The sequence below is a fragment of the Lepisma saccharinum genome, chromosome 16, assembly GCF_977018435.1.
Source record: "Lepisma saccharinum chromosome 16, izLepSacc3.1, whole genome shotgun sequence".
Taxonomy (NCBI): Eukaryota; Metazoa; Arthropoda; class Insecta; order Zygentoma; family Lepismatidae; genus Lepisma; species Lepisma saccharinum.
The window spans coordinates 15765606-15902407 of NC_139244.1; the positions used below are offsets into that span (position 1 = coordinate 15765606).

Consider the following 136802-nt stretch of genomic DNA (forward strand, 5'->3'; position numbering starts at 1 on the left):
AAATGAATTCAGCATAAGTTTTGCTAAGCTTCGTAATCCAGGATTAGCACACATTCTGTTTTCATCCAACAACACACCCTCCTTTTCAAAATAGTCAGCTATGTATTTTTTTTTTGGATTCTTCATCAATACACCACAATGGCCAGCCGCTTGCTTCAACTTTTGCTTTGAGAAATGTATTGATGTACTCTGCAAAAACACCACCTGATTTTTTTGCAGGATCATATTGTTCAACATTATATTCCCATACCTCATGTAATTCTAAAATTTTGTATTTCTTTTGAACTGCCTTCTGAACTTCATCCACAACCCAGGTTCCAGTTATAGCTCTTTCCCTAGCAGTATGGTTACATTCCGCCTGGTTTATTTCATCGGCACAAGTTCTACATAGAGGGAAAGTTAATTTTGAATTGGTTCGATATGGTAACACAGGATGGTACAGATCTCTCGGTGGAAGTATTGTTGCTTTGACAAGCCCTTCAAAAGAATAAATATCGGGGCATTCTTCCCCCACATAAATTTTCACCGGGTGGCCAACTGGAAACTTTTTAACTTTGCAACAATAAGGGTACAGGCTACATACATCCTTATATTGAATGTTTCATTTTCTTTCACAGTGTAATGTAGTTTGGTAGCATTAGTTCTACCACCATAAAAACGCCTCCCGGGGAATTATGGGGGCTTTAATTGATAACGGATGTTTTTCAACATAATGTTTCATGGTTTTGTTATTTCTCAACTGCTGGTGAAATTCGCACCCCCACATCTCATGGACAATGTAGTTAAGTGCTTTTAATCTGGTAATTTTATTTTCTGTTCTTTCATACCGAAAAGACAAAGTATCATATGGGTCATCATGAAGAGGTTCTGTACGTGAAGTAGGGAAACATTTGACACAACCATGTGTTCTGCATCCTTGATATTCAAATACATGCTGTTGCCCCTTTTGATCTTTAAAATATCCATCTACTTTCAAATTTCCTCCAACTTTTACTTCTGGTCCTCTGGCTGCATGTTGGATTTCGATTTTATGTTTTTTTTCCTCCCATACCAACCATTGAATAGCCTCTATAGACTGAATATCACACCATCTGTATCCGTTTTTAGGAATAATTCCTATATGTTCTGCTTTCAAAAATCTTTTACGGAATACTTTATTACAAGCTGAAGCGATGGTGATGGCTTCCAATAATGGGTTCACTGTTGTTTCTTTTTCAAAAGTGGTCATGAATTTCAAACAGGCAGCACGTAGTACATTAACATCTTCTACACAGTATTTTCTCAACTCCTTCTGCATATCGAAAACTACCCCTGTTTTCTGTTGTTCACTATGCCATTCCAAAAAACTGGTTCTCTGATTCTCCATCATAGAATCAACAGCGTAAAATTCAGTACCAGGGATACATCCGACATATTCTTTATTTTTCAAAGTATTAAAAAAATGAGGAAAATACCCTTTGGACATTGGGAGATCAAATGCTTTCGGTAATTTGTTGAGTGCCATTGGAATAAAGTTGAGAGAATCTATGAAATGGATATTGTGCATCTTCAAAGATAATATTTTGGCTCCATTCATGATCACAGACGGTGTCCATTTCATTTTTTCGATCATAGTTTGCAGTACAAAGTGCGAATCATACCCTCTACTATTGTGTGCAATACACACAATATTGTTAATTTTGGTGCGGTGAGCTGAAACAAATTGCAGAAAATTGTAAACAGGTTCTGTACTATCAAAAATGTGCTGTCTTTTTTCGCATACACTGCACCATTGAGACATATCTTTGTTCTCAATGCAATTATAGCATAGATTTTGGCACACCAAAAGATTTGGAATATGCAGAAAATTGTTTTCAGTGCCTTCTAGTTTTGTGTCCTGCCTCGATTCAATATCGTAGAAAACAAGCATTGCTTTTTTTGATATAAGAGAAGATATTTGTTTGCTATAAATTTTTTGGATGTGACATAGATGTTCAGATGGTACCATATTTTTACAGCTGACACAGAATTTCTCTCCACATATATGAGGATTTCTGTTGTACGGATAGCATACGCTTTCAGGCATTTTTCACAACATTTTACTGTCTGACAAAGAGAGTTTTTTCTATTGTAACATGTTTTATGATTATTGTAACATTTTTGACCATAGAAAAATCTGTTACAATCAGTGCACTTTATTTTGGTTTCTGAAACAGTACATTTGGGCTTTTCTTGGCATTGTGAACAAACAGCTGTACAGGATCCTAGATGTCTAGAAACATGATCATATTTTTTATGGCAAGTTTCACAATAGAAATTAGCGGAGAATGCAGCTGTAAGAGATGTTATAACATTAAAATGGTTGTTTATGTACACCAAATTTAAAGTTTCGCGCCTAGGTAATAAAGGACCTTCATATATCACATCACTCCCGGAAAATCCATTATATACGGTAATCTTGAAATCAGATAAATAGTCCTGAAATTTTTGAATTTCGGTAGTTCCTCCACCACCATTCAAATTTTCCCCAGCTTCTCTGCACAGTTTATCCACTTCTTCTTCCATAACACATTTATGTTGTCTAACATACTGATAACGTTTTTTAGGTTCATTTTTGTAAACATTAATACCTCTTGCCACAACCAACGCATAAGCCAAACACCTGCTATCGGAATTTTTAATAGTTATAATTCCCTTTTTTTAGTTTACAGAATTGTTCCCCATTCATTGCATTTTGGCGAACACGTCCTCCCCCTCGTGGCATTTGGACATGATGGAGATATACATAGAAATTGTTGTCAGAAAGAAATGTTGTATTGCTCTGCAATACTTTTTCCAATGCTGCCCACAATATCTCCATATTTACCGCCTGTGCTTCCCCGAAAAGATAACCAAAAAGGGCGATCAGGGTGATCTTCATTTCTGATAGTAATACCAACTTGGTCATGCTCGGCCACATCACGTAGAACATATTGGACCAGTTCTTGCAATCCCTCCTGAACCCATATCACCGGATTCTCATTGTGTGGTGCCCCCGCAACCGAGCACGCACCATTCGTCCTTCCATATTGAATCTTTGGTAACGCCTTTTTGTCTCTTCTATAACTTCAACATGATGTAACACTGCATCATCGCCACCGCCTACCTGTTTGCACACTTCCGCTTCCTGAATACAATCCCGAAGAACCATTTGGTATAACGCTGGCGAAATATGATTTGTACATTGCTCCAATTCTCTAGTGTCTAAAACAGATTCTAAATGGAAAATATCTCCACATTTTTCATCGGTTGTTCCAATACACCCAAATATCCCTGTATCCTGGTTGTTATACTTGTTAGGAAACATTTCAACATGTTGGTTGGTCTCACTAGAAATAGAGACAGAGGGTCTGGATTGATTGCTGTTAATAGCAGTAGAGGTAGAGGGGGTAGAATGTTCTGCTGACTCAACATTAAAACCGCTACGACAGAATGTAACATAACACCAGTCGCATCGAATTTTTGCTGACGCGTAGGAATGGCGTAGAAATTATTCATTCCTACGCGTCAGCAAAAATTCGATGCGACTGGTGTTATGTTACATTCTGTCGTAGCGGTTTTAATGTTGAGTCAGCAGAACATTCTACCCCCTCTACCTCTACTGCTATTAACAGCAATCAATCCAGACCCTCTGTCTCTATTTCTAGTGAGACCAACCAACATGTTGAAATGTTTCCTAACAAGTATAACAACCAGGATACAGGGATATTTGGGTGTATTGGAACAACCGATGAAAAATGTGGAGATATTTTCCATTTAGAATCTGTTTTAGACACTAGAGAATTGGAGCAATGTACAAATCATATTTCGCCAGCGTTATACCAAATGGTTCTTCGGGATTGTATTCAGGAAGCGGAAGTGTGCAAACAGGTAGGCGGTGGCGATGATGCAGTGTTACATCATGTTGAAGTTATAGAAGAGACAAAAAGGCGTTACCAAAGATTCAATATGGAAGGACGAATGGTGCGTGCTCGGTTGCGGGGGGCACCACACAATGAGAATCCGGTGATATGGGTTCAGGAGGGATTGCAAGAACTGGTCCAATATGTTCTACGTGATGTGGCCGAGCATGACCAAGTTGGTATTACTATCAGAAATGAAGATCACCCTGATCGCCCTTTTTGGTTATCTTTTCGGGAAGCACAGGCGGTAAATATGGAGATATTGTGGGCAGCATTGGAAAAAGTATTGCAGAGCAATACAACATTTCTTTCTGACAACAATTTCTATGTATATCTCCATCATGTCCAAATGCCACGAGGGGGAGGACGTGTTCGCCAAAATGCAATGAATGGGGAACAATTCTGTAAACTAAAAAAAGGAATTATAACTATTAAAAATTCCGATAGCAGGTGTTTGGCTTATGCGTTGGTTGTGGCAAGAGGTATTAATGTTTACAAAAATGAACCTAAAAAACGTTATCAGTATGTTAGACAACATAAATGTGTTATGGAAGAAGAAGTGGATAAACTGTGCAGAGAAGCTGGGGAAAATTTGAATGGTGGTGGAGGAACTACCGAAATTCAAAAATTTCAGGACTATTTATCTGATTTCAAGATTACCGTATATAATGGATTTTCCGGGAGTGATGTGATATATGAAGGTCCTTTATTACCTAGGCGCGAAACTTTAAATTTGGTGTACATAAACAACCATTTTAATGTTATAACATCTCTTACAGCTGCATTCTCCGCTAATTTCTATTGTGAAACTTGCCATAAAAAATATGATCATGTTTCTAGACATCTAGGATCCTGTACAGCTGTTTGTTCACAATGCCAAGAAAAGCCCAAATGTACTGTTTCAGAAACCAAAATAAAGTGCACTGATTGTAACAGATTTTTCTATGGTCAAAAATGTTACAATAATCATAAAACATGTTACAATAGAAAAAACTCTCTTTGTCAGACAGTAAAATGTTGTGAAAAATGCCTGAAAGCGTATGCTATCCGTACAAACAGAAATCCTCATATATGTGGAGAGAAATTCTGTGTCAGCTGTAAAAATATGGTACCATCTGAACATCTATGTCACATCCAAAAAATTTATAGCAAACAAATATCTTCTCTTATATCAAAAAAAGCAATGCTTGTTTTCTACGATATTGAATCGAGGCAGGACACAAAACTAGAAGGCACTGAAAACAATTTTCTGCATATTCCAAATCTTTTGGTGTGCCAAAATCTATGCTATAATTGCATTGAGAACAAAGATATGTCTCAATGGTGCAGTGTATGCGAAAAAAGACAGCACATTTTTGATAGTACAGAACCTGTTTACAATTTTCTGCAATTTGTTTCAGCTCACCGCACCAAAATTAACAATATTGTGTGTATTGCACACAATAGTAGAGGGTATGATTCGCACTTTGTACTGCAAACTATGATCGAAAAAATGAAATGGACACCGTCTGTGATCATGAATGGAGCCAAAATATTATCTTTGAAGATGCACAATATCCATTTCATAGATTCTCTCAACTTTATTCCAATGGCACTCAACAAATTACCGAAAGCATTTGATCTCCCAATGTCCAAAGGGTATTTTCCTCATTTTTTTAATACTTTGAAAAATAAAGAATATGTCGGATGTATCCCTGGTACTGAATTTTACGCTGTTGATTCTATGATGGAGAATCAGAGAACCAGTTTTTTGGAATGGCATAGTGAACAACAGAAAACAGGGGTAGTTTTCGATATGCAGAAGGAGTTGAGAAAATACTGTGTAGAAGATGTTAATGTACTACGTGCTGCCTGTTTGAAATTCATGACCACTTTTGAAAAAGAAACAACAGTGAACCCATTATTGGAAGCCATCACCATCGCTTCAGCTTGTAATAAAGTATTCCGTAAAAGATTTTTGAAAGCAGAACATATAGGAATTATTCCTAAAAACGGATACAGATGGTGTGATATTCAGTCTATAGAGGCTATTCAATGGTTGGTATGGGAGGAAAAAAAACATAAAATCGAAATCCAACATGCAGCCAGAGGACCAGAAGTAAAAGTTGGAGGAAATTTGAAAGTAGATGGATATTTTAAAGATCAAAAGGGGCAACAGCATGTATTTGAATATCAAGGATGCAGAACACATGGTTGTGTCAAATGTTTCCCTACTTCACGTACAGAACCTCTTCATGATGACCCATATGATACTTTGTCTTTTCGGTATGAAAGAACAGAAAATAAAATTACCAGATTAAAAGCACTTAACTACATTGTCCATGAGATGTGGGGGTGCGAATTTCACCAGCAGTTGAGAAATAACAAAACCATGAAACATTATGTTGAAAAACATCCGTTATCAATTAAAGCCCCCATAATTCCCCGGGAGGCGTTTTATGGTGGTAGAACTAATGCTACCAAACTACATTACACTGTGAAAGAAAATGAAACAATTCAATATAAGGATGTATGTAGCCTGTACCCTTATTGTTGCAAAGTTAAAAAGTTTCCAGTTGGCCACCCGGTGAAAATTTATGTGGGGGAAGAATGCCCCGATATTTATTCTTTTGAAGGGCTTGTCAAAGCAACAATACTTCCACCGAGAGATCTGTACCATCCTGTGTTACCATATCGAACCAATTCAAAATTAACTTTCCCTCTATGTAGAACTTGTGCCGATGAAATAAACCAGGCGGAATGTAACCATACTGCTAGGGAAAGAGCTATAACTGGAACCTGGGTTGTGGATGAAGTTCAGAAGGCAGTTCAAAAGAAATACAAAATTTTAGAATTACATGAGGTATGGGAATATAATGTTGAACAATATGATCCTGCAAAAAAATCAGGTGGTGTTTTTGCAGAGTACATCAATACATTTCTCAAAGCAAAAGTTGAAGCAAGCGGCTGGCCATTGTGGTGTATTGATGAAGAATCCAAAAAAAAAATACATAGCTGACTATTTTGAAAAGGAGGGTGTGTTGTTGGATGAAAACAGAATGTGTGCTAATCCTGGATTACGAAGCTTAGCAAAACTTATGCTGAATTCATTTTGGGGTAAATTTGGACAGAGAGAAAACCCTGGTCAAGTTAGTATTATCAACAATCCTAAGGATTTTTTCGATAAACTAGAAAATCCCAATGTTGAAGTACATCAAGTTATACCTATAAATGAAGATATGTTGATAGTTCACTGGCAATATCTCGAAGAATCTGCACTTCCATTATCGACTGTAAATGTAGTTATTGCAGCATACACTACAACACATGCACGATTAGAGCTTTATGAATATTTGGATACATTAGGCGAAAATGTATTGTACTATGATACCGATAGTGTTATTTATATTCAAAGGCCAGGTGATGTTGATCTGCCTGTTGGAGACTACCTAGGGGAGTTAACAAATGAACTAGAACTCTATGGGAAAAATGCTTATATCAGAGCATTTTCATCCAGTGGGCCGAAAAGTTATGCGTTTGAGGTAGTAAATCCAGACAATACTAATGTTACTACTGTTTGCAAGGTGAAAGGCATATGTCTAAACCATAAAAACAGCAGCACAATCAATTTCGAATCACTCACCAATGCTATTCTCAACAACACCTCCTCTTTAACTTTACTCAACTCGAACAAAATCGTACGCACAAAAACACATTCCGTTGTTAGTAAGCCGGAAATAAGGGTTTTTCAGGTGGTATATACCAAAAGAAAAAGATGTGCATCAAATTTCGAGACTTTACCATATGGATTCAAACAACAGAAAACAGAATGAGTTAATTTTGTAATGCAGTGGAATATATTTTTATTAGATTAAGTTAATGCTATCCTTAGTAATAGTATATCTGTGATTTGGTCAACATACAAACTGGATACCAAAACAAATCTCATATTATATGCACATGTTAAAGCTTTTCATTACCAAATCTGTTACTTAGTAAAAAATAAAAATGAAAACCATTCATTTGAAACCATTTGCTGTCATTGAAATATAATTATGCGGCCGCTATAATTTTTTGCTTATTATCAGTGCAAATCTGATATTATGTTGTGCACTTTAATGATGGAGTGAGTGACTAGTTGACAAGTTGGTTCTTCGGTGCAACGTTGTATGGTACAAACGGCTTTGTGCCCCTCTCCAACTTAAAAAAAAAGAGGCCCCCACAGATGGTAGCCACGTTGATGTCGTTGTGGGGCTTTCTACAAAAAGCTACCTGTACCAAGCCCAAAAACTTATTTTGAGATGGCGAATAAAAACTTTCCATGCCTGTTGACCTTTAGTTTCCTCAACACACATACCCCAGTTGTAATCGAACCCTCGACCCCCCTTTGGTTTCAAAACACATCTGTTTGTGCATAATGGCTAATCGAGACTGGTAACGCATTTTTTTAAAAATTCGATACTATTATTTATTTTTGGTTTTAAAACATAGCATACATTAGTGGTAAAGTCTTTGCATTGTAATCAAAAGGTTCCAGGTTCGATATTCGTTGAAACAGCTTTATGCATTACGGTTAATCGGGACTGCGTTAAAAAACGCCAACATTAGCCTTTTGGTTGCAAAACTCCAAAATCACCCCATTTTCTATTTGTGTATCAAAAATAATCGGGAATAGTAACTCACTTTTTAAACAAATCAATGTTTTTCTGCAAATTTGCCAGCATTGGAACCCAAAACCTTTTGAATACTAAACAACAATATCAGCTATTTTGTTTTGCTTTTTGAATATCTGTTCGTGCTAATCGGGACTGATAACACACTTCTTTTTTATTTAAACAGAAAATCATTATTAGCCACTTTGACAACAATTTCTAGGTATATCTCCAACATGTCCAAATGCCACAAAGGGGGAGGACGTGTTCGCCAAAACGCAATAAATGGGGACTAATTCTGTAAACTAAAAAAGAAATTATAACTAGGAACTCGAACCTGGAACCTTTCGAATACTAAACACCAGTCACAGCCATTTTGTTTTGATTTTTAATATCTGTTCCTGCATAAATACTAATGGGGACTCAACACACTTCTTTTTTATTTTATTTTAAAAACAACATCATTATCAGCCATTTGACATTGTGAATCGAACCCGGGACCTTTTCATTACAGCATAAACATCCTATTTCCAATTAGTTCATTTTCTCTTTGTGCACAAAAAAGCTAATCGGAACTTTTAAACAAATACAATTGAATATACAATTTTCACCAACATTGGGAATCGAACCCTCAACCACTTGGTTAAAACATCTCGCGGAATAAAAAACACCCCTCGCGCCGCGCCGCCCCCGCGCCGCCCCGCGCCGCTCCGCCCCGCGCCGCGCCGCGCCCGGTCGCCGCCGCCGCCGCTAAACACAAAACGCGGCCGCCATATTGATTTTATTCAAATACTATTTATGCACAGATGGACTAATCGGGACCTATAATGGCGGGACAAAACAATTGGCCTCATTTAACTACCTAGAGAATCGAACCCGCGACCTCTTCATTACCAGGCGACAACATTAACCACTACCCCAAAGCCGCCATATTGATTTTATTCAAACACTATTTATGCACAGATGGACTAATCGGAACCTATAATGGCGGGGCTAAACAATTGGCCTAATTTAACTACCTAGAGAATCGAACCCGCGACCTCTTCATTGCCAGGTGACAACATTAACCACTAACCCAACTCGATTTTCGAACTCAACCATTTTGTTGCCTTTATTTACACACAGGCTAATCGAGACCATTCAATATTGACATCGTCACCTTGTAATCAAGGGGTCCCAGGTTCGATACTCGGTGGAGGCACATAGTGGTCCGAATCACCACTTTTCAACTGTAGGTCCACTCCTGATTAGTTTTGCCGTGCATAAAGTGGACTTAAAAAACTAACTCAATCTATCAATCAATCAATATTGACTCTACCAGAAATCGAACCCTCGACGCCTCTTGTTTTACAGAGCAATAACCTTAGCCGCTAAACTTTCGGGGTACAACACCTTCGGCGCCATCTTTAAATCATTTCTTTATGTCTTTGAATCATACGCAATGGTTGCGCGCGCATTTCCTCCAAAGACACACACACACACACGTGTTAGGTTAGCATACATCAAGAAACAACGTGACAAATCCATTGACCCCCTCCCCCCACCGCTTCCGATGTCTTCAAGGTGATCAGACACGTTCTGCTGACTCAACAATAAAACCACTCGTGGCCCGCTACGACCGGATGTAACATAACACCAGCCGCATCAAATTTTTGCTGACGCGTAGGAATATAATGCTGCCATTACTACTATGTACGAAGTATTCACTATATGCTATTATTGTGCCTAAATGATCATTAATCGGTTCTGTATATATATATATCCTATATATATATATATATACAGGGTGACTGGTAATTAGATGTATTCCCTGAAAGGGGTTAAAGTAGAGACAATTTGCAATAAATTTGACCATATGATACCCCGTCCGAAAATTAGTAGTTTTCGAGATAATCGAATTTCAATTGTTTTTTTTAAAAAAATGACAATTTTCCACATAAAAAGATGAATGGAGAAAAAACTGCTCATTGTATGGAACTTGTTTCAGCGTTTTCTGATAGCTAACAAATAAGTGATTTGTTGAAAAAACGTTTTTCCCAAATAACAATCACATGTAAGTAACGGGTGGGTCTAAACTTACAAGTCATGATAAAAAAAATGCACTCTTAGTTTACTTGGCAACGTATTAATAACAAAAATGGTATGACACGAAGCGTACAAATTACTTAAATTACTTCCTTGTGACATCTGCTATCCAACAAGGTACAAATGTTGCTAACATTCACATTTGTGTACAAGAAATAATACTTTGTTGATCTTCATATGAATGGAATCAATGAACAAAACCATTAAGGAACATTACACGTCTTGCTCAAAGTGGGCACCTCCGTTACGAATGCAGGCACGCAGGTTTCTTCGGACATTTGGCCTCTTAACTCGTGATGTGATGGTGTCCTTGATGTGTTGACCAGCTGTTAAGATCCTCTCCCTGAGCTCTTCTTGCGAGTTTACATGTGGCTCCAAATGTAAAAGTCGCAAGGAGTTAAATCGATCGGGGGATCGAGCTGGGCAGTCATCATGCTGATAAATCATGTCACGTCTTGTAGCTAGAGGCACATCCTCCAACAACATTGCCATCCCGTTCTTCAAAAAATGTTCATAAGTGATGACATTTAAGATTTGGGGCAGGAAAAATGGCTCAATCAAATGCTTGTTGATGACGCCCATCCATACTTCTGCCTGGGCATGCGACAGTGGGTGGATGAAAATTACCCAAAGAAATGGATTGGTCGAGGCGGCCCGATTCCATGGCCGGCTCGATCCCCCGACCGATTTAACTCCTTGCGACTTCTACATTTGGAGCCACATGACAAGACACAGGTAAACTCGCAAGAAGAGCTCAGGGAGAGGATCTTCACAGCTGGCCAACACATCAAGGACACCATCACATCACGAGTTAAGAGACCAAATGTCCGAAAAAAGGCTACCAACAGTGGCGTCGATTAGGGGGCATTGGGGGACAGTTGTCCCTCACTTTTTTCACTTTTGCTCCTGCTCTATGCACTCTTAATGCTAAGCCTTGTCTACCAAGAGCTGGTGGAGGCATATGGGGCTGGCTATTCACCGGATGTTTACATTTCTGTGCTTCCTTGGTGCGGGCGGGAACTTTACTTCCGGTTTTCAATAGAATAGCATGGAGATCAAAGGTGTAAAGGCAGTGTCTTAAGAAAAGGCGACAATCATTGTGTGGCTTATGGTTACAACACAAGGTTGCGAACAAATATTTTTTCTCGGGTATCTATACATAGTTTTCAGGCAGATCCGATACGGAAAAATCAGTGAATGCAGGCAGCAAAGCGAAAAGACTGGACACAAACACGAGGGAATAGGCTCTATAGTCGACACTATATCACCTGATTAATTCAAATGAAAATGTTTTAAGTGTTTCGAAAATCATAATCGTCTAACGCACATGTGTTGACTATATTTAAAAATTGAAACTGTTTATAATCCTCCAGAATTCCAAAAAAATATAATTTTATAATTTAATGTAAACAATGTAAACTTTATTAGTAAAATAAAGTATTTTTTTGAACGACACTTGAAAAATTTAATAATAAAATACGATGACTATGCATTTCAGTATTGTAACTGTTGTGCTGGATATGCACTCGAATAGCATTAATAATAATAAATTTCAAATAAAATTTGTTATTTCATTAGTTTAGTAATTGTTTATTGTATAACATTTATAACAGTTGTAATTATTATCCATAACATGGAGAGGTCTAGAGGTGAGAGAATTACAAAAAAAATTTAGAAGAATTTCGACAAAATATTTCGTTGGGATGAAAACACTAAACTTTTGCAATGATCCCTGTTTTCTAGGCCAATATAAAAATGCACAGTGCAATAAAATGTTTCGGATCGCAAGACTATACGAGGGGGTATCCAAAAGTTTTAATTATAATAAAGAAGTTATAGAGATATTTACATGAAACTTTTTGTGCATAATCAGTGTCATTGCCATGCATACTTGTGCAAATATCAAATCTTTGTCTAACGTAGTTTTCTTTCCACAGGCTGTAGAAGACATCAACCTGCATGATGAACAAAATTAAAGCCCGAAGTGTTATAAAGTTCCTCCATTTGAAGGGCAACAACGCAAGCCAAATCCACGACGAAATGAAAGCTGTGAATGGGGATGAAAGCCCATCATATGACACGGCTTTGAGGTGGAAGAGGAACTTTCAGTGGTCACATGTCCCTGACAGACGAGCCACGAGCGGGTAGATGATCTTGCCATGGTGAAGAAAGTGGAGGCCGTTATCCTCGACGACAGAAGATCGACCATGGAAAGAGTGATGGCGGAGACTGGACTAAGTTACGGAAGTGCGTGGAGGATTATTCTTGAGGAACTGCACATTAATAAGGTGTCTGCACGCTGGGTACCTCGCTTGTTGACACCTGTTTAAAAGCAAACTCGCCACGACTTTTCCCAGCAGAATTTGACTCTGTTGGAGCGGAATGAAGGCGGTTTTTTTTGCTCGTCTCGTCACTATGGACGAGTGCAGGGTATACCTCTACGATCCGGAGACCAAAGAAATGAGCAAGGAGTGGAAACATCCATCCTCCCCCCCTCCCAAGAAGGCGAAGGTCCAGAAATCTGCCGGGAAGGTGATGCTGTCCGTTTTTTGGGATAGCCGCGGGGTAATCTTAACCGATTACCTTCCGAAGGGCGAGACCCTCAACAGCGATTACTACTGCAACCTTCTGGAGAAACTGCGTGATGCATTGAAACAAAAACGTCGTGGCATGATCAGCAAAGGCATCCGTCTCCTGGCCGACAATGCACCCGTCCATACGGCCCAAGCATCCGTTGTCGCCGCCCACCGGTTAGGCTATGAACTTTTGCAGCATCCACCTTATTCGCCTGATCTTGCGCCAAGCGACTTCTTCCTCTTTCCCGAGATGAAGAAACCACTTCGTGGTCGGCGATTTGACGACAGAGAGGATGTCATTTTCGAAGTGGAACAGTGGTTTTCGAGGAAAGCGGAGGACTTCTACAAAGAGGGCTTGAAACAGGTGAAGATACGCTGGCAAAAATGTGACTCTGCAGGGAGACTACGTGGAGAAGAACTAACTTTGACTACTGCAAGTGACTATTGTATGTTTTTTATTTCATGGTGATAATTAAAACTTTTTGCATACCCCCTCGTAATTGACTTTTTCCTGTAGATCAATCCTTTATACCTTTGCAGTATTTCGTTTATTTTCAGTCGGTTTCCTACTCCGTTGTACCAGTTGCAACGATGAGAATGAATGACGAATAGATGAGAAAGCATTTAAGGTGAACTTAAAGCTAGAAACCTGGAAATCGATATATTGAGTCGAACACACTAGATATGCGAGGATGAAATTTTTATAATTTTATCTGATTCATCTTTCTGGCATTTCCTTGTATTAATTTGGGAAATCTTCGAACAATAGTTGCTTGTTTTCGGAGTGTTTGTTTTAATATTTTAGAGTGTTGCAAGCTGTTGCAATCGTATACTTGTGAGGCAATAAAGAGAGTAACGCCCTCTTCATGCCTTGTTGGAGTAATGATGATAAGAAGTGTGTTTTGTTTTGACACTCAAGAAGCTAAGAAGAACAAAGTTGCATAAAATTTCCTCAAACCAGTAACAACATTGCGTAAAACCGTGAGAAATAATTCATCGGGAAATGTTTGCAATCTCGACATTACGAAATTCACACGAATTAATCTGTGGGAATTACCTTGGAAAGAGAGCACAGTGTAGTGTCTGGAAATAATTACTCTTTTCTTAGGAGAAGAGAAAGACAGGGAAGGGGGGAGTTTTCGATTTATTTCGATTTTTAAAAAATAAAGTCTCGATCTTTACGAAGCAGATCTGTAGCAGCTCAAAGTTTATTATTTTTTATTGTTTTTGTGCTCGTAGTGCCATCCCTCTTTACGGAGTGGTTAATGTAGAAGCCTCGCTACGAAGTCAGGTGCCTGACTTCGAATTCTTGACAAACCATGGACGTTTCACTGTTTTGTATAATATGTGTCATAAATGTAGAGCTTTTGATATTACATTCATTCCGCAATAATAAATGAAACTTGAAATACGTTGTGTGGATTCTTTTTGTGTTTCAGGCTGCCTACAACGTTACAACAATTTTTGCAGCCGACCTTACAACCTTTCTGAGAACAATCTCGCTGTCAACAGTTTCCACAGTGTCCCACTTTTCGCACATAAGTCAAAAACCTTCTCGGCAAGCTTCGTATTTCGTATTCTGACGTCAGGTTAAATGCTTTCGTTGATAGGGTAAATGTGTTTATGCTAAGAGATTTAACAATCTGTGATTTGACCATAACAAGCAGCCACGAAAGTCTTCCCCGATTTGGTCAGAAGATGATTGATTGACTGAGTTGGTGTTTTAAGTCCACTTTACGCACAGCAAAGCTAATCGGGACTGGGCCTACAGTTTAAAGTGGTATTGAACCCGGGACCATTTGATTACAAGGCGACGACGCTGGTCGTGGAAGCCTGGTCAAAGATGAAATTCAGCGCTTGACCGAGAAGGTGTTTGACTTACGTGCGACAATCATAGCCGTATTTGGATGTTGGTATATGTTTATTGATATTATTTTTATGGGTTGGCGAAGGTAATATTTGTTATTCATTTTCTAATGTAACCTGCTATAGAACTGGCCTACGTGTCTGTGAAGGGCAGTTTGGTTTTCAGAAGGCGGGTAGTTTAAAAACTTGTCCTTTTAAAACCCGAAGGGGTGAAAGAGAAGTCGTTTACTGGCTGTTTTCGAATCGCCTATATAAGGGATTCTATTGAGTAGCGGGGGTTGGCATTTTTTCGTTGCTTGGGCAAGAGGAGAGAGAGACCTTGGAAGTTCTCTCGAACTGTAGTGGCTGTAGCTAGTCTAGGTGGCTAGCGGTCACGGGTCAACCATTTTCATGGAGATAGTACTGAAGGTCTCGACCAACGTACAAATCTCGTTTGCACCAAAGTTTTAATTTTATATTAAAGAAACGGCGTTTTTAGTAGTGGCTGTGGCTAGTCTGGGAGGCTAGCAGTCACTGGGGAACCATATTTAAATAGAGATATTAGTTCTGAGGTCTAGGCCAATGAACGAACCTCTATTCTACATATATATATTAAATATTTTTAAAAATATCGCATTTCAACTAATTTGGATCATGTGGAGGGTGTTGCCTTTGTAATTCATCTGCACATATTTAAACAAAAAGTAAATAGAGTCCATATATATTTAACGGAACGTCTGGACTATCTATTATAACAGAAATATCTGTATCCATGGGACAGAATAATAAGAAACTGTATACTCCCTCTGTCCCATAATTATTGTCCGGTACACCTTTGTTTGTTGTCTCATAATAATTGCCTGATATTCAAACTGTGACATTGGTGTATAATACAGAAGAAGAACATGAAACACGGGAATGAGTCATACAACTTTATTACTCAAGGATCAGTACAAATTGTGCTTTCCATCTGCCTCTTCGTCTGTCATTCCTGTACTACCATTTTGGCATACCGTACTATAATTATGGACAGAGGGAGTAGTAGTTATTCTAAGATGTGTATTTCGAATGAACCATATTGTTAGTTTTTTTAATGTTTTTGCATCTTATTCGCCTGTGGCAGTAGTGGAAAAAGAAACTGGTAGAGCCAAGGTAGGTTACTGTCTAACAGAGAGGAAAGAACTAAAACAACGCTCTTGCAATTCGCCAACACTTTGTTGACGTCACACGTACAGCGAGGAACGAGTGGCCGAAATAACACCCCATCAAACATCGACGAGCACACTGTTTGCCACCTGCAGGACCGAATAATAGCGGCAAATGGAGTGTTATTACTAAAATAGAAAGAACTCGGAACATAACGTGTCGTCAAACACTTGAGGGACAATATGAATTGTTCAGCGTACAATGGGGGATTCTCCGTTTGCGTTTTGTAATGGGTTCCTATGGTAACCTATCGAGTGGAATGGAATTTTTACGTTCCCCTTAAGGGAACAAATGTATCAAGGAAGGCATATATATCACAGCAGACATACAAAATTTCAACATGCAGGTTTATGATCTGTTAATTATTAAAAATACGTTGAAGGAACATGCATAGGGATGTGACTACCTCATCGCCCAGTGACTTGTTCACTGCAGTTAGTCAACCAACAGAGTGAAATGGTCAACATTTTGCTCTGTTGGGATTTACAGAGCTGTCCTGTCATGGCTCTATGAGCGTCCCACAATCGGCAGAAGTGGGGTATGGTTGGTGGACTACAATGTGATTCTCCCAGCTAGATCCGAGGGATCCGCTGAAGAACGACAGGTGCGGTCCTCCATTCATATTGGGGGTTAGGCATAGAGCTGACAACTCTGCACTGTAAAAATACATGTCAAGAAACAGCAATATGAGGCCATGGATGTTCCCAAGGTAAAATAGTCCCCCATTCAGATCTCCAGGCGGGGACTACTTTGGGAGGTCCCTGGACTAAGGATAAGATCTACATTACGAATAAGGATATTAAATTAGGCACCTGGAATGTTCTGAGCCTTTACAGGCCTGGGGCATTTCAGTGTACAGTTAATGAGATAGTTAAGTATAAATTAGTTGTAGTAGTTGTCCAGGAGAAGGGAATTGTAAAACTAAAAATTATACTTTTTTCTATGGTGGTACTAAAAATCATAATTTTGGAACAGGCTTTTCAGTAGAATTTATTAATGATAAGATATCATATGCAGTTTTACAGGGTAGGTGGTGTAAAATTATTTTAATAAACATGCATGCACCAACGGAAGATAAAGATGATAATACTAAAGATTATTTTTATGCAAAGTTAGAACAGATCTTTGATAAATTTTCTCAGTATGATATGAAAATTCTGTTAGGTGACTGTAATGCACAGATTGGCAAAGAAGAGATTTAAACCCACGATTGGTAAAGAAAGTCTTCATGAATTGAGTAATGATAATGGTATAAGATTGATTACTTTTGCAACCTCAAAGAATTTAATTGTGAAAAGTACCACTTTTAAACATAAAGATATCCATAAATATACCTGGTCTTCTCCAGATGGTAAAACTCATAATCAGATAGATCATATTCTCATTGATAAGAGAAGGCATACTAGTATAATTGACGTTCGTACACATAGAGGTGCTGACTGTGCCAGTGAACATTATTTAGTAATTGCTAAATTAAGAGAAAGACTCGCAGTGATAAATCATAAGCAACAAAATCTAAAAGTTATAATAGGAAATATAATATAGGAAAATTTGCTGATGAAAGAATTAAGAAAGATTACCAAATTAAAATGTCAAATAGATTTGATGTTTTGCAGGATTTAAATGCAGTGACGTGCGGTGATGTTGACACTTGGGGTAGCAATCAGTGGTGTGCCCAAGGGAGGTTGGTGAGAGTCATAATCCCCCTCCCCCCTTTAGGGCCCAGTATTCCTAAAAATAGAACGCCAAAGAAAGGAAAGGATTGCAAAATGAGGAAGGACTACTGAAAAGAAGCACGTGTTAATCCCACCCACTTTCGAAAATACAAAACATGTTGATTTCATGGCCGTATTTAGAGGGGGGGTTTCTAGGGTTCAAACCCCCCCCGAAACATCTGACATGTTGGATTAATGGAAGTTCAGAAACCAAAATCTGTAACTATTTTCAAAATTGTTTTCGAAGCATCACACAAATACAAGGAGACGTTGAAACGATAGAGCTAGAATTTTCATACACTTGGAATTCTGAAAGTTGAGTGAAACAGGATTTATTCTCGGGATTGCAGCCCACCCATAACCCCTCCATTTTCATTTATGCTGTCCTCTTTCCAGTTTAGTTCCTGCGTCACAAGGAATATACACAGAAAATTCCCTTATGATTGTCCCAAAATTTTATTTCCAACTTTTAAATTCCCTGTCCGATAAAGTTGAAAATCCCCCTTGATAGGAGTTCAAACCTAGGATCTCCAGTGTCGTAGCGCATTACGCGATTGAGGTTACAATCCATGCACCAGGCTAAGTTTTTAAAGAGAGTAACTGGTTCCAGAGTTTTCAAAATTCCAAAAATTAAGTTATAAGGTCAAACAACAAAAACTTTATGACTAAAATTTCTATCTAAATTTTAGAGCTTTTTCTTGAATGTATCTTAAAATTTGATAACAAAGTATAATAATTGTGCATTTTAGTACACACTGTACGAAACGTAAAAAAAACAAAACAAAAACAAAAAAAACTTGTGCTCGATATTCACTCATCTGCTGAATTGAGTAAGCCCCCTTAAGGATATAATAATAATAATAATTATTATTATTATTATAATAACAATAATTATACAATAATAATTAAAATTTCATAATAATAAAACAATTTTATTCCAAAATAATAATAATAATAATTATTATTATTATTTTGGAATAAAATTGTTTTATTATTATGAAATTTTAATTATTATTGTATAATTATTGTTATTATTTATATTATTCAAATTTATGGCGACGCCCATGGGAACAATTATGAATGAACCCCCCCCCCGAAAATTTTTCTTGCCTACGGCCATGGTTGATTTGACTATTAAGCCAGAGATCCCGGGTTCGAACCCCGACCTGGGCATGGGTGTTATTTGTGTTTGTCCCTTCATCAATTTTATCGTATCATCATGACGATTAGTCAAAAGTTTAGGAAAAGCGAAGTAAAACAAACCAAATCAAACAATCAATCAATGATTTGATGTATGCTAATTAGCGTCGCTGACACATTTGGTTCATCGCGAAGATGATACAATACAATCAATGAAGAGACAAACACAAATAACACCCATGCCGAGGTCGGGGTTCGAACCCAGAATTCCTGGTGTCATAGCATGCAGTGATAACCACTCCCCCGTGGCTGGTTGATTACATAAAAGCTAATCGGGACTGTACCTACAGTTTAAAGTGGGATCCGAAGCACTATGTGCCTCCACCGGATACCGATCTGGGGCCACTTGCACTCCTCTACGGAGGTCGGCCGACAACAAAGATGAGTGGAAAGCTCTAACTATTCGGATACGTGGGTATCGGTAAAACAAACTGCATATTTACTCAGTGGGACGTAAATTTCAATTGGATTTTTGAAACACCATATTTGTATGTGATTAACGTTTTTCTAAAAAAATGTGCATTGCTTGATTTCCCTAATTTCTCTATCTCACGATCTCGATACTGAAGGATCCGGGCTCGAGCCGTGGCTGTGCATGAATGTTCATTTGTAACCACTCCTCATCTGTTTAATTTAATCAACGTTCATCGTCATGGCAGAATTTAGGTAAAGTGATGGAAATGCAACGCTAAAGAAAGGGGGAAAATACAAATAATTTCCACCCCATGCATCTGCAGGGCACTGTGAAATCAGGAGTCCAGAGTTCTCTGTTTATGATTGTCCCTCGTGACTTCCATACGCTCATTAGCTACTTATCACAATTAAATCTATACAGCTAGAAAAAGCGATGGAAGGTGGCAAAAATTCAATATATTAGAGGAGATAAACAGGTAACAAAACACACTTTTTTCTACTTTCTTCAATGCCCAAATTAATACATCCATATTTATGATTGTTTAGCTTACCCATTTTTTATTGGAGGTCAAATTATTAGTATATTTAAATAAAACACTACTAAAACGAGAGCGAGATATTTGTTATTTAATCATTATATAGTCCATATTTGAAAAAAAGAGAAAAGAAACCATAACATTTTTGTCAGCACATAATAAAAGTTTGTTCCTATTCTTATACAAATAAAACTACATCCCATATTATACATACATATTGTACAGTGGGATCCATAAGTATTGCTCAGCAAATTGTCCATGACTATTTTCATTGGTATTCATCTTCATCCTACGTATTTTTATGGACTGTATTTTTACGTATACTGGTTCAGAAGTCGTAAGCAGATTGTTTGGTGTTTTGTATCAGTTCTTGAAGCTCTCATTGCATAAAACAAAGGGAGTTAACGTGGTGATGGACAATTTGCTTGGTAATACTTATGGATCCCACTGTACAACGTTTAAAAGGTTGTGTAAATACAGAGAACATAAGTACTGCAAAAATATTTCCCCTGAGTTCTTTAGAGGATTTACAAAGGAATCGAAGTGAAACCTGTCCCCTATCTGCCCTATAGGAGATAGACTGGAGGACCTGAAACCACGGGCTTTCAACCATTGAAGCAGGGGGGGCGAGGGGGCAAGGGAAGTACAGGCAGAAATCTTCCCTTTGCCTTTGGGCGGTTGTCTATACCTGGAACTGGTAAGGTGGATGAAGAGCCAGATAGGGTATCCAGCCTTGCCAGCTGATCACATCGAGGGACGAGAAGCACATGGAAAGAAGTGTTGCATATGAACTGAGGCTTCAAGACAATAAATATTATGATTTGAAAATAATTAGAGACGTGAGATTGATTGATATATCTCTGCTAGACTAGCTACTCCTCAGTGCACGTCACTGTTTAAATGATGATGAAAATATAAATGAAACAGACGTAAATAAGAATTGGCAGCTCATACGTAATGCAATAGAATCAGCAGCTATAGAAAGTATAGGATACCATAAACCAAGAAAAAGTAAGCCATGGTTTGATAATGAATGTCATAATCTAGAGTCGTTTTCACGTTCAGAAGACACAATGGGCTCTTATGGGCAATGCTTTTCTTATGGGAAATACGAGCGAGCTGTTGTGAAATTTCTGGATTTACAAATTTAGCTTAAGTAAAATCGATACCTGCAGTTTTGCAGGAAATTTTGTGCAGGTTACTTCTCTCTTCATAAACTTTCGCCTTCTCGTTTAATATCTAAGAAACTAAAAGTTAAAATATACAAAACAGTAATTTTGCATGTAGTATTATATGGGTGTAAAACTTGGTCCCTTACATTGAAAGAGGAACTTAAATTGAGAGTATTTGAAAATAAGATCCTTAGGAAAATATTTGAACCTAAAAGGGATGAGGAGACAGGTGAGTGGAGAAGGTTACATAATTTAGAACTACATAATTTATATTCATGTCCAGATATTATTAGAATAATTAAATCAAGAAGACTTAGGTAGGCAGGCCATGTGGCACGAATGGGAGAGGAAAGAGGAGTTTACAGGATTCTTGTTGGGAAACCTGATGGTAAGAGACCTGTAGGAAGGACAAGACGAAGATGGAGGGATAACGTTAAGATGCACCTAAAGGAAATTGGTAGGGATGGAAAAGAGTATATAGATCTTGCTCAAGATAGGGCCAGATGGAAGGCCTGTGTTGCTGCAGGCATGAAGCTTCAAGATTAAGAAGGCTATAGAGTTAGTTAGTTAGTTGTAATTATTATTATTTCTACTATTCTACTTTTATTACCGGTCTTTACCCCCTACAAAAATTTCTGACGACGTTCTCTCTAAGCCATATGATAAAATTAAAGGGGCTGTGTTTGATTACACAATGTCGAAAATTATACTTCAATGTTTATAATTTATGTAAGCTTTACTTCAACCTGCAGAAGTCTAGCACGAAACTGTTGGTAGAAGATCAGCATTGTCTTGGAAAATACTACTATTTTTCTGTAAATTCTCATCCAAAGGATCCGGGAAATTGCCAATCTTTTCTAGGTACCTTTGTTTCTCTATATCATTCAAAAATTTCAAGTAATCCATTTTGTATCTTATCCTTTATAAGAAAATAAGCTCGGTGACAATCTGTGTTCCACTTGTTTACATTGGAAAATTCGTCAAAACGGAAGTTCTTTCCCTGCCATCTATAATCGAATTGCCTGATCGATTATTTTTTGTTTACTCAGGAATAACCCCCATAGAAGTTCAGATCCCACCTTAAACTGTAGGTCCAGTCCCGATTAGCAAATCAGTGCATAAAAGTGAACTAAAGCAAAAACTCAAAACTCATACTTGTCTACCAAGAGAGAGTAAATTGTCCTTGCCCCGGTTGTGGCATCCAATCGCCACTACTGGCTACCAGACGAAAATGTATTTTTTTGTGTGTTAATTCACATTTAGAGTTCTTCATTGTAATCATAATTGCTAATACATATCATTTAATTTATAAATATATTATTTTCTAAACATAGAATTATTTTAATTATATGTTTAGATAGATAATATATATAGGATAAAAGCAAGGAAGGCCAAAAGGGCTAATTAAAAATCAAAGAAGGTAAAAGGAAAAAGGAAACACTCACCGGACAGTAGAAAAATTCAAAATTTTCGCTAATTTCATAGCATCATCGGTGTGAGAAGAAATAGACGGTAGGCGAAAATTTTGAATTTTTCTACTGTCCGGTGAGTGTTTCCTTTTACCTTCTTTGATTTTTATATATATATATACTGTCTCCTTCATTATTTGTATTTATCCGCCCTTCTGGCACCATTTCTAACCCTATTCCTGTGTTATATGTTACAACCAGAGTTACTGGTTGGCTAGGTTGAGTCCGGGGGGTACTCTTTCCTCTCCTCCCCGAAACTACCCACCCACCTTACAGTAAACACTGGCTAAAGTATTTCGTGTTTCCTTTCAACTGTTTCTGGCAACACTGACCGTAGAGACGCTACGGTCAGTATTCTGTGCCTCTACTCACAGTGTCGTCGATCTTTTATCTACCTTCTTGAAAATGCGACTCAGATCGCGAAATATTGAATTATTTCTATTCGTGTGGTAAGTGTTTACCGTCTCCTTCATTATTTGTATTTATATATATATATATATATGATACGGTGTTATAATTCTACATGCTACGACACCAGGGGTTCCGGCTCAAGAGTTCCAACCTGGGCATAGGTGTTCTTTGTGACTGTGTTCCTTCATCAATCCTCATCGTCGCGTTTAGACAAACTTGGCAGAAAAGCAACAAAAAGTAACCTAATTCAATCAACCTCACAGCATCCTGGGTACTGACCTTGTAGCAACATATATTCAAAATATAAACACAAGACCAGATATAAATATGAAACCTTAATGATCATTATTAATAGAAAGAAAGGATTAATTAAAATGTAAGACTTATTCTGTAATCTTTGTACACACACACACCCACATATTTTTGGATCTCAAAAAAAATCCTGGGTATGGAGCTGTCACTCTATACCTGGTGATATTTATTCAGTCCATGTGCAGTGGAAATCTGTATTGCATATTACTCGGTGCATTCAGCTAAAGAACTTCTAAATTAGACATGTTAATGCAGGTCCAAAAAAGAATCCAGGAAGTGCTTTTGACAGGCATAATTTTCTTTATCTCTAATTGATGCATATCACTTCTTCCTGAAAGTATGTAGTTTCTTGCATTTTTTAAATGAAAATTTAGTTTAAAAAAAAAAATCACGACACTTCTAGAGCAAAAAATACAGAATCTATCACTCACCATTGTAGGCGTAACTTGGCAGGGGCAACGGTGGGCACTTGCCACTCCAAATATTGATTTATTAACATTTAAAAGTTAAGGTACCTTTGTTAACCTCCTGGGACTTGAGGAGTAATATTTGTGATCTTACAAATGTAACTTATTTACACTGCTCCACAAAACTTAAGCAACTCGAACGAAGTAGGACTAAATGAAAAGAAAATGTCAATTCACCAAGTTTAATGAACATAAGGAAGGTACAGATGCACAATGCAACACAAATGAAAACAAAAAATGCAGATATGGTGTACAGGGTGGCCAGAAAGTTAAGGACCACTATAACCCTACATGAAAAGCTGGAAGCTGGAATGGGCACAGGCTGTCAATACGGTGTGTGGCCACCTCGAACAGACACACAGGCATGACATCTGGCCTCCATGCTGTAGATCAGAGTGGTTATCAAGTCTTGAGGAAGACGAGGCCTTTCCTCTAAGAGGGCTGTCTGCAGTTCAGGAATTGTTCGTGGTGGTGGATTGCACTGCACAATTCTTTGCCCAAGAGCATCCCAAGCATGCTCGATTGGATTAAGGTCCGGCGAGTATGCAGGACATTCAATACGGGTAATGTCTTTTGTCCCCAGATAATCGGACACAAGATGTGCACGGTGTGGGTGTGCATTGTCATCCATAAAAAGGAAGTCCGGACAAAATGATCCATGGAAATTGTGAATACGTGAATGGAGAATTTTATCCTGATAACGTTGTGCCATCAAAGTTCCATGTTCCACAATATGGAGGTCCTTTTTCCCACTCAGCATGATACCACCCCACATCATGATGGAACCACCTCCAAAGGATGGCCTTTCAACAATGAATTTAAGGTGATATCGTGTTCCTGGCTCTCTCCACTCGAATATCTGATCAGAATCAGACGACAGGCTGTATCGAGACTCATCAGAGAACATTAGTCGTGCCCACTGGTCTTCTCCCCATTAAACATGTTCCTGACACCATGTGTATCGCGCACGTTTGTGCTTCCGTTTCAATGGCACACACAGCGCAAGCTTCCTGGCATACAGTCCTGCTTTATTCAGCCACCTACGAACAGTTCCACGACTAAGACGCCATCCCATAGCTTGAAACAAATCATTTGCCAGTTGAGAGGAGGACTCTTGGGCATTACATCTGGCAGTGATTGTGAGAAACTGGTCATCAGCTGCTGATGTTGTCCTCGGACGGCCTCCTCCATTACGTCTACTGACAATAGGACCATTTTGGAAGCGAAGCCACAACCTTGACACGACACTTTTATTCACATGGAATTCATGTGCCACTTCCCCTTGGGACCAACCCATTTCCACTCGTCCAATTATTCTACCTCGGTCAACGTCACTCAAATGATGTCTACGATTCATTTCAAGGTATCTACACTTAATATCCCACTCACAAACCACTACTTCACTGCTTGAGGACTGGAACAATATTAGGCTGTAGTAGCCGCTGGCAGGCACAAGCTGTTAATCTTGGTTTATATGGTGCTGATCATGCGTTATAGAGGGCACTCGCACTGCCTGTGCTGGTTTATGTTTGTACGTGTTTCATACAAGTGTTGAATGTGCACCACAACTCGCCTATCCCACGTTGTACAGAGTTGCTTAAGTTTTGTGGAGCAGTGTATCAAACAATGCTGAGGCTATTTTTATGGGATGGAAAACTTTTATTCGAGTCTGCACACCCCAACTCCCCCCCCCCAAAAAAAATTGAGTCCTAATTAGAATAATAACAAGTTAACATGAAAGAATTATTTCCATGTTTTACATGCCAATAATGCAGTTATTACTATTATTGTTGTATATTTCATTGTACAGTCACGCACACTGCCGATGAATACATAGACTTTCAATGGAATCATTACAAGCTGGCAGTGTCCGTGACTGTACATGTGATTAAGTTTTGTGTGAACACATTTATCAGAAAATTCTGTTTTACTTTTATATTGATGTGTGTGTGTGTGTGTGCGTGCATACAGAAAAAAAAAGTGTTAAGTACACACTGATAATATATACAATTTCAAAATTTCTATTATTATTACAGTATTTTAGAGCTTGCTGCAAGGGAGGATTAACATCATTTGATGAAATAAAAATGAAACACACTTATTTGGTCTATTTCAGAGCAAAGTGAGAAGTGCCACGGCTACAAACTGCACACGTCAGAATAGGAACTTCTTCCCCTAGTCTATGAAAAAGCATTCACTGCACATGGAAAAGCAGTAGATCACCCAGTCCATCGAGTGACACCCAAACGACACACTGGAGCATCTCACATCATTCTGGTGCGAAGAGTTGCAATTATTTCCGAAGGTTTGTTACCAAGTGGCAAGTGTTGCTGGTCACAAAGATATAATGTACCAAGTTTCCTCTGCTCAGAGCTCTTTTGAAGCATCGGATTGCAGTGAAACTTGGAACAGAGGCTATAGAGACCATAGGAACGTGAATGCTGATGAAAAAAAATAGTTCAAATATTCACCACCAGGTGGAAATGTGGTGCTGAAATCTGGGGCACAGTTTTCTCCGGAAACTCTTCGTGCGACCACTGATCGGATGCAATCTTATGCTTGCAAATGGTCATTCATGTTGATGTTGCACATATTGAACACTGCTGTACTGACAAACTAAAAATAAAGTATTGCATGCCCAATTTCTGGTGGTTGTTATTCCAGCGCTATATTTTCACCTGGTGGTAGAAACCTGAACTATTTTTTTTTATCAGTATTCGCTTCCCCATGATCTCCATAACTTGTATACCAAATTTCACTGTACTCCGATGCTTACCCAGAGGACTCTAGTAGGACAGCTTGAATTATGAGCAGCCGGTACTACTTTTTGCAACTTTATTGGCAAAAAGTAACAAAAACAATTTATGGAAAACATTCTAAATTCCATTTATTAACAATATTAACACACACTCACACACCCTTAGAGTACATGTACAACCCTTTGGTGGAATGACGTCCCACTTTGCAGAACAGCAACATAGATATACAAATAACCTGATTCCAGATTTAAACACGTTTCCCTCAAAATCATATTGCAAATGGCGTTTTGCCACACAATAAAAAGTGTTACAGAATTGCAGTTTGATAAAGCAGCAGCCTTCACAAATAGTGACATGCACCCATTACGTAATTAACGAACATAAAACAACGATAACATTCATACACACATACTAGTTGATCATGTATAACTTTTAACGTTATACACTGTAATGACTAGGCACATGCTACATAACATAAATACAGTGAAAATAGGAAAATAAGGAATAACTTATATATATGACAAAAGGTTAAATACCTCTTTGGGTAAGCTTAGGAAATTCGTCTATGTTATAATGGACAATTATTACCTTATTTTACCTAATATATTCCATAATTATTGTGTACAATAGTACACTTCAACCTTTAGATGGCTTGTCAACTTGCTTAAAGAGCTACCACCACTTTTGTGTATTAATTAATGAAACTCAGTTTTCCACGAAAGGTATGAAATATTCAGAAGTGCAAAACTTAAAGAATAAACATACATACTGACTGTGAATAAAATGTGACTTAAACAAAAGCATTCCACATGTATAATATCACAACACCAAAATAAACCTTCACCACACTAAAGTATAAATAATATACACTTCCTTTTAACCATCATGTAAGCAATAAGGTATGCCTTTGATAGTAACTCTTTTTTTTGTTTGCTTATCACACACCCCCTTAGCTTTACAGTTAAAATTATCACAAAAATTCAATATTTAATCATGAATTTTTACATCTACTAGCATTTGTTGCTGTACACTGTGACATAAAAGTGGGGAAGGGGAACATTGGCACACAAAAAAATTGTCAACCATTAATTTGCTCCCAAACCAAGACATACACACATGCAAACTGACCAGTTTACTTCAAATTTTGATTCATACTAGGTTACACACACTAAAAGTCCTTAGCAATACAGTTCATATAAGAAGTATTTTGTGCACAAATATAATTTAGCCAACTGTCTACAAAACTTATAGCTTACAAAGAATGAGATGGGTAACTACGACCAACATCATTTCAGTCCTCTGAACCCAACTATATATGGTTTAAGCTACTTCGGTATTAGCATGCATTGTTAATTGTACATTATTCATCATCTAGTGCTTCTAACTATACTTATACTTTATATTAACACTACAGTTCGAGAGAGAACCCCTTCTCTTGTCTTCGGATGAACAAATTTCTCTTTGCTGGTTCTATCCCCACTACTAAAAGCACTAGACAATGTATAATGGCCAATTAACAATGCATGATATTGTAGAACCATTGTCACTAACATTCAGAGAATTATGAAGCTATTTCACATAGCTCCATCGATTTACAACTGAGAATTTTGTTTGGGGGATTATAAGAGAGTTTTACACGAAACCACATACAGTGGAACACAGATTTTATTTCCTGGATTTTAGTTTTAAGTTTTTGCAGATTCGTCCCCTGAAAAACATAAAATCGAGGTCCCACTGTACTCAGAAATAATGTGATGTTAATATAAATATTCTGATATAATAGCAGGAAAATGTTTGAGAAATTTTTCTCTTTTAGTTCTACAGTTTCGGAATTATAATGCTCTTCATTACTCAAACTGTAAACAATCTGCATTTCTCTGTCAGGAAATATATAGATGTCTGAAAATCACCAATGAAGGAACAAAGAGAAAGTTGTGTCCTAAATAAATATAAAATATAAATGTCAACAAGTTGAAACACCTTACCTGTTCTTCCCTACTCAAATTCCAGTAAAAAGAAAAAAAAAGTTACGATTTTTTAAAAAATATACTGCATCCATTTTGTGTCTGGTACCTTTCCATAAAAAATTAAGTTAATAACAGTGGATGTATATAAACCGAAGACATCACTATTTCAACATCTTGCAGGAGAAGCTTAGAAAAAATCTAGTTTTAAGGCATCCATACATGGCAAGAAAGTGAACACTTGACAAAATATTTCTTACCATATGTATTTAAATAACCCTCACACTGTATTACACTCTCAGAAACTTCTCATTTGAATACATATATTAGAAGAAAAAAAAACATTTTGCTCTTTGCCGATATGTAGGCACTCATGTACAAATAAACAATGCATCTACAAATTTGTTTGAATTTTGGAAACCATATTTCAAAATACATATTCCAAATCAATACAAAATTTCACTGGTGATATTTTCCTATATAAACAATTCTAATGCAGATATATGTACGTAATCATACAAACGTTTACCACTGTTTATTCAGACACACGCTAATACTCAATGCAAAAAGCATATGTTACACCAAACTGCAATTCTTGCTAGGTCATTCAAACAACTTGCACTGGAAAAGTACATGATATTTCTTGGAAAGGAATAATGAATGAAAATAATAAATAAAAAAAAAATAATAATAAAAAACTTCCCAAAACATACAACCTAAATCTTTTATACTACACTCATATTTTGAATGTCTCAACAGATGAGCCATTTGATTCATAATGCACCCATTCTGTATATATATATATATTTTCAATTAATATGTTTCAATCTTGCACATGCAGTTTCCAGATATTCTACTCCACCATGGGGAAAATTGAGACTGTCTGCTTATGCATTTTCCTAAGCACTGCTTAGATGAATACCAGAAAATGCATGTACCAGATAAAGGAAAGGGGACTGAATATTTTACACTAGAATTCTTCTGTCACTATATACATAAAAAATAAAACATTTGTCTTGTAGTAAATTGTACCTATTTACAATAATCTTACACAATCATACTTGTGAAGGTAACAGCAACCAGTTCTTATTTGGCCTGTGCAAAACTGACGCACCAAGTTTCAGTTCATTTATAGACATTTGTGATGATTCTCTCCTCAAATTGACCCACCATTCCTCGATCGCACATGTAAATTTACTTATTTATCATCCCTTATTTACAATGTTGCAAACCCACGATGCACTGTTTTAAAAGGGGAAAAAAAAACTATTGCAACATCAATTAAACCAACTGCCCAAGCATGTGAGACCAAGACAAACCATTAAATAAATAAAGCTTCAATGCTTGAATCAATTTTTTCCTCTCGCCACTAAATTATAACATTGGAAAATGATTCCCCCGGAAAATTTCGATATGTATTTCACAAATGCAGCAAATAAATAGGACTTTCCCAACTCAATCCACTTTTGCTGCCTGTACCGAGTACAGCAATTATTCCGTCAGACATTATCACAATAATGATGCTCGTCGCACTTCTTATTTTGATTACTGAGGCTGAGGTCGTCGGAAGTACACCACGATACCGAGGAGACCGACCAAAGTTGTTATCAAGTACAAATCCCAGTTGGGCCCCAAGGACCTGTCCAAGTCAAAGATTTTCAACCACTCCTGCAAATTGCTCTGAAAAAAGGCGAAATCTCATTATAATCACACAATTTCAAAGGCATTAAAATACTAGCATTTCGAAAGCAACTTCGGTAGAGCTGCAGTTACTATTTTCAACAAGTACTCAGTTACAATGTGTTAAAAATGCACGAACTGCAAGAGGGTTGTTTTACTTTACTGGTGACCATCTAAATTAACATTAACTTTCATTAAATTATCATATACCTTATGTGTAGGCATACTTATGGTGAATAAAATACCAAGATTTCGGTAAAAAAACTAGGCACATTTCGGCATCAAAGACAGTATATAAAAATGGCATTTCAGTGTTCAAATGATGAATTAAACCCTACATTCATTTAATTTTTTTAATTTTATTTTTTATTGATTTAGTTTATTTTACTTTGCGTTTTGTGCCTCTTGGCACAATTTGCGAAGATGGGGATGAGTGATGAAATTAATGACTGGACATTCACAAACAACCTAGCCCGAGCGGGATTCGAACCCGGGACCCTTGGCATCGCAGCGTGATGTGCTAACCACTCCGCCACAGGGTCTGGCTAAATTTGATTTAAAAACTACACAAAATAAACATTTCCCTTCTAATGGCACATCTACCAGAGTTTTAAGTTTATTTCTGTGTAAATGAGTCTATTTTTGCTTCTCAACAGAATTAATAGTTTTCTTGTAATTTGCATACCTTATAGGATAATTCAGAATTCAGAAAGTGTAAGTAAGCATCAGTAAATAAACTTTAAATTTCATGTCTAAGATTAATTTCGCAATTTGCAGTTCATTTCGCATCACTTCATAAGAAAACATGGTTGGACAACACACCTCACACTTTCAAAAAACATGACAAATGAACATTACAGTGCATTCTTTCACACTTTGTGTTCCCGTCAAAAATGAAACATGCATATCTCAACTTATGTGCTTAAACATGAAACTGTATAAACAATAAAATTGCAAATAAAAACAGACACTTGAAAAAAATTATCTCAAACATAGTATTGTCTACATACATGAAGATTAACATTTTTATTTCCATTATTTCACCATATCATAATTTCATTGATTACTGTTGATACGTTCAGTAAAGTAACTGTTACATTTATTACTTGTTACCTGGAAAAGTGGCAAGTTACAATTACTCATTTCAAAAAGTAACTAATGACAGTTACCATTACTCACAAAATGCTACTCCTAGACAATACAGTACTAGTATATCTTGGGAGTCAGTGTTCAAAATTTCACACAGATGGGTGAATGCTCCAACTGTTTATGGTTTTTTACAGTACTCAAAAAAATTGTTGCATATTGTGAAAATAGTGTCGCACCACCGCCATCACCCATTTTATCATCAGCATTTTTGAATTGCATATAAGACATACAGAATAAATCAAATTTTTGTTATGCTTTTCTAAGGCATTGTAGAGGACACACAGTTCTCCAGACAGGGGATTCTTGACAATGTTTGTTCGAGCCCTATTCACATAAAAGGTTTGATCATTAGATTATGTCTTCTTGTTAGCAATGCATAATTTTAATTGTGAAATCCACAGAGGAGAACGAAGTTTCCCATTATATATTTTCCAGGGCAGCAGCAGGTTGAAGACTGTACTTCAATAGGTCAAGCCTGTGTACTCTAACTCGTCAGTTAGATTATTGTATTCATAACTTGAGTTACACTGTTTTTTTTTTTAGTGAAAATATGAAAACACTGACTTTCAATTAAGTGGAAAATATATATTTATTACATGTACAACTATCACAGTTAATATTTTAAAGCATATGCTTAATTAATCCAACAGTCAAATAACAAGCAAAGCTTTTAGCTTGTAATGCAACATCACTGCTTTAGAACACCCACTTTATTAATCAGATCTGGCACTTATGGAAAAAGTTTCCATCATAGCATAGAATTATTACTAGAGTTTCTCTAAATATGTATGGTATCTTGAATAGCTGTGTCAATCCAGGAAAATAGTACATTTCTAAGTTGTTGCAAATTTGAATTTACTTTTCCTAAAGCTAAGAGGAAAAATTTAATAATTACAGACAATCTGCAGACTTATACCCAGCATCAACAGAAGAAAATGAATGGAATACTTGTACTTACCTCTTGAAAGTATTTTAAGCTAAACAACAGTGAAAGTTTAAACAGTGCCAATGCAACTGGAACTTTGGCATCAGCACTCGTCTCTGCAGCCATATCATAGCATCTCTTTGCAAGGTGCATATCCTAAACAAAGAAAAATAATAATACATAAAGAAAAGAATCTATGACATTTACTTGAGATGGGACAGATTAATTGAGACACTATTGGTATAGGCCACTAAGGTATACTAGTGACCCTGCCACATATTATATTTACATGATTGTTAAGCCACATATTTATGGTGAATAAAAGATCAAGATTTCGGTACACCCATATTTGGGATCAAAAGCAGTACATAAAATGGCATTTTAGTGTTAAAATGGTGATTTAGACTCGATTTAAAAACTATACTTATTCCACAAAATTAACATTTCGCTTCTAATAGTGCATTTATATAGTTATCAGAGTACTGAGTTAATTACTGTGAAAAGGAGTCCATCTTTACTTCTCAAATATTTACAGCAGAATTAATCAATTTTCCGTGATTTGCATAACTCGCAGGATAATTCAGCCCTCAGAAGGTGTGTCGTAGGTAAATAATCCCTAAATTTCGTGTTTAAGAGTTTGTTTCGCATTTTGCATAATTTCGTGACAAAACATGGTAGCAAAATGCACCTCATACCTTTCAAAAATATGAAAAATGAACATTAGTGTGTGTTATTTCACATTTTCGTTTCTGTCAAATATGAAATATGCATGCCTCTAATGATTGTTCGTCCCGCACCATGGACATGCGGTCTAAGGCATCATGCTTTGGGCTTCGGCTATGGGACGTATGCACGATCAAGTCTCCTGGGGGAAGCATAACAACTTTTCTCCTGAGATTTCAACCTGTGTACAAGACTGGTGGCCACCCACCACCGTGAGGAAACTGAGGAGCTATGAACGAGTAGCATAACCTGATCATGAAAACCTACGACGACGACTGGGGATTTTTCGTGCTGACCTTACGCTGGATGATCTTTCACCTTGGCAGGTGGGAGTAAGGCCGGCAAACTGTAGGTAGGTCTTAGCCCCCACAGGCTGTTGCACCATGGGTTATATTTATTTATAAAGATTGTTCATCAGATGATAGAAAACGTTAAAACTAATAGTCCAATAGTTTAGTACAATCAGTTGATATAAAAAATTAGCACTCATAATAGGTGTGTTCATTAGTAAATTTTATTTGGTGGTTAATGTATTTTCAAGTTTCTAGGTCACAGGACTTGGGCTGTAAATGCATCAAATAATAAAAAAACAAAGTTTTAACACCTTTCTCTTCTTAGTAGGTGCTTACATTGTAAGAAGACACCCTAAACTCTCACGTTTGTAGGTCCAGGGATTTCGGCTATGTGTTGTTGAGACAGGGAATGGGGACCAACTGTACATATAAATTGGTGAGCGAGTCTATTGGCAAGTTTGCAGATAGTTTTAACAATGCAATATTTCTATAAACAGCCTGCATCTTAGTGCACAATTTTGCCATTTTGTTTTTATTCTTATGATATAACGACATGCATATTTATTTTAAAATATTTCAATGGACAAGGCTTTATGAAGCAGAAAACTTGGTGAATATATCTCTCAGTTTTCATGTTAATACACTCAAAGTTAGGGTTGCTTGTGACAAGAGTGGGATGTTGTGGGTTACCTGTAGGAAGTGGTTTGTCAATGGAGGACTTGTAATGATTATGTATTTTTATTTATTTATGAATACTGTATAGTGGAACAACAATTAACACAATTAAAGAACTTTTAATGTGTGAAAATATAAAATCTGGAAATGTTAAATCAACCTTGCATGTAATAAAGAAAGCACATGAAAAAATACATTTCAATGTAAAAAAAATCATTTATGTTATGTAAACAAGCAGTGAATTGGTGACATTTCAGTATACATTCACGGTATGTTAATCATGACATGTATTTCACATTTGCCACAAGTAGCAATGTTCAACTTTAGTAATATATTAATACAATAGTTGAAATATAATGTGGTTGTTGGTAACAATTTAAAAAAATTGGTTTTGATTTTATAACTTGAATTTTTGTTGTAAAAAAAAGGGCCATTAAAGTAAAAAACATAGGAAATATGATGTAAATTAATGGAAAAACCGCTTCCATATTTTTCTTCACATTGCACAGTGATCCAGAATGCGAAAAAAGTCGGCAAAAATAGAAATTTTGACTTTTCGGTAAGGGGATAAAACATTACCACTTCTATAAACTAAATGGGGCATGAAACTGATGAAACTGCCATAATTTTTTTTCTCTCAATTGATTATTTGTTCTTGTTTCCGAGCCTCAAAATGGCGGTTTATGAAAATGGAATTTTCGGACTATATTTTGTACTTATTTTTAAGACTTGTTGTAGCAATTATTTTTTCGCCAGACAAAATAATTGTGCTAGGTAGACTCACAACTTCTCAGTAATGCACAGAAAAAGACCACATATTTGAATTACAAGAAAATATAATGTTTTTATTTTTGACTTGAAAATACAAAAGTCACCTTGAGTTAACATAGCTTTCACCGCTATTTCCTGCTATGATTTCTAAAGCAAAGGATACTCTAAAGTATTGTGAAAACGACACGGGAGAAAAGTTTTGCTACATTTTGCTATTTTTGACAAATTTAGCTTATTTGTGAATGTGTGCTCCATTGTTAATGGGTCGGCTGTCAACCCTGAATCAAACGTGGTCACGTGTGCGCGTGCCAGGGGACTAGGTCATCTCTGATTTCGCCATCAGCTGATGTTTAATACATATAGTAGTAGTGCAGTGTAAGATAAATTTATTTAAACGTCCCCAACAACCCCTAAAACCTTCATCAACACCCTCCCTAATTTTTTTCCCAAAGACTCGGTTGTGTAAATATTACCCACAAGCAAAGTTACTTCGTAAATCTGAGTTAAAATTACATTAAAGCATTTGATTAACAATATCTTTATTGGTTAAACTAATTGTATTAATTTTGAATATCTTTATTGTATTTCACAACTGATAAAAATGAGAGAAAATATTATGTTTAAATACCAAGCTGAAAAGCAGGAGCGCACACATATTGGTAAAGATGAAACAAATAGTTTTATTAAAATTGGGTCATTTTTACCCATTCATGTGTCCTTGCGGGTTAATGGTGGTGGTGGTGCATCAGAGAAATCCACAACACATTATTCCTGTAAAATCTGATGAAGATAGAAATTATCAGATTAATCATTTGTGTTAGATTCTATAAATTTTGAAACTATCGCTTAAGATTGTGTTAATGTTGATGTGTCCCGGTGCTGCAGCAAAGTATTTTAAGGATATGAAAACTGTTGCTGAAAAGAAGATAATTTTCATAAAAATAATTTCAGTTGACTTTTTAAAAAATGTCTTTGTAGTTGCTTTTTCTTCACTCTATGCAATCTCAAAAGCAGATTATAAGTTTTGAAGAAAGTAGCGACAGAAATAATAGGTGATAAACTGAAGAACTTCACCGGGAAAATACGTCTAAGGAACTCACATTCACAACCAAAGTACATTTAAAGGAAGCAGGAATGATATCGGAACTAGAAATAAATATTATTTAATGCCTTAAAAGATATTAATTTATCTTGAGAGTGATTTGATAGAAAGCTGTTTTCCTCGCTTTAAACATTTATTGTGCATAAATTCATTTTAACTATACTTCTCACATTTATTATTACTATTATTATTATTTTATTATATCATTATAATCCTTATTTTTTTGTTATTATTTAATCTATTTCTGGAAATGGAGTTCAGTTAACTATTGTTTAGTTTTACTGTGGTTTCAAGTGTGTATTAAAATAGGTCAAAATTATACTTTTTGTATAAAAATCAAAATAATCAATCTCATGTGAATTCTTTGGGCCCAAAGTGTGAATTATTCCTTAAAATTGCTAATCTTACACATTTGTATTGATTTAGGTGTCCTGATTTTTGCCGATTTTTTTCGCATTCTGGATCACTGTGCATTATTGTCATAAATTTTAGTTATTTTTTCTTATCATTGGGCCTATTCATTTGTCTTCCTTTTGCCATTCTTGAAAAATAAACAAGAAAATATATGTAGTGAGTACATTACCTGCTTCATTCCCAATCCTTGCTCATGCATGTACCCCAAATTGAACATGGCTTGAGCGTTGTGCTGTTGTTCCGATGCCAAGCGGTAATGGGTCGCAGCCATCTCATAGTCGATAGGAGTGCCCAGACCATAGTAGTGGTAGTCTCCTAGTTTCACCTGGGCAGCCGAGTACCCTTGTGCCGCTGCCCTGCCCCAGTACATCAACGCCCTCACAAACGTCCCATTCTCGACAAATAAGGATACCTCAGCTGAAAGTAACCAAGTTTGGAAATATTCAATTTGTACCCAATGTCAAGTAACTGCATGTGTGTCACCAAAATACTGCTTATCATCAGATGCAGATGAATTATTTCCATAGATCAATGAAAACCTATTTACCGCATGGAAATTTCAAATATACATAAAACTGCAACTTCAGAAAGAATTACATTTAGCATAGATTATTTCTCGTGCCAAGGAGTAAGCTATGAATAGCTTATTTCAGAATATTTGAATATTCAAGACTATAATAATTTTAAAATATTTTTGATTTCATGAATATTTACATTTAATTTATTACCTTTTTTTAAGGAGGAGAGGAAGGGGACAGAAGAAAAACTAACCTGCTACAGCCTAACATCAGGCTTTTCTTTCACTTTGTTTTCAAACAGTTGAAATATTGTAATAAAAATGAACATGCCAGAAAAATCAATAAAATAGGAATGGTACAGATATATTGCAGTACCATAACTAAAACACTAGAGGCCCAGGTGCATGTCCATTACTCTGATCTAGAAATTTTTATCAAATTTCATACACCACCATAAAAATAAACTTCAACAGATAATAATGTAACAAATTTCCTCATTCTCATTCTTGTCAAACCTTAAATCTGTATATTAAAAATCCATTACACATACAATAGAAGTAAAGCATACATTTATTTAGCTCCTCAGCTTTTTGCTGATATAATAATTGTTATTGAGTTTGTTTTCAAGTCCAGTTTATGCATTGAAATGCTAACTGTGACTGGACCTACAGTTTAAAGTGACATCTTACGCACCATGCGCCTCCACCAGGTCATCGAACATGGGAACCTTGATTACAAGGCGACGACATTAAGACTATACCATCGGGAAGCCAATAATTTTATTATTTGAAAATGTAATATTGTAAAGTTGCATACTTACACATGGCATTCTTTTTTGAGCAAAAATAGTTTGCCATGTGAATTTTATGAAACAAGTTATTTTTACAACTTTAGGAATACATTAACAAAAAGTATACATATGGCAAAAAGCACAAGACTTGTTCTTGTGGCAGAACTAAAGCATGCTCTATATATATTATTACATATTTTAGCCACATTATGAGGGCAGTTACAGACACAAATAACGTTGTATTTTTCAAACTGAATAGTACCACATGCATGCAGGCCTGCAACTAGCAAATGCAGGGTGTCTACCAAAATAACAAATCCAAAATTCTTGACTTTTTCATGACTTTCTCTTGATCTCTTTCCCCTCTTTCTTAACATTTATTTAATTGACCTCTACTTAGGTAAAGCTGGAAATTAAGAAAATAGATATTATTATTCAATGAAAATCCACAACCACAAGGATAAGATGAAAACTGAAGCTGTACTTTAATTTGCGATTTAGATTTGCTATAATTATTAATGCATGTAAAAATTAATGCTTCAGACTTCATCCTGGATGGGGAATGGCCACATTACTTTAATATTTTTACAAAACTTCACCCATAAAAAAAATGTAATTGTTAAGCAACAAAGTGAACAATTTCTAACCACAACTCAATACAATTTTAGATTTCCAAATATTCAGCTAGAATAGTCTTATATTCAGAAACACACGTTCCACTTCGCAGAATACAAGTGGACTGTATTTTAGGGCAACAAAGTCAGACACATCAAGTTCCAGATCATCCACATGTTGTCCATTTGCGATAAGAAACTTACATGCGGCGTTGCCAGCTTAGTCGATTGTTGAGGTGAGAATTACGTACTTGCCACATTTCAAACAATCCAGGAAAAAGGACAGAAGAAATACAGAAAAGAGAAGCGAGGAGATGAAAAATAAATACAGTACACACTCGATGTTGTTTGTGGGTACAAAAATATGCACATCAACTTATTTTCATACAAATATGCACCTGCATATGAAATATGCTTTTTTTAGTTAAAAATCCTTAAATATGTGTTTGCATATGCAGTATGCAAAATGCATAATTATCCAAGCCCTAATAATGAACTGCATGAATCATACTGAAAGTAACTTTTGGTATGTCCTAATGAACTTCACAATCTTCATGGAAGAACATACTTTGAATTTATATTTTTGTCATTTAGCACCTTTTTCTGCCACTTTTGAATAATAACAATGATGAGGATGAGTGATGAGCAGATAAAATTGATGAGAGGACACTTGCAAATAACAACTATGCCCAGGTTGGGATTCAAACCTGGGAACTTTGGTAAAGTCTGAAAATTGACCACTTAACATGTTTGGCCACTGAACTGTTGCAAGAACTTTCAGGTATCGTAAGTTGTTTAATGTGAAACACCTCCAGATTGTATCACAAATTCAAAATTTGTAGTTACATTTCATCTATACCTGTATAATAGCATCAATAAATTGTTGTTACTAACTGATTCAATGACATATTTAATAGGATATCATTTGTTTGAAGCTCTCCCAGTGAACTGTTCTTCCCTCACAAAAAAATACTATAATTGATTACAAATTTCTTAAAATTTACTTGTTGATGCACAGAACTTAAATTAATAATGGCCGTATTTCTACCACGCAACTACAGGGTGAGTCATAAGTCTCCATACAAATTGTGAAAACGGTGACTAATGTTTATTTTTCCTTTTCAGGCAGGTGAACCAATGAAAAAGAGATGCCACTAACGAAGAAAGAACAGATTGACATCATTCTGTTGACTGGAAGTGGTACCACACGTCATGTAGCATGTACATTCAATGCAACCCACAGAACGCAGATAACCCATGACACCGTTACCCCTCCTTTCATCTGTTGCTGTCTTTTGTCTTCCAGGCCTGCTTTCAGTCGGTGACGGAACCTGTCCTTCTGAATTTCTTGATAAGTTTGGCCACGGTGTCATGGGTTATCTGCGTTCTGTGGGTTGCATTGAATGTACATGCTACATGACAGATGGTACCACTTCCAGCCAACAGAATGATATCAATCCGTTCTTCCTGTGTTAGTGGCATCTCTTTTTCATTGGTTCACCTGCCTGAAAAGGAAAAATAAACATTAGTCACCGTTTTCACCATTTGTATGCAGACTTATGACTCACCCTGTACAAATGAACTTAACCACCAAGAAACTAAAATTCTGAATATGTAGAATTATGAACCTTGTACAAAGTAAAAGTATTTTTTCCTCTTACCTCTATCCAACAAAAATGCAGCATTACTCTGAGCTACTTCATAGCCCAACTCTGCCATCAAAGCATATATCACAAATGCCTCATCAATATTTCCTTCTCTGTATTGCAGGTGGGCTTCCATCAATCGTTCACCCCATTTTCCCCTCTCGGCCACATTTTTGAAGAGCTAGAAGAGAAAGGAAAGAATATCAGTGTCAATGTACACACACACACAAGCATGGTAATTATACAGAACAGTATTCGGAGTTCTCCGTGCCCACCTGTATCAGCAATTTTACTGAATAATCTGTTTACGTAATAACTTGAGATGGTTTCTCACTTATTCTGGTAAATGAGTAAAATTTTTACCTAAACACACGGCCATGAAAATAGATGGCTTGGCAGAATTGCTCTGATGTCACATATGGGAAAAGCAAAGTGAAAGCGGGACAAAAGTTGCTAGTTTCCATGCAGTGTGGCAAAACAACTGGGCTACGTTGCCTAGTTTGAGTGCCAGACTGACCTTTCTCGGGCACTTTTGTGTCATCCCTGACCTTTTGAGCAAATACTGTCAGTTTGTATCTCGTGGATTACAAAAACAAACTCTTCAACTTTACTTCATTCTCATAAACCTCTGAGAACACGAGGTTGTGGTCTGACGTGGCAACAGTGCAAACATCTGCCACCCAACTAATTTAATGGTTGTGTGTGTAACTGTTTTTTTTAGTGTTAAATTGTTAACACTTGGAGTGCTGACCTCTAAGTCACTTTCTGTCCCAAGAATGCTGACCATTTTCACTACTTTTTGAAAAATCATATCTCAAAAACTAAAAATGTATAATATATGTATCATACACTGTTGAAAAGTTTGATTCTTCCTCTTTATTTTGATATATGATATGTTACATTATAACCACATGGCTACCTTGGACGTTTTATCATAAATGATATGAAATGTACTAAAAATAAAAAGTTGACAAGATATATATGACCTTCAGTGGCAGTGATTGGGCCCCAAAACTGGGGGGGGGGCAAGGTACCAAAACAAGGGGGGCAAAGACAGTATATTTCCCTTTGTAGATAAGATTTAGCATAGTGAGGGGGCAAAAGTTGGATGGCGGTTGCCCCCCTCGCACTCCCCCTCATCTCTGGCACTGAACAGTGGCGGCGATTGGGTCTCAAACCTGGGGGGGAAAGGTGCCAAAACTAGGGGGGCAAAGACAGTATATTTCCCTTTGTAGATAAGATTTAGCATAGTGTGGGGGCAAAAAGGCAAAAATTGGAGGGGCAACTGCCCCCCTAATTGCCGGCACTGTAGAAAAGGGAAGCAAGCATATTGCTATCAGACAACGACGCAAACAGAACCGTTAGAGCATTTGCTCACCATCTAGTGGCAGTATGAGGAAGTACGATGTCCAAACATTACTCAGGATTGCTAACTCTGTAAATGTATGGCAAATGACCGTTGAAATAAATTTTGAATTCAACTCCGTATATATACGTGATCCGCACACTAGAGAAGTTTGTGAACTCTGTATATATACCTGATTAGCACTCTAAGTGTTAACAATATATATATATATTTCAAATCACTAGTTTACATAATACACCTGAAAAATTAATGAAATTGTAATTATATGGAGTATACCCAACCAAAATACCAATTGCAATGAAACGTAATTTCAGTACCATTCTTTAAAAAAAAAAAAAGGTTGGGAGGGAGGGGGGGGGGCATTCATAAGTTTTTATGATTTTTTACGAACTTCCTGACTCTCTGTGATTCATATTTTCTTTTACTTACTACGATTTCTAGGTCATCCTGCTGACACAAATTTTTATGCCATAAAGTAAATGTCAGTTACAATGTTGGAGAGTTCATTAACTTTATAGGATTTATCACCTGATACTTCATTGTTGGAGAAATGCTACAGGATATTATGCATGAAACATGAACAATACGAATCTTAGAAAAGGTGATAATCATGTTGTTCTGTTTCATTCTCTAATAACCACATTAGAGAATTTTGTAAGCTTACCTCTACGGCTGTGGGGCATGATCGCATCATTCCAGTGCCTGTGGCATGCATCTGAGCCAGATTGTAGAAAGCAAGAACATGACCAGATTGTGATGCAAGGCTGAAGTACTTGTTGGCCATTTTGTAGTCTCTTCTGACACCCAAGCCACCTGCAAGTAAACAGTTAAGATACAAATTAGATTTACTGAGATTTGAACTAAGTCTAAGGTCCCACTTGTTATCTTAAATTTGATGACATTTCACAATTTTTCAGAACTCATGGGGTTAAATACGGCTCTACACAATCCTAATATTAGTTGCTGCTGGGTGTTGTGTGATATCAACCTTTACCTAAAGAATTGCCGAAGTGACAAGCGATACCAGAAATGTTACTTTTCCCTCCAGTCCATAAAAAAGCATTGACTGTACATATGCTAAAGTGGCAGCGATATGTGCAGTTTGTCACGTCATTCTACTATCAAAGGTTGCATTTATTTCTGAAGGTTCATTTCCAGCATATCGTAACACATTTTTGGTGTGTGCTGTGAACCTTAAAGGTTCTGGGATCGAACCAGCAGCCCTTATATAAATGTAACTCTTACCACTGGGGGGTAGCTGGTAGCTCGGATGGACTCGCTTCGCTGCATCTGCTAACTGCAGGAGGTACCTAAATAACTTAACCTATAGAACCTTTAAAAGAATGGCAACTCATTTGTATTTGGTTATAATGACCTAAAGACTCCAAAGGCAAGGTTGGCATGAGAAAAGCATATTACCTGTCTCGTTCTTGAAGCGTAGATCAAAGAGTCTCCAAATATACTCTTACTCCCTTTCTGATGTTTGTCTCTTAAATTGTCTCTCATCGTCTCAGCACTTCACTCCCAAATAAAGTTCTAAAACTCACGTTCACTTTTCCATTATCCAGCTCGACTGACTTTCAAAATTAAAACTCCCTGTCGTTTCCCCAAATCCAAATCCCACTCTTCTCTCTCCAAACTCCAAGTCATGACCAACACCTTTTCAAGCTCAACTTCGACTCTCATGTTTCAGATTCAACTTCCATCCTGTCCATCTAAGCTCCGCCTACTTTGCATATCACCCCACTCTTTTCTGCAATAACTGGCAAATGCTTAGTGCTGAGGTTAACACATTCCTTACTGTTTGCTGCCTGGCTACCTTGCTCCGTGTAACGTGAAAAATGACACAAAATAAAGAGATATGTAATGCCAGTAACAAGAACAGGCTTGTCGCTTCGTCTGAAACAGTCTCAGACCACTTGTAAACACTGGATGCAAGGTGTATCCAAAAATTAAGTTTCAGTAAACCATTCAAGAAAAGGACAGTCAATTATCTGTCAGAACTTTATTACGAGGGTGTGCTGAAAAGTAATCCCTCCTTATTTTTTGCTACGGTGTAAGCACATTTTGGATTTTGAGCAATTGTACTCATCAGACATTCCTGCTTCTCCAGTGCAGGTTTCAAACTTTTATCACCAGGAGGTGCTGAATTATAGAGACAAAAATGGCAACATGTAACCATACTATGTTCGTGAGCCTGAAGCAGCGTGTTTCTATCGACATTCATCAGGGAATGAAGGCTTTTTATGAGATGAATGTGTAGACGTCAGTACTATATACCAATGAACTGCTTGTCCTCGTAATGAAATCCCCAGCAGAGGAACTCTCAACATGTGAGACAAAGAACGGTGTGGACGGCTGCGTACTGCAACTAATGAAGGCCATCGGAATTGTGTCGATGAACTCATTAGAATTCCATCTATCAAAGCTTAAGGAGCACTTGAGAGGAGTTCACTTTGTGTGGAAACAGAAGTGAGCCTGTGGCTGCGTCATCAAGCTCAACAATTCTAGTGACGGCATTAAGAAAATGGTCTCTCATTGGCAGATGTGTGTTGATCCCCAGGGCAATTATGTGGAAAAGTAATTCTGTAGATATGGAAAATAATGTTCTAGAAAGTTACCTGCAAATAAAGTCAACAGTTTTCCAATAAAAAAAAACAACAGGAGGCATTATTTTTCAGCATGCCCTCACATGATCAGAAGCCTTACACCATATACTACTTATCTCTATAGTAACTATAACTGTTGAACACACTTGTCATACTAGGATAAAGACTTTGTAGACTGTCATGTATATCAACTGGCTACATGCAAACCACATCTGTTCGTCATTTTTCAGTTCATTCATCATGGGTAGGCCCATCTCACCACTCATCACAAGTGTGATGAGGAATTTTGCTTGGCTGAACATTCCTATTGGTTGAAAACCAGATTTCACACTCGACGGGTTATTTGATTGTCTTCAAAATGTTTGGCACTCACGAGCATCCCACACACCTCCACATCCTCACACGTGACCTGCATCACTGTTTATGACTTGCTAATGTGTCACTCCACATACTCACCAATGAAACAAGTGTGACATGCATGATGACAGTAAACTTCATACTAGTGACAATGAAATAGGCAGCTGATTCCTGGAATAAGGGCTCACAAAGGCCCATATCATGGTCTGATAGGTGACCACAAAGGCCTGTGTCCTTGAATGACCGGTGCCACCAAAACCTTTGTTATGGTCTGACAAGTGTCTACAAAGGTCTGACAGGTGCCTTAACATAATAATGACCACCAAATTAATACAGTTATCAATAAACAGTTCTGCAGACACAGTATATAGTTTGATTCCTGTATTTTCATTTACTGCTGCACTTTTTGTTTTCGAAACAAACAGGTATGGAACAAACTAATTGATACTCTCGGTACCTATAAATTTACTGATCTGATATATCTACAAATAAAGTGTAATTCAGTGCAAAATTCCACCATTCTGTTATTATTTATATGAGTATAAATGTATAATAATGTATAAACCTGCTTTTGAAAGTGAAGGTCTGAATACCCAATTCCTTTCCAAAGGTGAAAGTCATTTCAGTTGCCTTTAAACATAAATTAATTAAAGAAGTAAATGAACCATTTGCAATTATTTTATCAGATCAATTAAACTTTCATATTGGTCCATTCCTAACAAATAGAAAGACATTGCTGGGAATTGTAGTTGTCAATGTGATAATTAAGCAGTGGTGGTTTTGGGTAGTCCCCCTGGACTAGAAAGCAGATTAGAGCATCAGTGTTGATCAAACAGTTTGATTCTTGGGTTACTACTAATACTTACTGAAATACATGTTGCCCAGCTGCAGCTGTCCATCAACCCAGCCTTGATCTGCAGCCTGCGAGAAGTACTTGAGTGCCTTGCTGTAGTCCTTCTCCACACCTTTTCCATACAGATACATCAAGCCTAACCCACTCTGGCCCACAGGGTTTCCAAGGTCTGCTGCTTTCTTGAAATATTTGTATGCAGTCTCATTGTCCTGCTTCACTATATCACTGCCTTCCAGATATATCTGCAACGTAAGTTGATAGTATCGTAATGCTTGAAGGCAACAAATACACCAGTAAAATACATAAAATGTAGCACTGGTCACCCACCTCACCTCTGGACAGCTGTTTGGCCCTGGCAACACTGGTGAGATGAAATCAGTTGTGAGGGTAGTGCTCGCTTCTCTCACCCCGAGATCACACATTCCTTATGATTCAAACAATAATATCATCTCTTTTCTAACTATAAATGATTGATTGGTTTTTATTTACTTCATTTTTCTGCCACTTTGGCTAACAGCGAAGATGAGGATGAGTGATGATATGAAATTGATGAAGGGACACTCATAAAGAACACCCATGGGCAAACTGGAAATCGAACCTAGGACCCCTGGTGTCACAGCATGCTGGGCTAATCACTCCACCACGAAGGTTGGCTAACTATAATTGAAATAGATTTTCAAAAACACAAATACTCTAAATGCATATGTGACTTTGGCTGGTCAAATTAGAAAGGAAAAATATATAATTTGAGAGTTTTGATAGAAAAACAAGTACTTGTGGCAGGAATATTATGACAAAGTCAAACGTGCTTGGTAAGTGAGAAAAATAAGCATTTAATGATAGAAAAATGGTGCTATGGTTCAAACGGGAACTTATTTGTCACCAGGCAGAAAACTCTCTAATTTCCCTTTAGGAAGTAGAAGAGGAGATGCTAGGGAAAATGTGGATGGCTGTGAAATCCAAGATATCGTCCAACATTGAATGTGTAAGATTTTTTTTTTTTATGTTCCTGCAAAATACGAGACGTAAAAGATACTGATCAATAAATCTCCCACTAGCATCAGTTGTCTTTGATGAACGATCATTCTAATATTGACTTATGTGCAAATTAAAGGATAAAAATTGTGATCTCTAGGTAACGGATCTTGTAATCTTGGCCCACACTTCAGAGACAAGGTGTAAGTTTGGTTACAAGTAATGAATTATGAGTGGGGCCATCTTTTTAGTTATTGTGTACTCAGTTAACTGAAGGTTAATTGCTTACTATATGCCATCTCCATAAGGTTAATACATAATTTTAGATGTCAATGTAGGAAAGAGCAACATTAACTCTTATGCAAAATAATCTAACACAGTTATTTTTAGTGGTTTTTATTTTATTTTATCTGTGACGTTGACTTTTTCAAGCTACACATACAACACAACCTCACATGGCTAGTCACTTTACACTTCTAAGGAATTAATGTGTGTCCTTATTTCCTCCTAGTTAAACTGGTTTTTCCACCTTACAGGTGTTATAGCTGGCTGTTCCCTCCCCTCCATCCTGTAACTTACTCTCCTTGTCTTCCCTCCCCTCCTGGCACTGACCTTCCCTTTCTCCTTGAACTGATCTGGTAAGGTGAAATCTTCCATTTTTGTGCAGAAAATTGAAGGTGGCTCTGCAAACTTAACCAACTTGCTCTCCACATGCATTTTTATTAGTTCTACCCATTTTATTCCCATTTCCCCTTCGTTTTTGTTAATTTTCTCTCTCCTGTCTATGCATATGTGCTTTGTCTATGCCAATTTCCTCTCTATTTCATTTTCCCTTTCTTAATCCTGTGCCCATTTGCCAACACATGCTCACTGAATGCTGTTCTTGGATCTTTCTCTTTAATGTCTCTCCTGTTCTTTAGTCTTATGCTAACTGACAACTTAGTGTTAGTTTTAGACTCAATGGAGGGGGGAGGGATGATTGCCCTCTCCCTAATCTACCCATGGTTATGTTACAGTAGAAATTTCAGCACAGTTTCGCCAATTGCTGAAACTTGACTCCTCCTTTTTTTATTTATAATTTATGTCACTTTCTACCTCTTGGGTTAACCACGACAATGACGATGAATGATGAACTGATGATGGGAAAAACACAATAATACACCCATTACTTATGAAACCTGTTTGAACCTGAAACTCTGGCCACTAAATAAAAAACACTGGAATTCCTTAATATTATAAATATATATTTCAAGTAGCAATAATGCCTGCCTAGCACTAAGAGAAGAAAAAGAACATACCTTCCCCAAAAATGCCATAGCAATTGGGTTGCCTGCATCTGCTGCCTGCAGGAAATAGTGCAGGGCTCTCTGGTGATCCTGCTGCACACCTCGTCCACCTTGGTAATGAAGCTGTCCCAAGCCAACCTATAATCAGGACGCAATGCAATATTATAGACAAATGCTATCTACACAAAACCTCCATAAAAAGTGCACTTAACATTCATAGTTCCGTGAGTAGATACTGAAAAATGTAAGTGGCAAGAATTAGTTTGTAATGAATCAGTGTTACTGAACGTTGATTTTTCAGGAGTCCTGGTATCTTGTGAGGTGGGGAAAAATTCATAGGCGCAGCTAGAACTTTATATTTGGGTGTGCACAAAGAAAAAAATGAGGTCTTGTACCTTTATAATAACATATTTTGCAACACAATCACTTGGCTCTTTAACTGCACTGATGTTTGTAAAGTAATATAAATTCACTAAATGACAGTGTTGAAAATTTCTGAATATATGTAGTAGAAAAAAATCAAATTGCATAGAAATTACACACACACAAAATGTTCATAAATGTTACAAACAAATACATCAAAATACACGTCATCTATAACAAGAGACGTCTGTCAAAAGGTACTATGTTCTTAAACTCATCAATAACTTCATTTACATCAATAGACTAAGCTTTTTCCTGTTCCACAAATAGCAAGAGCAGGGCTTCCAATCTATCCTGCTTCTGAGTTGCTCTTAATTTAGTTTGAACTTTGGTAAGCTTGAAGAAAGCTCTCTCACACGTGCAGCTTATGACAGGTATAGAAGAAAAGCGCTGCAGTACAGAGTAGAATGCAGTAAATATCTTCTTTCTCCAATGACATCAAAAAATCGAAAAACTATAGACACTCGTTTCATCAGCGATAATGCACACGTTTGTACCAAGTAATGACATTTTCAACTTCTTACAAACTGCCGCTTATATTCTCTCTTATTGAAATATCTGTCTTTAATTCTCTTTGATAAAGCAGTCCATAAGGGTGTGCCTAGGCACACCCCGTAGCTACGCCTATGGAAAAATCCTTTTAATAGGCTGTTGGCAAAACACCCTATGAACCCTCAAAGTAGTCCCCCAGAGCATCCAAAACATTCTGCCAACAATGTGGGAGATGGTTTCCGACATGTGAGAGGCGTTGAACACCATCCACCTCATCAGATGTGAGTCGGGACATCTCACGTCCATGGCAATTTCCTCTCAGAACAAAAGTCTCTCACATCGTTGGCAGCATGTTACGGATGCTCTGGGAGATAACTTTGAGGGTTCATAGTGTGCTTTGTTTGGGCCTCTTTTGCATTTGTACTGACAATGTACCCTTGTGACTAATAACAAGTCCCTTGGCACACATGACCTGCTTTGTTCTTACATTGTTGAATTCCATACAGTGTTCTGTTTCATTTGTATGTTTCGAATTTTGGTGCCGGTTCTGCAATCTCGCGAAAAACAAAATTTGACATGACTGATGCCCAACGGGGTGATACTCATATGCCCGTATTTGTGGCTTTGCGACGTTAGCGACATAGCACAAGAGTTATTGGTCAGGTTGCTTCTCTACTGGCCCGCTAGATGGCAGTGAAGGCCCACTTGCCTTTTGTTCTAGGGCCTCTTTTTATCGCACAACATGCTACCAACTTCGTGTTCTGACATCAGAGGCAGCGTGACAACCATCACCTTATTCTAATGGAAATTTCAGAGAGAGGAATTTAATTAACTGTAACAATCAGTTTGGAAATAATAGAAGACCTGATAGTAATTTCCGAAATTACTGTAGATGGTAGGGTGAAAGCGATGCACGAACCGTGAATAATGCCGACGTAACCTCAATGTCAAACGTAAAGCGCGACAGGGAGGTCATGCACCTACCTGCTATATAAGCATAGGAGCAATTACGTGGAGGTCTCTTTTGTCATCGAAGTGTAAGCCTAAGCTATTGGGGTGGTAATCTTAGGATACGCTGTGTTCAAGGAAGCGTTGCCGGATTAGGCACGGTGAGTGTGCCTTCTGTTTACAATCCCTACCTCCAGTCACATCAATAAACCTAACGTGGAGAGAGTATCGATCATTGTAATTTACAGTTTGCCTTATCCCGGTACGTTCTCTACTCTCCCAGAGGATACATGGTTAGTAGAGCTACGGGATGCAACGATCCAGTGTCATCTTGTCCTATAGCGGATGCCGTTCCCTGGGGTAGAGCCGAGACTAAATTACCAAGAAAACAGAACATTTTCGAACAATAGGATTAATTGGCGTTCTGGTAACTATCAAGGTCCAGTAAATGATAGTAACGAACAGCATAGTAGTTTCAGGTTTTCTACAAATCCTTCTTGATCTAGTGTATGCTCAATGTGTGCAAGACCAAATGAAGACAGTCAAACTAGAGATGAAAATTATCAATGTAATACATTTTCAGGGTATTTATGCTAAGAGAACCAAACCTAAAGCACCTAAACTAACAACGTAGTCACGATGTCTCTGACGTCAGAACATGAAGTTGGTAGCATTGTGATAAAAAGAGGCCAGACTAGGTACAAATGAAAGAAGGCACTGTATGGAATTTAACAATGTAAGAACAAAGCAGGTCATGTGTACCAAGGACTTGAAACATCAACTTAACATTAACATTTGAAGTTAAAATAGTTAATAATTAGAATTGTACATTTACAAATGAACATAAGAAGTCAAATAAATTTGTGCTGTAAGATAGAAGTCACAACATTCCCCTTCCTCGGGGAAGAAAACAACGAGTCATCAGAAACTTTTGAGTCACCCTATAGCAATTGCATATTGACAGGAGGAGTTTTCTTCATAATATTTGTAGGTAAACTAAGTACATATCAATAACATATTGTGATGTGCGTATTACTCACAGCTAAATAAAGAGAAACGTTAAAAAGATCAAAGGTCAATTACTTACATGTGTGAGTACGAAATGTTGATCAAAACAAAGTTTTTACATTTCGTATTCACACACGTAAGTAATTGATCTTTGATCTTTTTAACATTTCTCTTTAAGTACACATCAAGAAGAAAACCTAAAATAAATTCCTTGGAACCTAGGCACTCTCTATCATGGAGTCATACCTCCTAGAGCATTCATAGATCTGGATACCTTACATAAAGGATTATTACAAATTTAACATTAAAATAATACATCTCTTTTTAACTCTTCCTTTCTTAGGACTAGTGCTCAAATATGTCACGTGCCACTTCCGAGGACACAATGAAAAATGCTAGGAAGAACTGTTTCCCGAGAGCGACGACAGATGGCAGCACGCCATATAAAGAAGAGCAGAGTTCATTGTAGAAACTAGGAGCGGAGAAGAGCGATTATATATATATTATAGTAGAGATGGGACGATATGAAATTTTGGCCGATACCGATAAAGTACCGATATAAAATTTACCGATACCGATAACCGATATTCTACTGATCAGATATAAAATTAGAAATGGTTCTGGAAGAACCTGAAAGGTTCATTTACCTCCTTAAAAATGTGTGTTTCAAAGTGACTGCAGTGCAAGAGAAATTGCATATTTAGACATTTACTTTTGAAAAAAGTAGGGCATGGAGATTATCCATAAAAAATACAACAAAAATGGCATAATTTTGCACCAAACTATCAGATATTTATCGATATATCGAATCGGTAAAATAATCGATAATTTTACCGATAAACCGATACACCGATATGCCTATATCGGCCGGTACCGATAGAGTACTGATTAATCGGTCCCATCCCTATATTATAGTAAATGAAAAATATATAAAGGAAGAGTATAAAAATTATAGAAGGAGTGAATAAAATGTTGTATATAGCCAATTAAGATAATTAAGAATATCCTCATATATGAAACAATTAGAAAAGTTAATAAGTGAGCAAATGAATTCAGAAATGTAACTCTCTCTCCTTTTTGATCTTCTGACGAGGAGAATATCGCCAGCTTTTGTATTTGTCTGTCCCTCGGTGGTGCTGTGTTCAATTAGACGCCCCAAAGCACTTACGGTTGCGCGTCTTATTAGACGCACTGGGCCATAGGCAGCGCTTGCTGTTAGCGATCCTGCGCTATTCCCCCTTTGGTCGTTACATAGGAGGTGGCGCTACTGTCAGTTTAGCTGACCCTACTCTTTCTATAAGTATAGCTTGTATCGTTTGCCAAAGCAACGGGGAAAGCGAGCGCATATATGTAATAAATAAGATTATGCTTTAAAAGGAAAGACAATAAATTAGAAGAAAGAAAAGAGGAATTAGCCTTCTCAAAAATTAGAAAGAAGAAAAGAAGAAGAAGCCTTTTCATAAATAGAAAAGAAGAAAAAAAGAAGTATTTTCCAAAAATAGAAGAAAGAAAAGAAGAATAAGCCTTCTCCAAAATTAGAAAGAAGAAGAAGTCTTTTCCAAAAATAGAAGAAAGAAAAGAAGAATAAGCCTTCTCCAAAATTAGAAAGAAGAAAAGAAGAAGAAGCCTTTTCCTAAATAGAAAGAAGAAAGAAGAAGAAGTATTTTCCAAAAATATAAAGAAGAAAAGAAGTCTTTCCCAAAAATAGAAGGAAGAAAAGAAGAAGAAGCCTTTTACCAAATCAAAGATAGGAAGGAAGAAGAAGCCTTTTCCAGAAATTACGAGAAGAAAGAAGAAGACTTCCTTTCAAGAAGAATATAACCGACGTAAATTTGGAATCAGCATATATTTCAATGTATATATAGCTTCGCTATATATTTTCTCTGTATTGTGTATAGTTTTTCAGAATATAGATCCGCATTTAACTATATCCTATTGGATATAAAATGCTTTCTTATTTGGAATTCTCGAATAAAGAACCTATCCCCTGAGATTAAGATATTTCTATAGCCATGGTAAATAACATTTAAGTACGTACCCCCAAAGGGCGTAGCAAATACTAAGTATCCATTTCTTAAGTTAATTTTGTCAGTTTAACCTCTTATACTAAGAAAACTAAACCTAACAAATTAATCATTTAGCGTTACAATGAAAGATTTTCATGGTGACGTCAGAACAGAAGATTGGTAGCGAATTGTGCGATAAGAGAGACCCTTTGCTTTGTCTACGCTGCTTTTGTTACAGTCTTTTTGAAGTGTGCTGCCAGCTGGTGACGTATGAACATCGTGCTTAGAGCAAAGCGGAAATTCTGATTCACGTGCTGAAAAAATCTTCATATTATTGCCTAGTCGTGCATTTGCTTTTGTTGTTGTGTTTGTTCTAACGTGATTCTATTTGCTTGTCTTTGTCCATGTCCCAATTATTTTTCATGTTTGTCAACTGTACGAACATCTTGCTTGTAGCAAAATGGGAATCCTGATTCACGTGCTGAAAAATCTTCACAATGTTGCCTATTTGTGTATTTGGTTTTGTTGTCGCGTTTTCTCTAATGTGATTATATTAGGATTATTTGTTTTGTGTTTGTCAACTGTATGACTTGTGAAAATAACTCGTTGCCATGTAAAAGATTGTAAACTGGCTGAGCAGCAAAAATTATTTTGATTCCCAACAGATCAATATATATATATATATATATATATGTGCATAAATCATTCATATTCCCTAAACAAATAAATGGTGGGTTAAATATAACTTTTATGGTAAAATATCAGTATATTTGGCCTGATAGATCAAATAAAAATTCACATTTTAGATCCTGTTTCTTGTTTTTATCAGACTGCCATCTAGCGTTGAAAAAGAGAAACAGTGGGATACAACTAACTCTTGTTCCAACGGATAGATGTCGCTAGTGGACGAAGACCCAGCGAAGACCACAGAATTTCACATAAGAGAGAACAAATCTCCCATTGGTTATTTTATCTATGCTTATGCCCCAGAACTAATAGTATTACGCTATCATGAAAGAACATTTCTGTGACACGTTTTGCAGAACCTGCAGGATACCTTGGCTACGAAAAAGTAACGAATAAATTCAAACTGGCATTCTCAGTAGCAGCTTTAGTTTACTACAAGCACAATTTCAAACAAACAAAATTTCTATGCTTATGAACAATTCTAACCTGAGCCTGCACGTCCCCTTTTTCTGCCAACAGCTGATAATACTCAATCAGGTCATTATCCAGGATTCCGGAATTGTATCCTGGATTCTCCATTTCTTCCAGCAGTCTTACTCTTTGCACTGCAGAACCACCCGAGAGGGACACTTCTTCTGCCACTGAAAGAAAAGAAACATTTGTGAAAATTATAACAGGATAAAGGCAAAAATGCATCAGAATACCATATTTACACCAAAAAGACAAATGGTATGCGCTGCTTGAGAGAAACAATTGCAACCTTTCACTCCATACCTGCATATCGTGCTGTCTGCATTCAATTGATTCATCCTCACATGTCACTTTGGTTTGAGACGATTCCCACTCAATTTGCAAAACAAAATTTTCCAGACTTTTCCAGGTAATTTTAAATAACTTTCCAGACCACTCTAGCAATGTAACTAACTAATAAATAGATATTGGTCTTCCACTATGCATGTTTTCATTTAAAAAATCAACACTATTGAAAATATGCACACAAATACCTTCAGACACCACGTGCTGAACAGAACAAGTTTGTCAGCTCTTACAGATACCAGACAGGCACACAATTGCACATAAAAGAAGTACCGATTTTTCAATGATTTCCTGCTGTCATTGTCATGGATAAAATGAAGTTAAAACAAGTATGGGCAGGAGCAGGAGTATAGTTGATGTATTATTTTCCTGTAGTTTACGGTTATTACAAACATAAAAAAACAGTTTTTCTTTGTGACGTTTCAGGAGAACACACGTTCCTTTCATCAGACATTTATTTTCATTTTGACTAAAGATACAGTTATAACAATGGTTAGTAATTTTTTTTTTAACAAAAAGAATCTGTTGTATAATGGATGTTGTCAATGTTACATTGTTGTAATATAGCAACTTAACTGTGAAAAAAGCAGTCTGTTTTATTTTTATTTCAGATTTTTTTTAAATTATGAATGCCAAATATCATCAGGTAATTCAAATTCATCAATGTTTTCACAAAGTCTCTTGATGTTTTTTTGTTACATTAAATTTTAAAGATGGTGGCTTACTCCATTTGTGAAAAAGAAAACTCTATACTGGATCTATGTTACCATTTTCATTATTTAATTTATTCCAGTGTTCTTCTGCAATGAACGAAGCTTCCCAGACATTCAACTCTGTGTTTCCCGTTAATCTTTTTTAAACCCTTCTCTTTTTAATCAAATGCTTCTCTTCGATGATGAGTTGACAAACCTGTTCTTGGGTTTAGATTTATAATGTCCAAATCGTGTTCGTGCCATCTTATTGCCATTTTCCTTGCTGTTTGTCCCACATAATCTTTTGAACATGAAATAATAACCGTAAACTACAGGAAAATAATTCTATAATGCAAGCAATGCATACATACAAGAAAAACTAGTATAGTTGATGTCTGGAACTTATGATGAATTGGAAAATTCTGTGTTGCCAAACTTTCCTCCTCTTTTATTTTATGTATATTCAATTTTCACACTCATTTTCATATAAGTTTTAACTATTCTTGTGTCTTCCTTATCATTCCTGTATTTCCAGTTTTCCCTTTGCTCCGTCTAAGAAAAGAGCAATGTTCAGTGAGAAAATGTGTAATGATTATGTTTTTAGAAAAGTTTTTTTTGTATCTTTTGTTGCTGTACATGCCACTATGTAATAGAATGTACAGAAAAAAAAATCTATATATTTTTATAATTGGGAATGATATTTGGAATATTTATGCAAAGTTTATAAGCTGGCCCTAAAGAAGTCCTTAGGCAGTGGGGCTTTGTTGTTTGTCATTATTCGTGTCTAGGATAGGATAAGTCAAGCACAGATAACCAAATGTTATGACACCCTCAAATTCCTCCCTGAGGGATCTAAACACCTAATTTCTCAACTCATGTAGGTTCTGAAATCTCTTGCAGGACACATTTCTTGTGAATGCTATATTGTACATAATTTTCAAACATCAAACAAAATGCAGGAAAACTTGTTGTTGAGTTGCTGTTTTAAGTCCACTTTATGCACAGTAAGGCTAATCGGGACTGGACCTACAGTTTAAAGTGGGATCCGAACCACTTGTGCCTCCACCGGGTATCGAACCCGGGACCCCTTGATTACAAGGCAATGACGCTACCACTGCGCCATGGGGGAGGCCCATGCAGGAAAACTAAATACAAACTTGAACTGACTACGTGTATGAAGAACAACTGATCTCAAAATATGGAGTCACAATATCTCAACATGCACTATAAAACTCTAACTGGTGTGATAAAGAGATTACCGACGAGAAGATAAAAAATATGAAGAAAGCTCTCGTGGCTCCTATTCATATTACGGGCGATGTTTAAACATTAAGAAATTCAGCATCCTTAATTTTATTCAATCCAACTAATACAAGGATCCTACCTGTATTGGCGACTTTTCTGTAGAAATCCAAAGCCTTTTCACAACTTGAAGCAACAGTGATGCCAGACCAGTACCTGTACCCCAAAGCCATCTGAGCCCAGGGACTTCCTCCGACTGCTCCGAAGGAATAGTAAATAAGAGCTTTCGCCTGGCTTGGTGTAACGGAAATCCCTGATGCATACAGGAATCCCAAGCCCTGAAATAATCAATACAAGTGTGAAAAATGAAGGAATAAAATGCCATTTTATCAAATAGTATCATTGATGTAGAGTAGGGATGGGACCGATTAATTGGTACTCTATCGGTACCGGCCGATATAGGCATATCGGTGTATCGGTAACATTACCGATCCGATATATCGATAAATATCTGATAGTTTAGTGCAAAATTATGCCATTTTTGTTGTAATTTTTATGGATAATCTCCATGCCCTACTTTTTAAAAAAGTAAATGTCTAAATATGCAACTCCTTTTGCACTGCAGTCACTTTGAAACACACATTTTTAAGGAGGTAAATGAACCTTTCAGGTTCTTCCAGGACCATTTCTAATTTTATATCGGATCGGTAGAATATCGGTTATCGGTATCGGTAAATTTTATATTGGTACTTTATCGGTATCGGCCAAAATTTCATATCGTCCCATCTCTAATGTAGAGTCACAGTTCTTCAATTAGTACATATTTTGAATTATGAAATCATCAAAACAATATTTATTATTAAATATTCATTATAAATGTGAATGTGGAAATATAAAAGAGTTTTCAGATGATTTCTCAAAAGGTATATTGTGTTAACTCTTCTTTTAATCCCTTAAGTGGGTAAATTGCAAATGCCAAATATCTTCCGTAGTTGGTAATTTTAAAAATTACAACTAGTCACTCTCCAGAAGTGCATCTTCTGTACTCAAAGAAGATAGATGACTCATTTCTCACATTGATATACTGTGGAAAAACACAGGACTTCTAAATACAAGAAGCCAGGGGCCCCGGGTTTGAATCCCAGCCTGGACATGGGTGATCTTTTTTTAACGTCCCTTCATCAATTTCATCATATCATCACTTATCCTCGTCATAGCGATAGTCCAAAGTGACCTAAATAACCTAATTCAATCCATCAATCAGGAAAAATGACCTGAATTGGCACGAACTTCAGTTTGAAGCACAGCTAATATATTATATACACGTGCAAGATAAACACAGCTAGCAGTGTGCAACATGGGAGCAGTGTCTCCACTTTGAAGTTAAACACTCTGGAGCTTTTGAAGAGTGGTATTTCATGATGGAAATGCGAACTAACTCAACAGTGAAAGAAGCAGGACTGTAGCTCATCATACGCAGGATATATGAGGCAGAAAATGTCGAGGATGGATATATCCATCACACCCACTTAACCCCTTAAGTGCGGAAGGCGCATGCATATATATATATATATATATATATATATATATATATATATATATATATATAGGATAAAAGCAAGGAGGGCCAAAAGGGCTAAGTAAAAATCAAAGAAGGTAAAAGGAAACACTCACCGGACAGTAGAAAAATTCCTTTTACCTTCTTTGATTTTTATATATATATATATATATATACTATATTCGATTTACTTGTGATATATATAGTCACACAGACGTTTGGTGAGATAGTTCTAGCTGTAGTAGAAACAAAAAATAGTAGCAAGCGAGGAAAAAGATGAAAACAAAGAAGAAGCAAAATTTCTTCTTCTTTCATTTCATCTTTTTCTTCCCTTGGTACTATTTTTTGTGAGTTAGTTCTAGCTGTAGTAGACTATAACTTAAGGCACAAGACGCCTCAGTAAGTTGCACCTCGAACCCAGGACATTACAGTGAGTATCATCACGTTCGGGTCATGGTAAGTGTGGAGAAAGATTCACTCTGGTATTCCTCTTCTTGACAGAGTAGGCCAATTAAGTTATAAAATGAAAACCTCTTGCTTTACGTAATTTGCTACATCCCTTGTGGCTCTAACGATCCCCAAGCTATTCACCGAGTCACACTTCAATATAGGAGTAAATAGGAGAATTACAGAGAAACGTAGTACTCACATTTTCCACGAATTGTGGAAACTAAATAGTAGAAACTCCAATTGACTACGTGTAAGAACAACGACTGGTCTCAAAATATGGTCACAATTTTTTTTTATTATTTTTATTATATTGCTCCCCTGTGCTTAGCACCATGCCATGAAGGCGTATAGGGGGTGTGGGGGTAACGACCCACAATTTAGGAATTTTAATTTTTTTCCAACTACAGATTACATCTGATATCTGCTCTGTGTTTTATTGAAATTGTTGAATAAGTTTAAACTTTTGGGCTCAAGTGTGATACTTTAAGCGACAAATACTATACATGTCAGAACCCAGATCTGAACTCTAGTTCATATTCTAAGTGAGTAAAATGTACTTCATTTTTTTTTCTCCAGAGAATCTCCCTCTCTATTATTATCTTGTAAAGATATACCAATATGAAATCTTGGCCAATTTGCATAAAGTACTAACATAAAACATCTGTAACCAAAATTATACTAATCAAAAGTTTAATAGTAAATGTTCCATGAAGCAAAAATTAACTGTGTTTAGAAACTTACTTTGCAGAATCAGGGTAGGTACATACATAAAAACTGTAACAAAAATGGTTCCACAGGAAATGAAAGGCAAAGAACCACTGGTCTATTTCTACTGTAATAACCATGGAAGAGATTTATATGTAAATACATAATTATGTATGAAGCTGAAATCAATAACATTTTTATTATCTCTGAGCATTATGGCATGTACGCTCAAAAAACTCTGTTTTTATTTTCCATACTTGCACATCTATTAGGTTTTGGCTCATATTTTAGTTATTTTTACATATTATTTCCATACTTCGGAACATTTCTCAACATATACTCCATATTTGGACAATAGGTAACTACATGTCCCCTTGCGACTGAAAGAATTGGGTGAATTTCTTGTGAATAACTGACAAAGTCCAAAGCAATGTTAACAACCAAAAGTTTACAACCTTGTATATACTTCCAATTGCTTTAATTACAAGTTTTCTGTCATTCAAACAATAATGTTTTTTACACCTCCGAACTGTCTGCTCTTACTATTGTAAAACACTTGAAATTCCTGATTATTTACAATTGTTGTCAACAATAGAGAATGAGGGCTCAAGCATCAGCTCCTGGTTGTTACAAACGTTAACTCCAGCAGACATTGCGAATTTGAAATACACTCCCATTACTACTTGCGATATTGAATGCAGTTTTAGTTTTAGTCAATGCAAATGCATCTTAAGAGACAACAGAAGAAAATTCACGTTCGAACACTTCCCACAAAATTTTTGTTCATTATTTTGGAAACAGAAAATGAAAACACATTTTGGGTTGTTTTAGAATTAATGTCAATGTAAGCGTACTGTATTTTATGTTATTCGTGTAGTGTCTTACATTTTTTTAAATGTAAATTTTTACAATTTTAAGTGCATAATTAAGTGAAAATAACTAAATATACATTTTTACTACATACAAATCTGTTCCCATGTAATAACAAAACACATACCATTTGGGCATCAGGGACTCCTTTTGCAGCCAGCTCTTCAAACAATTCTCTTGCTGCTGTAACATTTTGCTTCAGAGGAGATCCAAAGAGCCGTGCCCATGCTATGCGCACTTTGGCTTGATCGTTTCCCATGTCTGCAGCGTTCTGCAACAACGCGAATGCTTCTTGCTTGTTTGGCCGAGTAGCATTCAGCAGTGTTACTGCCGTTTCATAAATTGTCGCAGCTGGAAAGAGAAGAAATAAATACAAGGCTAGTCACAAACAACCTCATTTGTTGCTAATAAAAGTAAGTAAAACGTGGTAACTAAAACAGTATTTTAGAAGTGAAAAATATTTTATCAAAACAATTTCCCTGATTTTTTCAGGTTTTCTAGACACTTTGAAATAAATTTCCAGGCATTAGTGAAAACTAGATTTTTATTCTCTACAGGTTTTTTTTATTCATAATGAAAGTTGTGTGAAATACACACAAATTTAATATATATATTAATAACTTACGTTTTGCGAGTATCTAGGTAACTCCTGCGACTTTTCGGGACGCTACTGCTCCCTTCCTCAGGCTGCTCATGTTTAGGTTATGTATAAATCACAACCATGTCGAATTATCCATAGGTAGATAATATAGGATTGGTAAAAGGTGTGTGGTTAAAAAACAATAAAAATTAAAAACTCATTACAGGTGCACGTCAGACTACCATGCTGTTTCCCTGATTAGAAACTGCTCCTTGGAATGTTAAAACTTTAAAACTGTGAATAGCCACGGACCGCGTGTGCTGCAACACACTTACTTACCAATCCTATATCGTGTATCTATGGAGAGTTCGACGTGGTTATGATTTATATATAACCTAAACGTGAGCAGCCTGAGGAAGGGTGCAGTTGCGTCCCGAAACGTCGCAGGAGTTACCTAGATACTAATATATATATATATATATATATATATATATATATATATATATATATATATATATATATATATATATATATATATATATATATATATATATATTAGTTTTTTTTGTTTTTTTAAATATGAAAACAAAGCCTTTAATTGCAAGAATGCTGTATTTTGAAGGGTTACTTTTTTTTCCTTATAAATATGAAATCAGGATTTAGAAATATGTGTAAAATTCATATTAAGTGAAAATGCAGCACCTATAACATTCCACTCTTTGCAGGATTTCAAGTCAGTACGATCTTGGGGAACCTAAACGTTATGTTCAAAATATTTTAACAGTTTCAAATGTTGAACGAGTTTTTGCAAGTTTCATATAAGTATTACGAAGTGCTTTAGAATTCTGCAGAGGATTGTGGAAGAACGTTCAAAGCTGGGGGAAACCAATTAGCCCTGTTTCACTAACTAGTATTTACCAACGTAACTTACACAAACAGCCATTCTTGGTTTACAGTCATCTCAGACATGCAGTTCCAGCAGATTTTCTTGTGAGGCTCAAAGGGGTTTCATGCTTGAGACCAGATATTATGTGCATTGAAAGCATTTAGGGTTGTTATTTTAATGCTAAGAACACAAAACCTGACCCACCTCATCTAAGTATTTAGGGATGTTTTTTAATACTAAGATCCTTACACCTGACCTGTCTAACCTAACAATGAAAACATTTAGTGACAAAATGACCCTTTGCATCCATGCATGTGATGACAGAAGCAGTCTGTATCCAAGACAACAGTAAGTCTTTTCCAGGTCAGTTGGAAACCTGACTCTTTAACATTGTACAAAGTAAAGGTAACACTTTCATATAGGTGTGACGAATTTCTAACTTTTTACAGGAGAAAGTACTTACGCAAATCATTTTCTGTAGTGTTGTGGAAGTTCGTGAATGTAGTTTTGATCAATTTTAATTAGAATGCATGTTATTTTCTGCGAAAATCTCTGTCTGACACGCTGTTGCTGCCATTTGCTTTCTGCACGAGAGCACAATGTTCCATGTGTTAGATGATGTAAACCCCGTAGTCAGTGTTTCAAACCTTCCAGTGTTTTCACTATAACATGACGTGTCTAGTATTTTTAATTTTTTTAAAAAAAATTTAAACTATGCTTGCCTAACCTAACCTTACGGAAAATGGTTTGTGGGGCTAACGTGAATGGTTTGTGGGGCTAACGTCAATGGTTTGTGAGGCTAACGTCAATGGTTTGCAAGGTATTAGCATAATTTCAAATCCGGGTACGAAAGTAGGTATGTTTCGGTGAACATGGTTGCAACACTGCATAAATCAACAAAACACTGGCACAAGGCGCAATGAACCAGTACCTTATCGCCATAATGTGTGTTACAGAATCGAAATAACGAGTAACATTAAGTACTCATAAATGTAAGAAATAAGACATTATTTTCATTAGAAATTCATTATTTCACCTAAAAAAATGTTCCGCAATGCAGAATAGTGTGTTAGCAATGTAAAAAAGTGTGAAATAAATGATTTATAGGTGTCACACCCATACGAAAGTAGTACCAAAGTAAATATTAAATAAATATGACAACTTATCATTGAAAAAGAAAAAAAATATGCAAATATCTACTGCACATTCTAAGGATACTTACTGAATTCATTAAAAACACAACAGAAAATTACCTTCCTTTTCTTCTTCAGTAAGCTCTCTTGGGGGGATATTCAATGGAGGGATTTCTTCCAACTCTTCACTATCAGCAAGATCGTCATTTTTTCCGAGATCGTACTCCTCACCTTCAACTTGAGCAATCACTTTCTGGATCCACTTGGTATCATCTTTTATTAAGGAATCCGTATCCAAAACTATTTTATCCACCCTTGCATTCTCGTTACCATCATCACCTTTCTTCTTCACATCACTTCTGTCAATTTTCTTTGACAGATCTGGAGCAGCGACTATTCTTATAGCACTCGACTGAAACACACTTTCACTATCAACTTTTTCACCCTGGCCTCTCGAACTGGTGTCATCCAACTGTTCTTCAGATGCTCCGACCTCGTCCTCATTCTCAATGTCATTCTTCCTCTCCTTCCTGCTCAAGGAAGAGAATATATATTTTTGCTGTCTCCCCTGCTGGTTGTTCTGATTATTGTCGTCCTGTCGACGATACTTTTGGTTTCCGTCGTCATCGCACACACACTGAAGAACTAACAAAACCACCACCAAGGAGAATAAAAGATTCCTCTCCTTCATTTTGCCTGCAAGGAAGTTAAGAACACAGTTCCAGTTAAGCTGCATTTGTATATTGCAATGAAAAAAAAAAAAACTATAACAATTCAGATTGTTTCTTTTACACACACCACCTGCTGTAATTTTTTTTCCAATCTACAACTAACAACACTAAAACCATCCATGTTCTGAATATGCAATGACTTTTTACAACTTGCACAGTAAGATGGGGACATGTTTAGCATGCTGGAAAGAAGTGCAGAAACATGCTCTAAGTTTGGAGACACTAATTGGCACATTTTACAGTCACGGAATTTAGGATATAGCAAGCTGCTATATCCTAAACTTATGTTCCTTTCCATTTTGCATGAAGAATTCAAACCTTACCTACTCAAAATTTATAAACAGTAACACTATATGCATGTTGGAGCATAATTGTAATATTAAGAGCATCAAACTTAACATGAAAGGGAGGGCCCAAAATGAACTCCATCCCCTTCCTCCAAATTCAAAAACATATAGGCCTAGGGCTAAAAAATGTTCCATTAGACTAGTCTGGTTCGCTGCACATTTTGACTCTCTCTGCACCGAAGCGTCTATTTTGTTGATTTGGAGTCAAGTAGTGTCTGCACCGTTTGTCCGGACCAGTGTATGGTCACGTGGTGAGTACTAACTAATCAAATGACCGTTGAAAGTAGCAGTCAGGCATTTGTTGAATCTTCTGAACTTGAACACCGATTTCAGTCTAGTTGGTTGAACGTCATTACTGGATACACCTGCACTACACCGAGTGTCAAAAAGAGCAGGGAACTAGACAGGCCTATTGTGTTCTCATACCCCTCTCCAATACACATGCGAACATTGGAATTGATAAGGGACACTAACATACAGTGGCCAGAGCCGCGGAGTAAAATAAAAGAAAAATTAAGTTGTGAGTTTGCAGGAAAGTAGCTTACTACAGCCTCTGAAGAAGACTACTTCGGTACATTGAACTTGTAGTCAAATAATAGCCTTCAAAACAGAGAAAACAGGTGAAAGTATTACAATTAAAATTATTATTGTTATTGGTGCTGGTAGTCGTGAGCAATTCCAAGTGGGACTGCTACATTTTCAGCACAACAGTGGCAAAAAGTTACTGCAGCATATTTTCCACTGCAAGCTCCAGAAATTGAGATCGTGAATCTTACAAGTAGATAGCTATAAGTTTAACAGTTGCATGATACCAAGATCAAAATTTCCTTGCATGTAGTTAGTTCAATAGTGTAGCAGATATGGATGTTGTATAAGATGTAGTACTATCACCAGCGTAAAAAACTCTAACCACTTAATTTTAATTGGTATTGTACAACAAGCATTTTTTTGGCAAGAATTTACAATACCGAACCCTTCTGTAATTTCTATGCTACTGCTTATACTCGCAAAATAATTAGTCGCGATGATTTATCTGAGGTTAACATGTTGGGGTAAGGTGTAGAAATTGTTCATTAACGTGTAGAAGTTGTAAAATAAGCTTTTGTATTCTCGCAATGATTCTCCGTATACAAGTATGCGAACCATATTTGTTGATATAAACAATTGACCATCGCAATTAGTTACGCTGTCTACAGCATTGCCACACTGTTAGTTTCATACTTGGAGAGCATGAATCGTGTAAGAATGGCGGAAGAGCATCTGGACTGATTTGATAACAGGTAAGTTTGGCAACAATGCATCGATACTAAAATTGCAGGATACGAAAATGGTGTACCTTTGATGAAGAACGTTTGCTGTTAAAGTAAGATTTTTTTATCGGTTCGTTATCACAATTAGCGCAAAACAATTCACGGATAGCCCCACTGACCATTCTCGGTAAGGTTAGGTTAGATTAAGCAAACATAGTTAAAATTTGGGGTCGTAAAACCATGCTTGGGCAGCACCACAAACCATTGGCGGATAGCCCCACGAAGTATTCACGGCAAGGTTACGTTAGGTTGGGCAAGCATAGTTAAAATTTGGGGTCGTAGTAATGTCAGGAATATATATTTCGTTCCGTAAGTATTCGAAATGCAAAAATCTTGCGATCAATAATGAGCAATCGTGCATTGTCGGTTGCAATCACGGACCCAATTATTTTGCAATTTCTACACGTGACCCCCAGATTTTAACTTTAAATTCGTGATTAACTCAATTAGTGAGTATGCAAAATATTACAAAAATCGGGGAGGGGTCCGGTGTCGTAAATTCGCTCCTTTTTTTTTTACATTTGATATTTACACCTTTAAAATGTAGCTATTGTTGCTACTCATTTGACCCTCTTCAGTTAATTTGGTTATTAATTAGGCTTATATTAAAACGTTTCAAGACAAAGGCTCGATGTCCAACATGATTATAACGATAAAACATAGATTTTAAGTGGGCGAGATGAATGGTATCCTACGTCACAACACAATATAGAGTTAACAGAAGAAAGTACAAGGGAAAATTTGTGAAAATCTAATTGCAAGTACAAGGGGAAATCTGTGAAAATCGAATTGTAATCTGATATTTTTTTAACAGTTATTTGTAAAATTCAACCGGTTTTTGCTCCCAGGAAAGGGATTTGGGAACTGTTTAATATATTTTCACTCTAAAAACATCTTGGTTGAATTCCTGTACAAGGCAAAGAACAATAATAAAATTAGCCAAATAACAAACCAATTATATGTTTGATTCATATTCTTACACAGAATAGCAGCTTTGACCTACTCTCGTACACATTCAGACTAACTTTTGGAACTTTACGAAATTATTTTAATTAATGAAATCAGCATTTGTGGATCACAATTGTCCTAAATGTTCTGAGGAAAAAATAATTAGAGATTAAAATGGTAACTTGTCGACGCAATTGCTTTAAAAATATCTTGACCATAACATAATAACTTTCATGTACTTAAGTATAACTCCATTTACTTACGAATGAGCCGTCGTATTTGTTAATTGAGCCGAACTCACGCATTACAGACCCCCATGACAGGTTCAAAACAAACGACAATCGAACTAGTTCATAACGCTCGGCAAGATGTTAACACACCGATATGAACCTACGTGGCTTCATCCTATAGATCCACATCACATTGATCATGGAGAGCTTTTGCAATTGTAATAAATATTGCAAGCTTCAGCATACACCTTACAATACATAGGGAAGTAAATTATATGGACAAGAGAATAACAGAATTTTCTCTAAACAATTGCACGGACCAGACTTCAGGGGCGGGTTTTGATACTTGTACGTGGGCGTTTGGAACCAACGAAATAATTAATATTTATTTATTAATTTTAATGTGTAATAGCCACAAATAAATGGAAATTGAAAATACTAGTATGTAACTTAATTTTTGAAATACATTCTACTTCATGATAATTCTTACAAGATCCGTAATTGGGTGTTTGACGTTGTTACTTTGGGTTATTTGCGAGGGACGTCGAAACAGGCTGGTTTACATTGGGGCCGAGTCTGCTGCCACGCGCGTGTCAGCAGGGAGAATAAGCATCAAATTTGCTCGTGCCACGTAATTCGTCTGCTAAGAGGATGTTACAAATCTTGAGAACTGATTAAGACGAGAGAAATGCAAGTTTATTATTAGTGGGAATGAATGTAAGGTAATTAGAACCTTTTTCTTTAGAAAGTATTTAGCGATATTATTTTAATGCTAACAGAACCTAACCTAACTACGAGAGCAGGGGCGCCGACTTGTCAAAATTATTGGGGGGCTCTGATCACTGAAATAAATGAATGAATGACTCACTCCCTCCCTTTTTTAAAAATACAAATTACGTCTTCGTATAGCAGTTTTTAAGCAGCTATTTTATTCCTCATGCAAATGAAATGTAACATGAAAAACGTGTGTCTGCTCATTTGTTTTTTAGATAACAATTAACATTTTTATTTAAAAGTAGGCTATGTATTTACATTAAGAGGCCTAACCGAGCGTGTTGGGTGGTCGTCTCAACTCGCTTTGATCCGGAGTCTCGGGTTCGAGTCTCGGTGAGGGCATGGGTGTGTTTTAATGTCCGCAACAGACTTGTAAAGAAAGGACATGTGACGGGGCAAAGTTCCTTAGTGTTGACGTACCCATAAAAATAGCGAATATTTACAATATTTAATAGTTTTATTTAATTATTTACATAAATGGTAACACAAATCGTAGGCAAACAGTTTAACTTTTTTTCTTTCTACAATATTTTACTTTTTTTATTTCATTTTGCAATAATAAATAAACACATAGCACGCCGTGCTTTAGCAATAATGCCTTTGATCATAGCCGTTCCCGCTTTCGCAATACAGACTTTTCATAAGCTTTCCTTGCGTACTTTACTGCAAACGAGTGTTAAATAAACTCAAAGACTTTAGAATTATTTTCCCCTTATTGTTTGGACTAGAGGAAGAGATTTGGAGGATAGCGAAATATTGTACATATCAATATTGCCTGAAAGTCGTGTTTACGACCTCAAATTGTTCAGAATTCACTAAACAACATAGTACTGGTATAATTGTCAAATCACCTCGTTATTTTGAAACTCTTTTTAGTAAAAATGTTAATAATACTCATAATTATAGACTTAGTATATAGTAATAAGTCATGTGTTTTACTGTCTCAATTCATAGCACCCCCCCCCCTCCAAGTTGATGGTTTAGCCATAGGTTTAGCGGTCTCAGTCCCCAAATTTGATAGTCTAGAACATTTCAAATGTGTATTTAAAGTTAAGTTCATGTTGCACAATTCAGAGTAAACTTTACAAGAAAAGCAGAATAATACATTAGATCCTCTTAAGCAAAATTATTTGAGGGGCTCTGCCCACACATCATTAACCTATGTACGAGAGCATTTAGGTTTATTATTAGAAGAATGCTAAGGGGCCTAATCTTGTGTAAGTAATCGCAAAATGCTAACAGTATGTGTTACAGACGTAATTGCATACATAGCATGATGAAATCACGATAAAACAAAGACCGAGTCTGCTGCCACGCGCATCTTGGTTGGGTTGAACGTAAATTCCTTATTTTTAATTTTATTTCTCCTACGCCAAATACATCAAGTCTCATCTCTTCAACTTCATACACCCGTAGTTTATTTTGTTTCTTCCTATGGGCGCCATTCACCGGATATTTACATTTCTGTGCTTCATTGGCGCTGGCGGGGACTGCACTTCCGGTTTTGAAAAGCAAAGGTGTAAAGCAGTGATGTGCGTCTACGCGTAAACAACGATAGTCTACATTCTACACGTAGACTACAGTCCGGCCAAGGAAGACGAAACTACCTGCAAAGGACGATTCCAAACGCGAGAGGGGAAGCAGGGAGAAGCACTCGCCGAACTACCCTTTGGGATTTCGCTTGTGTGGGTTTGTGATTTATGATGGCTCTTTCAATTGGCAACAAACCGTTTCGAAGTGGAAAAGAGGACAATTGGGACGTTTTGGCCCCTGTTGCACATTCTACAAAACACCCTCGTTATGCTAGAAAATGTCACAAACCATTCAGTTAGTACATTTATACTTATAATACTATATACAACAATATTATTATTACTCCCTCTGTCCCATAATTATTGTCCGGTATGCCAAAATGGTAACTTTTTATTTAGGTTAATTTGGATACTTGATCGGCCAATTTGTACTGATCCTTGAGTAATAACGTTGTACGATACATTCCCGTGTTTAATTTACTTCTTCTGTATACACCAATGTCACAGTTTGAATATCGTACAATTATTATGGGACAACAAACAAAAGTGTACCGGACAATAATTATGGGACAGAGGGAGTATTAAATACTATATTCTTTAATGTTGTGTACATTTGTGCTAATTATAATATTTACTAAGACGATCAATTTAATTGAACAAGTTTATCTACTAATGTGACGATATGAATACTTTCCTGATATAGTAAATGACTGGCTTACCTAACCCTTACATAATTCGTAAACATCTCTGTATGTATTTTGGCGCCGATGTTACTACGTTGAAACTTCATTGCTGTTTCTACAGCAGACGATTTTCAAGGAACCCGCTTCCTGTCCAAAGCCCCGTCACCCCTATTTAGCCACTGAACGCGTCCGGTTGGCGCATGCGCACTTCCGTCCATGGTCTCGGCTAAGGCAGCCAGACAGTATTCTATACACGTAGATTACGTGATCTATTTAAACAACATGGCGAAAGGTGATAACTTAGCAAAGGGCGCGGTGGAATTAAAACAAAATTATACTACGTATCAGTTTCTGATGTGTGAAGAGAACTTTTCATACTCGTTCTTCCAAATTCGAACAATTTCTCACCTAGGAAGAAACCTAATATAGGAAATATTCTAGTGTTTATGAGGAAAACACCACTCTTGCCTCACGACTGCCATCTGTTGTTGTTTTCTGCATACTATTTATCTTCTTCCATAGTTGATGATAGAAGAGAAGAGAAATTTTGTTGTAAATAGAATTCTTTTCATTTCGTTAGGAACCACTATAGTTGAAAATGTCACTTTCTTTTCATTAAACCCTTGAAAATTAATTTTAATGCACTTTAGACTGTCTACGTAGTCTATGTAAACCACTACCCAATGTAATCTACGCGTAGATTACGTGTAGACAACGCATGTAGACGTAAACTTATAGTCTACGGCCCATCACTGGTGTAAAGGCAGTGTCTTCGGAAAAGGCGACAATATTTGTGTGGATTTCTGTTTCAACACGAAATAGGGAACAAACAATTGTTCTCAGGTATCTATGCATCGTTTTCAGACAGACCCTATTCGCGATTAAAATTATCCGATATGCCATCTGGTGATATTTTCAGGAACCACTCCACGTAGGATACTTCGCTGCGCTTCGCCGTGTTGAAGCCGTTCAAAGCATGGGGAACATGCGAAAAAGTAGCGTATACTGTTCAGTTTTTTGTTCTAAATCGTTTTGTGGTTCAGGACAAGTAAAAAGTTTACATGTGTTTTCCACCTCGAGGAATCAACAAAATGAAATGTTTAAATAAATCAGGGAAAACAGAACGGATTGACATGATTGGCATAACTGAATCTTTCGGAAAGATGATTTTATTGCCATGAAAGTAAGTAAGTTTTAAATTGTTCTTTATGAATATAACATTTTTTTTCGAAAACAATGTATTATGTATGTAATTTGGAACGGGTGTAAGTCGATTAAGTGCGAAGATGAAAATAGTTTGAGAATTAATTAATGTCCGTAATCATAAAGGTAAGTCAGAAAAACATAATTTACATGCTAATGTTGCTGTTTCATTCAGTAAGTAAATTTTCAGTGAAGACTGAAGATAGCCTCAATGAAATTGTTGTTATTATTATTATTATCATTATCCGGTGTTGTTATTAAACCAGCCTGCCTCTTTGGGGAAAAAAACTGCAACGGCATGTTTACATTTATTTCCTGCCCAAGCTTTGCAATACAGGTGAATTGCTTTATTTTCAAATCATTTCCGAGAGTCCCAGTTACAACCGAGGAGGTGCAGATGAAACAGCACTGCTTTGAAGAACCAGTGCGTATACATTAGTTTCCCTGCGTTTTCCGTGTTATTTTTTATTATCAAAATTAAATGCTTCGGTCTCAACGAAGCTTCACCTTCGTTATAGTTCCTGGAATTCACATCTCATTCGCATTATTTAAATATAACGCGTAATTTAAACGTTTCTTCCATACCAGCAATGACAACACGCTGCTATTACGTACTATTACTGAATGTAAACAAAGATCTAGGCCGAGTCTGCTGCCACGCACGTGTCAGCAGTAAGAATAAGCGTCAAATTTGTTCCTGCCACGTAATTCGTCTGCTAAGAGTAAAAGGTAAAAAAAAGGTAAAGTGCTCCCCTGTGCTTAGCACCACGCCATGAAGGCGTATAGGGGGTGTGGGGGTAACGCCCCACACTTTCTTGATCCGGCCGTGAGTGGGGGTGATGTGATCAGCATCACGCCCCTGACCGCCTTTACCCCCCAGGGTTTCCCCCAGGTAGCCATGTCATTCGACGCTGGGTGGGCGCCGGAGCCGCTTCCAACGTTAGAAAAGTTCCCGGATTTGAACCGGCCGGGGATCGAACCCGGGACCTTGAGCATGGTAGTCAGACGCGTTACCGACTGAGCCATCTAAGAGGATGTTAAGAGGATGTTACAAATCTTAAGAACAGATGAAGACGATAAAAATGCAAGTTTATTATTAGTGGGAATGAATGTACAGGTAATTTAGAACCTTTTTCTTTAGAAAGCATTTAGCGATATTATTTTAATGCTAACAGAACCTAACCTAACTACGAGAGCAGGGGCGCCGACTTGTCAAAATTATTGGGGGGGGGGGCCCGAGAGGCACAAAAAGCGAAGTAAAATAAACTAAATCAATCAAACAATCAATCAATCAATTTTTTCTAACTTCTAAAGTCCTTTCTTGAACGACACTTGCAAAAGTTAATAACAAAATACAATGACTGTGCATTTTAGTATAGTAGCTATGAAATGTAAAAGTATTAATGAAAAATAGTTGTGCTGGATATTCACTCGGCTTGTGGATCGAATAGCATGATAGTAATAAACAACAACAATAATAATAAAATTCGAATAAAATTTTATTTAATTATGTATATATATTATTAGTGTATAACAATAATTTCAACCGTAGTAATTATTATTATTTATTTTACTGTTGTGATCGAAGTATTTCAATGTTTATAATTAGTGTAAGCTTCATTTCAACCTGGAAAAGTGTTTTCAAAGTCAAGTCAACTGATGGTAGAAGATCAACCTTGCCTTGGAAAATATTAGTATTATCCCTTATATCTGGATCCAAAGGATCCGGGAAATTGCCACTCTTTTCTAGGTAACTTTGTTTCTCTATATCACTCAGAAATTTCAATTGATCCATTTTGTTTCCGATCTTTTATAAGAAAATAAGCCCGGTGCCGATTCGTATTCCACTTGTTTACATTGGAAAATTCGCCAAACCGGAAGTTCTTTCCCCGCCATCTATAATCGAATTGTCTGATCGATCGTTTTTTGTTTACTCAGGAATAACCCGCATAATCGACACAAATTCCATGAACACTCACAGACTCACTCTATACTGTCTTCAGAAAGCGTTTACTCGGCTTAATGCACGGGGACATGTCTGGAAAGAAAACGATTTTCCTTGATTTTTCTATTTTCGATCGTTCTTGGTTGTGTAGAACGTATAATTTTACTTCTCCTACGCCAAATACATCAAGTCTCATCTCCTACACTTAAAGCATCATACGGCCGTAGCTTATTTTGTTTGTTCCTATTCGCAATTAAAATTAACCGATATGCCATCTGCCGGGATTTTCAGGAAGTACTCTAAGTAGGATACGTTGTGTTGAAGTCGTTTAAAGCATGGTGAATATGCGAGAAAGTAAGGTCTACTGTTCAGGTTTTTTTTTTTTTTGCTCTAAATAGTTTTATGGGACAGAACAAATTAAAAGTTTTCATGTGTTTCCACCCCGTGGAATCAACAAAATGAAATTTGTGAATAAATCAGGGAAAACGTAATTGACAGAAAATTGGTATGGGGGATATAACACTGTAATTCGGCAAGGAAATTACGAAGAATGCACGAGTCTGCTTACTTTATTTATCGAGAGATAAATATATATTTCCATGAAAGTAAAGTTTTAAATTGTACTTTATAAATAAAGCTTTTTTTCCGAAAAATCATGAAGCGTCTTAACCAATGCGTCCATGTATTACCGGTGTTACGTATGTGTGAAATTTGGAACAGGTGCAAGTCGATTAAGAGGGAAGATGAAAATAGTTTGAGAATGAATTAATGTCAAATGTAACCAGAAGAAAAGTGAGCATGCTAATGTTCATGTTTCATTCAGTACGATGTCCTTTTTCAGTGAGTATAGCCTGGTCATGAAATCGTGAATATTATTATTAAACCAGCCTTTCTATTTCGAGAAAGAACTGCAACGATATGTTCGCAATTTTCTCCTGTCCCAGCTTTTCAAGTACAGGTCAATTTCAATTCCTTTATTTTCAAATAATTTCCGAGAACCCCAGTTACATGACGTGCAGATGATACAGCACTGCTTTGGACAACCAGTGCGTATACATAGTTTCGTCTGCATTTTCCGTGTTATTTTTGCCTATCATAATTAAATGCTTCGTTCTCAGTACAGCTTCACGTTTGTTAGAGTACCTGGAATTCACATCGCATTCGCAATATTTAAAAATAATACGTAATTTAAACGTTTTCTACCATACCAGTCATGCCAACACGCTGCTCTTTTGTACTACTGCTGAATGTAAACAAAGATCTATCCAACTTAGAGCGGCCATATTGGAAGCGACACTAGCGCTCAGGTGGTAATTTTAATCGCGAATAATCGACATAAATTCCATGGACATTGGAGGGGCAGGCTGGAAAGTTGAGGCGTCAAAAATCCATCTCGTACCCTCCCCCCTCCCCGATGTAAAATTTATCTTGAGCTGTTTCTGTTATTATGCCTAATATATTTGAAGACTAATTTTCTGCCTTTCATCCCAAAATTTAATAGTCTCGAGAATACTATTTGAAGTTTGATTGAAGCCTACTCATGATACGCTAATCAGAATGGGGCTACAGTTTAAATTTCAATTAATATGCCTGAAAAAGGTATTTAATCCGATACCACTTGAGAGAATAGGTAAGCTAGGGTGATCAGACGTTCTGATTTTCGCAGGACAGTCCTTTTTTTTGAGGTCTGCGATGCTACTCCAAAAAAAAAAAAAAAAAAAGTCCCTATTTTTCAATACCGTCCTGCGAAATGTCCTGCAAGACATCCAGACGAATTGATTTGATTACTTCTATGAAACTGTTAGCGCCTTTTAGATTAATAGTGTTGTTAGTTTGCAAAGGAATACTTGCATATCTAAAAATTTTCCCGCTCGCTTCGCTCGCGACTTGTTTTTATTGATCACAAGCAGATATTGTATGCAGTCTGTTCATGATATGATATGCAAGGTATCGAGTGATGACTGAGGGGCGCTCTGAAAATTGAAAATAGCCCAATTCTGGGGATTTACACGTTTCATGCATGAAATGATTACTACAGCTGCAGCAAGACAAGCATATTCTCAGTATTGATTAATATTTTAATTAATGTATTAATGTAATCTGTAAAATTAAAAAGATAAGCAAGAGGATGAACGAAATAGAGAGAAATGAAGAGGGTAAAACAAAAGAAGGAGAGACATCCGTGGCGGAATTGTTAAACGCTAGGACGCCAGGGCCAAGGATGCTGGGGTCAAATCCTGGCCTGGGCATGGATGTTCTTTGCGAGTGTCCATTCATGAATTTAATCATATCACTCATATTCATTGATGTAATTAGCCAAAAGTGACAGAAAGGCGACGTTAAACAACAAAAATCAAATTATATCAAGAAGAAAACATATTAAAGAGAATTGTGTAATATATCAGGAGACATCTAAGCAACATGACTTTTCCTTTGCTAAAGAGGGGGTGGGGGTGCACTTGACTATGTGCTCTTTTATTTATAGCTGGAATCCCTTCCGTACGCATCCATGGATGTCCTGCTTTTCGTTTCAGAAAATCTGGTCATCATAGAATAGGTTTCTGTTTTTTGTTGTTGTTGTTGTTGTTTATTCATTTTACTCCTCACATGCGGTCGTTCAAGTTACCGTGCAATTCGCCCCTCCCAACTGTAACTTCTGGGTCCGCCACTGCTTGTCCTTCATTCTTCATCGAGGGGGGTCAATACAGTTTCTTGCCCCCTCCCCCCAGTCTCGCCCTTAAAAATGGCACTGCATCTCTTCCAAATTATCTTTGGGTAAAAAAATAATGCACTATTTTTTTTCTCCTTCCGTGCATCTTGATTAAAAGGACATGGAGAACGAGCTTACATAAGGTTATTACATCGTTTAAAAAATACACACGCACATTGTTTAGTACATAAACATTACAGGCAAGAAGCCTTGAGTGCTATTACTTACCTCTTTAAGTACTCAACTACAAACTAAGACAAATTTCTAGTTTTCTGTAGCTTGATTGATATTAAGTTTATTATACTCTCGTAATTTGAAGACAAAGTGGGCACAACTAAGTAAATTATAAATCATTTTACGAGTTACATGCACTGACGTACGTAGGATTTTCTTTCGGGAGGGGCTGGAATTGCAAAGGTGTATTTATAGTCACAGCTGCTGTCTGGGGGAGCGGCATACACAATAAGGTATTTCGTACGTATATTAAAAACTTTCCACTCTCAAAAATGGCAATCGGGGTTTATCTTAAGGCTGTAGCCCCTTCAACCCCCCTCTGCGTACACCAGTGGTTACATGTGAAGTGCATGTGGATTGTGCATGATTCTATATTGCATTTTTGTCTTCCATGAATTCTTCTCTGCGATACTGTAGAGAACTTTCTCTGCCCTGTCAGGCAGATTTATCCCAACATCCTCCAACACCCCCTAAAAATTTTCCGCAAAGGCTCAATTTATGGCAATTTTAAATTTATACTTACACCTCCACCCCCAGATGCAAAATTCTGGATGAATCCCTGCCGTCAGGAGGTTTTTTTTTTATTGCTTGTTTATTTTTTGAAGTAAGCAATGTTATGAGGCAGCTTGTTGTAGTATATTTTGCCTACATTCGTTGGTGATAGTTTGGAAATATTGAGCTCTGGGTTCCAGATGGACTGGAGCGATCGAACGACGTTCCGGTTTGTGCTCGTCAGAAATGGAAACGAGCCATTCTTTCCATTTTTTTTTTTTAGATATTTCACTAGATTCTCCTCTTGAATGTGAAGTAAATTGTTAATACTCTTTAATAGTAGCCTTACATATTGCAACATCCACACACCCAGAAGCGCCAACTTAAAATAAATTTGGGGGGAGGGCAAGATTGGCATAAACAATACTTTATATGTGTAAATATACATAAAATGGGTCATTCTACGTGAATTTTGGGGAGCCAGAAAGTGCATTGTCCCCCACAAAGTCGGCGCCTATGCACACACACCCAACACTCCCCTAACACCCTTCCAAAATTTGTTCAACACGTCAACTGAACACTTTATTAGAATATTTCACAAAGGCCCAATTCATGGTCATTTTTGTTCGAAATTTACCGTTACACCCTCCTAAATAAGGACTTACACCCCCCGCCCCATATAACAATATGAAAATATCTTTCACTTTAAGTGATGTCAAGACAGAATATTGAGGATACGTACATTTAAGATAGAGGAGGGGGAATCTTTCTCACCCCCCTTAATCTCACCCTGCATTAAAATGAATAGATGTATCTTTGTTAGCAATTTTCACATTTCGAACTCCAGATTTTCCGTTCCGTTAAATTCAAAATGAGCCCAGAACAAGGTCCAGAGCTTTATATATTTCGGAATTGTTATCTGGTCTTAAAATCTGTTTTTAAAATAACCATAAATTCTAAGAGAAACAAAGAAATAAAAGTTATTTATGTAAATTTTGCATTAAAAACAGGAAGTTCGTGTGTACTGTTCTAAAATGGAATATTTTCCCATGCTATTCCATCATACCTAGGCAGTGGCGCCGATTATGGGTGGGGCCTCTTACTTTGGAACCCACTCGCCGCCACTGTACCTAGTATAGGTATCTGTGAAGCATGTAGTATGTGTATATTCTGTACCCCCCAAATGAACAACGTTCCTGCGCCACTGTCAAGAATCGTTTTTACTGCTGCAAATTCCATGGTCGGCCACACTGCAGTTTTCCTCACTCGCTCCAGATGGATTACGGCATAGTGCATTTAATGAAGGAAATTAGCGTTTCCTTCCTGTTCATTCCATCTCACCATCGCTGCTAACCTAATGGTGCATGCAACGTCCTTTTTTAAAATATACATTTATGAACCAATCAATGAGCAAAGAGAATATGAACATAATTAGGAAGGTTTTGTGGGCATATTCATGGTATGGCCTTTTTCTTCCTCACTCACTGTAAGCTAAACCTATGTCTATGTAATATGTAGGACTACTTCTTCGATCCTCAATGTAATATTAAATTATTGAAAATTCTTCTTTTATATTTTATTATGAAGGGACGGCGCGAACGCAGTCCCTACTACCAAAAATTACGCGCCCGAGATATCCACGTTTGGGATATTCGCGGGGGTCAGCCCAAGCGAAGTGCAATGCAAGAGCCTCACCCCGGGGGAACCGCCTTGCTGATCACGGTAGCCCCTACGCCAGGTAAGTATGATTTCGTCAGAGAAAGGACGAGCCTAGCTTACTCACCTAAAGAAACTACCATCGGTAGCTTCCATGAGTTTAACATTTTGTGCTACAATTGCCAAGACAGTACATTTATCGTAATAATGGTTTAACAAACGTATTAATATACAATTTATTTTATCTGAATTTTCCATAAAAAGTTCATTTATTTACCTCATGATTGAAGAGAATACTGTTCTTATTTCTCCTGCCATCTAGCGGGAATTTTTACATTACCAGCTGGATGTAACATTTCTTGCGAGATTCTGGAATTTAGGGAGGATTTCTTTCTTGCTTATGTGGGTAAAGAAGACTGGTCATGGGTATTGACGGATTTAGCGCGGGGGGCAAGGGAGCACGTGCCCCCCAAAAGCCGTGACTAAGTATTATAAAACGATATGACATTATTACAGGCCCGTAGCCAGGAATTCTTAGTAGAGGGGGAGGGGGGGGGGATTTTTAATATATTGTGTCGCATTGGCAGACAGTGGCAGCAACTGCACTATGTTAAACCTTATGTATCAAGGATTATGTTGTGTTATGCAAAAAAAATCGAATAAATTAAATAATAATGGTTACATTTATCTGCACTTTGAACGATTGTGTAAAAATTTATAATACATTTTTTGTACTTGCTAAAACATTAAGACATGGGTCCCCTTGTTCACCACGGATTCTATTTGCTTGAAAGGGGAGACTCTTGCATCACTACAGTACAGACAATGTTTTCCTACTGGTTACATTAACCATTTTGCAAAATATTGCGTGAATTGTATTATTTAGTTGTTGAAATACATGTGTTTGACACCCGTCAAACAAATAGGAATCAGCCAGACCCTGTGGCCGAGTGGTTAGCTCATCGCGCTGCAACGCTAGCCTAGGGGTCCCGGGTTCGAATCCCGCTCGGGCTTGGATGTTTGTGTTTGTCCGCATAATGAGTACCAATGTGAATACAATGAAACTTGACATCTGTGAAAGTTTGTGAAAATGTGTGAATGACGGTGGATACTGTCGAATAGGGGTATTCCTTTTTTTAAAAAAATGGGTAGCACATCGCGCTGCGACGCCAAGGGTCCCGGGTTCGAATCCCGCTCGGGCTTGGTTATTTGTGAATGTCCATTCATCAATTTCATCATTTCCTCACTCATCCCCATCTTCGTAAATTAGCCAAGAGGCATAAAACGCGAAGTAAAATAAACTCAATCAATCAAACAATTAGGAATCCCTTGATTGATCAATGACTTCTTGCATTACAAGTTTCAAAGAGAGAAATTTTGTATCCTCTTTACAGTATGAAAAATATGTTCCTTTATGACTATGGTACGAAACCAAACAATATAAGGGGCCTCCTTTGCCTTACCACATGCCAGCGGCACGAGGTCTTTGGGTCGCTTATCGCCAACACTTTTTGAGCAGAAGCGTACAAACCCCAAATATCCAGTGGCGTAGCATGGACATTTCGGGTGGGAACGCCAAGTCCGAAGGAAGGGTCGGCCCTTTCTTGCTTAATAACTTACTTATGGTATTAGTCGCCACAGGTATTGTTTATTTGCCTGAAGTCAGCTGGGTTTTCAATAAAACATCATCCATGCATGTTTTAGCTAGACAATTAGATGCCTCACTATGCCACAAATGTTTTGAACTCTGGTGTTTTATACCTTTCTGCATGACGCAAGTCATTAGAAAACCTACCTGAATCACAAGCGCCTTTGAACAACAGCAGACGTCATTGTTGTGGTTGATCCAACTACTCATTGATTTGGTTTATTTTACTTCGCTTTTCTACCACTTTTGGTTAATCGCGAATATGAATGAATATGAGTGATGATATTGATGAAGGGACACTGACAAAGAACACCCGTGCTCACGCTGGGATTTGAACCAGGGACCTCTGTCGTCTTGGCGCACTGTGCAAAGCAGAGTGGATGATCCAAATATCGTACATTCTACTGACGTAACAGTGCCGATTAGTAATTCAGACCACTGTTTATTACATCTTGAGAATGCTGATAAACATTTTAAAATAATTTTGTCCAGAGACCATTCGATGTTAAGAGTTTTCAAATGAATGCTAAACATTTCCATTGACACAATATTAAGCAGTCAGATAATAACGAAAAAATACAATAAAAAAAATTAATAGTTTTGCGGGTTAAGTGGTAGAGCAGCAACACGCTGAATTTCTACCACGAGGACTTCACCAACTTACTTCACAAAAACTGTGTTGGTCTTTTAGTTTCTAATGCACATCGCTGTTCGTGCGATAAATCATACAATGCAGTGACCATTAAGAAGCAGTATATTTGAGATTGGTAAAGTTACGTCAGTCAATATTGCGTATTGTAGCATCACATAGCACGAGTTGCATGAGAGCGAAGAACCGGGTAGGAATGCTACCGCTGTCGTCTGCTTCAGAAGGCAGGAAGGGTCACATGAACCAATCACGGTAGACCTCTCGTACACCAGCGTAAGAGAGCCCATTTACGCGCGTGCTGTAGAAATGGAAGCTTTCCCTCCATAAAGGCAGCAAGGAATATAGTCCGGCCGGGAAAGGCATTGAAAAGAGATGCTAGAACGAGTGTTGAGAGTGGAGCGTTGCAAGCGGATCGCGAAAAATAGCTATTATAATGCCATGAAGGTCAAACATATTTAAAATTAGTCACGTTTTACTTTATAATCACAGCATTTTAGCATTTTTGAAATTTTAAATCTGGGAACGCCGGGCGTACGGGCGTACTATAACGCTACGCCACTGCAAATATCACTTTTTTTAAAGCTGATACTGGTTTATGCTAGTCACAGAAAAGCTTAATATTTATGATAAAATTAGGAGAAGCACTCCACAGCAGTAACCTGTCCTACCCTACATCTTTCATTAGCCGACCTCCGTGCTGGGATCAGGCCCGTAGCCAGAATTGATCTCCAGGGGGGCTCACGGGTTATCAGGGGGGGAGCTTTGTAAATCAAGTCAATTTTTCAAAAGTTTAACAGTGTTAAATGAAGGTAAATTATATGTGTGGTGGGGAGGGGGTTATTTAGTTACAAAAAGTTTAGAAATATCACACAAATACTACATTTTTCTATATCTATATTAAAATATCACTTGAAGTGTTAATTGGCTGCTACTGAAATCATCCCTTACTGCACACTCCATACTACGTTTGATGAGATCGCAACAGGGGCAACGAAGGTACAGATAGAAACTTTCTGAAGTCTAGAGAGGAGAATGTCCTAAATACTTGCCGCTATTTAAGATTTCTCATAGGCTAAATAAGATGAACGAATGTAATAGCTGCTGTTCATGCTCCCTGAATTTATCTTTCACCAAAGTTGTGAGGAAAATATTTTCTGCTGACTACATTTTCACTTTTCACTGCAAACAAATTACACAAAATAGTGCGAAATTGCGAGCGAAGCGAGCAAATAAAATTTTACGAAATATATTTTTTTTGTAAAAAAAAAAATTGAAATGGAGGGGGCAATTGCCCCTCTGTGCCACGAACAAGTGCTCTTGGCCGTCTGGAAGAAAAATGCAAGAAAGACGTGAAAACTAATTCCATCTTGATCATCCATTTGTCGTGCTATTCTTAGATTCTGATAGTCTTGTTTGTCTTACTTCAATGATTGACTTCCCTAGAATGGACTTCCGTCCAAGTTTGGGGGAGGAGGAATGCCCCCCTGTAGTTGCAGCACTGTCTGTGAGTGTCTCTTCATCAATTTCACGTCATCACTCATTGTCACGATTACCTAGATGTGGCAGAATAGCAACGCTATGTAACAAAAATCAAATATCCACCCCCTCTTTCTACAACATGAATCGCTATTACCAAAAGGTAGACTTATTTGTTTATTTATTTATTTCATTAAAGTTTCAGATACAGTACTGAAAGACCATTTTATACTGAAACTGTAACAACAAGAAGAAAATAAAAACAATAATAAAAATAAAAATAACAACAACAAAACAAGACATTACAATATGAAGAGCCTTACGTTGCGGATTGGCCGTGCGGGTACTCGTAGATGAAATTGATTGACAAGGAATTCGGGTTTAATTTTGCCATTAATGATTTTATGCAAAAATTTCATGTCTGCCAGTTCGTGACGAGTGTGTGGTGACTGGATCTTCAAAATAGACATAATATCAGTTTTATGGAGGTGTCTGAGAGAAGGAATTCTATGGGGAGCAATTGCGAAGAAAAAGCTGAGGACAGAATCAATCCTGGAAAGATTATTTTTGGAAGCCATAGTCCAGATGGGGTAGCATTATTCAGGAATGGGAGAGATAGAGGATTTGAAAATGCTAATGGCTGATTGGTTTTGGATATAAGGGAACCTGTACAGAATACCAAGGAGACGCATGGCTCGTTTAGTAGCATATGTAATGTGATCATTGAAGTTTAGCTTTTCATCGATGTTAACACCAATATCTTTTTGAGAGGAAACATTTTTGATGGGACAGTTTTCGAGAGTATAAAGAGAGATTAGTTTGTTCCTTTTTAAGGAAATGGTGAGGCAGGAGCATTTCTGAGAATTCAATTCAAGTATCCACTGGCGACACCACACAAGTAGTTCTGGGAAACAAAAAAAATATGCAGTTCCAAGTTCATAGCAACACATCCAAGAAAAAAAACATCCAAATACATTAGGCACCTTTAATACAGTACAAGACTACTCAAAATGTCACAACTGTTCTAGATACTGAAAATTGCGAAAGCATTTCCCGAAGTCTGAATCTGGAAGGGAATTTTCCCCCCAATCCTGCCTGATACGACATTATACGGAATCCCACACACCTTCATAAATCACAAAATCAATAAGTGTCTTTGTTATGTTGCTAGAGTAATACAGGATATCCGTAATTGTAAAGATTAGTGAGAATTCCAGGTAGGAATGTGTTGTGTTCTGTATTTTTCACACGGGGGGGGGGGGGGGGTGTGCAAAGCAGGCTCTCAAGGTTCCAGGGTTTTGCTAAAATCAGTTTCATTAGCATGCCTACTAAAAGTTGATTGATATTTGATTTAGGGACTAAAACATGCATGCATATTTCATTCTCTCTTTATTTTCAACGTCGCATCCCCTAAATTTAATTCCGCACCCCCTCAGCACCCCTAGATGTTTAATCCTGGCACCGCTGCTCACAAGCATCCATGCCCGAGGTCGGGATTCGAACCCGGGACCCCTGGCGTCGTAGCGCGACGTGATAACCACTCCGCCAAGGGGCCGGCTGGAGCGATACTTACATTCGTTGCATCTCTTGACAGGAAAATGAACAAATACTATGGAAGCAGATTTCAACGATGTAAAACATGGCTACCATCAAAAGAAGAAGGACCGATATCAAGTTACTTTTATTTGAACATTTTTCAATGACAATAGCACTGCTGAAACAGTACAGTTATAAAAATTATACCTCATTCCTTAAGACACTAGCTGCACTGTGAATGTAATATACAATCTCCGCCAGATGGCTTCGCACCTGCTCCCAACGTTGAGACTGTTGTGGTTCTGGAAGAGACTCTATTCCGTACAGCAAATCTGCCAGTCCTGAAAAGCTCTGTCCACTGTAGCTGTTCGTTGAGCTTGGGGCAAAAACAATGTGACTAGAAAAGAAGACAATTTCAATTAGTAGGCATAATATGAGAGAGTAAGTGTACGTAGTCCAACTCAGGGTGGACATGAAAGAAAAAGCAATACGTGGTATAACAAAAAAACTACAGTTATGTGAAACATGAGATAAACAGCATTATTATGAATATCATGCTGCATTGCTCAGTACAGTACAATGGTGTTAGGAAAGAAATAATTTAAAATATTGAACTTACACTTTTAAATATATTGTCAAGTGTCTTCTGCTTCAAGACATTACATTGTTTCCGTTCACACCAGGGGCGTGAGGTGCCCGCTACATTAAGATAGGCTCTGAACCAGTGGCGGTGATTGGGGGGGGGGGGAACTGCCCCCCACTGCACTATGCTAAACCTTTTTACCAAGCGAAAGTAAATTGTCCTTGTCCCCCCATCAGTTTTGGAACCGCCACCGCCACTGCCTGGAACTGTAACTGAACAAGTGAACGCAAATTGCTGATATATTTTGAGTTTTGTGATAGCCATGGACGTCTGCAGGAATTTTTTCTAGGGAGGGGCAAGCAAGGTATTTCTTCCAGGGGAGGCAAAGAAGGTATATTTTTCCCCATAGTGATACCTCCTCAAAAAACACTGTTTCAGTCTGAAATTATCATGTTTCTTCAACGCTCTTATAATAATTAATATAAATTACAGTGACTGAAATGAAATTATGTGTGAAATATAGATTTTTTAGGTAGACATTCATTTTCCAGGGGGGCGGCCGTGGCCCGCCCTTGCCCCCTTTCCGGACGTCCATGTGATAGCATTGGTTGGTGAGATTATCAAGTTGTAACCTTCTTTACTCCACACACTCCGCTCCGTTCATTAGAAAACAATAAGCATGGCCAGGAAAATAATTTACTGAGTTTACAGCTACCTACTAACCAATCAGTCATTTCATATTGATGTGATGAACATTAAAATAGCGAAAGTATTCCCTTCCCTTTTCTTTATGTAAAAATTTCAAATTTTGAAGTGCTGGCACAAGTCTACCTATATTTATAATATCACGTTTCTCACTAAAAGTGTGACATCCGAATGGTTTCTTCAACACATCATCAATTGCAAACGCACTTTCTGCCATTGCAATACAATACATTTCATTGTAAATACACAGAGAGAGCAATACACAAAGGGCCCGTTCCGAAAGTCGCACGAGTTTAACGCGTTAAACGAGTTATGGTAACTGGCTGTCCCATAAGTGCTTCCGTGAGTTTCATTATGCTGTCCCAAAAGTCGCATTCTGTGCGTTTCGTGCAAGAACGAGATTCACCAAACTCACGGGCCAGGAGGCTGGTTTGTTCCATGAGAATCGTCTGCTGCTTCCAGACAACGCACTTGCTGATGGATTCAAACTGCACTAGTTCGGAAAATGTATTATAATTTTAACAGATAGCGATATGAAGCAACATGCACAAGATGAGTGTGTCTATAACCGTTCTTAGAATGTGATTAAAATGAGTAACAGTGTCCACAGTAGAGTTTATTTCTGCCAGAAGGACATGCTTTCCGTTGGACGCCAAACGGAAACTCTCTTTAAACAAAACGCTGCGCCTGCGCTTTCGCCTAGAGTGTCCCATAAGTCTGTAAAATAACTGGTTTCACCAGATTCACGAGCCCAGTTATTTTCGTTGAATGCGTTCGTTTCGTTAAGACTTACGGAACGCATCCATTATAAGAGCTTGGTATCTCGTCACACTACGGCTAGTATGCTGCGCCAGAGAGAAGGTGGCTGCGCCTACAGCTGTCTACAATGCATTCAATGGAGAAGCACAGAGAGTACACAACGCATGCGCCAACTGGCCAATGCAACTAGGTAAAGCATGTTCGCACGCTCACTACAGGGCCAGTAGGCGCAGTATTCAATGAACCTATACTCACTGTAGGACACCGGGTCCGATACAGGCTGTGCTTAACAAGGCTTGCGAGACTGTGGGAACACGAAGCGACAAGGATGGAAATGTTTTATTTCCATCACTCGCGCGTGTTACAATTTTACATACACTTATCGTTATTTTACCTGGGTAGGCGGAGCTTACCTAGCCTACCCAGAATGCACGCCACTGGTTCACACACCCACTTATCTGAGCACTTACCAGAAGAAAACTCTGATTTCTTTTGCCTCGGATCTACATGGATCATTGGTTTATCGACACTCCACTGTATATAATTTCACTGGGTGAGGGGTAGGAAAAACACTCCCAAACTGGTGCAGTTTACACTTGTATTCATTCATGTTACTTCTAATTGCATATGGAGACTACAGTGTTTGGGGATGAATGCGCAGTCGTATGGAACGTGGTTCCTCGGCCAAGAAAGAAAAGGTATCCCAAGTAACCAAAAGTGATTGGCCCAATATTCGGCCAATAATACTATAAATGGCTGACATACCATTGGGAAACAGTTATTTTGGCCATGGTTCAAACTTCCAACGTTGGGCCAACATACTGAAAACTAAAATACAGATAGGTTTGTGTTGAGATTTTATTGTGAAGCCAAATATAAACTTTAGTACAAATTATTTGTGCAAAATAAAAATTTCCCCAATACTTTCTCGTTCTTACGGTATCATTGTTTTCATGTGGTAACACTAAAAATTTTCTAGAGTTAATTGAGTTTTACACATTTCAGGGAATAGTCTGCACAGAACATTATTATTATTTATTATTGAAGTAGGGTTACACTTAAGCTTACAGTATTTTTACACAGATTATCTTACTATACAAACAGCTTTTTGCCCTACATGCGTTAATTTGTTAAGCTATACAATTCTGATAAATGTTTAAAAATGTATACAATATGGAAAAATATAAGTGTGCCTATATAATTGAAACATACAAGGAATAACAACGCACAAGAAATAGAAATAAGTAAGTATATGTGAAGGAGGCAATGAGGTAAATGAGACACGGTGTCAGTATCCATCTTAATTTGTTGTTTAAATTTGGCCACATTTCTCTCCATTCACCAGGCTACAGGAAGTTGGTTCAACGGCTTACTTGCCAGCGATGATAAGGATTTTGATCCGTATCTTGCCTTGTTACATTTTGGTACTCGGATGCTATTGGTGTTATTAGATCGCAGATTGGGATAATGCATGTTACTACATATAATTACTTTGCCGCTTAGTAAGTGGTTGTGTGTGTGAATTGCCTGATGAATTTTGAGTAGGAATGCATATTTTCGCCTGGATGCAAGCGTGGGTAGTTGCAGTTCTTGTTTGTTTTATATGTGTAGATAATGAACCACTTTCACAAGAATACCTGTAAGAATGTTCTTGTTCTGCCACAGCTAAACAGACAGACTGTAAGCAATTCCTAACACATAAATATGTTTCATCCATGGTGGCTGACAAAGTGGTGAGTGACCACAAATTAAGAATAGCTCGTACTATCATTAACAAAATATTATATTTTCAGTATTGATTCTGTGTCTACAAGAAAGATTTCAACAGAAATTAACTAAAAGTAAATTACAGTTTCTTACTGTAACTGAGAAACTTTTTAAAACTAATAACAATAACTAAACTCAGTTATTTTTAAAAACAACTTTCGGAACATTGTTAATTCATACCCCGAATAAAACAATATTAGTACTAATAAATTACACTTACTTGTATATACTGTTTGTCGGCAGGCCCCATGGTATGATAAAAGCTTGTTCCACTTTGGTCAGACGATCATTTATGTCTCTAACAGCCAGAACACTGCAAAAAAGAAAAAAAATAGATATCGTATAAAAAATTAACTTGCTTCATTTTTAGAAGTTTGCAAGTATGATAGACACATACTCTCCTGTGTTGATTAGCAATAACGTACAGATTAATTACAAATCATGCAGCTTATTCAAGAAGGAGATTCTAATGTTCAAAGGTCAGATGTTATCACATTTGCCTGTTTTCTTTGTAAAGAAAAAATAACCTTAAATGTTGCAAAATTGTTAACTTACTTGCTCAAATTAGTTGTAGCAATAAGACTCTCGAGGTTAGCTGCTGCATCAGAAAAGTCTTGAACTGCAGATGAAAAGCCATCTGGTGGAGAAGGAAAGAAATAATATCAGGACCATTTCAATAAGATAAATAAGTTGCCAGGAAATTTTACACATAGAATGACTAAAGTGGCGCGGTCATTGGGTTCCAAAACTGGGGGGGGGGGGCAAGGTGAAAAAACTAGGGGGGCAAGGGCAGTTTACTTTCCCTTGGTACATAAGGTTTAGGATAGTGTGGGGACAAAAGTGGCAAAAAGTGTGGGGGGCAACTGCCACCCCCTCGTCCTCCCTAATCGCCACTACTGAATGATTATATAATGGAAAATCATCTTTGAAGCTTATATGAAGATATGACACGCAAGTTGTACCAATATTATCTAAATTGAATTAACATTTTCTGTCAAAGATCATAGTAATTTAATAACTATTAGTTACCTAACTCTGTTGTATTTCTAAACCTTGAAGTAGAGTGCTGCAGCAAAACAAGCTTTCCATGTGCCCCTATTCTGAAGAACACTGATCCAATTTTTTTCAGATCAATCCCAAAATTTTATTGATAACTTTGTCTTGGTCTACCTACTGAGTAACCATAATTAAAGTTGCCCACTCAGACCCCTCTGGAGCCCGTTCAAAGCAACAGATTAAGCTGAAACTTGATATAAAGGCTATGGAGACCATGGGATCAAAAAAGAGTTCAAATTTTCACCACCAGGTGCAAATGTGGCACTTAGAATTAAATTTCCCCTATTCAGAGCCCTCTTGAGCTTGGTCGAAGTAATGGATTACTGTGAAACTTGATATAGAGCCTATGGAGACCATGGGGAAGCGAATACCCATAAAAGGAAAAAAAGAGTTCAAATTTTCACCATCAGGTTGAAATGTGGCGCTGAAGTAACAACAACCAGTAATATGAATTTATGTCGGTATGGCAATGCTCAATTGGTCAAGTGTTAGGTCAAGCGTTTCTCGGGATGTTGTTCACTGTGCAGTACCAGATTTCAGCGCCACATTTCGACCTGGTGGTGAAAGTTTAAACTATTATTTAATGAGCGTTTGCTTCCCCATGGTCTCCATTACATCTATATCAAATTTCAATGCAACCCGTTGCTTCGAACGGGTTACAGAAGGCTCTGAATTGTAATTGTTGCCACCTAATAAGGATTTCGTAAACTATTCTTTCATTTCTCGTAAGTTACACATTGTCCATCCATCAAAGTATTCTTGATCTAACTACTCTAATAATACTCGGTAATGATAACCTGTTACCAGTGGTCAGAAGTAGCGAGCTACTTGTAGCGTCGCTACTGTAGCTAGCTACAAAATTTGTAGCTGTAGCGACGCTACATTTTGAAAATTGTAGTTGTAGCGGTAGCGAAGCTACAAAATTCCTGTAGTTGTAGCAAAATTTTCGCTACAGCTACATTTTTTCTCAGCATTTTGAGGTGAATTTTGAATGTGGCAACAGCTTCAGAAAAAATCGACAATAACCCTTAATTTTGCAGGAGGTTCATAAAGACAGTCTATTACATGGAGATACAGATTATCTAGATTGTAGATTATAGATATCTGCGTAATTTATAATATTTAATTAGTATCTGAATAATTCAGATATCCAGATAACTAACAGCTACTTTTTTTAGCTGCATCGCTATTTTGGGGAGAAACATGCCTCCTTTGCTGCACCACTGGGAAAAAGTGCCTCGTTTGCGTCACCCCTGGAACAAATCCTGTGGATATTCATGGTGTAAGACACACCAAAATGTCATTAATTGCTGTGTAAGACACAATTTGCAGTGCAAAAACGAGAGATGGATTTTCCACTGCACTGATAAGGGAATAGTGCCAGCAATAAATGGCTCAGTACGTTAACAGCATTGATCATCGTCAGTATGTAGGATCTCACCAGCAAGAAATTATTGTTACAAGAATGAAAGAATTTCTGGAATTGCAATTATTTTTGCGATAGTATTTGTTCACAAATTTTAAAATTACAATATGTTTAGAACACTCAGGTTTACACGACAGTTTCCTCAATAATTTTATCATATTTCAAAAAGTATGTAAAGGTTATTGACTTTTCTGCAGAAATGACAATTTTCTTTAGTTAATATACGTACATAGTTTTCAAATTTATGCATTTCTCCTCCTTTTGCATCACTTTTCTGTAACTTTTTCTAATCATGACATCATCATCATCATCCTTCGTCATTTCCTGCCTCTGGCTGGGTCGGCATAGAAGTCAAGCCTCTCCATTTTTTCCTGGTCTATCACCACTCCTCTCTTTCCACAGTGTTCCAATCTTGTCCTCTTCTCCTAACACTCTCCACTATCTGCTCTTTCCACCGACATCTTGGTCTCCCCCTTGGCCTTATTCCCACTCCTTGTGCATTGTAAGCTCTTACTGGCAGTCTATCTGCACCCATCCTCTTCATGTGTCCGAACCATCTCGTCTGTGCCTGATCTATTCTGTCCTGAAGCATCACTACACCCACTGTCTGTCGGATCTCCTCATTCCTTATTCTATTCCTTCTAGTCTTCCTCAAAAGACTCCTTAAAAATTTAATCTCCATTGCCTCCATCTTTTTCTTGTCTCTCTATGTCATTGTCCAAGTCTCTGCTCCATACGTAATTATTGGCACATAGTATGTGTTATACGTATATTACCTTCTTGCATTTCATAGGTACATCCTTGTTCCATATTAATCTTCGAACGCTTTGAAATAGTCCACCACCCATTTGTCCTCTTCTGTTTACCTCCTCATCTATTCTTCCACTTCTATCAATCATGACAATGAGGATGAATGGTTTATTTAATTATTCTCTTATCTATAGTCGCTTTCTGCCACTTTCGGCTAATTGTGAGACGAGGAAGAATGATGAATGATGAGCAAGCAGTGTGGGGAATGGAGGAGCAGGAGGATCCCATCCTCCCAACTTGGCGCATTTCTTAGTTTTTGTTATGAGTCCATTTTATGCATAGATAAGCTGATCGAGACTGGATTTGAACCACTATGTGCCTCCGCTGGGTATCGAACCTGGGGCCCTTTTGTAGTAAAAGGGCTCCAGGTACTTTTCATTCAAAATGCTGTCTTCATATCAGTCTATAAAAAATTAAATATTTGTTCTCAAGAAAAATATATTGATGTGAACATAAATACGTAATCCTACAAAATTTTATTTGTGTATAGTTGTAATCATTAATTTGGGTAACACCCTAATTGCAATATTCATATATCAAATTTGAATTGATAAACCACTTGCATAGGTATGGTATTCTCAAAAACTATAGTAAAAATAAATAACTGAAGTAACACAGCTATCAAAATTATCGAATGACTGGAATCATGATAATAAATAACATAATCTATTTACCAGTAGTAGGGGATCTTTAATACTCATATGGTTGTTTTATTTTTTATGCAGAAGTAGCGCAAAAAGTAGCGAAGTAGCGAGTAGGAGTAGCGTAGCGAGCTACTTTTTGGTAAATGTAGCTGTAGCTCTAGCGAAGCTACATTTTGGAAGAGTAGCTGTAGTTGTAGCGAAGCTACTTATAAAATGTAGCGTTCTGATCACTGCCTATATACCGACTGATGGTCTCACTCCCATTTGGCTTAGCAGAGGTGGGTTTTCATCCAGCTAGTTACGGGGTGATGTGTGGTCAGCAAGATGAACCTCCAGTTGTTGTTGTAGGCTTTCATGACGGGTTATCTACTCATTTGTAGTTCCACAATTTCCTCACGTTGGTGGGTGGCGACTGGTCCCATACACTCGCCGAAATTTCAGGAGAAAAGTTGTCACGCTTCCCCCAGTAGAAATGCATGTCCTTTAGTCTGAATCCAAAGCTGATGCCTTAGACCACATGACCATGGCGAGGGACACTCTCATAATACTACGAGCAAATTTATTGTTTTATATATTGTAACTAAGAGGTTATTTTATCTAAGAAGAGAGTATATGAATTAATTTTATTTTTAAAGACAACTTCAACACATAATCTTTATTTCTTAGTATTACTGGTAAGGGCTTGAATTGAAATGAGTTCTTACAATATTGTTTTTATTATTAAAAAAACACTATTGAAAGCTATAACTTACCTAGTGCAATATCCTGTGTGGCTAACAGTGGTCCTAATGTTTCATTTATTGATTTCACATTTTGTTGGAGAAATATTGCATAATCTGTAACATTGAACGGAAGAATGTCAGATTCTGCAATTTGAAGAGCAATAACACCCCATAACTGGACAACTGCTTTGTGGTATAGGAATCCTCTGTCTATTATATCGTTAACATAATAGAAGGTGTCATAAAGAGTGTGGTACAAAGGATAGCTATCTGACTGAAAAAAAATGAAAAGAGAAGTAAATTATTCAAATTAATTAATTGGATAACAGATTAACTTAAAGTAGAATTAGGTGTGTTGGCATTAATACATATAATAATATATCTCATTATTATTTTCTATCATAGAGTGAGCGAATTGGAAAGGACGTTGCCAAAAGAATAAAAGCTACTTCCAAACAGTGGTGGATTGATGACTTTACTATTGGGGAGGGGAGGGAGTTGCAGTGGGTCCAATTAATTATCATTCTGCAGCCTGCTAGGTTCCTTGAAGGTATATTTCTTCTTTTACACATCTCAGGAAGAGGGAAGTAATTGCTTAATTAAGGGTATGAGGAGTTCATCATTTGCTATTGTGTTAATTGGCAGTTTATTGATAGATTTAGACATCCCAGAGGGGAGAGGTCAGTCATTTCCTCTGGCCTCTAATTTAACTCCTGATATTCCAAAATAAGTTTAAGTTGATTATTTTGTAATAACAACAGTGGTTTTGTGAGCTTTTAAGAAGAACATCTATGTAAGTTCCCTCATAAAACAAGACACAAAAAATGACAAGGATGTTAAAAGTTTGTATTTCTAGAAACCAAAAACTGAACTTTGTATGTTTTAAAAAATTAACATATGCTTAAGAAAATTTAATTTCCAAACATATGAAATCCTGTCCTGGTATGATACTGCTATGAAATGTACAATTGCAGCTAATGAACTTTTGTTGTTACAAGAGAACGTCATAATGAATCTACTTACGTCATATGAGAATTCTAGGCTCGGAATCCCTGTGTTGTGCTGAAACCCAGTGTGATCACTGCCACTTCCCAACACATTTGCTCTGTAATAATAAAAAAGTAGATGTGGATTTTTCAGTGGCGAAGCGTGACATTTTTACGTAGTCATCGCAAGATTTGCCAAACGTCAGGGTCGATCTTTGTATGGAGAGGGGGGCACAATATTTCTCTGCGATAAACTGCAAGGTCACTGCCAATTCAATGTAAAAGCTCATACCACAGACCTTACGACTACAAAAGACACATAATTCTATCCCATACGACGAGAATTATTAAATATGATGGAAACTGATATGCAAACACCTCAATTGTCGCGTTTAAAGGTAAGAAGAATCTTTATGGTTCGCCTCCAATTGTTGTTTTGATAACGAAAAGCAGATTCATATCGTTCAATGTGTGCTTTTCCTCTTAACAAGTGGAAATGGCAGATATTCGAGTGGTGTGCCCAGGATTTTCGAAGAGGGGGAGGGGGTTACGTGTACTTTTTAGTAGTCATTCCTGAAGTCCTCATTTGTCCATCTTTTCCTGCCTTTTCTTTCTTCTTTCTTTTCCAAAGAATATTGAGCCTAAGCAGAATTATGGTCCTCACCACCCCTCCTTGAGCACGCCACTGGACACTCTGAAGAATCTTGATGACTCCAGACAAACCCTGCCGTGTTGTAAACATGGGGATGGGGGCTGAAAAAAGGGCCTGTTATGACCCAGACCTTCAAGAGTGGGGGAAAGTATAGGTCGTTGGACCTGTCTTGCTGTTCGGAAGCGTTCGGCTGTTCTCGGCACCGGCAGAGACCAGAGAGATTCGCACCATTCTGCGATGTGCTGGGCCGACGAACACCATTGCCTTCAATAGGAAACTTGGCGGGAGGGTTCGGCGCGAGGGGTAGTACTGGGGCCTCATTTCGATGCGCTAAGTTTAGCGAATCTGTTGCGTATTTCGAGCTGTTTCATGCTGTCGCTTGGCTTATTTCGCACAAATATGAGAGTATTCTGACTTATTATTATCACTGATTCTCTAAAATATATAAAATGCAATATTTTTATTATTTTGCTTGGTCATCGCCGCATCTCCCGATGACCGGACGCCTCGCCTCTGGGATTTTTATTGCAAAAAAATAGGAAAGTTCTAAACACAAGCATAAATAAATTTTAGCAAGAAATGCAGATTTGATCAGGACCCTGGTCTCTGGCATACCCGGTGGCATTGCTCTATCAACTGATCTACTGAGCCAGCTCTGGCTTCGCCTGATTTTTACCTGTGTGGAGTTGTAACCACCAGAAATGATGTACATACTTGTGTTTCTTTGAAACAAGTATCTGTCAACTGGCATTTCATATGAAAGAGAGAAAGAACAAATCTCTTTTACGTATTTTAGTATCATTCTAATTTTACATCACTTTTCAACCTCTTTATGCTAATTATGGCAATAAGGATGAATGAGTAATGAAGAGACAGGTCCACTGTTAGAAAACATGAGGCCCTGTGGAAACTATATCCTCAACAGACTTATATTTTGAAAAATATAAATACAGACAACTTCTATTTCTTGTAATATTATTTTCTAAAACCAGCGTTATTACTATTGAGAGTAAGTTATTACTAATTGATATAATGTATGTAATTATGTTATTTTAATTTAATATAACTAAACTTCAACAAATATTTAGCATAGAAATTACAACATATTTATCGAAAATGTAAATTGTCATATTCGTGAATGAAAACCATGTAAATTTGAAGGAAAATCAAGTTAAAACCTTGAAAAGACACATGGGTCATTTTTGACTCAGCAGCACTTTTGGAGGGTGTGAGTCATTTTCTAGAGTAGTTTCTGGAAACAGTAGACCACATTTTCAGCCAAGTAGGCGAAGTACAAACAGGCAATGAGTACACTTTTAGAGTTTGAATCTCCACCTTACGAAAACAGAATTAACTGTTATGACTATTATCTTTTTAATCTTACCTTGGCAAATTTTCATCTGTGTCTGATGGAGTGGTATAGAGCCAGGTATCAAATACAGTTGGTCTACCAGCCTCAACTTCCTCTGGGTTAGGGTTGGGAACTCTCTTAGCAGAATCATACAGAACGCTTTTAAGCAAAGGTGTTGCACCAGCACTTAAGGAGAAATTACCTAGAAGAAACCAAGGAAAGCAATATACTCTTAATATTCATTTTGTGGATTTCCATAAAATTCGTTCATCACCTTGTTTGGCTACTATGTTTGGGTGTTAAGAGGATCAGTCGATAAAATATTTATGTAGTCACCAACTCAGGCCTATCCAGACTCTATTTCTTGCATGCCGGACCCTGTGGCCGAGTGGTTGTCGACCTCCGTGGCGGAGTGGTTAGCACAGCGCGCTACAACGCCAGGGGTTCCGGGTTCGAGTCCCGGGTAAGGCATGGGTATTTGTGTTTGTCCAAATGAAAAAACTGAGAATAATGTAAAAATTGATAAGTGTAAAAGTTGAGAAAGTGTGAATGACGGGGGATACCACCGCGCCGCAGGGGTATTCCTTAAAAAGAAAGTGGTTAGCACATCGCGCTGCGATACTAAATCTCAACAGCTGAAATAACAGGAATTTTACCTACAGACCCTCAATTGAAATATGATAGCATTAACAAAGTAACTTAGTTACAAGTAACAGTTACATTTTTGAGAAAATGTAACTGTAATTAGTTATTTTTAAAAGTGAGTAACTGTAACTGAGTTACTTTTTTACGATAGAAGTAACGTTTTAACAGTTACTTATACAGTTACTTTGCGATACTTAAATTGCTCTGTAAGTGTCATAAATTATTGGCGATTTGGGACTCAAAGTGAGCCGGAATTTAGTTTATCTGTAATATAAAAGCCCATACTTTGATACATTAATTCTTGCAAACAATAAATGAAGAGGAAAAGAGAAAGTTGTTGTATTAAATTTGCCTCTTTGCGGTGATCAGTCGGTAGGCTCCAGCCAGGTGCCAGGAATTTGAAATTTTTCGTTTGTTTCATCTTTCGTTTGGTAGACCAGAATTCCAAAGCGATATAGTCTACACACCTCGGAAGAGGGGTGGATTTCCCAGAAGCAGGAAGATAAGCCTCTAGGAGGAGAATTCCTTCCTATTGCTGACAGTTTGCAATTACCAGTAGTGTGCTGTCAAGTGTGTCTGGTTTCTGTAGTTTGTTCCTCTATGACCTTATAACTTCCCACTTCTGTAAGCAGCATCCGATAGTTGCTTTCCTTGCTATAATATCGGATTAAGCTGAAAAGAGACGTACTTGTACTGCAACATTTCAGTGTTTTTACGAAAGAATTGAACGATGCTGGTAGTATGAAGGAAACTGAAGAAGACGAGAGCTAGCAAATGCGTATATGAATGGAAAACAATGTAATTGTTTCCACGTGATTTCATTTATCTCAGTTCCTGATCATTTAAAAATGGAAGTAAACATATTTCCGGTTAGAATTCGCTTATTGATGATTATTCAGCATTTCTGGACATTTTGAAAAAGTAATATATTTTTGGTAAGTGCTATTCGTTTAAGATTTAAATGAGAACCCATTTTCTTGAAATAACAGATACGACAGATCTCACCATTATTATTGATACAAGAGTGAATTACGACACTCAAGTGGCAAACGAAAGAATCAGGAAGACCCTAACGATCATTCTCGCTTGTTTAAGTAATCGTCTCAGAGAGAACTGAAGGGGTAAGTTTAAAATGCCATTTTCACCTTCATTGATAACGCACAATTATAGACTACTACATTATAATTTTTATCATTTTCTGGTTCATAAACACTTAAAATTGTACAACAAATATATTTCTCTCTTACACGCCCTTTATGCGAAACAGACCTCCCTTCTTAGAATATACGTATTCTATGTGAGTGATACATCTCTCTCTTTATTTCTTTCTATACAGTTTCCAGAATCCCCCCCCCCACTCCAATGTTCATTCCTTAAGAACAACAATGATGATAAATACAAATTTTTAAGTCGCAGTAGCTCAGGTCAACCTCAATGGTGGAGTGGTTGGCACAACGCACTATGTGTCAGGAGTCCCGAATTCTAGTTCGTTTCGGACATGGATGTTTGTGTTTGTTCCAATGAGAATACAGAAAATTGACATACGTGAAAATTAAGAAAATGTGAATAGCGAGGGATACTACATCATAGGGGAATTCCTTAAAAAAAAAGTCGTTTGGGTGCCTGACTACAATGCCAGAGACCCGGGTTCGATCCTTGGGGGGGGGGGGGGGAAGAACCGAGATTTTTTCCATCTGTTGAAGCGGCTCCAGCACCCACCCAGCTTCGTATAAAGTGAGTATCTGGAGAAAACTCTGGGGTGAAAAGGATGCCAGGGACGTGGTGCTGATCACATCACCCCCACCTTCGGCCATGATCAAGAAAGTGTGGAGCTTTTAACTCCACACCCCCTATACGCCTTCATGGCATCGCGCAATGCACAGGAGAGCACTTTATTTTGTAATAAATATAAATATACGAAGACTTATATTATGTACCAGTAACATAAGTAAAAGACATGTTAGTCTTCACAAAATATTTTATTACAATTAATGATCGATTTGTGTAATTTGGTTGCAAGGAAAATTTCTGCAGAAAGTAACTGTAAAAGTAACTTACAGTTACTTTTGAAGTACATGTAACTGTAACTGAGTTACTTTTTAAAATGAATAACTGTAACTGTAACTGTTACTTTTTTAAGCAAGTAACTGTAGCTGCAACTAGTTACCATTTTAAAAGTAACTTTCCGAACACCGCAACTAAGTAATAGTGGACTCATCTCAACCCTCTTTCAATCCAAGTTTCAGGAGGAGAGTTGTGAAGTCAATCTAACACTACCAAGAACATATATGATCTTAACTATACGGCGCACGCTTTTAGAAGGAACATGAGTTCGGCCAATACCCAGCCAGTGCTACTGCGCTGTTGCCAAACTAACTGCTAGCGCAAGGGAAGTACAGAAAATTCGCGATGTGTCCATTATTTTTGATAATTCATGCATGGTATATATGAGTACAGTGAAATAATATAGTGAATATTTCTACACAGGATTATACTATCATATCACTGTAGCATATACGAGAAACCCATACCTGAAAGAAGCTTGAAGGTATTTATTTATTCATCACCGCTCTCGTCGTCTTCCTCGGTCTCCGCATGGACGTCCGCAGGAGTTTTTCCAGGGAGGGGCAAGGAAGGTGCTTTTTTCCAGGGGGGGCAAACAAGGCACATTTTCCTTCATAATTGTGTTGTTCCCTCAAAACCATTGCTTAAATTTGAATATCATATTAATGCAAAAATTAACACATATTATTGTGGCTGTAATGAAATTATATGTGAAAAATATATAATTTTTGGTTGACTTTCATTTTCCAGGGGGGCCACGACCCCCCTTGACCCCCTCCCGGACGCCCATGGGTCTCCGTGTCACTGATTTCACTCATTTCCGAATCACTCTCCTGGAGGTTAATGATTAGATTTTGCACCCTTGGTGCCTGTTCTACTGGTGCTACATTTTGAGAGTGACATTATTTAAAATAAAAAGAACACACGGACGGAACACACACTATCGCACGAAAGGGCTGTATTTAATCCTTTCAGAAACTGTTCTTTGTGGTGCACGAGTGAACGATGAGCGAATAATTTGCTACGAAAACGCTGAACTCAAACTGACCCAGGCTTTCAATGTTCGAGAACGCCCAGAACAATGAAGGGTCATTGTTTATATCGAGGCGAATTTAACACCCACAGTTTTCCACATATATTTAGTGTCTAAATATATATGTCAGTTTTCCCTAGACACAACAACTCAGATGCGTCAACACGGTGGCAACGAAAAAAACAGGCTGAAGGAAATGAAAGGTGTTTCCCTTGTTTCTTCAAGGAACGATAACTCCGGCTGTAGGCGACGGAAATTCATGGGATTTGGACAGTCAGGTTCAAAATGTCTTTCCCCATCTTATGATGAACCTTAAAGTGGCGAGTTTTATGAAAACTTTTTGCGCGCAAGAAAAATACAGAACACGGCTTTTAACTTCCGCGCCGCAGTCTCCTAACTGTACAACGTTGCACTTTTGCCATTGGTTGATCGCCACGCACACCCTCTGCGTGGCCCCACCCGATATCGCTTCTAAAAGCGTGCGTCGTATAATGGAATTGCACAATGTTAGGTGGGAGAACAGCATACGCTGAACCTCGCCCACTAAATAAAGATATTATTATAATGTGGTATAAAAACCCGGACAAAAACTGGCAAAAATTGTAACTTAACTGAGGATTGAACCGGGAGTCTGTGCCAGCTGATCTTTATTTTCTACTATTTCCCGCCAAGCTCATTGAAGGTTTATAGGTAGTTTTAGACATTATCTTGGATGTGGTAACTTAATTTCATATATCAAAGGTAGGCATCGCATTCAAGGCTGCCTGCAGGATTTTTTTCTCAGGAGGCATCAGCACTTAAAGTGGGGGAAAGGATGCTTTTCCTAAGTTAAGAGAATTCTCAAGAAGCATCCCAGCACCAGGATAATTTGCATAGGCACTTAATCTGCTGTCTTTCATGGCACCCCTTGTCCATGTTTATTCTCTACAATTTCAAATTTTGAATTATATGAAGTATTTCTAGATATCTCAGGGGGGTAAGTGCTCCCTTCAGCATTCAGTCTTACGTTAACTGACCGTGACCTTGAAAACCGGTTGTACACACTGCCTCAAACTTTGTGTCAGTATTTATGATACGACTAATATTGTCGATATAAACATCTGTATTTGTTATTTTATGTTGCTTTTATGTCACTTTTGGCTAATGACGACAACTGGGAAGAGTGATAATAGATTAAATTAATGAAAAGACACGCACAAAGAACACCCATGCATTGGCCAAACTCCAGCCTGGGATCCTTGGTGGCAGGATCAAAAGTTGACCAATTAACTCCTTCAGCCACTGAGTCAGCTATGCTAGACATCTGTGCAATGTGCAATTCAATTTACTGACTCTTTTTAAGAGTCAGACATATTCCTAACAATACATTATTTCCTGTCTTCTGTAAATTTGATAAATTGGAGTTACATCATAAGGGTTTTCCACGACACATAGTACTTACCACTAACAGCACTGTCGACATTGAGGTAAGAGACTGCTCGAGCTTGAAGCACTTTCTTCATCTCCTCAACCCACTCCATGGAACCTACAAGACTGTATTCCTCTGCTCCCCAGCTGCACAGGACCAGTGTACGACGTGGCCTCCACCCTGGAATAGAACACGGTATCGTCTCATTTAAAGTATAGAGGAGCGAACACGTTATTGCAATATGTACGTACACTGTTCTGTGATGCCTGGCTGAGTTATGGAATAATGGTTCACCCGAGATACTTTCCCATACAGCAAACACATATCCAGAAGACTTCTTATGGATATCTTATGGATATTCATGTCGAAGTTCTGGATATCTATAGGATATCCAGGAATATTCAGTAGACATCCATTGGATATCCCCTGGATATATATATGCCCGTCCAGAGGACATTCATAAGATATCCAGGAAGAATATGATTTAGACATTCTTTGAATATGTGTTGGACATTCTGTGGAACATTTTTGGATACGTTTAGGAGATTCTGTGGATCATTTTTGGACGGACATTCTATGGATCATATTTGGACATGTTTTGGACATTCCATAGATCATATTTGGACATGTTTTGGACATTCCATAGATCATATTTGGACATGTTTTGAACATTCTATGGATCATATTTGGACATGTTTTGAACATTCTATGCATATTTTTCATGACATCAGTGCGACTTGGTTCACGTGAACGGGACGTTATCTGAATGTTTTTATTTGATTATGCACAAGCATATATTCTGATCTAGACTTGGACCTATTGTGGTGGTATTTCCATTGAGATGATAAAAGGAGGTGCAGAATAGGATGCTTACTTGAATACCACAAGTTTCGAAGTATCCCTCGCATACTTGAGCAGACTCTATGCTTATAGTTAACATAGTTATATAAATAACAGGAAACTACCAAGGCATATAAGCTACTTATGCTTCATATTTAACATTGGGTTACTGCTTATGTAGGGTAATGAGTATTAATGATTATTAGTTATGAAGAAACATCCATGCTCTGGCCCATATTTAAACCCTTGGATTAATGCCTTTCTGATATGGTATAATTTAAAACAGAAAACAATTACCTTGAGCTTTCAGAACTCCTAATGCTCTGGCAAGCTCATACAATGCAGCTGTTCCACTTGTAGGATCCACCGCACCAAATATCCAAGCATCTCTGTGATTTCCAAGAATAACATACCGATCTGAAAAAATGAATGTATTATATAAAGCAATTACATTGCAATTAAAGAGATGCTTAACATAGCTGTAAAATTGTTCTTGATCTTTACCTTAGGTAATAAAATAAATAAATAAGATGAGAATAGTCTTTTTTTACTTACATACCTGGTTCAACACTACCTCTGATGGTAGCAATGACATTATTAACTGTAGCCCTTTGGTTGGATGTACGGACTTCAAGTCTCAATTTCCATTCAGGGTTTTGAAAACCTGGACCAATCGAGTAGGAAGCATTCAAATTTCCTACCCAATCTGGGGGAGGTGAGTTTGTGGATGCAATATATCTGTAAGAAAATTAAATATGTGGATCATTTATATAAAAAAAGAGAAAGAACTCTTCTTAATATAAGTTGCATGCACTTGCAGTTTTTACACGTTCACTGATCACTATTGCCTTCATATCATTAAGATAAAGAAAAATATGTAAATATACAAGTTCAGTAATTGTTAAGTTGGAATTGTAGCTTTCTTGGTGATGTGTTTCAAACAGGTGTCCTTCAATTACCAGCCAGGTTAAGCCAGCATTTATGTCCATTTCGAGTACATATTTGCTTGTTATGAGGAAATGTTGAATGCAGACCAAGTGTAAGTATAGCTAAATAGTTTTAGCTATAATCGAGATCTCAGAAATCATATTTATTTGAAACCTTAATACAAAATTGATTTTTCTTTAATAAATATTGTAGTTTTAGATAAGTTTGTACACACAACTTACATCATCATCACATATATACTGAGAAATTGTCACAGGTTCTTGTTTGAAAATCTTTAAATTGGAGTTTTTATTTAATACTGTGTAATAAAACAAGTGTTACCTGAGGATTTCTTCAGCATCTCTGTATCCAATTGGCTGAACAGGTATTCGTGGAATATCAGCATCCTCTTCAGGAATTCTATATGCGTCAGCTAAAATAAATTATGATAATTAGTACTTACAGCTAAATTACATAATAAAATTATATAAGACATCATGTTTGTTATGTACGTGGTGTTAAAGTTTTGCCTTTTTCAAAAGTGAGAAGGCCCGACCCTGTGGCCGAGTGGTTAGCACATCGCTCTGCGACGCCAAGGGTCCCGGGTTCGAATCCCGGTCGGGCTTGGTTGTTTGTAAATGTCCATTCATCAATTCCCTCATTTCATCACTCATCCCCACCTTCGCAAATTAGCCAAGAGGCACAAAACTCGAAGTAAAATAAACTAAATCAAATCAAAGTCAAAAGTGAGAAGTTGATTGTTGATTTTCTAAAAGGGATATGAAGACGTTGATATCTGAACTGGGGTTGGCGACTTGTTATGGTTCAGTGGTCAACATGCTGTGTAAGATGAGACAACAGTTAGTGGGCAATGTTAAAAAAAAATCCAAGAAAATCACATGAAACCTGTGCTTTGGTTGTAGAGAACGAAACTTTGTAAAGTCTGTCATGTTTCTGTATGACAATGGTCGTTTACTGTACAAATGCTGTGATTTATGTAGATATGTGGTTGGATATCATTGAACATCCGCCATATTCGCCTGATATGTCCTTCTTCGATTTTGACCTGTTTCAGGAGCTTTGCATGGCCATAGATTTCCTACAAGAGATGTGATATATCCATTGCAAGCAACCAGAGAAAATGAATGGAGAAACATTTCTTGTGGTTTCTGTGTAACCTAATAGTTAAGAATCTTGGCTTCAGCCTGTATGGCCTAAGGTTCAACTTCTGTTGGATATTTCGTGTGAATGAACATCACGAGGACAATTGACAGCTGTTTTTTTTTCAAGTAAGGAAGTAGTGAAGTGCAGTCTATAGAATAAGATAAAAGCCACGAGAGGATTGACTGCAAGTCAACTAACGGAAAATTAATCTACATTCTGTTCCGGGAATCTCTGGAGCAAGTGAACGAAAACAAGCTTCTGCGCAAGTAGTGCCTTGAATATGACTTTATATTTTCAAAGCATAATACTATGTACAGTGTCTCTCAAAACTTTTAGGACAACGACATTTTAAACTAGGCAACCCAATTTACACAAGGCGTTGGTGGGTTGCGTGTAAAGTTAGGCTCAATTTCAGGGTTGCCACATGCACAATAGATATTTATAAAATACGCGAAAAAATAAAAACAAGTATTATTGTATAAAATTATTAAAAATATCACTATTATATCGCAATTGACAAAATTTATTCTCAAAGAAAAAAAATAGGTTTTCTGGTATTTCATCGCTGATGAGTCTACAGAAAGGAAAAGAGGTGAAAGAAAACGAGAGGTGAAAAAGGAGAGCAGAAAGAGAAAGCGAAAAGAGAAGAGGAAAAGTAGAGGAGAGAAGAAAGAGAGGAGAGAAGAGGAGATTGGAAGAAGATTCTAGGAGAGATGAGGAAAATGGAGCAAAGAAGAGAAAAGAGGAGAAAAACGAGATGAGGGAAGAGGAGACGAGAAGAGGGGAGTGGAGAGTAGAGTAATGGAGAGAAAAAGAGAAGAATGAAAAGAAGAGGAGAAGAGTGAAGTGGAGTCGGAAATCTAAGACAGGAAAGGAGATACGAGGAGTGGGGATGAGTGGAATGGAGATAAGATGCAAGAAAAGTAGGGAAGACGATATGAGATAAAAGCAGAGCAGAAGGAGGGGAGAGAAGAAGGAGAAGAGAAGAACAGCAGGGACTGAAGAGAAGAGGTAGTTTCAGAAAATATCGTCTCAGCGTCAAGAATTGATGCATTGGTTAAATTATCGACATGAAACATTCAATAACATTTTGAAATGTATTGGAGAATGTATTAGATCGGTTCGAAATGCCTTTTGGGTTCTTTCAGAGCAAGATAAAATCTTCCATGTAAGATCTTTGATTTTACCTGCGATTATACCACTAAAAACATGAATGTAATTTTAATATTTATAAGAATTCTCCAATTTTTGTCCACTTCTCCGTTGAAATGGAGATTTTGTAATTTAATATTTCCCCTTCCCCCATCGTTAATTCCAAACTGAATAATTCCGTTTCACACGGACAATGAACACAATGGGATAGGTCTAAAACTTACGAAAATTTTCTGCCACTGGAAGGGTTTGAACCTACGACCATTAGATTGACAGTCCTGAATGGTAAACACTACCCCACAAGCCTTCGCTCCTGAAAGTAAGTAGAAGGAGCTGACCAATGTGAAATGTAGATGCAACTCTCCTCCTACATGTAATGTGCAAACAATACTTGTTTGTAACAAAGAAAACGAAGGTAGTACGACTCGGCGAAAACATTTAATGGAGAATTGCACATGATGAGAACTTTTCATTCGATATTTGCGGAGGTATCCTTCCATTGAACTCGAGTGGAAAAGGGGTAAAATTAGTATGTAATGAATTGCCACAAATATAAATAGTTATTTCATTGATATTTGTCAATGTCTTTGAAGCAGTACACAATTATCGTTAGAGTATCATAATTCACGATCTTATACATGAAAATATCCCTTTGAACGTGTGTCAATTCATTTATTTGTTTATTTTTTTATATAAATTCCATATGCAGAAAAATATAGCCAGTATACACTACTATTACAAATAATGTTACCATGCTCTTGTTTGATAGAAGACGATTTAAAAAAAGAAAGAAAAGAATACCTTCTAAGGAGGATCGAACCTGGGACCGCAATCAATGCTTTCAAGAACTCTAACCAATACACTACGCCCTTTGTTTCCTTTGGAGCAACAGTTCTTAATTATTCTGTCGCGTCAATATTGTAAACGTTATCCTGCAAAAAGATGTTTAACACTCTGATATAGCTCTGTACTTCTAGAATTACTCTATACACATGCATTTGAAATTTAACTATGAATTTATTTCTTCGTTGTTAGTATATCTAAGCTTTTGAATATATTTTATTTGTATTTTTATAACGGTTACATGAACATCTACGAAATAGTTCCTTATAATAACCTCCGGTTGACTAAGTTGCCTATAAACAAATGGAATACAGATTGTCTTCGAGCTTACATTGTTAAAAAGGAGCGGATACTCATGTTACTATCCCGATACTTATTCAATAAGGTTTCTTGTTTGTCAGACATTATCACTTAAACTATTTCATGTTGAGCTAGTGCCCAACTTGAAATCTATCATTCTTCAGATTCTCTTTAAAATTCGACTCTGGTCACTTGTAACTTGCTGGGTGCAGACACTGCATCGACAGTGGTTTGCGATAAGAAGCGGCCTTGAATAGCGTGAGTCACTTTGAACGCCAGCAAGCTACGATACCAAGCTTGTCTGCCTTTGAAAACCAAGTCATTTTTTTTCCACCGTTTCCGAACTCGATTGCTATTGTAGAAGTATATATTCTCTCAAAAAAGCAAGAAAGGAAATTCGACCAATGTTCTCCCGTCGTTTAAAACGAAATATTATCTATTAAACGAAAAGTTCACGATTGTCACTAAACCTATCTGAGCATAAGGTGGATGTAAACAATAAATTTAATAGAAAGATTCTCCAAAATTTCTCTCGCACTGTCTACGTCAGGCCAGTACCCAGGGGGGTCCATGCCCCCTCGAACCCTGAAATAATTAAATGTGAACCTATCAGTAACTACGAAAATAACATCGTCGATTTTAGAAATGTGTAAAAATTTCAATTTTGTTCTTACATAAATGAATCTGTTTCTTGCGCAAAAGTCTTCAGGGTGCAATATTGGATGGTTTTAGTTTTTTAATGCAAGGCTAGGAAACGTCCGATTTACCGATTTAGTCAGGACAGTGTGTTACTTTCAATCCCTGTCCCGACTTTTTCGAACTGCAATCGTGATGCGAGATGTCTCTTTATTATTGTTTTTTTCTTAACTCACAATTAGACATGTTCTTTATTGTAATAATAATTCCTAGTACGCAATATTTAATTTATAAATATAATATTTTCTAAACATAGAATTATCATGACTTTTCAATGGCGCTTGCACTATTTGAACTATTTTGTAATATCTGTCTGTCTCTCTCTCTCTCTCTCTCTTATATATATATAAATTTGGGTCTGGCCCCTTCCTCAAAGAAATCCTGCGTACGGGCCTGGTCTACGCCAATGACAGAAATGCAAGAAATATTTTTATTTATTTTTAACCCAATTAAAGGAATGTGGAAGAATTTAAAAGAAATAAGAAAAGGCGGAACGACTGTTGCTCTACTTTAAAAATTGTTGTTCTTCCAGGAAGAAAAATAAGAAGGATTTCCTCCAGCACCTTAACACAGTGTCCCACGAGTCTCTCTTGATGAATACTGTCAAATGTGAAGTGATTTTATGAATAAAATTTTCCGCCTGTTTACGTCTAACGTTGCGCAGATTTGGTAGTTCGCAAACGGTGTAATTATTTCGTGTTACCTTACGCAAAGATCAAATACATTTCATAAGACTGTTCTGAACACGAGACTTGCGTCAGTAAACAAGCATTTCGTCTGTTGTAGTATCACAGGAAAAGAATATCGTCCTGCAATGTTCAAGCCTCTAGATATTTTCCATTAATAATGTCTAATCACAATAACAAATTTGAAGAAATAACTCGCATTTTCACAACTACGTACCAAAATTCTCGTTTTTCTTCATCACTTCGAAAATAATTTCTCGAAGATATCTGCTATACTACAAGAAAGCAATCCAAAATTAAAGTAAAAGTTCAACTACATGTATACCCAACGACATTTACAATATTGGAGGGACAGAATATTTAAAAATTGTTGTTTCAATCGAAGGTAAGGGCGTGGTGTAGTGGTTAGAGTTCTCGGTTGGACTGCTAGAGATCCCAGGTTCAATCCTCCTTAGAAGGTTTTCTATTTTCTTAATTCTCCTTTTATTATAAACAAAAGCATGGTAACATTATTTGTAATAGTAGTGTATACTGGCTATATTTTTCTGCATATGGAATTTATATAAAAAAATAAACAAATAAATGAATTGACACACGTTCAAAGGGATATTTTCATGTATAAGATCGTGAATTATGATACTCTAACGATAATTGTGTACTGCTTCAAAGACATTGACAAATATCAATGAAATAACTATTTATATTTGTGGCAATTCATTACATACTAATTTTACCCCTTTTCCACTCGAGTTCAATGGAAGGATACCTCCGCAAATATCGAATGAAAAGTTCTCATCATGTGCAATTCTCCATTAAATGTTTTCGCCGAGTCGTACTACCTTCGTTTTCTTTGTTACAAACAAGTATTGTTTGCACATTACATGTAGGAGGAGAGTTGCATCTACATTTCACATTGGTCAGCTCCTTCTACTTACTTTCAGGAGCGAAGGCTTGTGGGGTAGTGTTTACCATTCAGGACTGTCAATCTAATGGTCGTAGGTTCAAACCCTTCCAGTGGCAGAAAATTTTCGTAAGTTTTAGACCTATCCCATTGTGTTCATTGTCCGTGTGAAACGGAATTATTCAGTTTGGAATTAACGATGGGGGAAGGGGAAATATTAAATTACAAAATCTCCATTTCAACGGAGAAGTGGACAAAAATTGGAGAATTCTTATAAATATTAAAATTACATTCATGTTTTTAGTGGTATAATCGCAGGTAAAATCAAAGATCTTACATGGAAGATTTTATCTTGCTCTGAAAGAACCCAAAAGGCATTTCGAACCGATCTAATACATTCTCCAATACATTTCAAAATGTTATTGAATGTTTCATGTCGATAATTTAACCAATGCATCAATTCTTGACGCTGAGACGATATTTTCTGAAACTACCTCTTCTCTTCAGTCCCTGCTGTTCTTCTCTTCTCCTTCTTCTCTCCCCTCCTTCTGCTCTGCTTTTATCTCATATCGTCTTCCCTACTTTTCTTGCATCTTATCTCCATTCCACTCATCCCCACTCCTCGTATCTCCTTTCCTGTCTTAGATTTCCGACTCCACTTCACTCTTCTCCTCTTCTTTTCATTCTTCTCTTTTTCTCTCCATTACTCTACTCTCCACTCCCCTCTTCTCGTCTCCTCTTCCCTCATCTCGTTTTTCTCCTCTTTTCTCTTCTTTGCTCCATTTTCCTCATCTCTCCTAGAATCTTCTTCCAATCTCCTCTTCTCTCCTCTCTTTCTTCTCTCCTCTACTTTTCCTCTTCTCTTTTCGCTTTCTCTTTCTGCTCTCCTTTTTCACCTCTCGTTTTCTTTCACCTCTTTTCCTTTCTGTAGACTCATCAGCGATGAAATACCAGAAAACCTATTTTTTTTCTTTGAGAATAAATTTTGTCAATTGCGATATAATAGTGATATTTTTAATAATTTTATACAATAATACTTGTTTTTATTTTTTCGCGTATTTTATAAATATCTATTGTGCATGTGGCAACCCTGAAATTGAGCCTAACTTTACACGCAACCCACCAACGCCTTGTGTAAATTGGGTTGCCTAGTTTAAAATGTCGTTGTCCTAAAACTTTTGAGAGACACTGTACAATCAAAAGCAAATGAATTAGGAGAAAAAATATTTTCTCGACGAAAAATGAGTTGGCAATGCTGCGAACACCGAGGCATTTGTGATAAGAAGCTTGAGGAGCCTCAAGCAAAGTTTTCTCAACGCACAACTTCAGTACCGAAGGTCATTTCGATCGGGAACTTTCGGGAGCATGTTGTCTGTCTATCTCTACACAGTTCTCCCCAAATGCCTGTTTGAAAATGATCTGGTGTTCACTTTTTTTTTTGCCAACGTAGTTCTGACATTGCAGTAATGTTACAATATTTTTTTTTCTTATTTTGCTTTGTTTTTACCATCACACATTTATAATTTGTCGCAACTATGAGGATGGATGATAATTACATTAAATTGATAAGGAAACACTGCAGAGATAGAACTCCATGCTGAGACCAGTCCTCGAACTCGGAAGCAAGAGCGGGGAAGTTTAGTCACATCGTTCTAACTCTCGGCCACGAGTTAGCTTATAATTATTTGTAATTGCTAAGGAGTATTTCATCGTATATTCATACCTAATATCTGTTTCTGGACACTTAATTTATGAGTAGTATTAGATCCAAAATGTGTTCGTCGGGGAGAATCCGCTTTTTGTTTGACGGGGCGTTTGGGGAGGCACATCTCGTTCATATCCGAGAAACAATTAGAGTTAAAATTGACATGTGTGAAAGTTTAAGAAATGTGTGAATGACGGGGGATACTACCGAATAGGTGTATTCCTTTTTTTAAAAAATACCGGCCTGGGCATTGTTTTTTGTGTGCTTTTATCATATCATGACTCATGCTCATCGTCGTCATTCTTTAACCAGATGTGTTCACCCTCGTGAGGGCAGACCTCATCCTCACCCTCCGAAAGACTTCTGAGGGTGAGGGCTACTGCGATCTCGGAGGGTGAGGGAGTTTGATTCCAAATGAACACCTCTGCTTTCAACACGTCTAGTATCCGCATATTCTGCAACAATGCAACTTGCGATCAGTAACTAACTGTCACAAATTTTGAGTATTTTTTTCAATCCACGTTTTGCATAGAAAAGCTAATCGGGACTTGACATACGTTGTAAAGTGAGATCCGAACCACTATGTGCTTCCACCGGGTATGGAACCCCGGACCGAAAGAAGTAAATAAAAAACGTGGCTATACAGCCATGGAAGAGCCTTGGCCTATCTCCCAGCTGTCAGTCTCCCGACCACAATGAAAGAAGTAAATAGATGAATAAATACTTCAAAATTGAAATTATATACACAAGTATTGCTTTCAGTTATCTTCACATGCTCTGGAGCAAATTATGGAACTGCATTACAGGGAAGATTTACGAAGACCCACACTCACTTGATATGCTATGATCGAGGTGCAAATTTCTGTGAGGTGGATGCTGGATCGATCCTTGAAAACAGGTCGGAGGGAGGGGATGTTTAGTGTATTGTTTCGCATAATTTGTAGGTAATTACAAGAGATCTGAGATACAAAAGTGAGTGAGTAATATCCATAGGTATAAAATACAAATCTATCATATTCAAATTTTACGATATCACGTGTATCATCAGAAAACCAAACATACCAAATTTTGGAGAGTAGGAGCAAGTAAGTGAAATATATTTCAAGTTGATGATTTATATTTGATAGAAATTCTATTCAGATGTCAAACCTGAAGCCCATAGTCAAGTTGTATGATGAAAGGATAGAGGATAAGCTTCAATCAAACTTAGTATATGCTCACAAACAAAAATGGCGACTGAGTGACCTAGAGCAACGCAAAGCAAAGAAAGTACTCGATAATTGGAAGAAACAATGAGTTACAAGGGCGAAAAAAATGTATTTGCTTTTGCAAACTCTACTTTAGTTTGCCTGTTCCAAACTGAAATGCCATATTTTGAGACCGTTGTGTCACATGCTAAATTAATGCAGCCTTGAAAAAATCAGAATTCAAAATGTTTGAAAGAAAATAAATATATTGTCTCTAGGGAAAACAGAAAGAAAGAAAGGACACACTCATTCAAACAAACAAAAAATAAACTTGATTTGCAATGTTTCAAATAATGTTGACGTGTGTTCAGTAATGAGTCCACCAGCCATTGTTGTCGATTACCTCACGTAATCTTCTGGGCATAGATTCGACAAGTCTAGGACAAATACGTAGCCTGTTCTGTATAGTTCTCCATACGTCATACACATGGTCACGTAATTTTTCTGTTGTTCTTTCATATCCAGGTTCCCATTCTCTCACCATAATGGACCATACGTCTTCAATTGGATTGAGGTCTGGTGATTTTGCTGGCCATTCGAATGACTAAATGTCAGGGTGATGTGCAAGCCATTGCTTCGTTATTTTGGACGTATGGATACTGCAATTATCATGAACGAAGTTGATGATGGGCATTTCCTCCCAAGGATAAATAACGCGAACTGTCGGTAGCATATGTTCTTCAAGCAATTTAATATATTCTTCGGAATCCATCCTCGAGGATATTTCTACGATATCTCCTGCACCACCTGCACTGATCCACGCCCAAAATGCCACTGGAATTCTTCCACTTCTTCGATTGCTACGAACATATCTTGGATCATAACGAGTTCTGTCCGGTCGCCACAAATTAATTTGGCCATCTTCATCCGAACAAAACACTTTGTCGTCAGTCCAAATTACTGTTTCCCAAAAGTCATTTGTCATGGGTAGATATTGTAAAGCGAACCCAAGACGAGCATTTACGTGTTGCGCTGTGAGTTGCACTTTCTTCGCTGGCGTTCTGTGCCGTATCCCCGCAGCTTGTAGACGCCTTCGTATTGTATCACTTGAACGCTGCAGTTGTAAATGTCTGGCAACAATACTGGCTGGAGAAAATGGATGATTTGCAATGTGTTCCACTACAGCAGCATCTTGCTCTCCCGATGTCACTCTGCGGCGCCCTGTTTTCCTTCTTGTTTTCAGGCCCTCTTCTCCTTCATGTTGAAAACGCTCTATCCAATGACGAACAACATTTTCATGCCTTCCAATGGCTATTGCGATATCGGAAATTGTGCGTCTACATTCGAACATGCCAATTATACGGCCACCAGTAGCTTCAGACGTGTATGGCATCTTGACTCCGTAGCTCCAATGAACGATTGCTCGTCCTGGCCAGGTTTCCGACTACCACATCGCAAGTCATTCACTTGGTCTTCAATTAAGGGTTGCTAACCCTATTTTCAAAAAAGAAACAAAAATATCGTTGATATGCAAGGAAAATATCAGGGATGGTCACGACATTACGATCCAACAATTCAAAAACGGAATTTTTCATAACTTGTGAAAGTTAAGGTAAACTAATGCTACTGAATTTCTACTTACGAAATTTCATCGCCGATTCTTGTCATACGAGGTGAAATGTGTATTTGTTTCGGAAAACTTACAGGTGTAAATTATCTTCCCAGTAGAGTAATCAGAGTGCTAGGCACGATAATTGTCATTATTATTGTTTATACTGTATAACCAATAGCATAGTTACGTAAGTTTCAATGAATTATGTAACCCCTTATCACCTTACCAATAATCATAACCGATATTAACACTCGAATCTAAGTCAATCGAATATACAGCTTGGCGAGGGGGCGGAAATGACAATTTTTCCATCCCATGAATAAGCTATAGCGTTCCTGGGCTAGTGTGCTTCATAATTTCTACATTTAATTTGAGAAATAATTTTAAAATATCTATATTTTTGTTCCTCAGGTCCCAGGAGCTTAACAAAAATATCCTTAACTAGTAAATGTTAACAAACCTGAAACTTTTGGGACCAAGTGTCTCTCTTTCAGATGCCAGAATTTGAACCCTAAAATAATAATTCTGAATTTACGAATAGTATCGTGTTGAATGGCAGTGGGTAATTAGAGGTGCTGTGCGTATTATTGCTTTACGAATTCATTTTCGTTCTGAAGAAAAGTCGAAAAGTCCTTAATCATTCTGAGTCTGAGTTTTATGCACAAATAGGCAAACCGGGACGAGATCTACAATTTAAACTAGAATCCGAATCACTATGTGCCTCCACCGGGCATCGAACCGAGAACTCCTTGATTACAATGCGGCGACGATTTCCTTGCGCCATCGTGGAGGCTCTCTTAATCAGTTGCATATGCAAAAATTAGTATAAATTAATTTAAAGTATATTTCTCATACTACATAGAATTCAGTATCACCGCAGTCGGGGAAAATAGTTTCAGAGAAAATTGAAAATAGAGGAATATCTATCGCTCTTCTCGTTTTACTATTTCTTATAAAATCAGAAGCATTTCACATCACTGTCACAATCTAGAGCTGCTATTGAATGCAGAAACAGCAATACTTAAAACTTTGAAATCGTCACCGAGGGTGATATTTGTTATTTCACGTCACTGTTCTACCAGTCTCGGATAATCGCATTGATGAAGGTTGAAGATGTGATAGATGGAAGTGGGATGCAGACAATGACACATCCTCACCTTACTTCGAAGCGCGTGCGCTAACCAATTAGCAACGGGGTTGGCTTTTTTGTGTTTATCAGTTCACCAAATTCATTTATTCGTCATTCAAGATCCAGAGGTAGAAAAGCAACGTAAAATAACGAAAACAGAAAAAATACCAATACCATTCGCTTATCACCCAACAATTTCATGTTGACCAAATCCACACACGAACCTCTTTCGGCATTCGTTTTGCAGAATGGCCTTGGGGATTAAACATCGCCCATTTACTGGTTCAGCTCGGGACAATCCAGGTGACCATGTTATCGAAGCATATCTTCAATCCTTCACACAACTTCGCTCTTTGCTTCTTACAGGTTTGACATCTTAACAGAACTTCTATCGAACATCGCTCATAGAGTATATTTTACCTATCAGCTCTTAATTAACCTTCTAATTTTCACATATATTTTTATTTAGCGTCGCTTTTCTTCCACTTTTGGTCAATTGCGACGACGAAGATGAGTGAAGATAAAATAAATAGAACACTCAGAAACAACACCAATGCCCAGACCGGTATTCCAACCTAGGATCCTGACGTAAAATCGTCTAGTGCTACCACTCAGTCAATTTTCGTATAGAAACTTACACTTGCACACCTCTTCCTTACATATGTGTTTTGTTTTACCTGCTGCACTTCTCTTATGGTGAATTCTAACCCCTCATTTCAGGTTTATCTCATGTTTATAGCTATTGCTTTGTAGTGAATGATAATCCTATTACGCCATGTGAATCTTACTCCAACAAAAACCCTGTTAGAGGATGGAAACGTTACGTGTGCAATGTTGTTAAAAGTCTGCTTTGGTTAGCTTTTTTAGTGTATTGAATGAATATTGCATTTTCATTTCGTGTTGAGGCATATTTTCGTCACCTAGATTTTGCATTTAAAATATGTAGGTCCAGTATATATTTGTCATTGTGAATTCGAGTCAATTAAAACATTTTGCGTTGTTGCGAGATTATCTATGAGGCATAATGAATAAGCAGAGAAAATGGAACTTGTATATCAAAATTGCTATGTCCAATTGATCTCCGAAAGTATTGTTTAGCACGTCATATTTCAAGTATAGTCCATGATTGTATCTAGTATATGAACGAGATGTGTCCCTTCTCTCAAACAATACGTGGCTTGTCCCCATCGAACGAAGTGTGTCACTTATAAATTAAGTGTCCGAAAGCAGGTATTAGTCATGAACAGAACAAAAAAATACTCCTGAGCAATTACAAATTTTATACTCCAGTTCATGACCGGGAGGTATTGACGGTCGGTCTCCCCACCTTATCCGCTTTAGGTTCCGGGTTCGAGTCCTGGTCTGGCAATCTCTTTTTTAAGTGTCTCTTCATCAATTTAATCTCATTGTCATCCATCTTCATAGTTTCGATTAATTGTAAAGGTGACATAAAAGCAAAGTAAAATAAGAACAAATACAAATAATTGTAAAATGACTACAACGTCAGAACTACATTTGAAAAATAAAATGTGAGCCGAAGGTTTATCTTCAAACAGGCATTTGCGGAGAATTGTGTAGAGAGACAGCATGCTCCCGAAAGTTGCCAATCCACGTGTAGCATGACCTTCGATACTGGAGTTGAGTTGCGCTTTTCAGGAAAGTTTGCTCGACGCTCCTCAAGCGTCTTATCAAGATTGCCTCGGTGTTCGCAGCATTGCCAACTCATTTTTCCTCGAGAAAATATTTTTCTCCTAATTCATTTGCTGTTGATTGTACAATAAACACAAAAGTTAAAAAAAAAATATTTTAGTTAATATTGAATGGAAGACCCAGGTGTGATTTCAAGTGATAATTTTCCCAGCAATACCTCTGCACATATACTCTATCCCGGGAATATGTGGAGCAAGGCCGTGCATAGCGGCAGATAAGGGGAGAAAGTGAGTTGCCGGAGCGAAGCAGCACACACTGCTGCGAAGCCTGGTGACTGCAGTCGCTTTTCCTCCTTCCAAGCAATCCCGCTCCCTCCCATGTGTTCGTTGGTGGAGCCATCTCACATCACTACTTGCACAGGACTTGCTTTCGTAGCTCACCAAGCCCTTAATAAATGGGTACTTGGAAGCAGCTGGATTTCATGGCACAATGCTTAACCTTCAAGACATAAAATTTCGCAAAGCTACATTATCTAACCTGTAGCTGGGTATTTTGGTGTCAGAGGATCTCCATTGAAAATGAGTAGTGTTCCACTCTGTACTCCTGCATCTGGTAAATAGATATTGCTTGGGTAGACGTCTTCAGGCCCATTGGGAGCATAATCCTTAGGATCAGAGAACAGTACAACTCCAATTGCACCTCTCTGCTCTGCTTGGCGAACCTGTAAAATAGCATGGCTTTTTCATGCACATGATAGAAAACTGTAAACTAAGCTTAATTTAAAACATGTAAATTGATTGTATTTATTAAAATGCAATTTTATTGGAAATGACCAAATATGATTTCGATTCTCAAGCGTTCATGCCAGAATTGTATAGAAAGAAATTAATATGTAGTTATAATACAGGATGGGCCAGGAAACTAACCCATGGTTATTGACTGATTGATTTGTTTTATTTAACTTGGCTTTTTTGTCACTTTTGAGTAATTGTGAAGATGAGGATGATTGACTGATTTGTAGTATTAAGTCCACTTTGTGCACAGAAAGGCTAATCGGAACTGGACCTACAGTTTAAAGTGGGATCCGAACCACTGTGCCATGTGCATCCACCGGGTATCGAACTCGGGACCGCTTGATTACAAGGTGACGACGTTAGAACTACGCCATCGGGGAGGCCAAAGATGGGGATGAGGATGAGTGATACAATGATCAAAGTGATGAAGGGACACTCACAATGAATACTCATGCGACCCTGTGCTAACCATACAAGCACGGAAGTTGGCTAAGCCATAGTTATGTACTGTATGTATGTGATCCTAATGTTACAGGTTACCTACAATAGACAACAAATTATTTGTCTTTATATTAATTACTTCTTCTTAGTGCCATTACTTTATCAGGTAAAGGCAAATTCTACTCCAGTATCTGATTTTGGGGGCTCCTGATGGCGTAATGGTTAAGTCGTCATCTTGTAATTGAGGGTTTGCTACCCGGTGGAGGCACAGATCCTACTTTAAACTTTTGGTCCAGTCCCGATTAGCCTATCTGTGCATGAAGTGGAAACACAACAAAAACTAAAAGAAAGTATCTTTATTTCAAGTTTTATTTCATGTCACTTTTCTGCAACGTTTGGCTAATTGTGATGATAAATGGATGTCAGATGAAATTGGCAAGAGGACACGCAAATGTCCAGGTCAAGACTCGATCTCAGACACTTAGGTGCTGAGACCATAAATCGACCAATTAACATCCTTGCCCACTGAGGCAGCTATTCCAGTATCAAATTACTTATTGGTCCTCATAGGTAAAAAATCGATTTTTTCTGTAATTCATTCATTAGACGTGTAAATATGATATCTGTCTTAATAAATTATAAGGCAAAGTCTGTTGCCTGTAGTAATACCCTATTCATTTGTAACTTATAACTAAATAAATAGGAATACTTACAATATTTCCTCTAAAAGTCATTCCGTATCTGGCCAACACGATCTTTCCTTCCACTGATATCTGATTGTCATCGAGGTACTCAAAGTCTGCTGGTGATCCATAGTGAGCATACACTGGGTCGCCCTGGAATAAAATGAATATTCAGCGCATTCAGCAACTCTAATTTAAAGTAATGTGCATGTTTCCACTTGGCAAACTGAAATGCATTATTACTTGGCTATAACTGCCAGGGATCCTGCACAGCAAAATGGTTAGCGCTCTCGCTTTGAGTGAAAGCAGTCGCTAGTTTGATTCCCAGTGGGAGCCTTCAAAATGTTGGTGTTGAGCGAGCATCGTGAGGACAATTGGGAAGCTTCTTGGAAATAAGGAAGCAGTGGACTCCGGTCTCGAAAGCCAGAAAACAGCGGCGACGGGACTCAATGTCCAATGAGAAAGCCAACAGCCCTCACAGGGCTGTTGAACAATGATTTTTTCTTTAAAAAAAAACAATGACTGGCTTTTGATTAGCACAATCCTTCTAATCTTTCTTCATTCTCTTACCTAGGTTTGGTTCTAGAACGAGCTGCATTAGGCAAATAAACTTAAGAAATCCATATAACAGAACATTGGTTATATATTACTATAGCCAGACAACCAGCCAGCTTTTAATGGATTTTCCCAACTTTTTGGATCTAATATTTAAAAAAACTTTTTTATTCCCTACAGGCCATTCTCAAACACTCACAAAAGGTTTCATTAAGCTGCTTTAGGGTTAAGGGTCTGTGGGAAGAAGTTATCCTCATACCATTGAAGCACCCACACAGAAGTTTGATGCCTTATTGGCTGAATTTTCAAGTGCAAGAAGTGGTTGTCACTACAACTATTATTGTCTTAGGAGCATAATCGTTCGCGTGCATGCACATATCTAGAAATATGTTTCGGGGGGAGGGGGTCCGAACCAAGTGTTTCAGGAATAATAACAATAATAATGTTTAAATTAAAATAATTATATTAAATCCAATTAATTCAAATTACAATACATAAATTAATATTATATTATTATTACACGAATAGGTAAAGAGATAATAGCTTACCTGTAGTTAAGATCGGAATAATTTACATAAAAAGAAGTGCCCTAGCAATGAAATTAATGTCACAAAGATGAATAATTGAATATTTATCGAATAACAAAAATGATGTTACATGTAGTTGGAGAAAAGTAAGTTTCTGATTATTTTATGCATATTATTTTGAGTAGTAGTGTACATAAATCTTCTTTGTAATGTCATTCAAAGCCGTATGATATAATCTTTGTCTTCCAATAAGTTCAGAAGAAATTATACAACAAATGTTAAACGAGTATATTTACATTATTTAATTTTAGTACTTAATTAAGTCTTTCGGGTGGGGGGGGGGATCCGGACCCCTTAAATACGTATCCCCTGTCCTTCAAAGCCGTATGATTTTCCTTGTGTTCCAATAAGGTCAGAGGAAATTATACAACAAATGTTAAACGAGTATATTTACATTATTTAATTTTAGTACTTGATAAATCTTTCGGGGGGGGGGGGGGTCCGGACCCCCTGTACCCCCTAAATACGTCCTTGTTCGCGTGCTACGAAGTAATCCACTTCTGAATGACACATGTTCAATTCCGAAGGGAATAACGGGATGCCTAAACGCACGGCCATGAAATTAGGCGTGTGGCAGAAGTTCAAAAGTGTCCTGGAGAGAGGTCGGTCTGACGCTCGAACTAGGCAAACAGACTAGTTGACGTTGTCACATAGTCCGCGGGAACCAGTGACATTTGTTCCACTCTTGCTTTGCTTTTTCCATATGTGGCACCAGCGCAATTCTGCCCAGCCGTCTATTTTCATGGCCGTGCACTTTGGTAGCTCAGTTGATAGGACACTGGCATAGTATGCCAGAGACACAGGTTTGAGTCCTTGTCGGGTCTGCATTTCTTGCCAGGTTTCTGCGACAAAGAGGATTAAATAAACATTCTCTTTCTAACACATCTACAGGCAAAGAAACAAATATCAAGCAAACGGGAGTAATTTTACTTACTTTCCTCGTCGTCTTTTAAATAATTAATTGTATACTATTCGCGTGTCATGCTTAGTATTTGAGAAAATGATCATCAAAGTATAAACAAGCAACATTTCTTGCGAAAGAGTACTGCAGATTTACCTCAACTGTCCCCGTTCCGGAGTAGGCATTGAAGGTGGTGGTTACGAGGTCGCTGTTTTCCTCTGGAGCTCCCAGGGGGGGTTGTCGAGGGTCGGACACAGAGACTTCAGAGCCTGCTTCATCCAGAACAACCACCTGAAATAAATAATTTTGTTTCAGTTTCCTACTTGCATTGGAAGAAGACCATGAAATCCTATTTTTGGAGATGGAGTAACATGAACCTTAAAGATCTCTCTCTCTCTCTCTCTCTCTTTCCCTGGAATTTCTGCAGCAAGAGAAGGAAATCAAGAATCTGCTCAAGTAGTGATTTGAGAGGGCTCGAACAACCAACACGCGTGAGGCTCACTTTCCCCCGTTCTCTACCGTCATGCGCGGACTTCCTCCAGAGATTCCCGGGTTTGAATCTTACTTTAAACTGCAGGCTCAGTCCTGATTAACAAGTGGGAGTATACAGAGAACCTATAACAAACTTTACTTTCTTTACAACTCTTTAACTTGTATTGTGCACATCTCCAGACACAGTTTCATGTGTGAGTGAATGCGGTCTTAGTTTGCCGCCAAGGTTTGTTTGAAGACTATACATATATTATTTTGTAATTTATTTTTTAAAAATTGTATTGGTTATTGTTAGTATGTTTATGCTATGCTCTTTTGCCACTAATTTGCAAACTTTGTATTTAATTCACATCAGCGTTTAATAACTATGAGCATATTTCAGGACGTCGTCGCCTTGTAATCAAGGGGTACCGGGTTCGATACCCGGTGGAGGCACATAGTGGTTCGAATCCCACTTTAAACTGTAGGTCCAGTCCCAATTAGCCTTACTGTGCATTAGACTTAAAACACCAAATCAATCAATCAGTCAAATATATTTCATGATTATTTTTCTCCACACTTAATCAGATGGATAATGTTTTCGCCATTAACAATTGAAAAATTGGAATAGTATCTAATCTGATATACCATGACCAAACCAGCGTAAACATATAATAGTGGCAATAAAAATTAAAGGATAAATAAATACCATACCCTATTTGGATTTTCATTGTCAGGATAAGACAACAGAACATCATAGGAGTAGATTTTGGCAGTGTCGAATCCATTGTCAATAAAATGTTGTTGTAACTGCTCAGCTGTTTCGAGATCTTGAGGTGTTCCAGCAAGATGTGGTATTAGAGTCAAATTCCTTAAATGAGATGAACATGTAATTAATTTACAGTTATTATACTTACTTACTGACGTTTTAGTGCATTTTGAGATAGTCTTATTTTAAACATTGTGAAATTAAGAAACTTACATTTGTGTAGCCATAAATGGCACATACTGTCAATTATTGAGAGAAATAGTGCACTCATATTCAATTTTTTTCAGATATATATTCACATACGGGCATCTCCAGTGGCATAGTGGTTACCTTGTAATCAAGGGGTTCTGGGTTCGATTCCAAATGAAAGCACATTGCACAATGGTTTGAATGTCACTTTAAACTGTACGGCCAGTCATGATTAGCCAATCAGAGCATACAGTGGACTTATAACAATAGAGAGCAGGTATTTCAGATGGCGAGAGGAAAAGAATTTGCCCTCTAAGGACTAGGATAGCTCATTGATATTATTTGCTTGCCCTTTCATTGACTTGCGTAACAGCAAGACCTGTTAATATGTTTGCCTCAAACGTACTTTTGGCAACAAACCGCAGATGACAGACCATTTAGTCGCGTAAACTGTTTCAGGATAAAACTTCTCACCTGTAGTCACTGCCATACAACCCCCCTCCCCCACCTGCCCTATTAAGGCTGACACTTTTCGAATAATGCAAAATATAAAAATTAGTTTCTGAGAACTGCTAGAATACTGATTAATTAATCCTGTTATCGACTGTCAAAATAACATTTTCCTCTAATTTGAAATGGACTATTCTAATTCCATAGTGGGGTCAACTCAACTAGTTCAGCCCCCTCTCGTGAAGACTATAGTGAACACCCACCTTAAAGTGGTAGCTATATTATCCGCACTGATTTCTTCCAAGAATGTGTCAATAACATCTGCTTGCAGTTTAAAGCTGCTGGGAGCAATCTGCACATCTAATTGGCTTCCTCCATCGTTTGCCACGCCAGGAATTGCAAATCGACCAACCACAAGACCTGGAAAGGATTTTTGAACAGTTCACATATTTTTCCAAACTTAGCTTTAACGAAATGACAATGAGTTTGCTGCAGAATCTGCTATGTCATTAATGACTTCTATCCAACGACGTAAAATAAATAAAGAAATAAAAATCGAGGGTCCATATGGCCCATACACCTCCAAAAGACTGTTATATAACATAAAGTTGATTATTTCCGCAGAACTTATACAAAGGTAAGGGGTAAATTGTGATTATGCAGCTTTGCGTTGACAATATCTGATATATATATAATGTGCCATATTAACTACTACTAATAATAATACGCATAAATATAATGACGGGACTTTACTTTCCACCAGCTGGGCCTAACAATCTTTTGGATATTCAACAAATAAGCCATTAAAATTTTTTTGTGTTTATTTCTTTAGTAGGACAGCTGTTTTTATACAAATTGTATTTTTTTAATTTGGTTTATTAATCTTCGCATTTCTGCCACTTTTCGCTAATCGCGAATATGAGGATGATTGATGCTGAGATGAAATTGATGAAGAACACTTACGAAGAACACCCATGCCCAGGTCGGGATTCGAACCCGGAGCCTCTGGTGTCGTAGCGGACTGTGCTAATGATCCGCCACAGAGGCGGGCTTATACAAATTGTAGTGATTTAAGTAGATATAAGCTACATAAAGAATACAAGTTGTTATATCACTATTGTTATGGCATCTTTTTACCTGTTCATTTAAAAATTACAATTATTAATTGACCTATATTGTTATTAATAATAATAATCGACACAATAATCTTATTAACCTATTTATTGTCGTTTTGTTATTATTATATGTGCTATACTTGCTTCTGACCTCTCCCGAAATTTAGTTCTACACACGTGTCTGGCATTATATGTTGAAGTGGTACAGAATGATTCGAAAGTGTTTCAACCTGAAGAGAACTAAAACCCGCACCCACAATATATTTTTTTATCCTCTCAAGAAATAATATTTGTCAAAGTTTGTCGCAAGTCCACTTTATGCTCAGTCAGGCTAATATGGACTGGACCTAAAATTTAAAGTGGGATATCAACTCATGTCATGCAATGTGCCTCTGCAGGAGAACGAATCCGGGACCCTTTCATTAGAAGGTAACAGCGTTATCGCTGCGCCATTATAATCTGAAGAATTTGGGGTCATAAAATGTTCAACAAAATATTCCATATAAAAAACAATTTATATTATTATTTATTGACTATATCAATGACGATGACGGTGACGGTATCACCGAGTGTAGTGGCTATTGCTGTGGACTTGTGATCAAGGAGTCCAGGTTCGGATCCCACTTTAAACTGTTGGTCTAGTCTCAATGTCTCCTATCTGAGCATAAAACAGATTTAAAATATATAGAGATAATTCCATGTCAAATCATCCATAATTTTATGAAAATGCCACCCACCATCCCCGATTTTTTATGAAATTCTGTATACTTATAGAACTTTTGATGCCAATTCCAAAAGTGTCAATTTTATTGAGATTGGGCGAGGGGTTCAGAAATTCACTTTTCAAAATCTCCGTATACGCCACATGCGGCAAATCTCCCCCCCCCCCCGTCTAAAACTAACCTTAAACTTTCAATATACCTAGAGGGCAACAGTTACAATAACGTCATCCATACACAGCCGGACAGGTACTTAATGCGCCACTACTTTGCTGCTACATATTACTGATACTTCTTCGATATTTGATCCAAAATTTATTTCAAAACAGGACCTTACATTTAACATAAATAAAACGATAAACAGCAGTACTTTGTTTCAAAGTTTTAGTAACGTTCTTTTCTTCAGACTTCACAGAAGAAACAAGTAAATACACCTTACCAACGATGAAAACACCAATTCCTGACGAAACTCCCAACACTAAGGCATTGACCATATCGCTTCTAAGTTGTTGTCAGGAAATTCAGAATACACAAGAGATTCCTTTACAAGTGCAGGCTATATTGCCCGAATGGTAACACTCAGAACAAGGTCCTTAAGTTAAACAATCAACTTGACCAGTTTTGTTTTGTCTGTAGGATCAGATTTGATATCTCCAGCTGATAAAATAGCAGACTTGTTATGCAATCCAATGCCAATATCAAACAATGACTGTTACTAGTGATGGGGAAAGCCAGTTAGATATGAAGTTCAACAAATGCTCACATGTTCTGTTATCTATCTTAATCTTGAACTGTCTGCATCGGTTTATTCACACCAAGCCGAATATAATTCTACAGAATCACTACTGGAAAAAAGGGAGGAATACAGCACAATGTGAGCTAGAAAATGTTATTTTATCACTAGAGTACGGATTTTCTGGCCCTAAAAACTGCCCAGATAGGTAGGCAAAAAAGTACTATATATTTCGAAAATAGCGCTATAATAGGCAAAGAAAATATATAAACGGTATACAATCAATGGTAAGTTACATCATGCACACAGTGATAGTGGGATATTAGGTTAAGATGAGGTAGGATCTCTCTTATCGCACAACACTAGAGCAACCTTGCTTTCTGACGTCAGACGAGGAATGCGTACGTTGTTAGGTTTGGTTCCATTAGCATAAATACACTGAAAATTTGTTATTTATGCTAAGAGACCTAAACTTAGCTAGCCTAACCTAACAACTTAGGCATTTAGCCTAACAATAAAAGCATTGCCCTGCAACAGAACGCAACGTTGCTCAAGTGTTGTCCAAAAAGGGAGACTTAGAATTTTACCGATCTGAACGGAGGATTGACATTCTGGGCTTTGGTCCACGAATGTCACGGATATCGTAGTCAACGAGTAGAACTGTAATGGGGATTTCACACCAAAGCGACAAGCTACATAAGACAGGGGCGGTTCACACCGAAGCGACAAGCGACGGGCCCCTTCAGTCTATAAGAAACCACGCTATTGTGAAAACGGCCGAGCGACACGTGCAGCTTGTCGTGTCGCTTAGGTTCGTAAGGTTACATTGATTACTGAGGATTCGCTTCAAAGCGACAGGTGTCGCTTGTCTCCTCGGTGTAAAAGCTTCCTAAAGAAGAATACACTTCGTTGTGACTTCAGCTGAGCTTCTGAATGTTCTTCCAAAAGACGAACACGTATTAACAAATATCGTTTAATTCTTTCAACATGTACACAGAAATATAACTTAATTAATACTGTTTAACCATGAAACACAAATTATAATTCATTCCTTAAGACGCTCGCAGCACTTCGAATGTAGTAAGAAATCTCCGCCAGGTGGCTCCGTACTTGTTCCCAGCGCTCTGATTGGTCAGGTTCTGGTAGATCTTCTATTCTGTACAGCAAGTCGTAAAGTCCTGGGAAGCTTTGGCTATGATAGGAATCAACAGAGCTCGGCGAAAATATAACATGACTGAAAATGTACAAATATAGGTATTTACTATTTAGACTTATGTTTTATTTATCATGGTAATCGTAGTCGCTGTTCTCATGTTTGCAATTAGCACACAAGTTTCTTAGTACGAGGGGAGTTCAACAATTATTGTCCCTAACATAGAAGGAATGATCCGAAACAACTGATTTTTTTTGTGTGTCATGTCCCTCTTTGAATGATTACACACAAAATTTCAGCCATGTAAGGTCTATAATGTTAATGTTATGTTATGTTTTTCAGGACAAGGTGAGCCCTGACTGAGAAAATGGAAAAATCGGAAGTGACAGCCGTCATTAAGTACTGCTTCAGCCTTGGGAACAAGCGAAAGTCATTCAGAGCAAGATCTGGAAAGTAGGAAGGGTGATCGATTAGTTCAAATCCAGCAGCAGCAACAGCGGCGGTTGTAAGATGACTTCTGTAGGCTGGAGCATTGTCTTGCATCAGCAGCACTTTCCTGTGACACATTCCTCTGCGTTTCTCCGTGATTGCATCCCTCACTTTTGGAATCAATTGCGAATAATAGTCACCTATGATCGTCTTTTGGCCCTGGAGGTAGTCAATGAACAATACTCCCTTGACATACCAAAAAAAGGTGGCCATAAGCTTGCCAGCTTATGGCATTGTCTTGAATTTCTTGGGGGGCGGAGAATCATGGTGCCGCCACTGCATGCTCTGTTGTTTTGATTCAGGGTCATAATGCTGTACTCAGGTTTCATTTACGGTCACGCATCTACCAAGAAAGTTACCCGGGTTTCTCTTAAACAAGGCCAAATTTGTCTCTGAACAGCGGTACTTAATGACGGCTCTCCATTCCGATTTTTCCATTTTCTGTCATGGCTCACCTTGTCCTGAAAAACATAACATAACATTAACAACTATACATGGCTGAAATTTAGTTGGTAATCATTCAAAGAGTTATACATGACACATAAATATTTTCAGTTGTTTCGGATCATTCCTTCTATGTTAGGGACAATAATTGTTGAACTCCCCTTGTAATAAACCTGAAGTCAAGCAATACTATTTTTTTAAAAAAAAATAAGATGCTCATGAATGCTGAGGTAATAAAGGAGTACAGAAGAGTTTATTATTAGTCTGTTTTCTGCAGAAATAGAATAATCGGGACTGAACTTGGCCATGAACGTCCACAGGATGTTTTCAAGGAAGGGACAAGCCAGGCATTTTTTCCAGGGGAGGCAAACGAAGCACATTTTCCTTTGTAATATTATCGTCAACTTTAAGAAATTGCTTCAGCTTGAAGTTTTCATGTTTCTGCAACACTCTTGCAAAATTAACAAATATTACTGCGACTGAAATGAAATGACTTTCATCTTCCAGGCGGCGGCCGTGGCCCCCCTTGCTCCCCCTTCTGGACGCCCATGGACTTGATTATTAACACAACTACTGACATAGGACTCCGCAGGTAATTCAACATGAAAGTACTCAATATTATAAGATGATTTGCAATATCATTTCTATTTTAATTTTCTTAGGAATGTTAGAGTATACTATTTTCGGTTAGTACAGTTACACCTTCAGCCAGCATTGTACACTCACAGACACTTCTGTGTTGTAGCTAGACGTCGGATTTTAGGTTTTTAACCTACTTTTCCTTTACAGGTATGTAAGAAATAATAAGTTATGTCAGCATTTGGTTAAAAAACGCAACTGCTGATGAAGTTTTATATAGTGCCTAAAAAAACTATTTTGCTTTTTAGAACCTATTTTAGGTTTATGCACCTAAATCAAGCCCTTTTTTTAGGTTTTTATATATTTTTAAAGGTTTTACAGGGTTTTTATGTCACACAGAGGCATTTGCTTCGTTTGGTCAGGAAAAATTCAATGACAAATGTGTTTGAAACGTTCTCTCTGTCGATTGCCCTTTCTCCAAGCCCATGCTAATTTTTCAAAGCTCTAAACAAAGCAAAATGTCTGGTACCACTGTTACCTGTAGAATCCAAAGTGGTCTGATCTGTGTGGTCTTGCTAATTTTCGTGTCACTTCGGTCCTTTGTGGCATTCACGCCTTGCAAACTAACATTTCAGCATTGAAGTTTACACCACTGACTATGTTTTTCTTGAATTATTATTTTCAGCATATAAGATGATCCTCACAGACAAAATTGCGGAGTTTGACTGTGGATAACATGAAGAAAGATATTTGCCTCACTATACGGTGGAGAGTGGATTTTAATAGCAAATTTCCAATGGTAAGTTCTGCCATCGCCGTAAGGTTAGGCAACACACATAACGCTATACAAGATAGTGCGTATTTCAGGATATAGGTCCCACTTTCATTGCCTGTGACTATACCTAATCAGCATTTTTCAGGAATTTTGAACTATTGTAAGTTATTTTGAACCTACTTCAAGATTTTTCGAGCATAACGTAAGATTTTTAGGACCTATTTTAGCATTTTTAGAACCTATTTTAAGGTTTTAGAACCTATTTTAGGGTTTTTCGAACGTATTTTAGGATTTTTAGAGCCTATAAATCCGAGGTCTGGTTATAGCCTCTCCGGTGTTGTAGTGGTAAAGTCATCGCCTAGTAATCAACCGGGTTCTATTGCCGGTGAAGGCACATAGTGGTTCGGATCATATTTTAAACTGTAGGTCCAGTCCCGATTAGCCTATATACACACAGCGAATTGGGTGGTTGACTCAAGTACTCATCACCGAAGTTTCCGTGTTTGAGTCGCATGAAACTTTCCTTTGTGAATGTCAGTTTGATCGTTGCAGTTCGAGTCAGCAAGCAAATGAAAAACGAAAAACGTACAAATAAATATAATTGAAAATTATACGTACTTGTAGAAATTGTTAGTGGGCAGTCCCCATGGAATGATGAAAGCTTGTTCCACTTTGGATAGGCGGTCGTTTATGTCTCGAACTGCCAGAACACTGTAATAACAATAGAAACAGCATTATTGTATAATGCACATTATATGAGGAAACATACTGCATCGTTCCCAGACTGGCTGTTAGAAAACACACATAAGTCTGAAAAATTTGATTTTAGATTTTAAGTAGTTTCAATACCAAAAAAAAGTTCCTGACCACATCAATGCTTAATTCTATTAGCATGTACAAAACTTTGTTTCTCGATCTTATAAAACATCTCTTGAAAATTACGTCTCCTTATCTTAAAATCTAATCGTCAAACTTTAACAGAAAAACTATCTCAATCTCTTATCACCTTGTTTCTTGTGCTTCTATTGCTTCTTTCCCCTCTTTGTCTAATCCTCTTTCACTCTCACCCTCTCTGTCTCTATGTTTCTTTCCCCCCGCTTTTCTTTTTTTGCTTATTTTTCCTTGTTTACAGTGACGCAGGGATATTTCTTATTTCATACATAGCCTACCTTGGAATAAGGAAAAAGTACCTACCTCTTCCCCCTCCCATACATTTGTAACTCTTTGTTCCGTTTATGTCCTTGTTTCTTCCTTCTAGCGTTCGTTCATTTCTATGTTTTCCCTCCAATTTTATGTCGGTTTCTTCTTTATTCTTTCCCTCTATCAATCTTCTGTTATTTCCCTCCCTTCTCACCCTCTTTCTACTTGTTTTATTTAAAATTTATCTTCTGTCTCTCTCTCTCTCTCTGGCATCTATATTCTCTCCTTCAAGCTTATCTTTCTTTCTCTCTCTTTAGTTTTTCTATTTCAATCTTTCTGCATGTGTCTATTGTCTCGCTTCTTCATTTCTCTTTCTTTATCTGCCTCTCACGTTTCCCTTCTCTTCCTTTTCTTTCACCCTGTGTCTTATTTTCTTATCCTTCCTTTCTCTCATTCTCTACCGCTACTTCTTTAATTTCTTTTTTCTTTCTTATGATGACATGTAAACATGATGTCGATTTCGACATCCCCTATATGTCTACGACAAGCAATATTCACAAAATAAATTAGAATTTTTAAATAATATTATGTATTATAATTTTCAAGATAATTTTTAACAGGTTTTAAAAAACATGATTTTCATTTCGCCTCGGATTAAAGGATTAAGGGGCATGTACAATGTATCCTGTACCCCCTGTTACAGCGCCACTTCATTTTTTATGCAGCCTTTCTCCCTTCCTTTTTCAAACAGTTGCCGTGTCTTTTCTTTCTAGTTTTCTCTGCTTTCACATCTCAATCCCTTTCTACCCCTGTCTCTATTTCCTATTTCCTTCCTTCCTCGCTGTCACCATCTCCTTTCTTCTGTGTATGTTTCTATTTCTCCTTTTTCCCTATCTATACAAATAAACTTACATACAATAATACCCACTTACTTGCTCAAATCGACGTCATTTATGATACTCTGAAGTTCTTCACTTGCGTCTGTAAAGTCTTGTACGGCAGCTCCAAAGCTCTCTGTACAGAACAGACAAAATAGTTTAAAACACAATACACAAAGCAAATATTTTCAATGTCTATCAAAAATCATCTGATTTTGAAAAAGCGTGTTCATTATTTCATTAAGATACACCTTAAATAAACAAGAAAAACGAACTTCTGCAGATTATTACGTGCATTATTGTGTCATTTACTTCGTGTTAAATTTACATAGCTAAAAACCAAGCTCAAAACTTTCTTTTTCGTACTTAGTTCCCGCCACTGTAGGCGAACTGTCATCTGCTGGAAGACCTATCAGTGTGTTCTTGCATCCACTGACAGACATCACATGCTTTGTTCTCTGCCAATCAGAGATTGCTGTTTCCTCTGCGACCATTGGTTGCCACTTGCCACATTCAGAGCGGAATGGAGGGGAAGGCAAACGACACGTATGGAGCAGGTTTTTCGAGTGAGGGGGGGATACCCTCTAACAGCTTGCCCTTTCGAAGAACTCGTGCAACAGCATGACATGCATTTGGCAACAACGGTCCACAGAGACAGACCACTCGGTGGCGGGAACTGTACCAGGAGAAATCTTCTGGTGCATAACTGAACTTCTTCAATGCGATATTAAAATTTTATGCTTTCTTCAGATTTTTACAAATAACTTTTTTCGAATACATAGCTCACATCTGTTGTCAACGTGATAAATAATAAAAGTATCTTATAGTGGAACATGTTTTTCTTTTTTACACAATATTTCAACTGTTTCAAACAGCCTTCATTAGATGAGCAATGACAGTTGTAGCTAAATTTGGTGTTAAGCTAGTTAACAGGTGAACCTAACCAGAATCCTTGTTATTACTCGCCTGATAAAGACTGAAACAGTTTAAATATGTGCCAAAAATATTAATTAAAAAAAAGTAAGTATAAAATATTTATTATCGAGCATCAACGTCAAACTGTTGCCCTTCGCAGCAAAACAACAATTCAGAGTATTGTAGGAACCAGAAAAACAATGCGAGGATGCTCACTGTTAAAAGTTACTGTAAAATTTAGAACATTGTTAACAATCTTAACGAATGGGACACCAGTTTGTATTTCGTACTTGTTGGACAGGACAGAATATTACCGGCATCCTTGTTGCAGTGGTCTCGTGCCAAGAAGTCTCATGTTCGGATCCTTATCAAGGAATGGATGTATCGTTGAGTTTGTCTCCTCATGAATTTCTCCAGTTCATGCTCATCGTGGCGGTTAACCCAAGAGGTAGAAAAGCCAAAGCCAAAGTAGAAATAGATCGAATCTTACCTAGAGTAATTCCATGAGATGTCAACAGAGTTCCCACTGTCGCATTGATGGAGTTGAGTTCTTGAAGCAGAAACTCTGCGTAGTCCGTGACACTGAAGGGAAGAATATCTGCCTCGGATATGCTCAGGGCAAGGACTCCCCAGTATCTAGCGACAGCCTTGTGGCAGAGGAACCCTCTGTCCGTCAGATTGCTCACTAAGTAGAAGGTGTCGTAGAGAGTGTGGTACAACGCGTAGCTTGGCTGCAAGAAAGAACATGTTTTTACAAGTTGGCATTCGATCACTGTGGCTTCCTCAGTCACCTGACCTGACCTAAATCTCATTGTGTTTTGAAGGTGCTGCTATTGAGTTATGCTGAAAGAAACTATAATGTCCGTCAGTCCACCAGTGCTTTTACTGCTTCTAACGAATATAATATGGAAGCATGTGCTAATAAAAATATACTAAATACAACTTACCGCACAGTTACTTGTTTGTGAAGTGAACTTTTCAATTATAGCTTCATGAAACTAGCAATGTTCTGTAGCTATCTTCTGAGTTTCTCTGTTGGGTTTCCATCCACATCTGCAATTTTACATGTGGTTGTGCTTGGACTGAACGATTTGGAAATTCTGATATGACGTTACTCCAAAGTGTTTTACACGCAGATCGTGTATAATGCCCACTTTCTTTTTAACTTTTTACAGCAGTTGGATAACAACTGTCTTACACTGTCATTTCTCCAGTCAACGTCCTACATTGTATTTGAATATTGGTAGTTTAAGAGGAAATAAATAAATGCATACTTTTACAGAAATGCGAATTAACTTACATTATACGAGTACTAACCTAACATTCATATTACTATAATTCAGAATAGAAACTTACGGCTACATTTGTGTATCCAAAAAACAAACTAGATATTCCACTTGTGTGCTGAAATCCTACGTGATCGCTTCCACTTCCCAATGTGTGGACTCTGTATATTTTTAAGAAAATAAATAAAAGAAGTTAAAACTATACATATTAATTGTACGTACATGTTCATAAATAGTAAGAAACACAAAACATTTCAGTGATTATATGAGGTTTTATTGTAATTTCTGTCATGTTTAACATAATTTAGGAGTCTATATAAGCTTGAACTTCTGATTTGATTTATAAGAAGAATAATGGTTCATAATGAACTATTCTTCTACATTTTTATTTAGCTTCTTTCTTTCCTTGGAAAACAACACAAACTCTAGCAGGAAGAATGGTCTTATAACTTTGCATTCACATGCAAATGTATAAATATACTCACCTTGGTATATTATCGTCCGTGTCTGACGGAGTTGTATAGAGCCAGGTGTCGAAAATCGTTGTCCTTCCGGCTTCCACTTCCTTTGGGTCGGGATTGGGAACCTTCTTAGCAGACTCAAAGAGAAGGTTGTAGAAGAGTGGTGATCCACCAGCAGTCAGAGAATAGTTTCCTAATTAAACAAAGAGAATAGAAGATATCAGAATTAAATGAATACACAACGCACATACACACTCACATACTCATGGGTGCTCCATAAATCTTCAAAGGATGAGACGATTTGCAAGCGTTAAGAGTATGAAAAATATTGATGAATTTGCCAAATGATGTTAACCAAAAAGGTCAACGATCAGACTATGACTATTTATTGTCTACGTCAATGTTTATTTCGTTTAATTAACACAAATTTGCGACTGTAATGCAGATATCGTATTGTGATCCATTGATGAAGTAAGCAAACAAAGAATCTATGCTCAGTCTTTGTACAGGGTGGGGCAAAATAATGTTACCACTTATGTGGTGTTGCGGTGGGGCAACGATGGATTGGTCGGCGTGGTCCACTACCATGGGCGGCAAGATCACCAGACCTCAGCCCGTGCGATTTCTGGTTATGGGGGATGTTAAAGGAGTGTCTTTAAGCAACAAAACCGCGGGACATACAAGACCTTAAACAAAGAATTTCGACAGTGATACGCTCTATACCGCAAGACATGCGTTCAAGGGTCATGGACTCAATGGTTGACAGAATGCTAAAATGTATTCACATTTCTGGTTCACAGGTTGAAGGGGTATATTAAATGTGTATGTTTCCCTTTCTGTGGTAACATTTCTTTGCCCCACCCTGTATATAAGAAGGTGTTGTCATAAGTTGTGAAGGTACATTTGGCAACTTTACTACCATTTGACGGGCTACACCATGACAAGCCACTGTTTCTTGCTTTCTCCTTTGTACGGGGCTTTGCTAGGGTTTGCTTGACTGAGTGATTTAGTTTATTTAATGTCCCATTTCTGCCACATTTGGCTAATCGCGACGATGGGGATCAATGGCGCGATAAGATCGGAAGAACGGACATCCACAAACACGTATGGACAGCACACATCACAAGTCCCACAAAGAGTTATACTGGCTGTGAGTTTAGCCACCAGAGGGCTTCGGTGGATACTTACCTACAATGCCGCTATCTATATTCAAGTATGCGACTGCTCTTGCTTGCAGAACCTTCTTCATCTCCTCTGTCCATTCAATGGAGCCTATCAGGCCATACTCCTCCGCTCCCCAGCTGCACAGCACCAACGTTCGACGAGGCCTCCAGCCTGGGAAAGAGCAAATGAAAGTTAACCAACACTTTGCATAATATGTCGGTGAACAGGCAAAGTGTGGAACGAAGACATTCTCACAGGAAGGACGAAAATTAAATATTACATGCACGAAATTTCATATGAAATATGACGATACGTCAGGGGCAAGGGGCCCAGCAGGGGAGTCGGACCCCCCGAAAGAGTTGCCAACTACTACAATGAAACTTAAAATAATAATAATAATAATAAACTGGCTGTTTCAGCACTAAAATGCCGTCCGTTGTACGAGGAAGTTTATTCATTTCCCCGAAATTAACATGAATATATAATTCGAATGGGATCAAAAAGTTTTTATTGACAACTTTTAAGAAAGTTAATAACCATTAAAATAATATAAGACTCCATAACGTCTTGATATCTTAAAAATCTTGTATTCTTCTACAGGGTGGACCAAAAGTCGCAATACAGAGGGATATAAAATTTTGTTTTTAAGTTTTCATACTTATAATTTTTTTAACGTGTTCTATTCTAATGCGTGAGTGGGAGAAACGTATTGCAAACCAATGGTGACCACGTCAATCATATTATATGAATACATTGTTTCTTATCACAACATATTTATTTTTCCTATGTATTGCGACTTTTGGTTCATCCTGTATTTATTTTGACATTTATTTTCCCTTTACGTCCCACAAACAAAAGTGCTGATTAAATTTAAATACTGGGTTCTATAAGAACAATTACAGTTTCTGCAGGAATAGAAAATGAGGAATACATCATGTCTTGGAAAGTACTCGGAACATATTTGTGCAAGGGCATGATCTGTAGCTTTTATTTGTTTTAATTTTTCTCTTAGCTATTATTATTAATTTCTGTGCGTGAATATCTATATCCAGCATTGGGCGACTTTCCTGGCACTCCTTCCCCAGAGAAGCAAAATTTTAATTGACAACATTTAAGAGCATTAAACAGATACAAAGCTACTCACCCTGACTCTTGAGAACTCCCAAACCTCTTGCGACTTCGTAGAGAACAGAAGTTCCACTTGTGGGGTCGATTGCACCGAATATATATGCATCTCTGTGATTCCCAAGTATGACGTAGCGATCTGCAAAAAAAAAAAAAAAAAAAAGTAACTGTTTAAATATTGAAGTAAATTCAACAATGGCGTAGATTTCAAATAACTTGGGAGATATTGCATAAATGATTGTTTATTTATACATTCAAGGCCGCATATAAGGGGAGCGTCAGACGGGTCCCCATTTGTTTAGTAAACATTTTGCACTAATTGTATAATCAAATAAACAAATCTCAAAAATTGGTCAAAACTTTAGACTTGTTGCACTGACTTTGAAAGTTATTAATATCAAGCGCAGATAAGTATTTTAAAAATTAAAGGCGAAATTAACAATGTTAAGCGTAAAAATAACATTGATATATATAGCCTACATCAAGCAAATATTTGCATCCAAACTGTGTAGAGAAAATTTTATTGGCTATAATTTTAAAATTATTATTCAAAGTAGGTAAATAGTAACGATTGAATTATAACTATGAAATTTGTGCCATCTTTGGGCTGTTGTATACATTGAAATCCACACATTATTTCTGTAAATGTACGGCCATGTATACATTCATGTATCTTAGATTCAAAATTATTCACATCATAACAAAATAATAACAGCAGTAAAATTTAATTTAATTTAAAAATAAATTTTCCGATTATTTTTTTTCTGATTTTCTGTGATGATTTTCTTCTGTGGTACTCTATTCAAATAATCTCTAAAATGAATCGGCAGATTGGAAAATGTTAAAGTTGACAAGAGATGGAAATACACTACTAGAGTTAACGAGCTGTAACTTTGCGGGTGGCCTTGGCTACTCCGCGCAGAGTGTGAGAGAGATACGTTTATGTAGTTGCCACCTACTCGCCCTTTTGGTGGTCGACAGCAAGGACAGAACGCAAGGACAATGACGCGCAGCCGGTAGCTCCTCCCCCATGCTACTGCGCAGCCGGGCTTGGGCAGGGTTCACCCGCAAAGATACAGCTCGTCAACTCTAGCTTCTAATAATGACATACTTTCTTCTTATATTGAAGTCTATCCTTTCTCTCTCTCTCTCTCTTGCTCTCTCTGCTTCTCAGTCATTCCTTCTCTGTGTAGATTTCCTTGTGTCATTTTCTGTTTTTCTCTTTTCATATTTCTATTTCTATATTTCTTTATTTTCCCTTTCTTTTTCTCTTTTAATTTCGACTCTGTGATCGAGTGCGTCAAGTGGTCTACTTTCCAAGTTACCCGGTTCGAACACCGGGCATGCGAGTGATTTGTGAGCATCACTTCATCAATTCCATCATATCATCACTCGCGATTAGCGAGAAAGGGAAGAAAACTTCACATTTCCCTTCACATACCTGGCTCAACACTTCCTGTGATTGTTGCCACGACATTGTTGATGGTCGCTCTTTGGTTGGAAGTCCCGACTTCGAGTCTCAGCTTCCACTCGGGGTTCACGAAGCCAGGGCCGATGGAGTAAGAAGCATTCAAAGTGCCCACCCACTCAGGAGGGGATGGGTTGTCGGTTGACATGTACCTGGAAAGTCATAATAGAATGTTAAATAAAAAAAAATTAACAAATGATTACAATATAACTATTAGCATAGTTGGCTAGTTTCAAACAACACTGTCTGGTGTTAGAGCGAAGTCAATGTAAACAAGTGAGAAATCCTATTGGCTGTTCCAATGAGAGCTACGCAGTATTCTTGCGCGTAGGAATATAGTGCATCTGATAAATCCATACAATTCAACTAAGCTGCTACGTTACGTCGTGAGATCTTATATTATGAGCTGTGACTAGGGCTCGGAAGTTGATGAATAATCATCCCTTTTTCTGAACCTTGAAAACAATGCTAAACCTGATATCAATCCATTTCCCTCAGAACCAGAAAACGTTGCTTTTATTTTGTATTTTTCGGCTTTTAGATCATTTTTCAGTACCTATTACCGTTTTTATTGCACTTTTCTTCAGTTTTGAGGTATATTTTCCTCTTTCCATGTTGTTGTGTGAATTTTAAGTACATTTGCTGACATAATTTGCACATTTAAATTTCATAACATAGTCTTTTTTAACAAGTTCGCTATTAATCGAAAATATGGTCATGGAAAAATGTACTTTATGTAACCTTGAAGTAAGAAAAACAACATCAGCAAAAAAAACTACAGTAGCGTTTAATTACTCCCCCCCCTTATGCTTCGGTTGTTTAAAACAACCAAACAACGGGTTTTATCGAATCATTCAACTACTCTTGTAATTTATGCAAAAAATCAAGCCTTGATTTTAAGAGCGAAAATTATTTTAAAGTCTTTCTTGTATGTACGCATTGCTTGCATTGTAGAATTATTTTCCTGTAGTTTACGGTTATTGCAAGCATATATATATATATATATATATATATAAAACTGAAATAAAAATAAAACAGACGGCTTCTTTTCACAGTTAGGTTGCTATATTACAACAATGTAACATTGGTAACATCCATTATATAATGTATTCTTTTTGTTTAAAAAATTGCTAACCATTGTTATAACTGTATCTTTAGTCAAAATGAAAATAAATGTCTGAACTGCTTTCTTATGCTTGTAATAACCGTAAACTACAGGAAAATAATTATTTTAAAGTCATTTGTTACCATTTTTAGGTATTTTTTTTGCTATTTTAAATTCATTCTATTGGTAATTTTTTAACATTTTTATGTCATAAATTTCCGAGCCCTATATATGACCAATATATTCATGGACAACATAACTTCGTTCTTGCAGTGGATAGAGAATAGGTGTTATGTTGTAGTGACCTACTTGGTTAATAATAATAATGTTGATACTGATGATAATTTTAGTGTCGTTAGGATGCTTCCAGATGAACCTCTCCAGCCAACCTCCGTGGCGGAATGGTTAGCACAGCGTGCTCCGACGCCTGAGCATGGGTATTTTTTTGTGCGTCCCTTCGTCGGTTTCGTCATATTATCGCTCATCCGCATCTTCACGGTTAGCCAAAAGTGTCAGAAAAGCGAAGTAAAATAAACCAAACCAAATCAATCAAACAAACCTCTCCAATTCACCCACTTACTTGAGGATCTCTTGTGCGTCTCCATACCCTATTGGCTGAACAGGAATGCGTGGTATGTCTGCATCTTGCTCAGAGATTCTGTGGGCATCGGCTGAAATAAAGGCGGTTGTTATCATATCATTCCGTGGAGCATAACGGATCACACATGCTTCATTGAGATTTATGATTTCTACATACACTAGGATACTCACTGCACCTTACCCACGTAGTACCACTAAAACATGAACGACGCAAGAATGTTATCCTAATGGGTAGGGGTCAGGCAATAAGAATAAAACTGAATAGTAGAAATAATATTCAAATAACAATTATTATAGCAAACGAACTATAATAATGGATTATTGTTTTATTGTTAAATTTATAATTATTATTATTACATAATACTGGGTCTCATAATGATTACGGCCCGTTTCGCCTTATTGCGTTTTCACCTCCCCCAATAGAATTTCAAATTATTTATATGACACTAACTTTCTAAGGCGACAAGGGACATCCCATTTCGCCTTATCCTGTTTCGCCTTACACACAAAAAAATTCCCACCAGGGAATATTATCGACATGAAGGGTCATTATTATTAACCTAACCTAACCTAACCGACAGGGCAATGGGAGCCAAGGAAGGCAACATCCCAAGCTCTGCGCTCCCATTATGAGTTACCTACAAGTCGATAATATTCCCAGGTGGGAAACTTTTTGTGTGTAAGGCGAAACAGGATAAGGCGAAATGGGATGTCCCGTTTCGCCTTAGAAAGTTCGCGTCACATAAATCATTTGAAATTCTATTGGGGGCGGTGAAAACGCAATAAGGCGAAACGGGAGGACACGCTCGTAATCTACATTCACCCCCCTGATATTATTAGAACAATTAAATCTAGAAGGTTTCGGTAGGCAGGCCAAGTAGCATACATGGGAGATGCTAGACAAGATTTCAGGGTTCTTGTTGGGAAACCTGATGCTAAGAGACCTGTGGGAAAGCCAAGACGAAGACGAAATGTCAATATTAAGATGAACCTGAAGGACATTGGTAAGTTTGTTGAGGAGGGAATTCATCAAGGTAGGAACAGATGAAAAACCTCTGTTATCACAACAACACACCTTCAGTTATTTCCTTATCTTATTCTTGGAGATACTTTTCTACTGTATTGACTTTACTCCGTCGCAGGAGTCTGTGGAGCAAAACTGCGAATTACGTTAGGAAGGGGAGAAAGCGAGTGGACGGAGCAAACCAGAGCGCTGTTGAAAACGGCCGGTAGCTACAGCCGTGTTCATTGGTCGAGCCCCTCGCTAAGACTTGTTTTTGTTCGCTTGCTCCACAGGCTTCTATGACAGTATATACGAGTGATAATCTTATTGTCCATTCCATTGTGCTTTACAATTTAGGAAAGCAATCATGTCTTGAAGT

General features: G+C 37.4%; 3 protein-coding genes and 1 non-coding gene across 4 annotated transcripts in view; all 4 read right to left on the minus strand.

Moving 5' to 3' along the window:
* Positions 1–26829: 26829 nt before the first annotated feature.
* On the minus strand, positions 26830–65789 carry Hrd3 (HMG-coA reductase degradation 3). The gene is made up of 12 exons (XM_083137762.1): positions 65524–65789; positions 62045–62620; positions 59453–59676; positions 55885–56080; positions 53479–53633; positions 47441–47566; positions 45181–45409; positions 42013–42161; positions 39998–40163; positions 36584–36831; positions 32470–32592; positions 26830–30362 (listed from the first exon to the last, which is right to left on the minus strand). Exons 2-12 carry the CDS (start codon positions 62613–62615, stop codon positions 30228–30230), a joined length of 2322 nt encoding a protein of 773 aa, XP_082993888.1. The 5' UTR covers positions 62616–62620; positions 65524–65789; the 3' UTR covers positions 26830–30227.
* A 10858-nt stretch (positions 65790–76647) lies between these two features.
* Positions 76648–76809, minus strand: LOC146000638 (U1 spliceosomal RNA). Its single transcript, XR_014443512.1, has one exon. It is a non-coding gene; the product is annotated as a U1 spliceosomal RNA (small nuclear RNA).
* Positions 76810–82162: 5353 nt separating this feature from the next.
* On the minus strand, positions 82163–121682 carry LOC145999945 (N-acetylated-alpha-linked acidic dipeptidase 2-like). Its single transcript, XM_083137231.1, has 16 exons — positions 121545–121682; positions 119535–119691; positions 118578–118734; positions 117549–117683; positions 115380–115502; positions 113969–114152; positions 100749–100839; positions 100039–100217; positions 99777–99896; positions 98673–98819; positions 93523–93691; positions 91524–91605; positions 90531–90774; positions 86398–86479; positions 86063–86155; positions 82163–82425 (listed from the first exon to the last, which is right to left on the minus strand). Exons 1-16 carry the CDS (start codon positions 121597–121599, stop codon positions 82230–82232), a joined length of 2214 nt encoding a protein of 737 aa, XP_082993357.1. The 5' UTR covers positions 121600–121682; the 3' UTR covers positions 82163–82229.
* Positions 121683–122826: 1144 nt separating this feature from the next.
* The window catches only part of LOC145999947 (N-acetylated-alpha-linked acidic dipeptidase 2-like), a 22141-nt gene continuing 8165 nt past the window's right edge, over positions 122827–136802 (minus strand). Inside the window, exons 7-16 of the mRNA XM_083137232.1 lie at positions 135401–135491; positions 133689–133867; positions 132267–132386; positions 131147–131293; positions 129983–130151; positions 129568–129658; positions 128702–128942; positions 127351–127432; positions 125897–125989; positions 122827–123072 (exon numbers count right to left, since the gene is read on the minus strand). Of these exons, the coding sequence (XP_082993358.1) occupies positions 122877–123072; positions 125897–125989; positions 127351–127432; positions 128702–128942; positions 129568–129658; positions 129983–130151; positions 131147–131293; positions 132267–132386; positions 133689–133867; positions 135401–135491 (1409 nt within the window). The 3' untranslated portion in view covers positions 122827–122876. The remainder of the gene's footprint in view (positions 123073–125896; positions 125990–127350; positions 127433–128701; positions 128943–129567; positions 129659–129982; positions 130152–131146; positions 131294–132266; positions 132387–133688; positions 133868–135400; positions 135492–136802) is intronic.

What these genes read in the sequence shown, in the direction of transcription:
- Hrd3 (XM_083137762.1), bottom strand. Translation starts at nt 62,615, where the DNA reads ATGAAGGAGAGGAATCTTTTATTCTCCTTGGTGGTGGTTTTGTTAGTT. An exon ending in TACTGAAGAAGAAAAGGAAG is followed by an intron (nt 59,677 to 62,044) that starts GTAATTTTCTGT and finishes TTCTCTTTCCAG; the next exon opens with CTGCGACAATTTATGAAACG. An exon ending in GCTTAAAATACTTTCAAGAG is followed by an intron (nt 30,363 to 32,469) that starts GTAAGTACAAGT and finishes GCCTTTTTTCAG; the next exon opens with AGCAATTTGCAGGAGTGGTT.
- LOC145999945 (XM_083137231.1), bottom strand. Translation starts at nt 121,599, where the DNA reads ATGGTCAATGCCTTAGTGTTGGGAGTTTCGTCAGGAATTGGTGTTTTC. An exon ending in AATATAGCTACCACTTTAAG is followed by an intron (nt 118,735 to 119,534) that starts GTGGGTGTTCAC and finishes ATCTCATTTAAG; the next exon opens with GAATTTGACTCTAATACCAC. An exon ending in GCTACAACTAATTTGAGCAA is followed by an intron (nt 86,156 to 86,397) that starts GTAAGTTAACAA and finishes TCTTTTTTGCAG; the next exon opens with TGTTCTGGCTGTTAGAGACA.